Source organism: Oncorhynchus nerka, linkage group LG5 (genome assembly GCF_034236695.1).
Source record: "Oncorhynchus nerka isolate Pitt River linkage group LG5, Oner_Uvic_2.0, whole genome shotgun sequence".
NCBI lineage: Eukaryota > Metazoa > Chordata > Actinopteri > Salmoniformes > Salmonidae > Oncorhynchus > Oncorhynchus nerka.
The window spans coordinates 61945496-62089674 of record NC_088400.1 but is presented as its reverse complement, the minus strand read 5'-3'; the positions used below and the strand labels follow the sequence as shown (position 1 = coordinate 62089674).

The following is a 144179-nucleotide window of genomic DNA, read 5'->3' as shown; positions in this document are numbered from 1 at the left end:
GTTGCCATCCTAGAAGTTATTTGTGTGACTTCAAAATGAGAAGCATTGTACAAACTAATTCATCAGTTATTGGATAGTCTAACAAATCTTAACCACGCAAAGTATAAAAGTTGATAACGTCATCATGCAGGCCGGCGCTGGCCCAACCTATCAATTTCTGGGACCAATCAGAAAGGTCAGAATGTGTTCACATTCTAAGGCAAATCCAGACTCATCGTGGAGAAGAAACGTCAGTTGGCTGGATTGATGTCAATGGGTAGCCAGGCAAGGTATTGGGCTTTGTCTGTAGAGTTCAGTGGTGTATCTGACCTGTAGATGCCCACCCTGCCTTGTCCTAACTCCGGGTCGCTGATCTCTCATAGGTGGCAGCCAGCTGGAGAATTTGTTTGACCTCTGCAACTTAAGAGCAAATTTCAGACAAATGTATTCACCCGAAGGTTGTAGTTGGGAACCTTTCATTGGCATCTTTTCAAAGTAGCTGATAAACAAAATATCAACATTAAAGCTGCAATATATAACTTTTTGAGCGACCTGACCAAATTCACATATAAATGTGTGTTATAGATCTGTCACTCATCAAAAGCAAGTCTAAGAAGCGGTAGATATGTTCTATGTGCGCCATTTCTATGCTTCCTGTTCTGTCTTTCACTTTTGTACACCGGCTGAAAGTACAATATTTTTTGTTCTGGAAAATATATTTCACAACGGTATAGATGGTACCATTGTACACTATACTTGCTTGTTTTGTCACATAAATTTAAATTAGCCAAACTATTTGAATTTCAGCAACCAGGAAAATGGTGGAGAGATTTCTGCATTGTGCATCTTTAATACAATATAGCTGACTAAAAATCTCCAATGGGGAAGGCCCATAATTTAACAATGACCACTATTGATAGTTGTTGAAACAAAATATTAAAACACATTTAAAATAAGACTTTTGAAAAAAAGAAATACTTCCATGAAAACAGTAATACTCAGACTTGTGTATCAGCAGAAGTCTGTCTATGTGTATTTTCTAGTCTGTGGTGGCAATTCCAGGCCACCTGGTTAGAAATCACATTGATTGGGTGGGTTCCTGCAATACCAAACACCACTTCTGCATTATAGATCGAGGAACTCTGAGACACCAGAGTAGTGCCTCTTCTCGTGGCGTTTTCTGTCGCCATCTTGGGAGAAGCGTTGCCCACAGATAGAGCATTGGTATGGTTTCTCTCCAGTGTGAACAAGACTGTGTCTCTTTAGTGACTCTTTTCGAAAGAATCGTTTTCCACAGTCTCCGCACTGATGATTTCTCTCTCCAGTATGAACCCTCCTCACGTGTCTCACCATGCCATCTATGCGAGTAAAAGTCTTTCCACATTCCAAACAAGGATAGGTTGCTCTTTCACCAGAGGTATGTGTTAGTATATGTGATTTGTACGATTTTGTATATGCAAAACTCTTCCCACACTCAGTGCAGTGATATGGTTTCTCTCCAGTGTGTACTCGCATGTGTATTTTAAAGTTGTGAATCTCCTTTCCACATATTGTGCAGAGAAATTTCTCTCTTTTTCTCAAATGTGTTCTCCTGTGTCTTTCAAAAAGTCCCTTGTACAAGAACTGCTTGTTACAGTCAGGACAGTGGAGGATCTCTCGGTGTACTAAAAAGTGTGCTTTCCAGTCAACCAGGTCTGAAAACCTTTCATCACACTTTGAACAGCGGTAACTTTTCTTGTGTGTTAACTGATGTTTTTCAAGCTGTTCCAATCGGACAAAGCTTTTCACACAGTCAGAGCAGCGGAAATTACGTTCCTCCTTCATATGTGTTTTTTGGTGTGACTTAACATGATCTAATCGCGCAAAACTTTTGTCACAGTCAGGGCAGTCGTAAGGCTTCTCTCCTGTATGTGTTCGCTGATGTCTTATAAGACGATTCTCTAGTCTGAAGCTCTTACCGCAGTCGGAGCAGATGTATGGCTTCTCTACAGTACTGAAACTCTCTGTCCAGTTATCAGAAGTATCTTCAAGATCCTCTTCATTCTCCTGCGTAGTTTGGGGTAGTCGCAGTTTTTCTGAGTGTCGATTCTTTCGAACTGAACTTTCGTAAGGGGAGTATTTGCCTGGATGTGACTGGCCCATTTTTTCCCCTGGTGCACTAGCTCGCATTTTACTCTTCTGCCTGCCTCTGCTGGCTGTTCCCTGCTGTGTGTGCACACAGTCTACATTCATTTCAGTTTGATGGTTCAGTGTAACATTATGTTCCTCTTTTATATGTATTTTTTGGTGTAATTTAAGATTATCTAATCGAGCAAAACTTCTCTCACAATCAGGGCAGTGGTGAGGCTTCACTCCTGTATGTATTTCTTGGTGTAATTTAAGTTTGTCTAATCTAGCGAAAGTTCTGTCACAAACAGGGCAGTGGTGAGGTTTCTCTCCCGTATGCGTTCGCTGGTGTCTTATAAGATCCCTCACTTTTCTAAAGCTCTTACCGCAGTCAAAGCAGTAGTGAGGCTTCTCTCCTCCAGGACTGAAACCTTCGATCCACTCATCAGAGTCATCAGTATCTAGGGGCTCCTCTTCCTTCTCCTGCATTTTTTTGCTATGTGTTGGTGCTCTCTTTCCTGGAGCTCTAGCTCGTATTTTACTCTGCTGCCTTTTACTCTCTCTGACTTTGCTGAATGTTCTCTGCTGTGTGAGCACACGATCTACATTGGATGCACTGCTGGTAGCTTTGAAGGTATTGTCCAGCTGGTGTTTTTCAAGCTTCTCCAATAAGACAAAGCTTTTCACACAGTCAGAGGAATGAAATATGTGTTTGTCTTTTGCATGTATTTTTTGGTGTGACTTAAGCTTATCTAATCGAGCAAATCTTCTGTTGCAATCAGGGCAGTTGTGAGGCTTCACTCCTATATGTATTTCTTGGTGGATCTTTAGCTTATCTAATCGAGCAAAACTTCTGTCGCAATCAGGGCAGTGGTGAGGCTTCTCTCCAGTATGTGTTCGCTGATGTAATTTAAGCTTATCTAATCGAGCAAAACTTCTGTCGCAATCAGGGCAGTGGTGAGGCTTCTCTCCGGTATGCGTTCGCTGGTGTCTTATAAGATCCCTCACTTTTTGAAAGCTCCTACCGCAGTAGGCGCAGTAGTGAGGCTTTTCTCCTCCAGTACTGAAGCCATCAGTGTCATCAGTATCTAGGGGATCTCCTGCATTCTTCTGCATTGTTTGGTGTTGTTGTGGTCTTTCTGAGTTTTGATTCTTCTCTGATTGGCACTGGACATTGGCTGGGCATTGATGTTTTCTACATGAAAGCACACGGTCTTCATTTTCCGTGCTGCTGGCAGCTTTGAAGATATTCTCCTGCAGGTCCTGTTGCTTTTCCACAATTTCAGTTTGACGAATGCGTGCGACAGCTTTATCCAGTGTGAGTTCTGGGTCCATTTGTAATTGCTTGGACAGTCTCCTGTCAAGTAAGCCTGCGACTAGTCGGTCTCTTATCATCTCACTGAGCAGAGCTCCATAACCACAATGTTCTGACAAACAATGAAGTGCTGAGATAAAATCATCAGCTCTCTCTCCTGCTTCTTGTTGTCTTTGGTTGAATTTTGTTCGTTCTAATATTACATTCCTCCTAACTGCCAAATTTCCATCTTGCTGCTCATTATTAGAACTGTGGAAGTGTTCCCCCTCGATCAGGTTGTCATCTTGCAGGTCTTCTGAGGTGTCCATCTCTTCCTGGAAAAACATTTTAAAATGGCATAATTACCAGTAGGCCTAGTATCATCTGTGTTCTCTAAAACATCATTTTGTAATAGATAGTCTACTTTTCAGTACGGTTAAAGTCCAAATTAGAATAGATAGCATTCAATAAATAGCTAAACAAATAACTTAGGTCTATACATTTTTACAGTAGTAGCTAGTTCTAATCATTTGTAATACCTAGCAGTATCAACATTATCATGTATTGTTTTTCATTAGGTCTAGAGCTCACCATAGCATAGGCTACCCAGTGGGCATATGACATGATAAAGACGTCTTTTTCCTGTTTGAAATTTGGTCAGGACGTATTTTTCATGGCATCTTTTTTGACGTCATGAAAAATTATTCTTATTTGGGTTGAAATCTGACTGATCTACTGGCCAGTTATCTAAAGCATGAAACAAACTGAGAATCTCACTGCCGATAGATATTTATCACTGAGGGAGGCCTTCTCTTGCGAGAACAAAAGCGGAGCGACAAACCTATCGTTTCTACTTGTAGAATCGCAATACTTGTCAGTGGCCAACAACTTGACTTTAACCCAATCGGAGAGCATGAATCCCCACTTGGGGGAACAACAGGACTGACAACAAAAAGGGAAGAAAAATTGGAAATTGTCTCCGTACATCCACAGATGAGCCAGTCACGCTTCAAATGCAATGTACAGTGCCTTGCGAAAGTATTCGGCCCCCTTGAACTTTGCGACCTTTTGCCACATTTCAGGCTTCAAACATAAAGATATAAAACTGTATTTTCTTGTGAAGAATCAACAACAAGTGGGACACAATCATGAAGTGGAACGACATTTATTGGATATTTCAAACTTTTTTAACAAATCAAAAACTGAAAATTGGGCGTGCAAAATTATTCAGCCCCCTTAAGTTAATACTTTGTAGCGCCACCTTTTGCTGCGATTACAGCTGTAAGTCGCTTGGGGTATGTCTATCAGTTTTGCACATCGAGAGACTGACATTTTTTCCCATTCCTCCTTGCAAAACAGCTCGAGCTCAGTGAGGTTGGATGGAGAGCATTTGTGAACAGCAGTTTTCAGTTCTTTCCACAGATTCTCGATTGGATTCAGGTCTGGACTTTGACTTGGCCATTCTAACACCTGGATATGTTTATTTTTGAACCATTCCATTGTAGATTCTCCGTCTCAGGTCTTTTGCATGCTCCATCAGGTTTTCTTCCAGAATGGTCCTGTATTTGGCTCCATCCATCTTCCCATCAATTTTAACCATCTTCCCTGTCCCTAATGAAGAAATGCAGGCCCAAACCATGATGCTGCCACCACCACTATGTTTGACAGTGGGGATGGTGTGTTCAGGGTGATGAGCTGTGTTGCTTTTACGCCAAACATAACGTTTTGCATTGTTGCCAAAAAGTTCAATTTTGGTTTCATCTGACCAGAGCACCTTCTTCCACATGTTTGGTGTGTCTCCCAGGTGGCTTGTGGCAAACTTTAAACAACACTTTTTATGGATATCTTTAAGAAATGGCTTTCTTCTTGCCACTCTTCCATAAAGGCCAGATTTGTGCAATATACGACTGATTGTTGTCCTATGGACAGAGTCTCCCACCTCAGCTGTAGATCTCTGCAGTTCATCCAGAGTGATCATGGGCCTCTTGGCTGCATCTCTGATCAGTCTTCTCCTTGTATGAGCTGAAAGTTTAGAGGGACGGCCAGGTCTTGGTAGATTTGCAGTGGTCTGATACTCCTTCCATTTCAATATTATCGCTTGCACAGTGCTCATTGGGATGTTTAAAGCTTGGGAAATCTTTTTGTATCCAAATCCGGCTTTAAACTTCTTCACAACAGTATCTCGGACCTGCCTGGTGTGTTCCTTGTTCTTCATGATGCTCTCTGCGCTTTTAATGGACCTCAGACTATCACAGTGCAGGTGCATTTATACGGAGACTTGATTACACACAGGTGGATTGTATTTATCATCATTAGTCATTTAGGTCAACATTGGATCATTCAGAGATCCTCACTGAACTTCTGGAGAGAGTTTGCTGCACTGAAAGTAAAGGGGCTGAATAATTTTGCACACCCAATTTTTCAGTTTTTGATTTGTTAAAAAAGTTTGAAATATCCAATAAATGTCGTTCCACTTCATGATTGTGTCCCACTTGTTGTTGATTCTTCAAAAAAAATACAGTTTTATATCTTTATGTTTGAAGCCTGAAATGTGGCAAAAGGTCGCAAAGTTCAAGGGGGCCGAATACTTTCGCAAGGCACTGTATGTTATGGGATGGTAGCTAGCTAAGTGCAGACAACATTGAATATTTACTGCTTATTACATTACACATCAAATCTCCTATTCGTGGTCAGTATCTATCAAGCCCAGAGCAGACTTGTTTAGAAAGAACCGTGTGTTTGAAAGAATAAAGTTGTCTGACTCTTTGATGCAGCGGTCCAGTAGGTGCTGAATAGAATGAGCTGCTTATCAGCTAACTAGCCAACTTTACATACTATAGAAAACCAAAGCTTTGTTGACGCGAGAGTTCACGGAGCAGCCTGTTAATTACAGGATGTTGACGGCTGTGCCATACAGATGACAAAATAGCTGGGAAGAGATTTTTGAGGTACCGATTCCATGGTACAGGGTGTATGAGTTGATATATAAAACCACGCAAGATTCAAGACTTCGTGCTTTCCAGCTAAAATTATTATATAGTATTCTTGCCACCAACAAAAAGTTGAATATTTGGGGCATACAATCATTGAAGCTCTGCCCTCTGGTAGCCTGTTTCTCGTCTCAGGAATGGCTAAAATGCATAATATTGTTCTAAAATTGACCATAGAAATAGTACTCTTGGGAGATTTGGAGAGACCGGGTCAGTCAATTACTAATACTCTTAGTAAAAGTATTTATCTTCAACTCGCAATCTGTGGAGTCGATAGAAATTGTAGGTTAAACATCTAATCAAATTTTATTTGCCATATACACATGGTTAGCAGATGTTAATGCGAGTGTAGCGAAATGCTTGTGCTTCTAGTTCCGACAGTGCAGTAATATCTAACAAGTAATCTAACAATTCCCCAACAACCACCTAATACACAAATCTAAAGGGGTGAATGAGAATATGTACATGTAAGTATATGGATGAGCGATGGCCAAGCGGCATAAGCAGGTACAATAGATGGTATAACGAGACTCAGACTAGAGCATAAAGGACCTATTTTCTCTCCATATCCCCTGATTTATACCGCAAGCTCTGGACATTTACACCTGGATCTTGCAGCTAGCTAGCTGCTATCCGAGTGACTATTGGCTAACGTCAGTCCCGGAGCAAACATCAACTATTCCGGAGCTAGCCAGCTGAATAGTTCCATCAGTCACTCCTGGGCTACAATCACCTATCCGGACCAGTTTTACTGTCGATGCGGAGCCACACCTGGCCATCACGACTGGACTACCGACGTTATCTGCCCGAGGGAGTTATCCAACTGGGCCCTCCGTCGCGACGTAACCTGAACGCCCATCTGCAGCCCGCTAATCGTTAGCTGTCTTATCGGCTGCTATCGGAATAGGTCTATCAGACAATTCTCTTGGGCCACTATAACTATTTCGCCAATTGGATTGGTCCCCTTTACCACACGGAACCCCACTAATCTACTGACGGAAACGCACAAGGTGGCTAAAAACAGACCATCTTCTGCCAGCTTGCTACCCATGGCCCGGTTAGCTGTCTGAATCACCGTGACCCCAAACGACCTCACTACTCACTGGACCCTTATGATCACTCGGCTAAGCATGCCTCTCCTTAATGTCAATATGCCTTGTAAATTGCTGTTCTGGTTAGTGTTTATTGGCTTATTTCACTGTAGAGCCTCTAGCCATGCTCATTATACCTTATCCAACCTTTCAGTTCCACCACCCACACATGCGATGACATCACCTGGTTTCAATTATGTTTCTAGAGACAATATCTCTCTCATCATCACTCAATGCCTAGGTTTACCTCCACTGTATTCACATCCTACTAATACCTTTGTCTGTACATTATACCTTGAAGCTATTTTATAGCCCCCAGAAACCTGCTCCTATTACTCTCTCTTCCGGGCGTCCTAGACGACCAATTCTCAGAGCTTTTAGCCATACCCTTATCCTACTCCTCCTCTGGTGATGTAGAGGTGAATCCAGGCCCTGCAGTGCCTAGCTCCACTACTATTCCCCAGGCGCTTTCTTTTGATGACTTCTGTAACCGTAATAGCCTTGGTTTCCTGTATGTTAACATCAGAAGCCTCCTCCCTAAGTTGGTTTTATTCACTGCTTTAGCACACTCTGCCAACCCGGATGTCCTAGCCGTGTCTGAATCCTGGCTTAGGAAGACCACCAAAAACTCAAATCTCCATCCCTAACTGCAACATTTTCAGACAAGATAGAACGGCCAAAGGAGGCGGTGTTGCAATCTACTGCAGAGATAGCCTACAGAGTTCTGTCCTACTATCCAGGTCTGTACCCAAACAATTTGAACTTCTACTTTTAAAAATCCACCTCTAAAAACAAGTCTCTCACCGTTGCCGTCTGCTATAGACCGCCCTCAGCTGTGCTCTGGACACCATACGTGAACTGATTGCCCCAATCTATCTTTAGAGCTCGTGCTGCTAGGTGACCTAAACTGGGACATGCTTAAGACCCCAGCCATCCTTCAATCTAAGCTTGATGCCCTCAATCTCACACAAATTATCAATGAACCTACCAGGTACCACCCCAAAGCCGTAAACACTGGCACCCTCATAGATATCATCCTAACCAACTTGCCCTCTAAATACACCTGTTGTTTTCAACCAAGACCTCAGCGATCACTGCCTCATTGCCCGTCAGTAGAGGATGCCTGGTTATTTAAAGAAATGCCTTCCTCACCTTCTTAAATAAGCATGCCTCATTCAATAAATTTTGAACCAGGAACAGATTAAGCCCTTGGTGCTCTCCAGACCTGACTGCCCTTAAACAACACAAAAACATCCTGTGGCGTTCTGCATTAGCATTGAACAACCCCGTGATATGCAACTTTTCAGGGAAGTTAGAAACCAATATACACAGGCAGTTAGAAAAGCCAAGGCTAGCTTTTTCAAGCAGAAATTTGCTTCCTGCAACACAAACTCAAAAAAGTTCTGGGACACTAAAGTCCATGGAGAATAAGAGCACCTCCTCCCAGCTGCCCACTGCACTGAGGATAGGAAACTCTGTCACCACCGATAAAGTCCACTATTATTGAGAATTTCAATACGCATTTTTCTACGGCTGGCCATGCTTTCCACCTGGCTACCCCTACCCCGGTCAACAGCACTGCACCCCCCACAGCAACTCGCCCAAGCCTTCCCCATTTCTACTTCTCCCAAATCCAGCCAGCTGATGTTCTGAAAGAGCTGCAAAATATGGACCCCTACAAATCAGCCGGGCTAGACAATCTGGACCCTTTCTTTCTAAAATGATCTGCCGAAATTGTTGCAACCCCTATTACTAGCCTGTTCAACCTCTCTTTCGTGTCGTCTGAGATTCCCAAAGATTGGAAAGCAGCTGCGGTCATCCCTCTTCAAAGGGGGGGGGGGGACACTCTTGACCCAAACTGCTACAGACCTATTTCTATCCTACCCTGCCTTTCTAAGGTCTTTGAAAGCCAAGTCAACAAACAGATTATCGACCATTTCGAATCCCACCGCACCTTCAAGCTGTGATACAGCCCGACAGGATGCTCTCAATTGTGTCATTTGTAAAAGTTTGTCAGGGTTTTAGGTGACAAGCCAAATTTATTCAGGCTCCTGAGGTTTTTCACCACTGTTTGTGTGAGTGGACCATTTCAGTTTGTTTGTGATGCGTGTATGCCGAAGAACTTAATTTTTTTATTTTACTTTCCACCTTCACTTCTGTCCCTTCGATGTGGATAGGGGGGGTGCTCCCTCTACGGTTTCCATGAAGCCCACGATCATCTTGTTTTGTTAACGTTGAGTGAGAGGTTGTTTTCCTGACACCACGCTCCGAGTGCTCTCACCTCCTCCCTGTAGGCTGTCTCGTCATTGTTGGTAATCAAGCCCACTACTGTTGTGTCATCTGTAAACTTGACGATTGAGTTGGAGGTGTGCATGGCCACGCAGTCATGGGTGAACAAGGAGTACAGGAGGGGGCTGAGCACGCACCCTTGTGGGGCCCCAGTGTTGAGGGTCAGCGAAGTGGAGATGTTTTCCAGTGCTTGGCTACCCACTCAGTTACCGGTGACCTTTTCAGCCACATCCCAGCGAAAGGAGAGAACAGAACCACCCCTCCTTAAATCCATAGTCATTGACAGTAAGTTTCAAATATTTTTTTCTCTGATCTTCAATGTGTAATGATTCCTACTAACCAGCTTGGTAAGAGCTAGGTTTGTACTAGTCAGAGTTGAGGATTCTAGTGACATGACTTGGACTCGAGTCAGACTTGAGTCACAAATTTGATGACTTGAGACTCAACTTGATATAAAATAACTAGACTTGACTTGGAGGCTCAAGACCTGGGACCTTGGCTTGAGACTGATGACTTGAAATTATCTGGCCAGGTTTTGTAACATTTTGTCACTAATTTTGTGGCAGAGTCTCCATGGATTCCCCTAGCAACAAAATGTGCAACAGATTGGCTATTGAAACGCACACTTGGTCCTCTGATTGGACCAGCAAACTTAGCACAGGTCAGCACAGGTCCGGTGAGCTAGTGAACATATAGCTGTACAGCTATTGGATCGGGGGCAGTCAAACATCAATTTGTAGGGAGAGAGGATTGCCATAAATAAATATGCAGCTCCAAAAATGGTTTGGTGATCAAGAATATTAACTGTTTACTTTGCAAGCTCACCAGCAATGTGGCATCAAGCAACAGTTAGGCCTACTAGCATGGTAGGCGAAAATTGCTTGAAATTGCTTATTTACTTATGAAGCTTGCATTTTGTATTTTTTGTTAAAGCTGCTGTGTCACTTTTTGGTCAACCCAACCAAATTCACATAGAAATGTGAGTTATAGATCTGTAATTCTCATTCAAAGCAAGTCTAAAAAAGAGGTAGATATGTTCTATGTGCACCATTTCCATGCTTCCCATTCTTAAGTTTTGGCAGAGACCCACCCGTTTTGGCAGAGCCCCACACACACAAAGTTTGGACACACCTACTCATTCAAGGGTTTTTCTTTATTTTTACTATTTTCTACATTGTGCGCCACCCTATGGGACTCCCGGTCACGGCCGGTTGTGACACCGCCTGGGATCTAACCCCAGGCTGTAGTGACACCACAACTCTGTGATGCAGTGCCTTAGAACGCTGCACCAATCGGGAGGTGCACCTTGCTCTTTAATTAGAATGTCTTTATTACAATTTAATTAAATGCATAAAGCCTTATAGGTGTTTAGGGAACATGATATATTGCATCAGAAAGACAACCAAGTTGTTACTATCTTACATATATTTTTAAGTGAGAAACTGGTAGGTTTCAGATGTGTCACATGCACTTATTTAAGTATTTTTAAAGACTATCATTTGCAGTGTACAAGATACCAAATTTTAGGCTATCACACAACATAATACTTAAAACTGGAACAACCCTCAGTAACAGTTGCCCAAAAATAACTGCGCAAACCCTATCCCCAAATATTATAATGAGCCCCCGCCTCTAGCTGCGCTTGGTGTGGGCTAAGACGTCAGCATGCTTCAGTTCGGCTGGCACCTAGCCGAACTCGGCTAGCCGAACCAGTGTGCTTGCATACTCCCTTAAAAAGACATTCGCTTGAAAAACAAGAAAAAAAAGCGACAATAATACTGTTTGTCCATTTTCAGACACCCAACAATAGTCAGAGATCTTAGTCATGCAATTTTACATCCAAGATGTTTGGTGCAGTATTTTTCAATAAAAAAATTTGCATGAAAACGAGTAGTCTCTCGTTGAATGACAACAAAGACTTTATTGAAGAATCCCCACTGTTGATCAATCGCAGACGAAAGGGCATAGACGCCGGCTCAGAGCTTCAGTTTGCCTTTAGAAAAACATGTGTGCCCAAACAGCCGAATGAAACCTCACCGAAGTCCAAAACGTCACAAAATAATATATGCACAAACTCTACCGAACTGTATCGCCTGGGAAGCATGCGGATGCCTTTAGCCCATGCTGGACTTGGTGCGGGCCGGCCCGCGTTCTGCTTGGTGCGGGATAACCGGAGGTGGGCTTGTTGTGAGCTAGCCTGTGTCGGGTGGGCTTGGTGTGGGCTAGCCGTTGGCCACCTTGCCCACCGAATGGGGTCATGTTTGCTGGGAAGTGCATATACAGTGCATTCAGAAAGTATTCAGACCCCTTGACTTTTTTCCACATTCTGTTACATTACAGCCTTATTCAATCTACACACAATAGCCCATAATGACAAAGCGAAAAACAGACTTTTAGAAATGTTTGCAAATTTATAAAAAACAGTATTCAGACCCTTTGCTATGAGACTCGAAATTGAGCTCAGGTGCATCCTGTTCCATTGATCATTCTTTAGATCTTTCTACAACTTGATTGGAGTCCACCTGTGTTAAATTCAATTGATTGGACATGATTTGGAAAGGCACACACTGGTCTATATAAAAGGTCCCACAGTTGACAGTGCATGTCAGAACAAAAACCAAGCCGTGAGGTTGAAGGAATTGTATGTTGAGCTCCGAGACAGGATTTTGTTGAGGCACAGATCTGGAGAAGGGTACCAAAAAAAATGTATGCAGGATTGAAGGTCCCCAAGAACACAGTGGCCTCCATCATTCTTAAATTGAAGAAGTTTGGAATCACCAAGAGTCTTCCAAGAGCTGGCTGGGCAATCGTGGGGGAGAAGGGCCTTGGTCAGGGAGGTGACCAAGAACCCGATGGTCACCCTGACAGAGCTCCAGAGTTCCTCTGTGGAGATGAGAGAACCTTCCAGAAGGACAACCAACTCCGCAGCACTCCACCAAAATCAGGCCTTTATGGTAGAGTGGCCAGACAGAAGCCACTCCTAGGTAAAGGCACATGGACTCTAAAGGACTCTCAGACCATGAAAAACAAGATTCTGGTCTGATGAAACCAAGATTGAACTCTTTGGCCTGAATGCCAAGCGTCACATCTGGAGGAAACCTGGCACCATTCCTATGGTGAAGCATGGTGGTGGCAGCATCATGCTGTGGGGATGTTTTTCAGCGGCAGGGACTGGGAGACTGGTCAGGATCGAGGGAAAGATGCACGGAGCAAAGTACAGAGAGATCCTTGATGATAGACTGGGGCGAAGGTTCACCTTCCAACAGGACAACGACCCTAAGCACACAGCCAAGACGACACAGGGGTGGCTTCGGGAACAAGTCTCTGAATGTCCTTGAGTGGCCCAGCCAGAGCCCAGACTTGAACCTGATCTAACATCTCTGGAGAGACCTGAAAATAGCTGTGCAGCGACGCTCCCCATCCAACCGGACAGAGCTTGAGAAGATCTGCAAAGAAGAATGGGAGAAACTCCCCAATTGCAAGTGTGCCAAGCTTGTAGAGTCATACCCAAGAAGACTCGAGGCTGTAATCGCTCCCAAAGGAGCTACAACAAAGTACTGAGTAAAGGGTCTGAATGCGTACGTAAATGTGATAGCAGTTCATTTTAAAAATTAAAACTAAAAACCTGTTTTTGCTTTATCATTATGGGGTAGTGTGTAGATTGAGGGGGAAAACTATTTAATCCATTTTAGAATAAGGCTGTAACGTAAGAACATTTGGAAAAAGACATGCGGTCTGAATACTTTCCGAATGCATGAATGCATGTACCTCTGAGCTGCTGTTAGAAAGATTCTATTTGGTTTCTCAACGGGAGGCTGTGCAGTCTTGCCCTCTACCAGTGTCCGTTCAGATAGCCTCTGTATCAAGCTTAACCTGTCCTATTTCTTTTGGGCTATTGTCTGTGTACATTTGATAAATCTCCTTGTATATTTGGTATAATATGGTGCTTTAACCTGTAAATAAATGTACACTGAGCCCATCAACCTGCCATGCTGATCTCATGCCCCTTAAGACTGGTACATGGTCCATATTATTTTATTTTTGACAATTAAATAATCAAAATGTGTTGTAAAGAAAATAATGAAAAGGGCTGTCAGGTCAATAAATAGACAAAGATTTATCGTTGAACAAGTCATTGCATACAGTTGAAGTCTGAAGTTTACATACACTTAGGTTGGAGTCATTAAATTTCATTTTTCAACCACTCCACAAATTTCTTGTTGACAAGCTATAGTTTTGGCAAGTCGGTTAGGACATCTACTTAGTGCATGACACTTGTCATTTTTCCAACAATTGTTTACAGACAGATTATTTCACTGGATCACAATTCCAGTGGGTCAGAAGTTGACTGTGCCTTTAAACAGCATGGACAATTCCAGAAAATAATGTCATGGCTTTAGAAGCTTCTGATGGGCTATTTGAGTCAATTGGAGGTGTACCTGTGGATGTATTTCAAGGCCTACCTTCAAACTCAGTGCCTCTTTGCTTGACATCATGGGAATATCTAAAGAAATAAACAAAGACCTCAGAAAAAAAAATTGTAGACCTCCACAAGTCTGGTACATCCTTGGGAGCAATTTCCAAACACCTGTACAAACAATTGTACGCAAGTCTAAACACCATGTGACCACGCAGCCGTCATACCGCTCAGGAAGGAGACGCGTTCTGTCTACTAGAGATGAACAGACTTTTGTGCGAAATGTGGCAATCAATCCCAGAACAGCAGCAAAGGACCTTGTGAAGATAATTTTGTACCTGTTTCCTCCAGTATCTATTTCCACAGTAAAAACGAGTCCTATATCAACATAACCTCAAAGGCTGCTCAGCAAGGAAGAAGCCACTGCTCCAAAACCGCCATAAAAAAGCCAGACTACGGTTTGCAACTGCTCATGGGGACAAATATCGTACTTTTTGGAGAAATGTCCTCTGGTCTGATGAAACAAAAATAGAACTGTTTGGCCATAATGACCATTGTTATGTTTGGAGGAGAAAGGGGGAGGCTTGCAAGCCCGAAGAACACCATCCCAACCGTGAAGCATGGGGGTGGCAGCATCATGTTGTTGAGGTGCATTAATGCAGGAGGGACTGGTGCACTTCACAAAATAGATGGCATCATGAAGCAGGAAAAGTATGTGGATATATTGAAGCAACATCTCAAGACATCAGTCAGGAAGTTAAAGCTTGGTCGCAAATGGGTCTTCCAAACGAACAATGACCCCAAGCATACTTCCAGAGTTGTGGCAAATTGGCTTAAGGACAACAAAGTCAAGGTATTGGAGTGGCCATCACAAAGCTCTGACCTCAATCCTATAGAATATTTGTGGGCACAACTGAAAAAGCATGTGCGAGCAAGGAGGCCTACAAGCCTGACTCAGTTACACCAGCTCTGTCAGGAGGAATGGGACAAAATTCACCCAACTTATTGTTGGGAGCTTGTGGAAGGCTACCCGAAACATTTGACCGAAGTTAAACAATTTAAAGGCAATGCTACCAAATGTATTTATTTATTTTATTTCACCTTTATTTAAAGAGGTAGTCAAGTTGAGAACAAGTTCTCATTTACAATTGCGACCTGGCCAACATAAAGCAAAGCAGTTCAACACGCACAACAACACAGAGTTACACATGGAGTAAAACAAACATACAGTCAATAATACAATAGAAAAATAAGTCTATATACAATGTGAGCAAATGAGCTGCGATAAGGGAGGTAGGGGCAAAAAAAGGCCTTGGTGGCAAAAGTAAATACAATATAGCAAGTAAATCACTGGAATGGTAGATTTGCAGTGGAAGAATGTGCAAAGTAGAAATAGAAATAATGGGGTGAAAAGGAGCAAAATAAATAAATACAGTATGGGAAGAGGTCGTTTTTTGGGCTAAATTATAGATGGGTTATGTACAGGTGCAGTAATCTGTGAGCTGCTCTGACAGCTGGTGCTTAAAGCTAGTGAGGGAGATAAGTGTTTCCAGTTTCAGAGATTTTTGTAGTTCGTTCCAGTCATTGGCAGCAGAGAACTGGGAGGAGAGGCGGCCAAAGTAGGAATTGGTTTTGGGGTGACCAGAGAGATATACCTGCTGGAACGCGTGCTACAGGTGGGTGCTGCTATGGTGACCAGCGAGCTGAGATAAGGGGGGACTTTACCTAGCAGGGTCTTGTAGATGACCTGGAGCCAGTGGGTTTGGCAACGAGTATGAAGCGAGGGCCAGCCAACGAGAGCGTACAGGTCGCAGTGGTGGGTAGTATATGGGGCTTTGGTGACAAAACAGATGGCACTGTGATAGACTGCATCCAACTTATTGAGTAGGGTATTGGCTATTTTGTAGATGACATCGCCGAAGTCGAGGATCGGTAGGATGGTCAGTTTTACGAGGGTGTTTGACAGCATGAGTGAAGGATGCTTTGTTGCGAAATAGGAAGCCAATTCTAGATTTAACTTTGGATTGGAGATGTTTCATATGGGTCTGGAAGGAGAGTTTACAGTCTAACCAGACACCTAGGTATTTGTAGTTGTCCACATATTCTAAGTCAGAACCGTCCAGAGTAGTGATGCTGGACGGACGGGCAGGTGCAGGCAGTGATCGGTTGAAGAGCATGCATTTAGTTTTACTTGTATTTAAGAGCAGTTGGAGCCCATGGAAGGAGAGCTGTATGGCATTGAAGCTCGTCTGGAGGGTTGTTAACACAGTGTCCAAAGAAGGGCCAGAAGTATACAGAATGGTGTCGTCTGCGTACAGGTGGATCAGAGACTCACCAGCAGCAATAGCGACATCATTGATGTATACAGAGAAGAGAGTCAGCCCAAGAATTGAACCCTGTGGCACCCCCATAGAGACTGCCAGAGGTCCGGACAACAGGCCCTCCGATTTGACACACTGAACACTGAAGTAGTTGGTGAACCAGGCAATCATTTGAGAAACCAAGGCTATCGAGTCTGCCGATGAGGATGTGGTGATCGTCCTGGCCAAGGCTTTCGACTCTGTCAATGAATACGGCTGCACAGTAATGTCTCATCAATGGCGGTTATGATGTCGTTTAGGAACTTGAGCGTGGCTGAGGTGCACCCATGACCAGCTCTGAAACCAGATTGCATAGCGGAGAAGGTACGGTGGGATTCAAAATGGCCGGTAATCAGTTTGTTAACTTGGCTTTCGAATACCTTAGAAAGACAGGGTAGGACAGATATAGGTCTGTAGCAGTTTGGGTCTAGAGTGTCACCCCCTTTGAAGAGGCAGCTTTCCAATCTTTCGGAATCTCAAATACTAATTAAGTGTATATAAACTTCTGACCCACTGAGAATGTGATGAAATAAATAAAAGCTGAAATAAATCATTATCTCTACTATTACTCTGACATTTCACATTCTTAAAATAAAGTGGTGATCCTAACTGACCAAAGACAAGGAATATTTTTGGCGATTAAATGTCAGGAATTGTGAAAACTGAGTATTTGGCTAAGGTGTATGTAAACTTCCGACTTTTTTACTTGACTTGAAAAAAACCTGTTAAACTTTGGGACTCGGACCTTGTCACTTGCTTGTGACTTGCTTGTGACTTGAATAATAGTGACTTGGTCCCACCTCTTGTACTAGCTATGCTGATGATCATTAACGTTTTCTCTGCATCAGGTCTCACATCTTCATTAAGTCTGTTGGTAAATTGTTATATTGGTGATCAATATCAGAAAGTTTTGTAAATCTAGGTCTGAAAACTTAGAGCCATCAATTGGAAAGCCTCATATCCACCCTCAGTAACAAACTGGAGGACTGAACTATTTAGCTACATCCCATTGGACTAGGCTATATATTATAAAATCAAAACATAAACCAGACATATGACAGAATTTGGAAACCGTATGTTGACCATCTTAGAAAATGTGCTGCATAGCGGGTGTTATGTTTGTGTTGTTGTTTCTGAATATCAGTTTGTTTTGGGATTAAATGTTTTCAGTAGTGTTTTGTTTGTGGATCCCTCAGTGAGAATGAATGTATGCGGATTTGTGTGTGTATTGACACTGTGAGAATAAACTTCACTGAAAGTTTTTTTTTTATACATAAAAAAAATACATTTTATTGTCTCTTTACATATACTTAGTTTTGCATTTACCCTTCTTTTTTTTTTTAAGACTGCCAAGCTGTCCTCAATTGGGGGACCCTCCGTCCGGGACAATGTCCTCAGGATTATGGAGCGGTGTGTTTAGAAAAAGTTGTTTGAATATTACAACATGTATAAGGAGGATTAAGCACAATTTCATCCTTTAGAGATGAGGTACACATTTATTATCCAACTACTGTCTAATTTTGATATCCTCTTTTGAAATGTTTCAGACTGATGACCAATGAATGAACATCCCACTTCAATATGAATGGACAGAGGAGAAAACAAGCCTTTGCTACCACTTGTGTGTTCCATTGTAGTTGGTAAGAAAATGTGAGCAGTTGAGACATTGACATAGACAACAAGACAGGTTTAGCAGATTCTGCCTGTTAAAGATATTTTACTGTGTGTTACTGTTCTGTCCTGCATGCCCACATTACGCCAATCGTTCATTTATTTTCATCTCGTTTTATGCTTACAGTGTTATGAAAAGCCAGAAAACTCACAAGGTTGATGTGTTGCAGGCCCTCTGGAAAGTCCTAAAATATGCCCCTGATCTCCGTGGTGGAGTAGGACGCAAAGTTGCTATTTTTTTTCTCACTAAGCTATAACAGCCACAAACGTCTTGAACTAGTACCGTGGAAATAGTTTTAGCCAGCTGAGTTTACAAAGTTTATTCAGAAAGGTCCTTTTCTAGTTATTTTTAAATCTCAAATGGATAAAGCTGTAATGCGCTGATTCTCTTCACTGCAGATCTGACCCATCACACGACTCTTCAAGAGGACCACTACGCTCCAGATCGCCTTCTGTGCTCAGAGGTCCTTGATGAGGATCTACCCCATCACACAGCTCTTATTCATCATTAAGAAGATAAAACAATGGGCCTTTATATACTGTGTCCCAGTCGTTCTACTCATGTCTGTGGGTGAATTATGATACAACTACTGTATGCAGATTTGCAAAAAAATATATTTGTTTTCGCCATTTCTTGATTTAATTTAAAATGCAAGAATATGTTGCAGAATTTAACTTTAATTGGTGCCTATGGAAACGAATAGAAATGTAATGAAAAAAATAAAAATCAAACTATCCTTAGAAATACTTTTTATAGTAGGTAATAAACTGTAGTCAAGTGGTCATTACCAGGTTGATGGTTTTAACTATGACCAGTATATAACATAGCACATAATATAGTGGTCAGATTTATGACCAACTGGTCCTATAGTGGTCAGATTTATGACCAACTGGTCCTATGGAGGTCAGTAAAATACGTCATACTATGGTCAGCAAAAAGACATATCTAGGCTAGAAAAGGTTAATTGACAATAGAAGTAGTATTTTTACCTGTGGATAGGCTGACTTCGTCTCCTTGTGTTTTATAAAGCCAGACAGCCAGGACAGTGTGGTGAGTATTTGTGTTTGTATTCCCGATGCTGCACCCCCACTCTTCCCCTTAATTTTCCTCCTCAGTCTGACATATCGGTCTCTCAATTTCTTCCATTTCGTCCTGCAAACCTGTTCTTCTACTCTCAGAGTTTGGGCTATCTCCTTCCAGCTGTTGCTGGTTATTGTGAAGTCTTTATAGTCTTTCAATGAGGTGTTGTACAAATTGTTGTACCTTCTGACCTCTTCAATTAGCTTTTCCTCGAAACTTGCGTCGTCCTGAATCTTGCTTGTTTTAGAGTCATCAGTATAATGGGGCTCATCTTCATCTCGGTTCTCGTGCATTGTTTGGTTCAGTCCTTCCTTCTCAAGTTCCGCCATTTTCTCTGAACTGTATCTGAACAGAAAGGGTGCGGGTAAAACCAGAGGATGCAAACCAACGAAGTCTGTTATGTTATTCTATGAACAACAGTTTTGTTTGCTTCTGCAGGTAGCAATTGAAGCTGTTGGTTTGATTTGATATAAAGAAAAAAAAACATCTCACACGATCCAAAGCTTGTTGTTGCAACTGCACACCTATCCCACTGTCTACGGTCTGCTATTCCTCTCTCCACACCAGACGCAGTGTGATAAGGTTTATAAAGGAACAAGACAAACACAAGCACCTAAAAAAACAACGATTGATAACGACTCTAGCTAACTATTTTCTGCAATCATTGGCACTTGAGAGTTGGCATTTTACATGATCCGATATGCAAATCACATGCACGGCGAAATGTCGTAAAATGCATGCAGACGTTTCACTTTACGTCTCAATGCCGAGTATGGAAAGTCAAAGGGGCCAATAAGTGTCATCACTAGTTACCACACCCAAAGTCAAAATGATGTCTAAACCCCGCCTATTTAAAACATTATATGTTTAAAATCTGATTTTACGCCTAAACTTAACCACACTTATAACATTTTGCTTAAACCTAACCATAAATTAGGACCAAAAAGTACATTTTTGTTTTATGAATTTTAACTCTAGACAATTTGACTTTGTGGCTGTGGTAACTAGTGGCAACCCCCAAAAAGTGTGCAGAAGAGAAAACAGGGGAGAACGACCCCAGTGGGTAAAAACTGGTTAAAAAGACCTCAGTATGTTTTTTTTTTTTACCATGTCTTATTCTGGTTGAAAACTACATTTAATTTTTTACGACCACCAGTTTGTGATAATTGTGACCACTATATTATGTAGCTTACTGGTCATAGTTAAGGCGTCATCATAGTTAAAACATCATAATCTGGTAATGACCACCTGACTACAACCTATTATCAACATTCTTAGAAAAAAAGGGTTCCAAAAGAGTTCTTCGGCTGTCTTCCTAAGAGAACCCTTTTCGGTTCCACGTAAACCCTTTGTGTTCCATGTAGAAATCTCTGTGGAAGGGATTCTACCTGGAACCAAAAATGGTTCTTCAAAGGGTTCTCCTATGGGGACAGCCGAATAACCCCTTTAGGTTCTAGATGACACCTTTTTTTCTAAGAGTGTACTGTAAAAAGTATTGCAGATGATATTTGGATATTGACAACATTGTTCGTTACATTTTTGTGTTTCCATAGCAACCATAGTTTGCAACATATTCTTATTCAAAATATATCAAGCAATGGCAAGAACAAATCTACATCACAATTTTTTGCACATCTGCATACAGTAATTGTTTCATAATTCACTCACAGACATTACATGCATAGAAATACTGGGACACAGTATATAAATGCCCATTGTTTTAGTTGATTAATAGGAGTGGTGTGATGGGGTAGATCGTCATCAAGGACCTCTGAGCACAGAAGGTGATCTGGAGCGTAGTGGCCCTCTTAAAGAGTCACATCTGCAGTGAAGATAATTTTGTGGAATAAACACTGGTTGGAATGCGGTTTTAACCAATCAGCATTCAGGATTAGAACCACCCGTTGTATAAAAAAGTATATAACACCAGATCCAGAGGTTCAAATATCATCGCTAGCTAGAGTAAAAACATGCCTCGTCCCCTCTTGCTTGGTAAGCTACTCTGGCTCACCAAGCCACCTAATGGATATACACAAAAAACTAACTGCTTGTAGTGTATGTGAGCCCAACGCACTGTTTCTCTAAAGAAATCAAATAATTCAAGTCAGAAATCAAGTCATGAACTTTGGGATGCTGAGTTGTAGTTTTTATTAAGCAAATATTCAATCTAGTCTAACTCAAACGTGGTAATTAACTACAATGACCATAATCCATTTCGATATCTGTTTAGAACATCTTCCCTTGATGTTCTTCTCCCCAACATGCCGCTGCTTTACTTACAAATGTAAAACAAGATTGCAGGAGAACATGGACTACCACAGCAGTCAAATCTTGTCTTCGTTTTTTGTGTACATTTTGAGAAACTGTCTTTGTTTTCCAGTTGTTTTGTTGTGTCGACTACCTGTGATCTGTTCCAACTGCTGTATGGAATGTTGACTGATGCACTCCAGCAAGCAGGCTGCCTGCATGCAGAGATCTATTACTGCTTGCAAGTCACAAATTCCAATCCTGTAACGCTCGTCCTCTTCTTCTGACGAGGAGTCGCAAGGATCGGACCAATGCGCAGCGTGGTAAGTGTTCATATTTTAAATATTTTAATGAACACTGGAAAAAAATAAAAATAAACGACCAACACAACACTAAACAGAAAATAAACACCAACGAAGCACAAGTGGGAAAAGGCTTCCTAAGTATGATTCTCAATCAGAGACAACTAAAGACACCTGCCTCTGATTGAGAACCATACCTGGCCAAACGCAAAAACACAACATAGAAAACGGAACATAGACAACCCACCCAACTCACGCCCAGACCCATACTAAAAACAAATACATAACAAAGGAACTAAGGTCAGAACGTGACAAATCCAAGCTGGGAACTGATATGCCTCCACAAATTTTGCACTCACTCAGTATTAAATTGACTAAAGAACAGTTTGTTGAATTTATTTAGTTGAGGTTGCCACATGTTTCGGTAGCTAAGACAGATGTAGAAAGAGATGCTATTGGGTCTTGTCCAGACTCTCCTTGTAATATCTCCATTCTTCCTGTCCGACAAGCCTCAGATGATTGGTGTTAACGATGCAGTTTATGCAAGGACTGCTGTTGTGCCGAACCCCATTACCATTCTATCTGCTGTGCCAACGTCGACTAAATGATTTTCAGTTGTTGATTTGGCTAATGTTATTTTTAGCATTCCCGTCGGCATTTATGGTAGTGAGTGGAAGCCCACTGCCGGGCAGTGGGAGAAGATGGAACCAGATGGATTTTGGCCAACATTCTGCAAATGTTCTCATCAATTAAATATTTGATCTCAATACTCTTTTCTGTTCCAAAAAAATAGCATCTGTTATAAATAGAGTGGACTAAGTTAAGTAAACTTTACCCATTGCAAAACTTTTTAAAAATCTACTTTTCAAATAAGTTACGTTATACATTATGTTGGCTGACAATTTGTTAGTTACGCTATTTTATAAACCACACAGCATATAATTGCAGCAGTATGTACTGGTAGTATAACGTTACTTGGCTACTAATACATAAAACTTGCTAGTACATTAACTAAACTCAGCAAAAAAAGAAATGTCCCTTTTTCAGGACCCTGTCTTTCTAAGATAATTTGTAAAAATCCAAATAACTTCTCAAATCTTCATTGTAAAGGGTTTAATAAACACTGTTTCCCATGCTTGTTCAATGAACCATAAACAATTATTGAACATGCACCTGTGGAACGGTTAAGACACTAACAGCTTACAGACGGTAGGCAATTAAGGTCACAGTTATTAAAACTTAGGACACTAAAGAAGCCTTTCTACTGACTGAAAAACACCAAAAGAAAGATGCCCAGGCTCATCTGCGTGAACGTGCCTTAGGCATGCTGCAAGGAGGCATGAGGACTGCAGATGTGGCCAGGGCAATAAATTGCAATGTCCGTACTGTGAGACGCCTAAAGACAGAGCTAAAGGGAGACAGGACGGATAGCTGATTGCCCTCGCAGTGGCAGACCACGTGTAACAACACCTGCACAGGATCGGTACATCCAAACATCACACCTGCGGGACAGGTACAGGATGGCAACAACAACTGCCCGAGTTACACCAGGAACGCACAATCCCTCCATCAGTGCTAAGCCTGTCCGCAATAGGCTGAGAGAGTCTGGACTGAGGGCTTGTAGGCCTGTTGTAAGGCAGGTCCTCACCAGACATCACCGGCAAAAACGTCGCCTATGGGCACAAACCCACCGTCGCTGGACCAGAGGACTGGTAAAAAGTGCTCTTCACTGACGAGTCGCGGTTTTGTCTCACCAGGGGTGATGGTCGGATTCGAGTTTATCGTAGAAGGAATGAGCGTTACACCGAGGCCTGTACCTCGGAGCGGGATCGATTTGGAGGTGGAGGGTCCGTCATGGTCTGGGGCGGTGTGTCACAGCATCCTCGGACTGAGCTTGTTGTCATTGCAGGCAATCTCAATGCTGTGTGTTGCAGGGAAGACATCCTCCTCCATCATGTGGTACCCTTCCTGCAGGGTCATCCCGACATGACCCTCCAGCATGACAATGCCACCAGCCACCAATACTGCTCGTTCTGTGCATGATTTCCTGCAAGACAGGAATGTCAGTGTTCTGCCATGTCCAGCGAAGACCCCGGATCTCAATCCCATTGAGCACGTCTGGGACCTGTTGGATCGGAGGGTGAGGGCTAGGGCCATTCCCCCCAGAAATGTCCGGGAACTTACAGGTGCCTTGGTGGAAGAGTGGGGTAACATTTCACAGCAAGAACTGGCAGATCTGGTGCAGTCCATGAGGAGGAGATGCACTGCAGTGCTTAATGCAGCTGGTGGCCACACCAGATACTGGCTGTTACTTTTGATTTTGACCCCCACCCTTTGTTCCGGGACACATTATTCTATTTCTGTTAGTCACGTGTCTGTGGAACTTGTTCAGTTTATGTCTCAGTTGTTGAATCTTGTTATATTTATACACATTTTTACACATGTTAAGTTTGCTGAAAATAAACACAATTAACAGTGAGAGGACGTTTCTTTTTTTGCTGAGTTTAGTATGCTTATTGGTCATAGTATGGATATATTTAGTATGCCCGGATGTCGTACTAAATACGTCAAAATATGAAGTATACATGCAGTGGACATTATTTCCGTGCTTTTAGGGCCCATAATGCAATTCTTTTGAAAATGGGAGTGGCTTCACAACGTTTTCAGATTTGAAGAAAATGGTGGAAAATATGCAGCTGAAGTCTGACGAAAGCAGATACAAATTCATTGCTTTAACTAATTATGAAAAATGTTAAGAAAATGTTGAGCAATGTGATAAAGTAATGACTTTTCAAATAAGTTACGTTACACATGATTTTGTCTGACAATTTGTTAGCTACGTTATCCTTACGAACCGCATAGGATTACAGCAGTAGGTACTGGTATGTTAGCTAGCAACCTAACGTTAGTTGGCTACTAATACATCAGGCTTGCTAGACAGTTAATAATACTATCTGCTAACTACCCAACTTGACTTGATTATTCACATCATTCTTAGCTATGTGGTATAGTCGTTGTGCGTTTCAATGGACATTGTCCATTCTAGCTTTCTACTCTGATTCCTAAAATGTTAGCTAGTCATTTGTTATGCTAACAAGCAAGCAAGAGGTTGCATAGCAACAGCATCAACCTCTGGTAGACAGGCAAAGTTCTAGTACGCTCAACTGAAACGATACAGTTCCTTTACAGTATACTAAAATGAACTAATAGTATGTAGTATATACTCATTAAATATGTAGTATACAGTATGTTAGTACGGGTATTCGAACACAGCTCAGGTGTTTGATTTATTTGATACCATTCCACTAATTCCGCTCCAGCCATTACCAAAAGCCCGTCCTCCCTAATTAAGGTGCCACCATCCTCCTGTGTAGTTACATTTGTAGCTGTATAGTACTGCTGCAGCTTATGTATGTCGTGGAAATTTCCTGTATTTACCAAATCATGAGAGCAAAACACACACAAGTCAGAGTTATCATAAAGTCCATCTTTAATTATATGAGCTCCATCACAACCCTGTGACTCTCAGATCAATTCAGTGTCTATAAATGAATTCTCTGAGAGTCCTTACACATTGCAACTGAGATCCTTTATAGCAAAGACACACATAGCCAGACAGCATTGGCCATAAATTATCGTTCAGCTTTGTCTCCTAAACTGTTATTTTCTCGCTCTCAGAACCATAAAACAAAGCCTCATATCAACAGGCATATATCAAATCCACCCCTCCTTGACAAGATCACAGAGACACATTGACTGGCACACAGACATTGTGGAGCCAAGAGATACACGCTTGACCTCTCCCCTCTCTACGGCCCAAGTAACTTAGTCCTGACAGAGAACAGATGACTGCAACCCGGCCACAGTATTATACAAAAATAAACATTCTGATGAGAAGTAACTTACAGGCATATAATGAATATAAAACATCTTATCTATGTTACCCAACTAATTCTGATTATTCCCCAACATGTACACTTCAGATACTCCATGTCGTTTATAAAGTGCCTATATTTCATTGATTGCATGTGTTTTGCAGTAGATGTTGTTTAGAGATGGTTAATTCCTATAGCCTGCACACTTTACTGCTGCGTTTTCATAGTTCACACTACTGTTAAGCAATGGCCAGAGATTCTAGAAGTTTCAGACTGTCCTCAGCACTCCCGCATGCACAGTAAAATGTATTACTCGGTGGCACCAGACACAGATCAGCGCTCCACCAGTGTGCCACAAATCTCGCCTGTCGAAGTAATTAGTTCTCTTGCTCTCTGCGAGATGTTTATATATATACTGCTGTAAATACTGTATGTATGCTGTTATGTGAATATCCTTGTATAGATGCTATGCCATTCTTTCCTGTGTAGATATTCCTATTGCATAGCTTACATTGTTTATTTGTTCTTACCTTTCAGAACCACAAGTCTATCCTATGCACAAAAAATACTTCTATGGTGTGTGTGTGCGCAACTGTGTGGTGGTGACCAAGGTAAAATAAACATTATCGGATATGCAAATGTCATGCACGTTGAAATGTCGTAAAGTGCTTGCAGACGTTTTCACTTTGTCTGAACGCCGAGTATAGAAAGTCCAAAAGCCCCCCTCTGAGCATCCCATTGGTTCCTTCATTAACACCCCCCCCCCCCCACGACATCTTCATGCTTGTGTGACACTTTTGAATGAGGTTCAAAAGGTAAATAAAAGTATGAGTTTTCACCCCTGCCTACCAGAGTCCTCATATATAGCTAGTGGGACAGTGTCCTTCGCTCAAGCCTACCCTCACCGTCATTAACAAAACTGCTTATCGCCCCCACCTTCCGCCTGCTGTGCACAGAGTCCTCCTTGCTCGCTAGCGGTAGACAGTGTCCTTCGCTCCCACCTGACCTCACTGTTGTTAACAGAACTGCGGAAAAACTCTGCCCAACAGGCTGAGGCAAAGTACAGTGTACCGGTCGCCCACGCATCCCAGCTAGCTTGCTAGTTAGTGACACAGTGTGCTAGTTAGCTACCTAGCACACGGTGTCGCTCCCACCTGCTGTGTACCAGTGAAAACTGTGCCCGACAGGCAGGGGCGAAGGACATGGTCGTTGTCCCAGCCTACCGCTAGCATAGCAGGTGGGAGGCTGCAGCGACACCTGTACTAGCTAGCTAGCTAGCAGACGGTGTCGCCCCTGCCTGTTGTGTACCGGAGTCCTCTTTGCTAGCTAGCGACACCGGTAGACGGTGTCCTTCGCTCCCGCCTGCCCTCACTGTCTTTAACAGAAACCAACAGAAATTTGATTGGCACCGTCGTTAACAGAACAGGTGGAGGTGAAGGACACTGTCTATAGGTTGTCCCTGCCTCCCGCTAGCACAACAAGTGGGTGGCTGGGGCGACACGTGTACTAACTAGCTTGATAGTTAGCGACACCATGTGCTTGCTAGTTAGCGAGCACACGGCATCAGAGCTCAGCCATGTACTTCTTTTCAGTAACAACCACATCATCAATATTAAGGGACATGGGCAGCTGTGAGGAGTGTTTATTCTCCAGGTCTTTAACCTTTTTCCAGAACTTCTTGGAGTTAGACCCACAGAGAGAGGAATGATGACTGCAGGAATGTCCACCAGAGCTGTTAGAGAATTAAATGTTAATTTCTCTACCATAAGCCACCTACAACGTCATTTTAGAAAATTTAGCAGTACGCCCATCCAGCCTCAAATCAAATCACATTTGATTGGTCACATACACATGGTGAGCAGATGTTAATGCGAGTGTAGCTAGTTCTGACAGTGCAGTAATATGTAACAAATAATCTAACAATTCCACAAGTAATCTAACCACCACGTCCGGCTTCTTCACCTGCGGAAATGTCTGAGGGTAGAGGGAGCGGGGTGTTGAGTATTTTGTCTGTAATAAAGCCCTTTTGTGGGGCTGACCCCTCCAGTATTTATGCTGCAGTAGTTTGTGTCGGGGGGCTAGGGTCAGTTTGTTATATCTGGAGTACGTCTCCTGTCTTATCCGGTGTGAATTTAAGTATGCTCTCTCTAATTCTCTCTTTCTCTCTCTCGGAGGACCTGAGCCCTAGGACCATGCCTCAGGACTACCTGGCATGATGACTCCTTGCTGTCCCCAGTCCACCTGACCGCGCTGCTGCTCCAGTTTCAACTGTTCTGCCTGCGGCTATGGAACCCTGACCCGTTCACCAGACGTGCTACCTGTCCCAGACCTGCTGTTTTCAACTCTTTAGAGACAGCAGGAGTGGTAGAGATACTCTTAATGATCGGCTATGAAAAGCTAACTGACATTTATTCCTGAGGTGCTGACTTGCTGCACCCTCGACAACTACTGTGATTATTATTATTTGACCATGCTGGTCATTTATGAACATTTGAACATCTTGGCCATGTTCTGTTATAATCTCCACCCAGCACAGCCAGAAGAGGACTGGCCACCCCTCATAGCCTGGTTCCTCTCTCGGCTTCTTCCTAGGTTTTGGCCTTTCTAGGGAGTTTTTCCTAGCCACCGTGCTTCTACACCTGCATTGCTTGCTGTTTGGGGTTTTAGGCTGGGTTTCTGTATAGCACTTTGAGATATCAGCAGATGTAAGAAGGGCTATATAAATACATTTGATTTGGGTGAGAACTAATTATCCTTGGCTGCGCCTGGCTCCCAAGTGATTGGGCCTATGCCCTTCCAGGCTCACCCGTGGCTGTGCCCCGGTAAAATCCATAGATTAGGGTCTAATTCATTTATTTCCTTATATGAACTAACTTGGAAAAATCTTTGAAATTGTTGCATGTTGCTTTTTATATTTTAGTTCAGTATAGCTGGTTGATAAACTGAAGTCAGGTTAATTACAGCTGGGGTTGGAGTGAAAACCTACAGGAAGGTAACTCTCCAGGGTTGGCGAGCCCTGACATAGGGCATCAACCACCAGCCAGGGTTTCATTACATAAGCTTTAGGCAATTATTTTTATTGCACATTTAGTCATAATTAAACTGATGCATTTAGCGATGTTCAACTTCAATTCACTGGCACTATGAAGAATAGCTTAGCCGTACTCATTGATAGCCTAATATATACTTTAATATACTTTTGGTGAATTTACAAGGCATTGATAGATACAGATTACAAAGATATAGCCTATATCCACAGGTCTGGGTGTCTCTCTGCCTACCCAGATCCTCTCTCTAGTGTGTGTTTGGGTCTTCGGTCTGTAGCGTGTAGAATAACTCCGCGAAATACAGCATTGCGATAGCTTATAGCCTACGTCTTTTGATTACAGTTCTGACTGACTGCCTGGTGGCCAACATGCCTACTTATGCCCCTCCCATCTCTATCTCCACCATCTTTTTATTTATTTGCTGTGAAAGATACGAAGAAATTGTGTTCTCGTAGAATCGTTACCTGCATGGCAAAAATAATGAATGTTAAGGCGTGATGCCTAGCAGAATCAAAGCTTGACACGCAGAAATTGGTGTCGACAGGCTAGGAGTCGAATAATTGATTATTTGAGTCGACTCCCCACTACTACCAGTGTGCAGCTGCCTTAACGTTCGACATTCCTCGTAGAAGTAGTCTTCTTTTTGTACCTTCTTCAATGAGCTTTTCCTCGAAACGTGCGTTGTCTTGCATCTTGATTGGCGTAGTCATCAGTATCTTGGGGCTCCTCTTCATCTCGGTTCTACTGCATTGTTTGGAGCAGTGCTTGGTCCTCAAATTCCATTTTCTCTGTGTTTTGTATCCCAAACAAAAGGGGTGCGGGTGAAACCAGAAGCTGAAAACCAACGAAGTCTGCTGTGCTATTGTATACACATCCGTTTTGTCTGCTCGTCTTTCACTTATATTTGATTCAAAGTTAAATAATGTTATTAATTTAAAGCCCATCTCACACGATCCTTGTTGCTACTGCACATCTATCCCACTATGATGAGCTATTCGAACCCAGACGCAGCGTGTTGAGGTTTTTAAAACAAATAAAACAAGCTTAACTGGTTAGCTAGCTAAACTACTGATTGAGGATGAATCTGACTATTTTCTGCAGTCATAGCCACTCTGGAATTACAATTTTACATGACCGGATACAAATCACATGCATATCGAAATATCATAACATGCTTGCATACTTTTCACTTTACGTCTGAATGAGAGAAAAATATTGTATGGACAGAGAGAAAGAGGCAACGCGAGAGGACTTACTCCGTCCTAAATATGTCCGCGAAAGCCTTTTTGTATGGAGGTCTACGCGAGTGCTAAATTACGTTATGCTTATTTGATCATTCGTTAGTCTATTACAAATGAATTTATATGTGGATGCAGATGGCATTCCTCAAACGACTCAAGCCTTGTTTACATTGGCAGTGTGAAGTGACTCAAATCCTATTTTTTTGCATATCCGATTCGAATCCGCTATTTCAAAGCACCTTTGTAGGTGGGTTGAAATCAGATACAAATCATGTGACTTGTGTCTGAAAGGTCAAATCTGATTTATTTAAAGGGAGCCCAAATTGAGCATGTTCCCCATTATAAGTACTTGGGTTTTTGATTGACGATAAACTCTCTTTTATTAAAACACACATTGAAAAACTGAGAAAAAAAAGCAGATAATTAATATTGGTTTCTTTTGTAGAAATACATCCTGACTCACTTTGGAAAGTAGAAGGAAGATTGTTTAAGCAACACTTCTCCCAGTACTTGATTATGGTGATATATTCTACATGCATGCGGCAGCCTCCGTTTTAAAACCTTTAGACTCAGTCAATGACTCAGCACTGTTTTTTTTTATCACTGGGGACCATTTTCATACTTATCACTGCATTTTGTATAGTTCTGTTGGCTGGGAGTCTCTGACTACCAGAAGGGGCCAGCATTGGCTACTTTTTGTATATAAAGCAGTTCTTCAGAGACTCCCCTACTTCCTCAACTCACATATTAATTGGAGATCCAGAAATGTTCTGACAAGGTCTCTGGACTGGCTGGTTCTGGAGGTCCCGCGGGTCTCCACTGAGCTGGGGGGGGGGGGGGGGGAATGCTTTGAGTTTTTATGCCCCCAGCTCGTGGAATAGCCTTCAGGTCACCTTGAAGCTGGGAGTCGTTGGTCACCATTGGACAGTTTAGATCAAATTTGAGGGAGATGTGATAATTGTGTTTGTTTTGATTAATCTTATTGATGTTGTTATTTTGCTTTATGTTGAACTGAGTTGTGTGTTCAGGCTCACAGGGCTCCCTTGAATGAGACCCTAGTCTGAATGGTGTCCCCACCTGTCTAAATAAAAGATTATTGATTAGGTGGCTATGATGGTATGAGGGCCAGATTAACACACCTACTCTTATGAAAAGCACCATGGGACACCCGTTTAGCGTCTGTGTGGGTCTAACTTTCCCAAGGAGCCTACACCAGGCTACTCCCTGGTTTTTACCTGGGTCAGCCACCCATAAAAATAGAATGGGGTCAGCCATCAACCCTGAAACTGCCTCACTTGTGGACTAGGTTTCTTGCCAAAGTACATTCTTGAAGTACACCAGCTGTACTATTCCACTGGGCACAAACTGGTTGAATCAACTTTGTTTCCACATAATTTCAACCCAAAAATGTGATGACATTTACTCACCGTTGAAAACTGACTGCATTTGAAAAAAAGTAAATCAACTTATGGGGATTTAGTCATTTTTCACCCAATGTTTTTTTTTACCGTTATTTTACCAGGTAGGTTGACTGAGAACACATTCTCATTTACAGCAACGACCTGGGGAATAGTTACAGGGGATGAATGAGCCAAGTGTAAGCTGGGGATGATTAGGTGGCCATGATGGTATGAGGGACAGCTTGGGAATTTAGCCAGGACACCGGGGTTAACAGCCCTACTCTTACAATAAGTGCCATGGGATCTTTATGACCTCTCAGGACACCCGTTTAACATCCCATCCAAAAGACGGCACCCTACACAGGGCAGTGTCCCCAATCACTGCCCTGGGTCATTGGAATATTTTTTTAGACCAGAGGAAAGAGTGCCTCCTACTGGCCCTCCAACACCACTTCCAGCAGCATCTGGTCTTCCATCCAGGACCAACCCTGCTTAGCTTCAAAAGCAAGCCAGCAGTGGGATGCAGGGTGGTATGCTGCTGGCTTTTAACCTAAATCCAATGACATGGTGAAATGTTTTGTTGATTTTACATTGAATTTACATTAGTTGACAACTAAATTAAATGTAAATCAAAACTAGACATTAAACTGATGTCTGTGCCAGTGGCGGTCAGTGCCATTTAAGATGAGGGAGGATGATAATTTTTTTATGAGCATGGCCTTATTTCTATTACAGCATATTGGATGACTCTCATTCATCTTCCATTCATCCAGCTCAATGTAACATTGATAGGTTTAGGCTACTACATGGTACTTGAATTTCCCTGTACCCATCATGAGGTTGTTACAACCTAGTCTATGATTTAAAGTTGACAGCGTAGGTGCAACTGAGAGAGAATTTTGAGTAATCAAGGTGACAGACAGTGAGTAACACATTCAATACCACCTTGCACTCTTGCCTGCAACTATCTGATCTAGAGTGTAATCTGCGGAATGAATACACCCCGATCACAGACAGTCCACTTTTATAGCAGCCAAATAAAAACAGCATGATCACTTTGCTTGTTGTTGATTGAATTCCTTGTTGCTACTACCTACATGCTCTCCTCACATTTTCCCTTCTCGTGGACTTCCTTGCACAACACACAAGCTGTCGTGACCAAGTGAAAAAAAAACTTTCCAAGCCAAACCATATCATGGCCTTTACACACAGCCTACATCTTTGTCACATCATCGTCAACTAGAACTAACACATTAGTAAACCCGCTACAATGATGCAGTACAGTATACAGTCAGAAATCAGTTTAGCAGTTACACCGGCGGGCCCGTGGGAATAAATTAATAAAACCAAAAGCTTACCTTGACTTGGAAGAGTTCCAGTGTTTGATAGCTGGCTATGGCTAGGTAACATAGCATCCCCCTCTGTTTGAGCCGGGTGTTTGAGTATGCTGAACTAGCTGGCTGCATTTGTTAGTGAAAGTGAAAAAACATTTTTTTTTTTAAGTACAACCAAATATAGTTCTCTCGCTTCTCCTTGATTTTGGAAGAAATTAATTTGTTCAAAACTGTTAAACTATTGTCTTTCTCACTCTGAGTCAACGACTCACCACAATTTATGCACTGCAGTGCTAGATAGCTGTATCTTATGCTTTCAGTACTAGATATGTTCTCTGATCCTTTGAGTGGACAACATGTCAGTTCATGCTGCAAGAGCATGGATGATGTACTCTGGATATTGTCATAATTACTGTGTAAGTTTATGGAAGGGGATGAGAACCATGAGCCTCCGAGGTTATGTATTAAAGTCAATGTATCCAGAGGATAGAAACTAGCTGTCCTCCGCCTACACCATGGTGCTACCCTAGAGTGCTGCTGAGGCTACTGTAGATCTATCGGAAAACAGTGCGTTTTAATTAATTGGTGATGTGAATATATTTAGTATAGTTTTATCTAAAAAGGACAACTTAGGTTTCCCAAAATACATTTTCATTAAATTCACTAAAGATGGTCTTCCCCTTCTTCCTCTAAGGAGCCTCCACTGGTCTTTGCTCAGTGGGATGTGTGGAAAGAATTTCAGTACATCTCAACCTGAAAAGAGCTGTACATACAGATACCGAATGTACAGAACGCACACACTGATGCTCCCAGTGTGGCAAGACATTTCTGCAGCCAGCCAAGTTGAATGAGCACCAGGTAATTCACACGGGAGACGCAATTAACGTGAGACTTATGGAGCTAATTTCAGCTTTAAAGAAAGCCTTGCAAGACACCATCAAATTCACACAAAGAAGAGGCTGTACTGTTGTAAGGTGTGACATGCTAACCTCTCACCATTACCAATAACAGGGGAGGTTAGCATGTCTTGGGGGTATGATCTTTGACCCTATAACTTTATGACTAGTAATTATTCACAATTCATTCAGGATTATCCATAATCATCAAATCAAATTTTATTGGTCACATACACATATTTAGCAGATGTTATTGCGGGTGTAGCGAAATGCTTGAGTTCCTAGCTCCAACAGTGCAGTAGTATCTTACAATTCACAACAATGCACACAAAACTAAAAGTAAAATAATGGAGTTAAGAAATGTATAAATATTAGATTGAGCAATGTCGGAGTGGCATTGACTAAAAACAGTAGAATATAACACGGTATATACACTACCTTTCCAAAGTTTGGCGCCACTTAGAAATGTCCTTGTTTTTGAAAGAAAAGCAAATTTTTTTGCAGATTAAAACACATCAAAATTGGTCAGAAATACAGTGTAGACATTGTTAATGTTGTAAAAGAAACAAAGAACTTTCTGAGCCGGCAGCCTTGCAAGGGTTAACAGAGAAGGAGAGCCCGCGGGCCGCATCGGGGGCACTGTGTTATCCTCAAAGCGGGTGAAGGTGGTGTTTAACTTGTCCGGAAGCGAGACGTGTCCTCAACGTGGCTGGTTTTCCCTTTGTCGTCCGTGATTGTCATTACATCATTTACCATTCAATTCTATTGGACACAAAATAATCCGAAACACAACTAAAACGTTGTTGCCTTGCTATGTTGTCGTCTTAGGTCTCTCTTTATGTAGTGTTGTCTCTCTTGTTGTGATGTGCATTTTGTCCAATATTTATCTTTATTTTTTAAAATCCCAGCCGGAGGCCTTTTGCCTTTTGTTAGGCCGTCATTGTAAATAAGAATTTGTTCTTTACTTAACTAGGCAAGTCAGTCAGGTTAAATAAAACATGTCATAAAACAAACTGCAAATCTATCCGACAAGTTTGTAGAGTCACAAGCTTTGATCATTGCGTGCTTGGAATATGGGCCAAATACAAAACTTTTAACTACTTTATTTCTAAGTATGTTTAGGGGTGTAAAAAATGTTGACCCCTACCTTTGAAAGTATTACTTGTTAAACAAATCTTTCTCTGAGCGATTGTATTAGTATAAAATAATTTCACTTTTTTTTTTGCATAAAATACAGCTCAGTATTTGAGTTATTTATTTTATACAGTTATTATTACAGACCCCAGTGTATGTGTAAAGAATTTATTACAATTATCAACTGAGAATACACAAGCTCTCACACAGGTAATGGTTAAACACACAAGGAATGAGACAACCAAAACCCTTCAGCTGTGAGATATGTTCGAAGGGCTTCAGCTCCATCAGTTCTCTGAAAACACACGGATTAATTCACACAGGAGAAAACATACATTTGTTTCAAATGCGGAAAAACCTCTCCATAAAGCTACTTTTGAATATCACCAGAAATTACACACTTGAGTGAAGCCCTATGCTTATGACTGCTGTGGAAAGAGACTTGTTACAAATTAATCTCTTAAAATACATGAGCTGATCAATTCAGGTGTAGAAAACCACACAAGCGGAGTGGTTGTGGGAGACTTTCAACTCATCAGTGATCCCAAAATGTGAGTCCATGAGAGAAGCCTTTCAAGCTGTGATGTCAGCGGGAGAAGATTCAGCCAGGCCATTCATGTCGCAGCCAACATGCAAGTGCAAAGAGGAGTCAGACCATACTCATGCAAGAGATGTGGAAAAGGATTTTACGATTCAAGACACTTCAAATAAAAAATTAAAAACTGTCGGTAGCTACCGTTATCATCTGACCGCTCTTTCAGAGGTAAGAAATAAGAGAGTACATGCCAACCTGCATAACATGGACTGCAAATCTATCCGACAAGTTTGTAGAGTTCTCCAGTTTGAATACTGACAAATTGTTGTTTTTAGTTTTTAAATTGGATTTCACAAATGATTCCATACATCTTGGCTTGTAAATGATTTATACTCTGATGATCACATTGCTGATATTCACCTTAGTTCTAACAGCCCATATTTAAAACAGTTGTAATCTTTGTAATAGTATTTTGGGTAGTTCAACTGGGCAAATAATTACCCATTTGGTTGTTTGGCCTTATGAAATGCTTTAGGCACAGGGGAGGATTGATAAATGCTATTTATGCAGGGTGTAAACTAGGAGAGTGATAAGAGATTTTAAAAACAGTGATTTATAAAATAAAGTTTACTGTAATTTTTTTATTTTTTTAAGTGTTTGACAAAGTATAAAATAAATAAAGCAATAACAGTGATACTGTTACTATATTGAATTTTTGTGTCTTTGTAGTAGTCCTTTCTTATTGAGTGTCTCTGTGACATTTCTTTTCAGACTTCAGAATAGAGGTCGTCTCCTCTCCAGAGTGTTGCCTCTTCTGGTGCCGTTTTCTGTCATTAATTTGGGAGAAGCTTTGTCCACAGTCTGAGCAGTGGTACGGTTTCTCTCCAGTGTGACTTCGCATGTGTATTGTAAGAGAGTTCTTTTGGAAAAATCTTTTTCCACAGCAGGAGCACTGGAAAGGTCTCTCTTTATTATGCACCCTTCTCACATGAGTCATCACGTCACATGAACGAGAAAAAGTATTTCCACATTCTGAGCAAGGATAGGCTGCTCTTTCTCCAGAGAGTTTGAACTTGTGTGCTTGCTTGTGACACTTAAATGTTTTTTCAAGAGCAAAACTCTTCCCACAATCAGTGCAGTGGTATGGTTTCTCTCCAGTGTGCATTCGCTGGTGCCTTTCCAACTGTTGCATATTTGTAAAACCCTCCCCACAGTCAGTGCAAAGGTATAGTACACTTCCAGTGTGTGTTCTTTGATGTTTTCAAACTTTGACTTGTTTAAGAAACACTTTCCACAGTCAGAACAGTGGAGTGCAAGGTCTCCAGTATGTACTGGAAGGTGTGATCTTAGTTTTTCCATGTCAGGAAATCTTTTATCACACCTTGAACAGTGGTAAGGTTTCTTTCCTGCATGAGTGTCTTGTGGAAGGTATGCATTTTCTCCAGCATGTACATACGTGTGTGTTTTTAGATCTTCTGGTTTGGAGAAAAGTTCATCACAAATATTGCAGTGGAAGAATTTCCCTTTCATATGCTTTCGCTGGTGGTGTCTTTTCAAATGATACGATTGAGAATAACTTTTGTCACAATCAGGGCATTGGTGAGCCTTCACTCCTGTATGTGTTAGCTGGTGTGACTTAAGGCGATCTAATCGACCGAAACCTCTGTCGCAATCAGGGCAGTGGTAAGGCTTCTCTCCAGTATGCGTTCGTTGGTGTCTTTTAAGATCCCCCACTTGTCGAAAGCTCTTCCCACAGTCGGAGCACTGGTTTATTTCGGAGCAGTGATAAGGCTTCTTACCTGTATGAGTTTCTTGCTGAAGGTATGCCTTTTCTCCAGCATGTACATGCATGTGCGTCTTTAGATCTTCTGGTGTGGAGAAAAGTTCCTCACAATGATTGCAGTGGAAGTATTTCCCTTTCATATGCTTTCGCTGGTGGTGTCTTTTCAAATGATACGATTGAGAATAACTTTTGTCACAATCAGGGCATTGGTGAGCCTTCACTCCTGTATGTGTTAGTTGGTGTGACTTAAGACGATCTAATCGAGCAAAACTTTGCTCACAATCAGGGCAGTGGTGAGGCTTCTCTCCTGTATGTGTTCGCTGGTGTCTTATAAGATCCCTCACTTTTCTAAAGCTCTTACTGCAGTCTGAGCAGTAGTGAGGCTTTTCTCCTCCAGGACTGAAACCCTCAATCCACTCATCAGTGCCACCTGTATCTTGGGGCTCCTCTCCTTTCTCCTGTGTTGTCTGGGGTTGTTGTGGTCTTTCGGAGTTTTGATTCTTCTCCGATTGACACTGGACATTGGCTGGGCATTGATGTTTGCTATGTGAACGCACACGGTCTACATTTGCCGCACTGCTGGCAGCTTTGAAGTTATTCTCTGGCAGTTCATGTTGCTTTTCCAAAAGTTCAGTTTGACGAATGCATGTGACAGCTTCATCCAGTGTTATTTCTGGGTCCATTTGTAATTGCTCAGACAGTCTTCTGTCACGTAAGCCCATGACTAGTCTGTCTCTTATCATCTCACTGAGTAGAGCTCCATAACCACAATGTTCTGACAAACAATGAAGTGTAGAGATAAAATCATCAGCTGTCTCTCCTGCTTCTTGTTGTCTTTGGTTGAATTTTGTTCGTTCTAATATTACATTCCTCCTAACTGCCAAATGTCCATCTTGCTGCTCATTATTAGAACTGTGGAAGTGTTCCCGCTTGATCAGGTTGTCATCTTGCAGGTCTTCTGAGGTGTCCATCTCCTCTGCCTGGAAATACATTTAAAATGGCATAATTACTAGTAGGCCTATGGTCTCTGTTCTCTCAAACAACATAATTTGTAATAGATAATATAGCCTACGTTTAATTATGATTAAAGTCCAAATTAGAATAGATAGCATATACAATAAATAGCTAAACAAATTACTTATGTCTATACATCTTTAGAGTAGAAGCTAAGTCAAATCATTTGAAATACCTAGCAGTATCAACATGATAATGCTGATTTGTTGTTTGTCATTAGGCTTTGAGATCACCATGATATAGCATATTGATTGCATTGGCTTGTGATCTAGGCCAGAGAAGGTTCATTGACAGTAGTAGTAGTGGACCTTTCCATGTAAAAAGCCCCAAGAGCACTAGCACATGAAGTGTCAAATAAAAGTTAAGAGCCTATAGTTCAGAAATCAAGGCATATCAAATGTCCAACCATTTTCCATCCAAAAAAAATGGAATAAGGAAAGGCTTTGATTTTTGGTGTTGGATTCTAGCTTGAAATATACTTATTATCATACTAGAATGTATTTATTACTTTACATGTATAAGAAATGTATATGTTGGGAGTCAATGAATGGTGAATAGGAACACTGTGTATGGAAAGTTACAGTGTGACAAGTGGAAGTGCAGAAAGTTCATATTCTGTTCAAACTTGTGGCTGAATATGAATATTCCTGAGCAAGAAGGCAAAGACAAACAGTCTAGTTTCAGTTCCTGATAAGGCAGGCCAGTTGCTTTGGAACTAGGACCATGGGGGATGTGGAACTCCACTCGAGATAAGGTCAACCGTTGAAGAGAGAAGACACTGGCTGGGAGGGGGGCCACAGGAAGACCACCTGATTTACAGTCCCCACGCACACTTCCACACCCATGAGGATCATAGGCAAGCCATGCCAATACCAGTAAGAGGAATCTACTTTGTTTCTGCCTAACAGAGAAGGATTGTTTATCTTAGGCATGCAAGGAGATGACTTGCCTAGTCGGAAGGTATAAATATATGCTTGTGTGACTTGTATGTTGTGTCTGCAGCTAAAGCACCCAGAGGGTGGAATAAACTTGGTTTGAGCCTTTTCTAGTCATCCATTTGAGTTTCAGAATGTAACAGTTGATGTTGCTAGTGATTCACCACGATTTAAAGTCGAACTGGAGAGTCTGAATCAGTGGAGCAGGAGCCGACACCAACAACAAGGCAGGCACCGTTCCTACATCTGTTTCCACTCATTCTGACATCTTGGGGAGATGAGAGTTGTAGGCTTAACACATATTATAGGATACGGACCTAGGAAACCTTTCTTCAGTAGTCCCATTGTGTTACAAACAGTCATAGGGGTAGGGTATGTTCTGCAAGGATAGGTCCAGAGTAGAGGTCGACCGATTAATCGGAATGGCCGATTAATTAGGGCCGATTTCAAGTTTTCAGAACAATCGGAAATCTGTATTTTTGGGCACCGATTTTTTTTATACACCTTTATTTAACTAGGCAAGTCAGTTAAGAACACATTCTTATTTTCAATGATGGCCTAGGAACAGTGGGTTAACTGCCTCGTTCAGGGGCAGAACGACAGATTTTTTACCTTGTCAGCTCGGGGAATCCAATCTTGCAACCTTACAGTTAACTAGTCCAACGCTCTAACCACCTGATTACATTGCACTCCACAAGGAGCCTGCCTGTTATGCGAATGCAGTAAGCCAAGGTAAGTTGCTAGCTAGCATTAAACTTATCTTATAAAAAAACAATCAATGACTGTCATTGCTCCAATGTGTACTTAACCATAAACATCAATGCCTTTCTTAAAATCAATACACAAGTATATATTTTTAAACCTGCATATTTAGCTAAAATAAATCCAGGTTAGCAGGCAATATTAACCAGGTGAAATTGTGTCACCTCTTGCGTTCATTGCACGCAGAGTCAGTGTATATGCAACAGTTTGGGCCGCCTAATTTGCCAGAATTTTACGTAATTATGACATAACATTGAAGGTTACGCAATGTAACAGGAATATTTAGACTCATTTAAACTCACCCGTTAGATAAAATACGGAACGGAATAAACGTTTTGTTTTCAAGGTGATAGTTTCCGGATTTGACCTAAGGCTCATATTTCTGTGTGTTTATTATAGTTAAGTCTATGATTTGATATTTGATAGAGCAGCCTGATTTAGGGGTGGTAGGCAGCAGCAGGCTAGTAATAGTCAAAGGTATATGGTTTAGAGAGAAATAGTCGACGCGTTATAATTCCTGTAATAACTTGCGGCTGAACTTGAAAGGGGTTCCTTCGTTATTTTACCGTTCATGTCTTCCATAGAGAATGTCTTGATCTACTTCAAATAAAGTCTGTGCTTCGTGGCTTAAACCGCCTCAGCGTTTTGATACCTGTGTAAATCTCACTAGGATAAGGTAACGTTTGCAACATATTTTCATAAATCCACTCTACAAAAAAAAAATGACCTTCGCTTATATTTAGCCAAAATTGATCAGAGTTACCTTTTCCTATGGATATCTACACAGTTATAAAATTGGCAAGGTGGTGTAAGCCTACACGAAACAGACCTTATTTCAAGTGAATCTAAAAATATCCTATGGAATAAATGAATGAAGGAATCGCTTTTCAGATTTTGCTAGGTGTCATGGGAATTATGACTTGCACGTTGGTAGTCAATTCTTACCATGCCCATTATTAAAATAGGATTTCCTGCATATAGAAATGACAGTTTTTGTTTTCAACATTCATCACAGATAACTTAAGCTCTATTTTTATTCAAACAGTTGAGAGTATTTGTCTCCTAAGCAGACTCTTCAGTATCATTGTCACTTCAAAGCTGTGTGTGTGTTTTACAGATGGCAGAGAAAAGCAGAGCACCAGTGTGGGACTATTACATGGAATTGGCACCAGGGAAAGCAAGGTGTCTTATTTGTGATAAAGATGTAAGCATGGGGTCAGCAACGGCTTAATAAAAAAATACCACCAACCTGTGGAATCACCTTAAGAACACCCATCCAAAAGCCCATAATATGTATTATAGTAAGTTAAAATAAGTGTTCATTCAGTATTGTTGCAATTGACACACGCATTTTTTAAAACTATAAATCGGCTGATTAATCGGTATCGGCTTTTTTTGTCCTCCAATAAATCGGTATCGGCGTTGAAAAATCATAATCGGTCGACCTCTAGTCCAGAGTGGAGTTGGGTCCCTGCGAGATCCGTAAGTGGGACGAAGGTCCCAGGGGGGTGAAAGCCCCAGCCGGGGTGGCCATAAAGTGTGTGTATGGATAAATTGTCATTCTTGTATACTAGTACAGTAAGATGTAGAGAAGTAGTCCATGTAGGAGGAGAAAAGCACAAAGTATACACGATGGAGAATAGCAGATATCTGTGCTTAAAGATGAAACATTGTCAGTGAGTGGGAATGTGGATGATGATAGGTTGCCTGTAAATTCTGAAGGGCAGCCACCATCCATGGTGAGTCATCCACAATAGTCTGTGGTGAATTGTCATACAATACAACACAGTGTCGTCCAGCAACAAAACTGTTCTGACGATGGACAAATAATTAAGTGCCTACACTGTTACTACTCTCCGGGGGAGTGCATCTTTATAATAAAGCATTACATGCGTAATCGCATTTGCTGTCACTTTTGTGGTGTTTTCCCGCTAATGGAACATTTGTGCTTATAGCCTACTGCGCCATGTGTGCATTTCTGCTCTTATAATTAGAGGTCGACCGATTAATCGGAATGGCCGATTAATTTGGGCCGATTTCAAGTTTTCATAACAATCGGTGATCTGCATTTTTGGACACCGATTATGGCCGATTACATTGCACTCCACGAGGAGACTGCGTGGCAGGCTGTCCACCTGTTACGTGAGTGCAGCAAGTAACCAAGTTAAGTTGCAAGCAAGCATTAAACGTATCTAATAAAAATCAATCTTAACATAATCACTAGTTAACTACACATAGTTAATGATATTACTAGTTTATCTAGCTTGTTCTGCGTTGCATATAATCGATGCGGTGCCTGTTAATTTATCATCGAATCACAGCCTACTTCGCCAAACAGGTGATGATTTAACATGAGCATTCGCGAAAAAAGCACTGTCGTTGCACCAATGTGTACCTAACCAAAAACATCAATGAATTTCTTAAAATCAATACACAAGTACATGATTATTTTTAAACCTGCATATTTAGTTATTATTGCCTGCCTACATTAATTTATTTTAACGAGGGAAATTGTGTCACTTCTCTTGCGTTCTGTGCAAGCAGAGTCAGGGTATATGCACAGTTTGGGCCGCCTGGCTCGTTGCGAACTGTGTAAAGACCAATTCTTTCTAACAAAGACCGAATTATTTTGCCAGAATTGTACATAATTATGACATAACATTGGAGGTTGTGCAATATAACAGCAATATTTAGACTTAGGGATGCCACATGTTAGATAAAATACAGAATGGTTTTGTATTTCACTGAAAGTATAAACAGTTTGTTTTTGAAATGATAGTTTCCGGATTTTACCATATTAATGACCTAAGGCTCGTATTTCTGTGTGTTATTATAATTAAGTCTTGATTTGATATTTGATAGAGCGATCTAACTGAGCAATGGTAGGCAGCAGCAGGCTCGTAAGCATTCATTCAAACAGCACTTTCCTGCATTTGCCAGCAGATCTTCGCTGTGCTTCATGCATTGTGCTGTTTATGACTTCAAGCCTATCAACTCGAAATTAGACTGGCAATACTATAGTGCCTAAAAGAACATCCAATAGTCAAAGGTATATGAAATACAAATGTATAGAGAGAAATAGTCCTATAATAACTACAACCTAAAACTTCTGACCTGGGAATATTGATGACTCATGTTAAAAGGAACCACCAGCTTTCATATGTTCTCATGTTCTGAGCAAGGGATTTAAACATTAGCTTTTTTTATGGCAAATATTGCACTTACTTTCTTCTCCAACACTTTGTTTTTGCATTATTTAAACCAAATTGAACATGTTTCTAAATTGATTTTATTGATGTATTATATTAAGTTAAAATAAGTGTTCATTCAGTGTTGTTGTAATTATCATTATTACAATTTTTTTTTTTTTTTTTTTTGTTAAATGTATTTTTTGGCCCTCCAATAATCGGTGTCGGAAAATCAGAAATCGGTCGACCTCTACCTATGGAGTCCCAAAAACAAAGGCATTAATGTTATTGGGAAAGAATAATTGAATGTGACAATGGCAAAGATCTGCATGGCTCAGATTAAGTTAGTAGGTAATAAAGTCTGGGGTATGATACCACTCCTCTTTGTGTAGTGGTACAGGGGAGAGCTCACAATAGGAAAGACCGCTAAGACCGCTAACTGAGCACAATATTGAGACTACTATGAGGATAAGTTGAATGTCACGCATATACCAGGACCATTGTATTTATTATGGGGTCCAGCAAAATTAAGTGTGTTATACCATTTTAAAAACATTACATTCACAACAGATTTCATAACACATTAAGTGTGTGCCCTCAGGCCACTACTCTAAAACACAAAATCTATGTGCACGTGTGTGTATAGCGCTCATGTTATCGTGTGTGTATGCGCCTGTGTTCATCTCTCTAGCGTCGTCCAGGTTAGGGAGGGCTTGGCCGGTAGGGATATCCTTGTCTCATCGCGCACCAGCGACTCCTGTGGCGGGCCGGGCACAGTGCACGCTAACCAAGGTCGCCAGGTGCACAGTGTTTCCTCATTGGTGCGGCTGGCTTCCGGGTTGGATGCACGCTGTGTTACGAAGCAGTGCGGCATGGTTGGGTTGTCTTTCAGAGGACGCATGGCTTTCGACCTTCGTCTCTCCCTAGCCCGTACGGGAGTTGTAGCGATGAGACAAGATAGTAAATTACTAACAATTGGATACCACGAAATTGGGGAGAAAAGGGGGTAAAATAAAAAGTAAATAAAAAAATAGTAGGCTATTGCTTCAAATCCTATTGCCTCTAACTTCAATATGCTCTTTAAATAAATAAGACCTACACCACTTTTAACAACATTTTACTCAACACTAGTGAGACTCATTTTGCTTATGGTAGGCCTACAGTAGAACTTAAAATATGACGTGACTCCGCTATATTTACAAACAGAGGATAGGATGGATTCTAAATTTAAACCAAAAGCCGCCTCATGGGTCTCCCGGTGGTGGCAGGCACGGGTATCTGTAGCAACTTATTTTGCATTGCAATGTGGTGACAGACAGCTGTGCCACTGGAGAGGCCCCATCCACAAAGTATCAAAATACAGAGAGGTCTTGGTAAAGGTATATTTTCCTGCTGATAGCCCATAATGGGTTATTATAAAACTTTACATGTTGTCCAGGTCAGGATAACCAAAACATTTCTTTAAAGACTATCAGAAAGAATGTTGGTACTTATTTATTTTGATCCAAAGCCATGAACGAGTGAGTCACTCAGCTTTATGTTGGTACCGCTATATGACTGTGCCATCAACCTGATAATATGTAATGGTGTTTTGGAGGTTATTTCGTTATCAAAAACAAAAAAGTAAGCGATTGTAATCTGAATATTTTAAAGGAATAAAGGTCAAAATAAAATGTATTTCTGTTTTTAGAGGGAGAGAAACGCTGGGCCAATTGTGCACCGCCCTATGGGACTCCCAATCACTGTCAGATGTGATACAGAATAATAATAATAATAATACTTTTTGTTGTATTATTTGTTTGGTCTTTTCTGATGGATTAAACTGAAATTGCAACCAATCACGGCCGGTTGTGATACAGCCAACCTAACTAAGAAATGCATTTGACGATAGAATTCTCCCACTACCCTCCTTCTAGGCAAGTCTATTGTCCAGCTACCTGCTAATAGCCATAATGGCGCTGTACAACGTGACCGTGTGTGTTTAACCTCTATAGGCTAGATGGGACGCTACAGTTCCACCTGACCAACATCCAGTGAAAGTGGAAATTCACTTTCGCCAAATTCAAACTACAGAATTGTAAATATTTAATATTCTTGAAAATACACATGCAATATGTCAAAATAAATCTTAACTTCTTGTTAATCCAGCCAAAGTGTCAGATTTCAAAAAGGTTTTACGGCGAAAGCATACCATGCGATTATCTGAGGACAGCACCCCATCAAACAAACACGACAATCATATTTCAACCCGCCAGGCACAACAGAAAACTCAGAAATAAAGATATAATTCGTGACTTACTTTTGAAGATCATCTTCTGTTGGCACTCCAATGTCCCATAAACATCACAAATGCTCCCTTTTTATATCCATAAAAACTCAGTTTAGCTGGCACGCATCAATCAATAATCCACTCAGTTTCCCTCTGTCAAAATGCATACAAAATGAACCCCAAACTTTACTAATAAACCTTTCCAAACAACGTTTATAATCAATCCTTAGGTATCCTAATGAGCAAATAAACAATCAAATTTAAGACGGAGAATCGTTATTGTATTTACCGGAGATAAACAACAAAGAACAAGCTTTTCTCCACGCGCTTGGAATCATTAGAACCAAAATGGGAGCCACTTAGAAAAACTAAAATGTCCAGGTCATTTTTCTAAAAACCAGCTTGAAACTCTTTCTAAAGACTGTTGACATCTAGTGGAAACCCGTGGGACTGCAATTTGGGAGGACTTGGGCATATAATTAAAGTTCAAGCCATAGAAAACAGTGGTAAGCTGAAAAAATATTTTTGGGGGGATGGTTTGTCCTCTGGGTTTCGCCTGCCGATTTTAACAGTTTTTGAAACTTTAGAGTGTTTTCTATCTATCTAAATATATCAATTATATGCATATCATAGCTTCTGGGCCTGAGAAACAGGCAGTTTACTTTGGGCACGCTTTTCATCCGGACGTGAAAATATTGCCCCATATCCCAAAAAAGTTAAGAGTATTTTCCAGTAGGCAACAATTTGTTTACCTTCATTAGACAACTTTGTTCCTATATTTCTGTAATTCAGAGAAATGTATTCCCACAGTAATTCACAATGGATCCATAACTAAATAAACATTGGCATTATGAAAGAGTATTTTTATAATTATTTTATTAACGAAAGCATAAAGATGCCATTATTAGTTATTGTTTTAGTTTGAACGTGCAGACTGGCACTAAGAACAGAGGGAACGTTTCCCTAGTCAACGCCATTATTAGTGCAATGCCCCTTAAAGTGCCGCACTGGGTATCCCTCCCCCTCCCTCCCCATAGGTTAGGTCCATCTTCTGTGCGCAGCTCTGCGGCCCATCCCGTGCCCCCTGCCCTCGTGCCTTGAACCTCGCACGCTTCAGTGGATACAGCTGGAGAACTGCAAGGCAATCCCATTTTGCTCCACTTGGGAACCATGACCAATAAACGTTCACCCGCTAATAACAGGGTTAATAATATCTGTGAGAATATCCGAGGGACTTTTATATCATTCTAAATTAATAAATAGCTTTGTTTAAAAAAATATATTTTGGAGATTATTTTGTTTTCAAATAACGTAAAATTAGATAGAAAAAGGCTTTTCTATTCTGGGGTGAGACATTGTTACTAATTTTTAAATCAAGCCAGTTTGTTATTTAGAATGATTTATTTATGTTTTTTAGAGGGAGAAAAACCAAAAACCTTCAGTCATCTCATGAGTCTCCCAGTTGAGACCAGCATGGGTATTGAACCAACATCTGTAGCAACACAGCTTGCAGTATCTTAGACCATTGCTCCACTCAGGCACTGTACAGCGTGACCGGTGGGGAGTGCCCTACAGTACTACAGTAAGAGCAAAATAATCCTAACAAAATATAACCTTAGTGTAACAACAGTTTTAGTCATGCATAATTATCAGTTTCTATTTAGGTTTATGTCACCCATTCATTGTCAGACACAGTAGGACCCAAAAGCATAATCAGTGCTCTAACTCCCCCTTGCGCTGGTCTGGAGCAATGAAGTGGTGATACAGGGCACCGTACTGAAACCACAAATTACCATGAAGTGCCGCAGCATAATCGCAACCACTGTAGTAGCAGAGATAATGTTGTCATTTCAGACGCTATTAACATTTAGTGAGGGGTTCATCGAGGAAGGCAAATTCTTGAAAGACTAGCCACAGATCCCTGTATACAGGAAGCCACCTCACCAGAAGGGAAGTCATCTGTGTTAGTAGCAACGCATCTCCTGCAGGGTGTGATTAAGAAACATGTCACTCAGAGTTTTGTACAGTTGGACACTCTCCCAACACCACTTATCTTTCCACCATTCCAAACAGCCAGGCATGGGAACATCTCCTGTAAACCTGCAGCCTGAGGGGAATGTCTGGGTACAAGCATGAGGAGGTGTATAAAGCCTTCATTTTTGTGGTCCCAAGCAGAACAGTATCCCGAAGGTTTTGGCACAGGCTATGGGAGAGTGGGAAACGTCATGTAATCTAACTTCGGTTTTTGCCATATATGATTATGCATAGCGTAAAGCATTGCTAATGCAGCTCATTGTGTGTTTTCTTTTCAGGTCTTTCGCCATCACTCTCTTAGGAACCCAAAAGGAAGAAGAGAAATCAAAAGCTCCAGCTGAAATGTCATTATCAGCTGTACAATAGAAGGGGTAGTGGCAGATAGGGGGGGAAGTAAGAGTGTGATTAGAATTGAGGCCAGGGCCTTATGCCATGGAATCCGATTATATAACAAGAGGCCATAAATCTCTGAGGTGTGAACATATAACACAAATGAATAAGAATGTTTTATTTTTTGTTCATTTATAAGTAATGTCAACGTTTATATAAAATGTTAAACAGTATGGAGATACTATTCAAAAAGGAGACAGTTGGATTCGAACTTGAAATATACTTGTGTTACCAAACTAGAAGTTATTATTTTACATGTATAAGAAATGTATATGTTGGGAGTCAATTAAGTGTGAATAGGAACATTGTGTATGGAAAGTTAGTGTGAGAAGGGAAAGTGCAGAAAATTCATATTCTGTTCAAACTTGTGGCTGAATATGAATATTCCTGAGCAAGAAGGCAAAGACAAACAGTCTAGTTTCAGTTCCTGATAAGGCAGGCCAGTTGCTTTGGAACTAGGACCATGGGGGATGTGGAACTCCACTCGAGATAAGGTCAACCGTTGAAGAGGGAAGACACTGCTTGGAGGGGGGCCATAGGGGCCCACCCCAGATATCACCTGATTACAGTCCTCTCTCACATACACACACTTCCACACCCATAAGGATCATAGGCAAGCCATGCCAATACCAGTAAGAGGAATCTACTTTGTTTCTGCCTAACAGAGAAGGATTGTTTATCTTAGACATGCAAGGAGATGACTTGCCTAGTCGGAAGGTATAAATATATGCTTGTGTGACTTGTATGTTGTGTCTGCAGCTAAAGCACCCAGAGGGTGGAATAAACTTGGTTTGAGGTTTTTCTAGCCGTCCATTTTAGTTTCTACTCTATTTGTTCAGAACCCAACACTGGTCAAACAGATGGAAAAGGGGTCTTAGAAAACATCTAGACTTACTTGTCAATGCAAGTAAGTCTGTCACCAAAAACCCAAATATCTTTAAGATATTTTCTAAGCTCACAGAAGTAAAGGTAGTCCTACTTTCTCTTTCTGTCAGGTGGTGGTCAAAGCAAGATTGTGACATCTGGACACCCCTCCCTCTCCCTCTCTCCAGTTAATGTTAACTAACCCTGCGCTGACTGACACCTACACATTAGCCCCCTCTCTTTCCATTTACTGTAATCTGCATCCTCCCCCACTGAGCATCAACCGACCCTGGACGTTGAAAAGTAGTTGAAATTTGGGCAGTTCAAATATGAACTAATCAGATATCTGTTTCACAAGTTTGGACAGTACAGTAAAATAAAAGTAGGGCAGAGTATAGTCCGGTACAAGAGAATTACTGTACAATAGAGTTTAGTATACTAAAGTACAGTATAATTTACTGTGTACTGTCCTGAACTATACTCTACACTACCGTGCTGTACATTAATGTCCAAACTTGTGAAACTTAGATGTTTATGATAGGTACAGATTTGGTCTGGTCCAGACCAACCAAACTTGGTCTTGTTTGGGGACTGAACTCAGAATAATAGCCAGTGTGTAGAATACCCAAACATGCAAAGGAAGAAATCACATTTTTCTACCTTTTGTGTACTCAGGTTGCATCAAAGTGAAGAGAATGACATTCATAATTATGGATTTGTGTATAGTACAGATCAGGGACCCATTATGTCATTCTGTTACCATCATTATGTTACTGGGAGTTAATCAAATTCACTTACTGTAGTTCAATAAGCGAAATATATATGGAAATATTGGAAAACGTGGTCACAAACTGATGGAGATTATACTGTCATTCTGTTAACAAACGTTATCTGTACTGTTCCGAGTAAATGTGTTTTTATAAAATCTTCAGTGGAAATTGTTCAAAGTAGTTATGGTGCAAAGTGTTGTATGGTTTGTTTAACTTTGCAATCGATGGTTTTTGTTTGGCATACTTTTGAAGTGAAAAATTGGAGTCTCAGCGTCATTATGTTACCTTTGAATTGCCCGGCTCCTCTTCATCTCGGGTCTCCTGCATTGTTTGGGGCAGTCCTGCGTCCTCAAATTCCGCCATTTTCTATTATGTGTTTTGTATCCCAACAGAAGGGTTGCGGGTAAAACCTGAGGCTGCAAACCAACCAAGTCTGCTGTTCTATTCTATACACAATATTTTTGTATTCTTTTGCAGGTAGCAAATTGAAGCTTTCGGTTAGATTTGATTCAAAGTGGGAGGAAAAAATATCTCACACGACCGTTGTTGTGCTGCTGCACGTCTATCCACTGTCTGGTATTCCTCTCTCACATCAGAACCTGTTACGGTTAAAAAAGAACAAGAAAACGCAGCAAGCCTAACTACCGACTGAGAACGAAGTGTCGTAAAATGCTTGCATACGTTTCACTTTACGTCTGAATGCAGAGTATTGATTTTCTAAAACCAGAGGCGAAACATCGCGAGATTTCCGGGAACGCTTGCGAATCTGACACGGCCGGGGTTTGTTGGGTTTAGAGAAGTCAATGAGAGACGGTGATGATTTTAGCTTGTACATTTTGGTGGGGCAAACCCCCCAAAAATGTTTTTGATGCATGCCACCAAAGCCACTACACAACACCAAGCAATACATTCATTGCATTATAACGGTGACAAAGGGTGCCCACAAACTGTTTTGGCCTACATAAATCTGTCCCAACAGCAGAGCTTTCTTTTCAGCACCATGGAGTGAATCATTGCCACCACTACACCTGTCTATCAGCGAAACAGTTCATTCAGCCTCATTTGCTGCCTTTAAAAAAAAACATTACTGATAGAATTTGTTCTTAACTGACTTGCCTAGTTAAATAATTGTAAAAAAGAATAATATATATATATATATATGGCTGACTTGCATAGAAGGATCCGACCCTTTTTAAATTTTTTTCTTCTACTGTAATAGCTACTGTAAATTGGACAGTGCCGTTAGATTAACAAGAATTTAAGCTTTCTGCCCATATCAGATATATCTATAACCTGGGAAATGTTCATGTTACTTACAACCTCATGCTAATCACATTAACCTACGTTAGCTTAACCGTCCCGTGGAGTGGACACCGTTCCTGTAGAGGTTATTAAACAAATGTGGTTTCTACTGACAATTGAGATGTAGAAAGTATGGCATAAGGGAACGATGAGCGGATAAGAGGCAATTCGTAATTTCGATTAAGAAACTTATGAGCAAGCTAGGAAGGACGTAGTCAATATAAATTGCCACTGCAATTCATTGAATCAATGGTCTTTCTACACATGATCTTTCTCCCCCACTGATTCCTTCTACTGGCTTGCGGAATGAAGGCACCTCTTCTAGTGAAAAGGGTTGCACATCCTCTATGAAGTCAAATACAAGATGAGGTGTGAGGCTTTGTGAGGTGTGTGATCCTCCTGGTTGTAGTTTTGCTTGTTTCAATGGTGTACAAGATGTCCCTTTTTGGCCATCTGTAGATGGCTGTGCATCTCTGCACTTCTTCATGTCGTCTGGCTGACTTTCTGCTCAGGGTCCTCCATTGATTGTTACGCATCTGAAAAAACTAAATGTAATTACTTAACTATAACACCACAGTATAAGTAAAATAACAGCGGAGTGAGCCCCTTGTTATTGTTTTAATTAAGGATTGTAGCTACATATGTTTCACTTTCTACAGCCTGCCCCTATCTGATAAACACAGGGCTGGAACACACACCCACTCACACATGGACAAGGCTGTGGATACAAGGATGTCAATGGTGGTTTATATTGTTTGTCTAGAAATACTCAAATATAAAAATAAAAACAATGGACTGATACAGTATTATATTTTGAGTTATGATTGAATAATACAGGCATTTATTTGGGTTGAAAAAAAAAATTGAACAGCAGGAAAACCGCAGTGTGGCTTTATTGATATGGGCAGTGGCAATTTTAGCATGTAAATCTTGGTGTGCCCCCAAAAAAGAAAAAAAAAAAAAGAAAGAAAGTGGGATGCATGCCAGCTAAGCCACTACACAACATTAAACAATACATGAATTGCACTACACCACTGCTACACCTGGCTATCAGCAGAGCCTTGTCTGGCAGGGAAACATATAATTCAGTCTCATTTACTGCCTTTAGAAAAAACAGGTGATATGACTGACTTGCTTTAACAAATGTGGTTTCTACTGACAATTACGATGTAGAAACTATGGCATAAGGGAAAGACAAGCGGATAAGAGGCAATCCGTCATTTTGATTAAGACGTTGAGCGAGCTAAGACGGACGTTGTCAATGTAACTATTTGTTCAGCGCTTTTGAAATGTACAGTGACAGAATTCAGAACATGGGCCGTTCTTACAGTGTTCTGCCTGTACATCAAGTCAGAAGGGGCTATATAAGCAGACAATGAAAGCTCTTACAATATTCAATGATTACATTTTGCAAAAATAGGTTATAGGTTACATGTGCATCACCAAATCAGAACACTAGGCGAAATTAAGATGTGAAAACAGACCAAATTATTACACTGAGGCACATGGGCTACTAACAGCTTACCTCAAAACATACACTTAGTATTACTTTATTAGCTACAGTATACATATCGCCCTGGCCTATTACATTATTTATGCAGCAGAGGGCTCCCGAATGGCACAGTAGTCTAAGGCACTGCATCTCAGGGCAAGAGGCATCATTACAGACCCTGGTTCGATTCCAGGCTGTATCACAACCGGCCGTGATTGGGAATCCCATAGGGCGGAATAGCCTTCAGGCCACCTTGAAGCTGGACTCGCTGGACAGTTTAGATAAATTTTGAGGGAGATGTGATCATTGTGTTTGTTTTGATTAATCTTGTTGTATTTGTTGTATTGTGTTGATGTTGTTATTTTGTTTTATGTTGTACTGAATTGTGTGTTCATGTTCACAGGGCTCCCTTGAGAATGAGACCCTGGTCTCAATGGTGACCCCCCTGTCTCATTGGAATGGTCCCACCTGATCTCACCTGCCTCAATCCAGGTCGCAATTGTAAATGAGAACTTGTTCTCAACTTGCCTACCTGGTTAAATAAAGGTGAAATAAATAAATAAAATAAAAATCATTGAATCAACAGTCAACTCAGTTTTCTTGTCAATATAATAGATCATCTTTGATATGGATTGCCTGGCTACCCAAACGCCTCAATAATGTATATCTGCAGACTACGGTTATTACATGCCGCACCCACAACAAATCATTTACTACAAACCGCGCCCATTGCGACTGCTAGCAGTGTCTCTGGCCCACACTCCAGCACAGTAGGTGGCGGGAATGCACCAACGAGAGCATCCTGACTGGTTGCATCACCACCTGGTATGGCAACTGCTCGGCCTCCGACGGCAAGGTGCTCTAGAGGGTAGTGCGTACAGCCCAGTAAATCTCTGGGGCCAAGCTTCCTGTCATCCAGGACCTCTATACCAGGTGGTGTCAGAGAAAGCCCTAGAAATTGCCAAAGACTCCAGCCACCCTAGTCATAGACTGTTCTCTCTGGTGTGATGTCTGCGCGGCACAATTCAGATAAGCCAATCATGTCAAAACCCACATGCAAGTGCACACAGGAGTCAGGCCATAGGGAAAGGGGAATACCTAGTCAGTTGTACAACTGAATGCATTCAACTGAAATGTGACTTCCGCATTTAACCCAACCCCTCTGAATTAGAGCAGTGCGGAGGGCTGCTTTAAATCGACATCCATGTCTTCGTCGCCCCTGGGAACAGTAGGTTAACTGCTTTGCTCAGGGGCAGAACGACAGATTTTTACCTTGTCAGCTCGGGGATTCGATCCAGCAACCTTTCGGGTTACTGGCCCAACGCCCCTACCCGCCAGGCCTTATGGGATGCTTTGTGCAGGGGAGGATTAACAAATACAAATTTGCCGGGTGGAAACTACGACGGTGATAAAATAAAAATGTATAAAAATAGTTAACTTTTGATACAAAATATTCAAATAATTGTTTGGCAAAGTTGACAAAAAAAACTACAATAAAGACTGATGCTATGACAATATCGTATGTTTGTTTTACTGTTGTAGTCCTTTCTTATTGAGCGTCTCTGTGGGAGATTCTCAATTGGTTTCGCAAACTCTCCTCGCCTCCTTTTGAAAAAGATCAAAAGTAATCAGTGAAAGGAAACGTGAAAACAAACCATAGCATGTATGAAATTACTCTCCTACTCCACTTGCGCGTCATCAAGCAAATTATGCTTACAGAGGAGGAATCCCAAAATATGTGTAAAGTGGTAAAAACAAGTTTAGCTGGTTGTTCCAGACATTTTATAGATAAAATATTTGTTTTGTGATCGGGAGCCTGTAGGATACACAGGGGGAGAATGTCAATTGAGTACTCCTCGTGTTCCCTCTCCTCTCTTCTCAAACCCATTGGATGAGAAAGCCAGAGGTCCCTCCCCTATGACCTTCTCCTCCAATGGGTTTTGAGAAGGAGGAGAGGGGATGCGAATATGCAATTGAGATTCTCCCCTGATGTTCCTCTGACAAAGGAGGCAATCTCCTACATATGGCGACCACTCATCGGTTTCCAGTTCACGAGGAGGGCGGAGTCATCGACTTTTTCCCAAATTAGGGGGCCATCCACACTGTTGTATAGAGGTCAAGTCTCCTCTCCAGAGTGTTGCCTCTTCTGGTGCCGTTTTCGGTCGCCAATTTGGGAGAAGCTTTGTCCACAGTCTGAGCACTGGTACGGTTTCTCTCCAGTGTGAATTCTCATGTGTACTGTAAGGAAGTTCTTTTGGAAGAAACGTTTTTCACAGCAGAAGCACTGGAAAGGTCTCTCTTTATTATGCACCCTTCTCACATGAGTCATCACATCACGTGAACGGGAGAAGGACTTTCCACATTCAGAGCAAGGATAGGCAGCTCTTTCTCCAGAGTGTTTTAACTTGTGCACTTGCTTGTGACTCTTTAATGTCCATTCACGTGCAAAACGCTTCCCGCATTCAGTGCAGTGGTACGGTTTCTCTCCGGTGTGTGTTCGCTGGTGCTCTTCCAACCGTCGTAAAGTTGTAAAACCATCCCCGCAGTCAGTGCAGAGGAATGGCTTTTTTCCACTTGCAGTGTGTATTCGTGTGTGTCTTTCAAACTTTGTCTTGTTTAAGAAACACTTTCCACAGTCCGAGCAGTGGAGTGCCAGGTCTACAGAATGTACTGGAAGGTGTGATCTTAGTTTTGCCATGTCAGGAAATCTTTTATCACACCTTGAACAGCGGTAATGTTTATGTTTCTTTTCCTTGTGTGTTAGTTGATGTTTTTTAAGTCTCTCACGTCCCGCAAAACTTTTGTCGCAATTAGAGCAGTGGTACGGCTTTTCATCTGTATGCGTTTCTTGCTGATGTCTTCTAAGACTATGCCTTCGTGTAAAGCTCTTTCCACAGTCGGAGCAGTAGTGATGCCTTTCCTGTGGTGAGATCTTCTCTGTATGTTTTAGCTGGTGATTTTTCAACACCCATAACTGTTTGAATTGCTTCCCACAGTCAGGGCAAAGGTATGGCCTTTCTTGACTATGTACTTCCATGTGTATTTTTAGTTCTCCCGGTTCAGAAAAGCTTTTATCACAGTAAAGACAATCCCCCCCTTTCTTATGTGTCCTCTGGTGCCTTTTCAGATTATCAGAGCGGGTAAAAGCTTTCCCACAATCAGGGCAGAACATTTCTTTCACTCCTGTATGTGTTTGATGGTGTCTTATAAGATCCCTTACTTTTTGAAAGTTCTGACCGCAGTAGGCGCAGTAGTGAGGCTTTTCTCCTCCAGGTCTGAAATCCTCAATGAAGTCATCAGTATCTAGAGGCTCCTCTTCATTCTCCTGCGTTGTTTGGGGTTGTTGTGGTCTTTCTGAGTTTTGATTCTTCTCTGATTGGCACTGGGAATTGGCTGGGCATTGCTGTTTGCTATGTGAAAGCACATCCTCTACATTTGCAGCATTGCTGGTAGCTTTAAAGGTATTCTCTGGCAGGTCCTGTTGCTTTTGACGAATGCGTGTGACAGCGTCATCCAGTGTTATTTCTGGGTCCATTTGTAATTGCTCAGACAGTCTTCTGTCACGTAAGCCCATGACAAGCCTGTTTCTTATTTTCTCACTGAGCAGAGCTCCATAACCACAATGTTCTGACAAACAATGAAGTGCAGAGATAAAATCATCAGCTGTCTCTCCTGCTTCTTGTTGTCTTTGGTTGAATTTTGTTTGTTCTAATATTACATTCCTCCTAACTGCCAAATGTCCATCTTGCAGCTCATTATTAGAACTGTGTAAGTGTTCCCGCTTGATCAGGTTGTCATCTTGCAGGTCTTCTGAGGTGTCCATCTCCTCTGCCTGGAAATACATTTAAAATGGCATAATTACTAGTAGGCCTATGGTCTCTGTTCTCTAAAACAACATAATTTGTAATCGATAATATAGCCTACGTTTCATTATGATTAAAGCCCAAATTAGAATAGATAGCATATACAATAAATAGCCAAACAAATCAATTAAGTCTATACATTTTTACAGTAGTAGCTAGTTCTAATTTGAATACCTAGCAGTACCAATATGATAATGATGATTTGTTTGTAATTTGTTTGTCGGCCTAGAGATCCCCATGATATAGCATATTGATTGCTATATCATATTGAAGCCCCATGTGCACTAGCATGTTAATTTCACAGGAGCACAATGAATTTGGTGTCAAATGAAAGCTAAGAGTCTATATTTGTTTTAAATTAAGGCACAGAATGACCCCAAAATTACAACAGAATGACTGCAACTGAACTGGCTGCAATGGGAATTCATAGTAGTCACAAACCACAGTTAGGTCACCTGCTACTGTCCTCCCTTCCATTGGAATACTGTTTTTCATTCGCTTTCTGTCACATGGTGCAAGTGTGAAAACCGTCTAGACAACCCCGCCCTCTCTTTCACAGTCTCTTCTCTCTCCAGCTAATGTCACCTCTCCTGGCTCTTACTGACAACATACTCTTTCCATTTACTGTAACCAGCCCTCTCGCCCACTGAGGAACGACCGACACTGTACTGTATGTTTATGATGTACTGAAGTGTACTCTACTGTGCTGTACAGTGATGTCCAAACTTGTGAAACAGGCGTCTGTGATTGGTACATATTAGGTTAGGTCCGGACAAAACAAATGTGGTCTTGTTTGGGGACCTCATTAGAATAACAGCCAGTCTGTAGAAGAGGCATAATACCCAAACATGCAAAGGAAGAAATTACATTTTTCTACTTTTGTGTCTATTCAGGATGCATCATCATGAAGAGAATGACATTCATAATTATGGATTTCTGTATAGTACAGATCAGGGACCCATGATGTCATTTTGTTACCATCATTATGTTACCGGGTGTTAATTACTTACTGTAATTCAATAACCCAAATACAATAAATTAAACTCGAGGCGTAATATCATAGCCAACAACCAATTCTTTCTGCAGAAATCTTTTGTTCTTAATTCGGAGAAGATATTTTAGAGTTTTTGGAAAAAGTACAATTTTACCGTCATTCTGTTTTGAAACTTTACATCTGCACTGTCTTTGAGTAAATGTGTTTTTGTCAAATTTTCTGTGGAAATTGTTAAAAGTAATCCTTGTGCTGTGCATGGAGATGTATGGTTTGTTTAACTTTGCAATCAATGGCTTTTGTTTGGCATACTTTTAAGGCTGTGGCTGCGGATCCGACTTTTTCGGGATCTTTAGTCTGAAAAGAAAAAGATGCGGAACTTCCAGAAGCTTCTGCGCATGTGGCAGACTTACCATCAGGCAGAAGAGGCAATTTCCCCAGGCCTCATGTCATCAAGGGGCCTCATGAGCTGGACATAAGCTAGAGATACCTTTTTTAACATGGGCTGCATCTCAATCCACCAAATCAGCCGGTCAGCCTTCCGCAACTGTGGTGGAAGGTGGCCGAAAATACCGATTTTTCAGGATGTCTCTTGGTCTGACAAACTCGTCAGACCAAGAGACATCCTGAAAAATCGGTATTTTCACGAAAGCTTCTGTAGTGTCCGAACGTTGTCACAGGACTCGTCTGAAGGTAACCCGGTACCGGGCCAAAAATTGAATGGAAGAGAATAGGGCATTTGCATGTAAAAAGGTATACAGGCAATTCCAATGTAATTTTTTTCACCCTGAGTTTTCTTATATCTCTCAGATATAGGACAGACACCAAAACATACTTCCTTTTGATTACATGTTTTACTATCTGTTTTTACATGTATGAATCTGTTATTCAATGGATTTCTGTGGTCTAGTAGCAGTAAGGACAAAATCAATGTTTTGTCAAATACTTTTTTTGTTTATACCTACTGGGGTCCTAAAATTCTAAATCAAATAGCTAAATGACCTTGGTATGACCATCGTAAAACAATTCCATATGTTAGTTTAGTAGAAATCCAGCCCTGGGACCTTAAGACTCAAGGGGAATACAATAAGCATTTCTTTAGACTGGCCTCTGACTGGGGCCTCCAAATCAGTAAATCCACTCGTCTGCGCATGTGTATTATTCTCCTTCACCCATAGAGAACAGGCTACTCAAGCGAATGGTATTCCTTTAATAAAAGTTAGATCAAAGTTCAATCAATGTCTGCAAAGATCACATTATAAATCAGGAATTCTGCATAACAGAACCAAATAGCATAGTGTAATGTTCATGTAAGACCAGTAACTTTATCCTGTCCTATTATAGTCGTTCGGTAGAATACTGTGATCATTATGTAATCTTGCAGACGTTCTGCTTTGATCGAACTTTTTTTAAACGTGCACTTTTCGCCTGAGTAGCCTGTTATCTGTGCATATAAAATATACAGGTGCGTAGAAAGTGATACAACATGCGCAGAAGCTTCGGATCTGTAATTTTACGGACTAAAGGGACTAGTCAAATGAACATCAAAAGTATAATTTTCGGGATTTTAGCTAACCCTAACCTGTTACGTTAATGATCCTAACCTACTACGAAAAATCAAATCTGACGTTCATTTTACAAAAGTTAGATTCCTTCTAGCCATTACCGGACTAAAGATCCCGAAAAAAGTCTGATCCAGCAACTCTGTTCTTTCAAAGTGAAAATCGGAGTCATTATGATACCTTTGAATTAGCCGGCTCCTCTTCGTCTCCGTTCTCCCGAATGATTTCGGGCAGTCCTGCCTCCTTCTGAAGTTCCGCCATTTTCTCTGTGTGTTTTGTATCCCACCAGAAGGGTTGCGGGTAAAACCAACGAAGTATTTTGTGCTATTCTATACACAACAGGTTTGTCTTATTTTGCTGCTAGCAATTTAAGCTTTTCGCTACATTTGATTAGTGATGTTGCGTTTGATATCGAGCTCCGAGGCATGCATCGAAATCGCTAAGCAGTTTCTTATTTTTCTTCGGTGGGGTTTAACGGCGGTTGGCTTCCAATATGTTGCATTATCGCCACCAACTGGACTATAGTATAAATCCATTATACTTTGTGATACAAAATGGGGGTGGGGTAAACCATTCCAACTAACCCTACACTCGTTAAAAACCCACTAATCCATTCCACTACTTTAACCCTATCGACTCCTGCACCATGCCAACGGCCTGGTAAGACCAGACACTACTACTCAACACACCCTGTAACTCTTCTGAAGTCAAATCTCATACACCCAAGTACTTCTCTGCAGCTGCCACCACAACATCTATTTTCTGTGAGGTACAGTCGATAAGTTGATCAATGATAAGCATTGCTAAGAAGCCAACCTTACTGAAGCATGTCACTCATTGACTTATCCCTCTGTGCTGGCACAGATCTCAGCCAGTGGCATATATGCATATATGCTTTTTACACAACAAAAATATAAACAAAACTTGTAAAGTATTGGTTTCATGAATTGAAATAAAAGATCCCAGAAATGTTCCATGTGCACAAAAAGCGTATTTCTCTTGAATTTTGTGCACAATTTTGTTTACATCCCTGTTAGTGAGCGTTTCTCTTTTGCCAAGATAATCCATCCACCTGACAGGTGTGGTATATCAAGAAGCTGATTAAAAAGCATGATCATTACACAGGTAAACCTTCTGCTGGGGAATAAAAGGCATCTCTAAGATGTGCAGTTTTGTCACACAACACAATGCCACAAATGTCTCAAGTTTTGAGAGAGCCTGCAATTGGCATGCTGACTGCAGGAATGTCCACCAGAGCTGTTGCCAGATAATTTAATGTTAATTTCTCTACCATAATGTGCCTCCAAAGTCATTTTAGAGAATTTAGCAGTACTCCAACTGGCATCACAACTGCAGACCACGTGAATGGCGTCATGTGGGTGAGCGGTTTGATGATGTCAACATTGTGAACTGAGTGCCTCCCCTATGGTTACAACGAACACAATTGCATTTCCTCGATGGCAATTTGAATGCACAGAGATACTGTGACGAGATCCTGAGGCCCATTTTTTTTAAATTTATCTGAGCAACAGATGTATTTCTGTATTCCCAGTCATGTGAAAATTCAATTCAATTCAAATGTATTTATATAGCCCTTCGTACATCAGCTGATATCTCAAAGTGCTGTACAGAAACCCAGCCTAAAACCCCAAACAGCAAGCAATGCAGGTGTAGAAGCACGGTTGTCTAGGAAAAACTCCCTAGAAAGGCCAAAACATAGGAAGAAACATAGAGAGGAACCAGGCTATGTGGGGTGGCCAGTCCTCTTCTGGCTGTGCCGGGTGGAGATTATAACAGAACATGGCCAAGATGTTCAAATGTTCATAAATGACCAGCATGGTTTGGTAATGGGCGCGTTTGAGGCGAAGGCGAAAGTAGTCGACTGTAGCCGGAAGTCGACGAGGTACGTATGCACCGACAGGAAGTCGAAACAGGACAATGGCAGACATTGCATTCGCCTTTGTTATTGCTGATGAAGTGGATGCTATTGAAATTCCACTTCTCCTACACAAAACGGAACATGATTAACATGTTCCAAGGAATGAATATCGATCTAGCAACCTTTCAGTTACTGGCCCAACACTCTAACCACTAGGCTACCTGCTGCCCCTTGTTGTACCATCCTCATTATTATTTGTGATCTTGTAACATGGAATTATAACAGATGTGATTAAATGGAGCCCACAAAGATTCTTACTGTATGATAATTGATTGCATGTCTGCAGTGTATTTTTTAAACTTCTCAACCTTTATGTCGCCTTTGTCAGTAAGCATGTAAATCACTTTCATTTGATTAAATGACATGAAGGCAGTGCTTGACTTGGACTAAAATAGGTTCCGGTACTCATTTTGGGGGCCAGTACTGTTTTATATTTAGTTGCAGGAGCTCCACAATACTTTTGAGCTAATGTTCTATAAGAGGAACAGGAGCTCAAGCAGTAGAACATTTGAGGTGCCGGTACTCAGCTCCGGTGAGCTCCTGCCCAAGTCAAGCACTGCAGGAAGGACAAAACACTCACTTTAGAATGACTATACATGTACATCAGTACACAAGTTATTGGGTAAACAATATGCCAAGCAGTCAAATGCACTTGGTATTGACCCCACAACTTGTGTCTAGGGTACTTACTTATTAAGGGACTGTTTCCCAGACACAGATTAAGCCTTTAAAATTGCCAGTGTAGAAATCCCCTACAATAACCCATGTGTAGCCTGCAATATGTATTCAGTTTTCTTCACACTTAATAGACAATCAACCAATTTGAATTTGTTTGTTAACAACAATATTACAGACAAGACAAATTGTAGGCTATAACATGGTACACAGCATTACAGGAACATCTAGATAAATACATTAGCTAAATTGTCGCAAGTAGGATATTTAATTTTTTATGTTAGAAATTTGGATCACATGTAGGCCTATTTTATTTTATTTCACCTTTATTTAACCAGGTAGGCCAGTTGAGAACAAGTTCTAACTTACAACTGCGACCTGGCCAAGATAAAGCAAAGCAGTGCGATTAAAAAAACAACACAGAGTTACACATGGAATAAACAGAGGTACAGTCAATAACACAATAGAACAATCTATATACACTGTGTGCAAATGTAGTAAGATTAGGGAGGTAAGGCAATAAATAGACCATAGTGGCGAAAGAATTCCAATTTAGCATTAACACTGGAGTGATAGACGTGCAGATTATGATGTGCAAGTAAAGATACTGAGGTGCAAAACCGCAAAAATAAATAACAATATGGGGATGAGGGAGTTGGGTGGGCTATATACAGATGGGCTGGGTACAGGTGCAGTGATCGGTAAGCTGCTCTGACAGCTGATGCTTAAAGTTAGTGAGGGAGATATACGTCTCCAGCTTCAGTGATTTTTGCAATTCGTTCCAGTTGATGGGGTTCACCTTGGGGTCATGATAGGGGCTGCACCAAATGATTGATGTATTATAATAATTGATTATGCTTATGTTGTATTAATAGAAGGGGAAGGGCTATAAGACCCTCCCCCAGTACATGGTTAGGGTCCTGGACCACAGATTAGCAATATATGCATTATAAGGTTTAATACTGTTCCACAGTTTTTTTTCTAGGCTCTGCCTCTTTTAAGAAATGGTCTGAGAGATGTGTGATCTATTGCAGTCAGAACAGGGAGTCTGTGAGAAAGCGCCTCAAGGCTAAAAGAGATACATAGACACAGAACCCTGCAGGGGAGTAAATAGATAAGAGACAAGTCAGACACACCGCTGTAAGCCACACAGGAATGGAAATGACAGCTGAGCCCTTAGAAAACACTGTACTATTGTTTTCTCCTGCAAGTTTGTATAACTGTATATGCATGGGCTTGGTCTCATGAGTAGAAGGTGTTGACGTAGGCAGTTGCATCACTAGGAGTTGACTGCTAGCATATTAAAGCAACTTTGACCTTTTTTATTTTGCAGAACTTACTCTGAAACATGCGTGCTGTGTTTCCGTTGTCAACTTCTGTCTGCAATTGCATTAATAAAGGTTTGATTAATTTACTTAAAGAAGATATTGTCTGATCGCTAATTTTATTAATAAGCCAATGATTGACAAGGAACAAGGAACCTACCCCAACACAGTCATTGGCAGCAAAGAACTGGAAGGAAAGGCGGCCAAAGGAAATGTTGGCTTTGGGGATGACCAGTGAAATATACCTACTGGAGCATGTGCTACGGGTGGGTGTTGCTATGGTGACCAGTGAGCTGAGATAAGGCAGGGGCTTTACCTAGCGAAGACTCATAGATGACCTGGAGCCAGTGGGTTTGGCGGCAAACATGTAGCGAGGGCCAGCCAACGAGAGCATACAGGTCGCAGTTGTGGGTAGTATATGGGGCTTTGGTGACAAAACGGATGGCACTGTAATAGACTACATCCAATTTGCTGAGTAGTGTTGGAGGCTATTTTGTAAATGACATCGCCGAGTCAAGGATCGGTAGGATAATCAGTTTTACGAGGGTATGTTTGGCAGCATGAGTAAAGGAGGCTTTGTTGTGAAATAGGATGCCAATTCTTGATTTAATTTTGGATTGGAGTTGCTTAATGTGAGTCTGGAAGGAGACTTTAGTGTCTAACCAGACACCTAGGTATTTGTAGTTGTCCACATATTCTAAGTCAGAACCATCCAGAGTAGTGATGCTAGTCAAGCAGGCGGTTACGGGCAGCGATCGGTTGAGGAGCATGCATTTAGTTTGACTAGCATTTAAGAGCAGTTGGAGGCCACGGAAGAAGCTCGTTTGGAGGTTTGTTACACAGTGTCCATATGTAACGGATGTGAAACGGCTAGCTTAGTTAGCGGTGCGCGCTAAATAGCGTTTCATTCGGTGACGTCACTTGCTCTGAGACCTTGAAGTAGTAGTTCCCCTTGCTCTGCAAGGGCCGCAGCTTTTGTGGCGCGATGGGTAACGATGCTTCGAGGGTGACTGTTGTTGATGTGTGCAGAGGGTCCCTGGTTCGCGCCCGGGTATGGGCGAGGGGACGGTCTAAAGTTATACTGTTACACATAGAAGGGCCAGATGTATACAGAATGTAATTAGATTGTAAGGATAAATATGTATTTAAGCTAAAAAATAGTACACATGCATTGACAATAACCAATGATAGGTGGGACATCAACCATTTATGAACATGTAGTGCCTTTCGCTTCCAAAAGAACAGAAGAAGGTTGTCTCCCACAATGCTTTGATTCCGACCATAGAGAATAATAGAGGCCTCTAGTGGCTAAAAGGCCATATTGGTATGGGCATCGCCATTGAGGGTTTCCACCATTTTAATGTAATCAACTTCCAACTGTTGGAGTCATTTCCAACCGGGTCATCAGGAGGGATTAGCCAATCGTTAAGAAGATAATTGACGACTTCAAAATGGAGATAGCATGGGCAGCACCATTGAGGCTATCACAGATGCCATAATGGCACAGATACAACGATGAGGCCTCTGGCTACCCCTACCCCGGTCAACAGCCCTCACCCCCCACAGCAACTTGCCCAAGCATCCCCCATTTCTCCTTCACCCAAATCCAGATAGCTGATGTTCTGAAAGAGCTGCAAAGTCTGGACTCCCACAAATCAGCCAGGCTAGACAATCTGGACCGTCTCTTTCTAAAATTATACTAGCCTGTTCAACCTCTCTTTTGTATCATCTGAGATCCCCAAAGATTGGAAAGCTGCCACTGTCATCCCCCTCTTCAAAGGGGGAGACATTCTAGACCCAAACTGCTACAGACCTGCGCCGGTACTTCTGGGGCCGACAGAGATGGCCTTCTCGCTTCGCGTTCCTAGGAAACTATGCAGTATTTTGTTTTGTTACGTGTTATTTCTTACATTGGTACCCCAGGTAATCTTAGGTTTCATTACATACAGTCGGGAGGAACTACTGAATATAAGAGCACCGTCAACTCACCATCATTACGACTAGGAATACGACTTTCCCGAAGCGGATCCTGTGTTTTGCCCAACCAGCCAGGACAATGGATCGGATCCCAACCGGTGAACCAAAACAACTGGCAACTGGGTACGGGACTTCCTGACGGGCCACCCCAGGTGGTGAGGGTAGGTAACAACATTTCGACCCCGCTGATCCTCAACACTGGGGCCCCACAAGGGTGCGTTCTGAGCCATCTCCTGTACTCCCTGTTCACCCACGACTGCGTGGCCATGCACGCCTCCAACTCAATCATCAAGTTTGCAGACGACACTACTGTGGTAGGCTTGATTACCAACAATGACGAGACGGCCTACAGCGAGGAGGTGAGGGCCCTCGGAGTGCGGTGTCAGGAAAATAACCTCACACTCAACGTCAACAAAATAAAGGAGATGATTGTGGACTTCAGGAAACAGCAAAGGGAGCACCCCCTATCCACATCGACAGGACAGTAGTGGAGAGGGTTATACGTTTTAAGTTCCTCGGGGTACACATCACGGACAAACTGATTTGGTCCACCCACACAGACAGCGTGGTGAAGAAGGCGCAGAAGCCACCCGATGTCACAGGAAGGCCATAAAGATCATCAAGGACAACAACCACCTAAGCCACTGCCTGTTCACCCCGCTATCATCCAGAAGGCGAGGTCAGTACAGGTGCATCAAAGCAGGGACCGAGAGACTGAAAAACAGCTTCTATCTCAAGTCCATCAGACTGTTAAACAGCCACCACTAACATTGAGTGGCTGCTGCCAACATACTGACTCAACTCCAGCCACTTTAATAATGGAAAAATTGATGTAAAAATGTATCACTATGTCACATCCTGACCTTAGTTCCTTTTTTATGTCTCTGTTTTAGTTTGGTCAGGGCGTGAGTTGGGGTGGGCATTCTATGTTTTGTAGTCTAGGTTTTGTATTTCTATGTGTTTGGCCTGGTATGGTTCCCAATCAGAGGCAGCTGGCAATCGTTGTCTCTGATTGAGAACCATACTTAGGCAGCCTGTTTTCCCACTATGGACACCTGGACTTGGGAGGGGATTTTGGACGGTAAGGGACTCTGGGCACAGGCTGGGGAATGTCGCCGCCCCAGGGAAGAAGTGGAGGCAGCTAGAGCCGAGCGGCGGCGATATGAGGAGTTAGCACGGCAGCTCAACAGGGACGAGAGGCAGCCCCCAAAAAATATTGGGGGGCACACAGGGTGGCTAAGTCAGGTAGGAGACCTCAGCCAACTCCCCGTGCTTACCGTGGAGAGAGGTTGACCGGGCAGGCACCGTGTTATGCGGTGAGGCGCACAGTGTCCCTAGTGCGCACGCATAGCCCGGTGCGCTACATCGCAGCTCCTCGTATCGGCCAGGCTAGAGTGGGCATCGAGCCAGGAGGAATTGTTTAGTAGCTACTATCTTGTCTCATCGCTACAACTCCCGTACGGGCTCGGGAGAGACGAAGGTTGAAAGTCACGCGTCCTCCGATACACAACCCAACCAAGCCGCACTGCTTCTTAACACAGCTCCATCCAACCCGGAAGCCAGCCACACCAATGTGTCGGAGGAAACACTGTGCACCTGGCAACCTTGGTTAGCGTACACGTTGCTCGGCCCGCCACAGGAGTCGCTGGTGCGCGATGAGACAAGGATTTCCCTACCGGCCAAACCCTCCCTAAACCGGACGACGCTAGGCCAATTGTGCGTCGCCCCACGGACCTCCCGGTCGCGGCCGGTTACGACAGAGCCTGGGCGCGAACCCAGAGTCTCTGGTGGCACAGCTGGCGCTGCAGTACAGCGCCCTTAACCACTGCGCCTACCCTGCCTTTCTAAGGTCTTCGAACGCCAAGTTAACAGATCACCGACCATTTCGAATCCCACCGTACCTTCTCCGCTATGCAATCTGGTTTCCGAGCTGGTCATAGGTGCACCTCAGCCACGCTCAAGGTCCTAAATGATATCATAACCACCATCGATAAGATACAATACTGTGCAGCTGTATTCATTGACCTGGCTAAGGCTTTCGACCCCGTTAATCACAACATTCTTATTGGCAGACTCAACGGCCTTGGTTTCTCAAACGATTTCCTCGCCTGGATCACCAACTAGTTATTTTATGGAGTTCAGTGTGTCAAATTGGAGGGCCTGTTATCCGGACCTCTGGCAGTCTCTATGGGGTGCCACAGGGCCGAGTCTCTCCTCTGTATATATCAATGATGTCGCTCTTGCTGCTGGTGATTCTTTGATCCACCTCTACGCAGACGACACCATTCTGTATACCTCTGACCCTTCTTTGGACACTGTGTTAACTAACCTCCAGACAAGTTTCAATGCCATACAACTCTCCTTCCGTGGCCTCCAACTGCTCATAAATGCAAGTAAATCTTAATGCATGCTCTTCAACCGATTTGCTGCCCGCACCTGCCCACCCCTCCAGCGTCACTTCTCTGAACGGTTCTGACGTAGAATAGGTGTACAACTACAAATACCTAGGTGTCTTGTTATACTGTAAACTCTCCTTCCAGACTCACATTAAGCATCTCCAATCCAAATGTAAATCTAGAATTGGCTTCCTATTTTGCATCAAAGCATCCTTCACTCATGCTGCCAAACATACCCTCGTAAAACTGAATATCCTACCGATCCTCAACTTTGGCGGTGTCATTTACAAAATAGCCTCCAACACTCTACTCAACAAAATGGATGCAGTCTGTCACAGTGCCATCCATTTTGTCACCAATTCCTCATACACTACCCACCACTGTGACCCGTATGCTCTCGTTGGCTGGCCCTCGCTTCATACTCGTCACCAAACCCACTGGCTCCAGGTCATCTACAAGTCTCTGCTAGGTAAAGCTCAGCCTAAACTCAGCTCACTGGTCACCATAGCAGTACCCACCCGTAGCACTCGCTCCAGCAGGTATATCTCACTGGTCACCCCCAAAGCCAATCATTAATTTGGCTGCCATTTGGCCGACACGACAGTCCGGGGTTGGTGGTAATGAATCCAATTCAGTGACACCTAGAAGGCGACGTAGACCTCCGGAGCTGGTGAACGGAATGAGCAGCAGTACCGGAGGATCCGTGACAGATATGAGGTAGAGCATTTTATTTTAATTAAAAATGTGGTTACATGGATTCAATATAAATATTAGGTATGACTGTGCTCAATAGGTTAAAAAAAACTTAAAAAATGAATGTTTCCAGCATTTGATTACACATGAGAGCTTCTGTGGGTAGTCATGGCAATGGGGCCTTCATTGTGACATCACAAGATTCTGATTCTGGGAGGTTAGCTGTTGCACAGACAAACAGAACAGTGCTAAGAGACTGATTCAATTAACCACTGATATATTATTAATGTCCTATTTCATTAGCAAGAGAACTAACTTGAGAGGTAGGTTGTAATATAACTTACTGTATAACTATGTTTCTGTAGAATAACTACTTTTCAAATGACTTGTGTACTAACATGACCCTTTAAGTAGGCCTGACATGCAATCATGGTGACAAGTTAAACTATTGACGAGAGACAGTTTGCTTGAATCCTTTATTTTGTGAGAAAAATGTTCACCCTGACAACTGAGATGGAATGTTACAGTTGTTGTCGTCAGCCAGCCTAAAGGCAAATACATTCTATTGATGAAAGAAAACCCCATCTCTGTGTTAATCCCCAACATATATTGCAATCAATATTATCTCAATAAATATGTATCAAATATGTACCTCTTTTAAATTGAGTTGCACTCAGAGGCACTCAAAGAGAAGACTGGAGTGATTTAAATAGATGAAACTGTACAACAAGTTAGGTCCATGATGGAAATAGAGTCACTTTCTTCGCCAAAAACCCTTTTGAATGATATTATATAAGTGATTAGTGTGGTTTGTGAGAACCAGGACCAATATGGAGTGGCGTTACATGAGGGGGTTGAATAAGGCTCAATAGTAGGGTACAGAGAGAGCCTGAAGTTTGATTGTTAAAGTCTATGTTGTGCTTTGTCATATCCAATGGCAACGCCTTGCATCACAATGATGATGTCATAAAGGATATTGTGCACATAATGATAGGAACAGCCAAAATCGATTCATTTGAACTTGGTCGCTTTTCTAGTAGCCAACAATTTACTAGTAATTCAGATAGGCCTATTGCGTAATCATCTCTGGATTGGGATTGTCACTTGCTTAATTGTAAGTAAAGGGGAAGAAATGTGAGCACATCGTAAAGAGATGTATTATTCTTTGGTTAGCAACACACCACTTACTACAACGTATGTATTTTCCAGAGTTATTGTTAGCTAGGAGGAAGACATGGAGGGTTCAACGCTGACACAGAGGAGGGCTGAGTGTCAGTTGAAGGAAAGGGAGATCCAGACAGACTACATGATGGAGCTGGGAGCCAGGTTGGCTCTGGTGAGACAGATCCAGAGGGAGCAGGAGAAGGAGATGAAGAGGATTTGGTTTGAGACGAGGAAAATGCCAAGCCTGATTGAGGAGGTAACAAGACAAACTTTGACAAAGTCGACTAGAGTTCTGTTGAACAATATTGATTAAAGCAAATATATGTCAATATACGGGCAAAATGTGTCATATGCCATTGAATGTAAGCTAACAGTATTTTGTCTGATAACTTTTCTTGTGTTGTATCGTGTATATCTCTCTTTGAGTATTGTTATGTACATAGTCCTCAGTTCTTATGGTTGCCTTGTCTTGAATTTTTTTTAAATAAGAAGACCAAGCGATCTCTCGTAGACCTTCATATCAGGATTATGTAGTTGTCCCACCTAGCTACCTTAAGTTGAATGCATGAACTGTAAGTCGTTCTGGACAAAAGCATCTGCTAAATGTCTAAAATGTCAAATGTTATGCTGGGTGTAGTGCATGTATTTCTCCACTTAGTTAACCCGTTGGCTAGAAGACCCAGGGTTGGTACAGACTGGTGCAGAGCATCTGAGAGGACACTAGATATATACAGTGTCTTAGGAAAGTATTCAGACACCTTTACTTATTCCATCTGTTGTTACGTTACATCCTCATTCTAAAATGGATTAAATCAAATTTAAATTCTCAGCAATCTACACACAATAACCCATAATGACAAAGCGAAAAAACTGTTGTACATTTTTTGGGGAAAATGTATTAAACTTAAAAACAGTATTCAGACCCTTTGCCATGAGTCTCAAATGAGATCAGGTGCATCCTGTTTCCATTGATCGTCCTTGAGATGTTTCTACAACTTGATTGGTGGTAAATTAAATTGATATGACATGATTTGGAAAGGCACACACCTGTCTATATAAGGTCCCACAGTTGACAGTGCATGTCAGAGCAAATACCAAACCATTAGTTAGAAGGAATTGTCCGTAGAGTTCCGAGACAGGATTGTGTCGAGAAACAGATGTAGGGAAGGGCACCAAAACATCTCTACAGCATTGAAGGTACCCGAGAACACAGTGGCCTCCATCAGTCTTAAATTGAAGAAGTTTGGAACCACCAAGACTCTTCCTAGAGCTGGCCACCCGGCCAAGCTGAGCATTCGGAGGAGAAGGGCCTTGGTCAGGGAGGTGACCAAGAACCCGATGGTGACTCTGACAGAGCTCAAGAGTTCCTCTGTGGAGATAAGAGAACCTTCCAGAAGGACAACCATCTCTGCAGCACTTCACCAATCAGGCCTTTGTGGTAGAGTGGCCAGATGGAAGCCACTCCTCAGTAAAAGGCACATTTGGAGTTTGCCAAAAGGCACCTAAAGACTCTCAGACCATGAGCAACAAGATGCTCTGGTCTGATGAAACCAAGATTGGACTCTTTGGCCTGATTGCCAAGCGTCACGTCTGGAAGAAATCTGGAAGCACGGTGGTGGCACCATCATGCTGTGGGGATGTTTTTCAGCGGCGTGGACTAGGAGACTTGTCAGGATCGAGGCAAAGATGAACGGAGCACAGAGAGATCCTTGATGAAAATCTGCTCCAGAGCGCCCAGGACCTCAGACTGGGGGCGATGGGTCACCTTACAACAGAACAACGACCCTAAGCACAAATACAAGACACCGCAGGAGTGACTTTGGGACAAGTCTCTGAATGTCCTTGCGTGGCCCAGTCAGAGCCCAGACTTGAACCGGATCGAACATCTCTGGAGAGTACTGAAAATAGCTGTGCAACAACTCTCCCCATCCAACCTAACAGAGCTGGAGAGGATCTGTAGAAAAGAATAGGAGAAACTCCCCAAACACAAGTATGCCAAGCTTGTAGAGTAAAACCCAAGAATATTCTATGCTGTAATCACTGCCAAAGGTGCTTCAACAAAGTACTTATGTAAATTTCCATTAATTTTATTTGAAATGAATTTGAAACGATTCTGTTTTTGCTTTGTCCATATGGGGTATTGTGTGTAGATTGATGAGCGAAAAAAACGATTTAATCCATTTTAGAATAAGGCTGTGAGGTAAGAAAATGTGGAAAAAGTGAAGGGGTCTGAATACTTTCCGAAGGCACTGTATATGTGATGTATAAGTAAATAGTGTTCACTCATAAAGTATGTATGTACTGAATGTGATCACTTTCATCACGTCTGTTTATTTTCTCCTGCAGAATGTGAGAGATGTGACCAACCGTCCACTCACTGAGTTCATGGCTCCCTGTATTGACTCCCTCCCACCACTGGCTTTCACCAATCGGAGGCCTATACCAACCATGTTACATCCCCCCTCTCCATTGGCCATACGCTCTCAGGATGCACAGCGGTTCATTGTATTTTCCTACTTTGTCCCTGCTGAGTGCCCAGTTTCCACAGAGGCCACTGCAGATGTATCTGCTGGTAAAAGAGAGGACTTGTCGACAGATACACATCTATCCTCAATGCTGCATCGATACCTGCCACACTTCTTTAACGATGACTCCATTCCACCACAGCAGACAGTAGAGGGAACCACTGAGGACTCAGATGCTCCAGTGGCAATATCTAATATCAAGGAAGAGGACAGATTCTATCCGTTCTCCCTCCCACCACTGGCTCAGCGGCTCATTGGCAATTCATTCAATGTCCCGGAAACCTCCCAGCTTGCTGTTTCAGCCACTGAGTACCGAGTTGCCAAAGAGGCCACTGCAGGTACAGCCACTGTCAAGAGAGAGAACCGATGGACAGCTAGAATTCTTCCTTCAGTGCTGTCTCCATGCCTGCCACCTGTCTTTGACAATGACTACAAACTGCCAGGGGCGGCAGTAGAGGGAACCAACAAGTGTCCAGTTGCCAGTGAAGCAGCCGCTTCCTTGTCTACTGTCCTCCAAGAGGAGTTTTTGGCTGATAATAGTCCTCCTGCACCCACAGCACTGTCTCTAAGGCTGCCCTGCACCCACAATATTGACCACAAACAGCCAGAAGAGATCGTTGAGAACACCACAGAGTGCTCAGTTGACATAGAGGAAAGTGCAGTTGCATCCACTGTCAAGAGAGAGGAACTGATGGGTGATAAAAGCCCTGTCCATGCACTTCCTCCAAGCCTGGAATGCATCCATGACAAGGACCACAAGCAGCCAGATCAGAAAGGGAGGGGCACTACTGTGGAGGTGGATATCTGCTCTCACACTCACCAGCTGGTCTCAGATGCTAACTTAACTCTGGCAACCCGCAATGATGAGCCGCCCACCCCTCTGATCTGTGTTGTCACTAAGACGCCTGTTAGAGTGGGAGCCTCCATATGCAGGACAGAGGATGAGGAACCCAGGCCCCGGACCCTGGAAGAGGCAAAGGTGGGTGTCATATTTCACCCTACTACTTTACAGGGATGGTGGTCAGTTCCATTTCAATTCAATGTGTTGAAGAGAATTGGAATTTTAGACTACTTCCTGAATTGACCAGAATTGAAATGGAATTGACCCCAACCCTGCTGCTCTTTAATCATAGTATAAAACATCACCCCTCACTAGGGTTATTAGGCCATCATTGTATGTTGATCACTCAATTGTGTATTGAATGTGCCACATTGGAACAATTTTACATCTAGAGTCAATGTCGCCTGTTAGGATTATTGGATAGGCATTGAAAATGAGAGTGAAGAGAGGAGCGTCACTGAGGAGGTGAGCCCGAGGGAGGGATTGAAGAGTGTGGCGGATTGTGCCCATTCCAAGTGCTCCAATGGTACGGTTTCATCAGAGAGAGCAGAGACCATCCTGGGAAGAGTGGGCTTTCTGCTCATGAACCACATGCAGAAAATCCCGTCTTTGAAGATGAAGGAAAAAGATCAAAATAAGAAACTGAATAAGAAGTTGAAAGATGACAAGAAAGAGAGAAAGGAGATGAAACACAAGGAGGAGGAACAAAAAAAGAGGGAGAAGAAAGAGATGAAAGAGCAGAAGAAGGTCATGAAGGCTGAGAAGAAGAGGGAGAAGTTCGAACAGAAAAAGAGAGAGAAGGAAAGAAAAAAGAAGGAAAAGGCAGAGAAAAAGAGGTTAGAGGGGCTGATGAAGATACATAATGACATGATGAAAGACAAGATTAAGGAAGAGAAGAAGTGTTCTGAGGAGCTGAAAAAGAGAGAGAAAGCTCAAGCTGAGTTCCTGGAAATGGAGAGAAAGATTCAAGAAAAGGAGGAGAAGAAGAGAGAAAAGATGAGGAGAGAGGAGAGGAAGAGACTGGAGAAGAAGAAAAAGAGGGAGCCAGCTGGAGGTGAAACTGAGATGGTGATAGAAGAGCAGTGAAGGGATGAAAGCTTGAAGATGGATGAGTAGACTGGGTAATAGAGAGTAGGGAGGGAGGGATATGATATTTTTGCATGCAATGAAAAAACTAAGCATTTAAAAATAAAATTAAAAATGTTTACTCTGTTTGATTTTTGTTAAGGCACACTGTACAACACTGTATAAACACAACATGTTGACTTTTCACAAATCTGGGGAGTGTTTAAATGTTGAATTCCAAATCGACCCGATGGAGAGGGGCTGCACTGAGATGAGATGAGGAGGATGAAGAGGGAGGGGAGTGGATGGAGGGTGGAGAGGAACATGATAGAGAGGAATATGATAGATGGGAATATAATAGAGAGGAATATGATATTTTATTTTATTTATTTTATTTAACTCGGCAAGTCAGTTCAGAACAAATTCTTATTTACAATGACGGCCTACCAAAAAGCAAAAGGCTTTCTGGGTGGGGGCTGGGATTAAAAATAAATAAATCAAATTGAAATATAGGACAAAACAGATATCACGACAATAAAGACAACACAACACTTTAACCAGGTAGGCCAGTTGAGAACAAGTTCTCACAACTGCGATCTGGCCAAGATAAAGCAAAGCAGTGCGACAAAACCAACAACAGAGTTACACATGGGATAAAGAAACGTACAGTCAATAACACAATAGAAAAATGTATGTACGGTGTGTGCAAATGTAGTAAGACTAGGGAGGTAAGGCAATTAATAGTCCATAGAGGCGAAATAACTACAATTTAGCATTAACACTGGAGTGATAGATGTGAAGAAGATGATGTGCAAGTAGAGATACTGGGGTGCAAAATAGCAAAAATAAATAAATAACAATATGGGGATGAGGTAGTTGGGTGTGCAATTTACAGATGGGCTGTGTACAGGTACAGTGATAGGTAAGCTGCTCTGACAGCTGATGCTTAAAGTTAGAGAGGGAGATATAAGTCTCCAGCTTCAGTAATTTTTGCAATTCGTTTCAGTCATTGGCAGCAGAGAACTGGAAGGAAAGGCGGCCAAAGGAGGTGTTGGATTTGGGGATGACCAGTGAAATATACCTAGTTGGAGCGTGTCGTATGGGTGGGTGTTACTATGGTGACCAGTGAGCTGAAATAAGGCGGGGCTTTACCTAGCAAAGACTTATAGATGAACTGGAGCCAGTGGGTTTGGCAACGAATATGTAGGTTAGGGCCAGCCAACGAGAGCATACAGGTCGCAGTCGTGGGTAGTACATATATGGGGCTTTGGTGACAAAACGGATGGCACTGTGATAGACTACATCCAATTTGCTGAGTAGTGTTGGAGGCTAATTTGTAAATGACATCGCCGAAATGACATCGCCGAAGTCAAGGATCAGTAGGAGAGTCAGTTTTACAAGGGTATGTTTGGCAGCATGAGTGAAGGAGGCTTTGTTGCGAAATAGGAAACCAATTCTAGATTTTTTGGGGATTGGAGATGCTTAATGTGAGTCTGGAAGAAAAGTTTAGGTTTGTTAACACAGCGTCCAAAGAAGGGCCAGATGTATACAGAATGGTGCTGTCTGCGTAGAGGTGGATCTGAGAATCACCAGCAGCAAGAGCGACATCATTGATATATACAGAGAAAAGAGTCGGCCCGAGAATTTAACCCTGTGGCACCCCCATAGAGACTGCCAGAGGTCCGGACAACAGGCCCTCCGATTTGACACACTGAACTCTATCTGAGAAGTAGTTGGTAAACCAGGTTAGGCAGTCATTTGTGAAACCAAGGCTATTGAGTGTGCCAATAAGAATGTGGTGATTGACAAAGTCGAAAGCCGAGGCCAGCTCGATTTTGCACCTCCACTTTTTTTTTTACCCAAAAAGTTTCATAATCCATTGGATAATTTTTTTAATTAACTTATTTTTGAGCTAGTCTGTATAAAAAATATATTATAAATAGTATAATTGTGTGATATGATAGCATTTTGCAAACCCGCTGCCCTGTCGAACCAAGATAAATGGTTTTGACCACAAAAGTTCTGCTTCACTACATGCTCCACTGCTATGATTTGTGTAATAATAAGCTAGAAATCATAAGTGCCAATCCAGATAATGTGTAAACTCCACATAGTTGTGATCTGTAGGTGTCATTGAGTAGGTTGATACCCCATGTCATGGGTACACAATCCATAGCTAGGCAGTACAATATGAATGTTCAAAACACACAATAGACCGACTGGGAATGGAAGGACAGTCAAAGTCCTGCAAAAGCGCTACGACGCTAATATCTGTGTAAAATTCACATAGTTGTTTTCTCTAGGGGTCACTGAGAGTAGGCTGGTACCCCATTTCATAGGCTAGGCTATGCATATAATTATGCCCCCAATTTTTTTTTTTTTAACTAGGCAAGTTAGTTAAGGACAAACTGTTATTTTCAACAACAGCCTAGGAACTTCATTGTTCAGGGGCAGAACAACAGATTTGTCAGCTCGGGGATTCAATCTTGCAACCTTTCCGTTACTAGTCAAACACTGTAACCACTAGGCTACCTGCCACCCCAATGAAGTTCTGAATTATAATACACCCACAGTGCGATTTAAATGTATTAAAATTAATCTTTCGACGAATTTATATGACAACATTCCAACCTTATTAAGCATTATCTAGTCCAATTGTGGCATGTTTTCACAATTATCATTTTCAATGGAGGGCTTTTATTTTGAAGGCGAACCGCCGATTCCACTAGTGTTGCTCACGCAAATAATGTTGTTCACGACACACGCGTTGTTATCGTGGTCACGTCAGATAGCATTGTCCTACAAAACGCGAAAGCTTATTAAACAACTTTACACAGGACAAATGGTATCGTGTTTATCCGTTGAATCCACACAGAAGACGGTTATTTGTTAAGGCTTAACGAAAAAAAAAGGTCGCGCGACGATTGTGTACGATTATAGCTAGTAGCTAACGTTAGCTAGGTTACGAAGCCAAATATCTGCATAAAGTTACTGCATGAAGTTACTTAACAGGGACAACATGTCTAGCCTTAACAGTCGCAATATTTTCGAGAAAGAAACAACGTCGATTATGACTTTTATCGTTGAGACGGCAGTAGCAGAAATTAGCCAACTGTTTTTGGACAACGAATCAATCGCGGCGCCAATACCAAGTAACCTGGGAAAAAAGGTGAGCAACGTACAAAGATTGTCATTTTTTAATAAGCAAGCGTTAGTTTGGATCTTGTTGGTCATTAGACCAAGACCGTGGCAAAATATTGACTATCATTCTTATAACCGGGGTTACAATTTCTCCAAACGGAAAACGTTTTGCGACTATTGGACAAATTCAGGTTAGTCCCGCCCAATAATATATTATAGTGGGTGCTGTTCTGAAGTCACCGTCCGCCATTATGATACAGTATTTCAATGTAATGTTTCAAGGACATATACATTCATTGAACTATTTATTTATTGGGGAGTGCAACATAAGACCTATACATATTTTTTTAAACAAAAAAAACCTCATGTTTTTATATTAATTTTTATTGAGGAATTATTGGCATCTCTTCAGTTCATACAATACTATGTATTTTTTAAATTTAGAAGTATGTATTACAGTGTCTGTAAGGGAGAGAAAAAAGACGTATTTATCTTCCAAAACATGTTGCTGTTGAAATGAAAACATGTACATCGCCTCTCTACAGGACAAAGAAACAGCGTTGATGACTATAATGTAAAGCTGGAGTAGTTAATGCATGATCCCATGTTTTCAATATTGCTAACCAGTTTAAGTTTAATCTGATGTAAAGTTACTCCCCCATTAAGCCAGTACAAAGAAATTGCAATAGTCAAGATTAATACATGTATCTTAGTACAATAAACCTAGGAGTGGGTTCACTCAGACTGTTAAAATCTCTGGGTTCAGTGGTGGCCTTTTTGTATATGTCCTGTAGTACTAGGTGGCTGCTAATGTAAACTACATTCATTGTCAATGCACAATATTTGTTCAACAGTTGTGAAAGGACTATTAGAAAATCCATAAGAACAGCAGTTAAATTGGATACATGTATCACCACTCCATCCATGCTTAATAACATCAACAACAATGGGTTATCGTTTTGTAAGCCAGCTAGTATAAGCAGACATTTGCGTACATGCGTTGCTGCGGTTGCACAGTACCACAAGCTGTCAAAATGAACCAAAAGGTACATTTTCTACACAAATAATTTAGATACTACATATGAAATGTCTTCCCACATCCCTTGAATTGGTGCTGGCTATATCCCTATCCACACATCGTGGCATTGTTGACAAATTTGACATTTTACCGTAGGGTTATTGTTTTTCCCTGATTCACTTCAAACGCTCTTATTGGCCAAGACATAGCGGCAGCATGTCGGAAACCATTTACTCTAGGAGCCAAACCGAAGCAAATATAACCAAACGGGGAGGGACCTACCCAAATTTGATCAATCGAAACTGTTGTTTTCGTTGCAAGACTGTTGGTGGTAAACCATTTCCATTACAAACCGTTTGTTGCTACGGTCTGCGACTAATGAATACACTCCTTGGCATTACCTGGTCAGACCAATGGGTCAGCCATCAACCAAGCCATAACATTACGTTTAGAAGGAATTCTCCCCTAGTTGTAACGAACATACAGTACCAGTCAAAAGTTTGGACACGCCTACTCATTCCAGGGTTTTTCTTTATTTGTACTATTTTCTACATTGTAGGATAATAGTGAATAAATCAAAACTACGAAATAACACATTTTTTAATGAACCTTTATTTAACTAGGCCAGTAAGTTAAGAACAAATTCTTATTTACAATGATGGCCTACCCCGGTCAAACCCTAACCTGGACGACGTTGGGCCAATTGTGCGGGACTCCCAATCATGGTCGGTTGTGATACAGCCCAGGATCGAACCAGGGTTTGTAGTGACGAACAGTGCACAATAAAGTATTAAATCCAGTTGTTAGTTGCTAACCCCTCCCAAAATCAAACATGTTATGTTCTCACTTTGCACATGCACCTGTCTGTTTCACACATGTTTGTCGTATTTAAAGTCTAGTATATGGGCCAGTGAAGTATAACTAGCTAAAGAAAGGAGCAAAGTAAAAAAAAAAAAAATACAAATTGAGTGTAACTTTGTTGGCTTCGTTCTAATATACTCCAATCTCTCTCTAGAAACAGGTTGGCACCATTATGCACCTTTTGACAAAGGAGGCTGTTCGTAAAATCTGTAGACTATTCCTAGAGGTCTCTGCGGCTTTTCAAAATGAAAATGAGAAACTGAAGATCAAGGTGGAGCAGATGGATAAAGATCTGAAGGCGATGGTTGAGAAGGGTGAGGGGCGAGAAGAACCGAAAAGACCAACCCATATTCTGCACAATGGAACGATCTTTAGAATTAAGCCAGTTGGTGAGTGTGGGCCCAGCAACTCATCACTGTCTATTGAATATAGCAAAGGAAAGCTTGTTTGTATGGTTTGTCTTCCACCAGTTTGTAAAGGGATGTGATGCACAACAGCACAATGTCGTTCAACGCAAAGGAAATGTAAAGTTTTATCTGCTTGTTATTTAAGATCTCCCAATGATGCCTGTTAACAATGTGAAGACAAACACCGTGGTCTCAGCATTGCTCAGCATGGGAGATGTCAGTCAAGTAAACACTGTCATCGTACGGGAAGAGGTATGTTCTTGTAACTTATGATCATCTTCTGTGTATGATTTTAGCAAATCTGACAAATGTCTGTTTTATATTAAAATAATGACTTTCCTCCATTCCAGACTACTGCGAGAAATACAGGCTCTAGCACCGACCCTGTGAAGGAGAGGAGTGAGGTGAAATCAGGAACTAAAACGTCAGTCATTGAAGGTAATATCCCAAAGAAACAAAACTGGCTGTTCCAAGTACACAACTATGCTTAAACCACAACAATAGACCACTTTTGAGGTCTGGGATTTCTTTTTTATTTGATATTTTATAGTGGAAGGGTGTAGTTTCCCTTTAATTCAATTGTGCACCTTGGCAAGAGACCTTTGTGTTTGGCAAGCGGTGTTTCTGTAGCCAACTGTATCATGTATAGTGTGCATCACAGGAGGTTGGTGTCACCTTAATTGGGGAGGACGGGCATGTGGTAATGGCTGGAGTGGAATGATCTCAAATTCATGTGTTTGATGCCATTTCATTCACTCCGTTCTGCTCACCAGCCTCCTGCGGTGTGCATGTGATTGCAAAGTTTGCTAAACAAATGCCCACGTGACTGATACAAATCGTCATGATATCATTCTGCCAGGTAGGCCTACTTTGTAGTCAACATTTAATTGGGAAGGTTTTTTGGGAAAGCCTTTTAAAGGACAGTTTCGGCATGCTAACTGGCAAAAGAACATACAGGCATTACTTCTTCAGAAAGTTCCAGGAAATACAAATCACTGATGCAATCTTTTCTATTCATGAATTATGAGAAACTAGTGCAATTAAACTTTTTTTTTTATTAAATTCAATACATTTTATTTATTTATCTGTCCACTTCGGACCATTCAATCAAGACTTCAGACCAAACATTTTAAATACCAGGTATGCATATCCACCGATTCTTGCCTTCACATTCACTGGTAGGCTAGATATCATAACTTGAAATGTATTTTCTACTGCTTTCCTGTGCCTACCGCTCTTCTGTGAGCTGCTCCACAACCAGTTGTTTGAAAGCTGCACGCTCTCGCTGCCCGGTGATATTCCGCTCAAAGTAGGCAGTGTGTGGCACAGTGTGTTAAATAATCTACATGATGAACTTACAGCTTCAGGAATTTGACTCTTATATATATATATATATTTTTTTATCAATTAGCCTAGATTGAAAATTATTGGCATCATTATTATATAATATGGATGATTTTTAAAATATTTTTTTAATTTTACCTTTATTTAACCAGGCAAGTCAGTTAAGAACAAATTCTTATTTTCATTGACGTCCTAGGAACAGTGGGTTAACTGCCTGTTCAGGGGCAGAACGACAGATTTGTACCTTGTCAGCTCGGGGATTTGAACTTGCAACCTTTCGGTTACTAGTCCAACGCTCTAACCACTAGGCTAACATGCCGCCCATTGGATGATTGACTGGCCCGGAGGGTTTCCAAAACCTCCGGGAACCAGTGGGCAGCCCTGTAAGTCGACCCCTTCACCCTATTCACTATATAGGGGAGCCATTTGGGACACAGCCGTATAGTTGTTTCTGGTACAATTTTGTGTTGTATTGAAAGATGGCTGTCAAACCAGTAGCATAATGCCTGTATATTCCTCTCATCTGTAGGTGCTGCAGAGGCTTACAGTAAACCGACAGAGACTTCTTCTCTTCTTCTCTCTGTGGGAGACTCACGTGGACTGAATACAAAGCCCTCATTTAGAGACACTGAATCCAAGGGTGAACCTATGAGAGCTGTTGTTTCAGAGGAAACAGGCAGCGGGAGAGGCAGTCATGCAAGAGAAACAAGCAGCCGTACTGCTAATGGCACAGAATCCACAGAAAACAGCCACGGAATACAGCAGAGCATTTCCAAGCCGAGGAAACCCTTCAAGTGTGACATATGTGAGAAGACCTTCCACGCCAACTGTCTGTTGAAACGCCATATAGCAGTTCACAATAAACCGAAAGGGCCCTTTAAGTGTGACATTTGTGCGAAAACCTTCCGCCTGAACTGTATGCTGACTCAACACATGCAAACTCACTCAAAAGAGAAACCTTTCAGTTGCAAAGTTTGCGGAAAGAAGTTCCGTAGTAAGACAAATCTGAAATCACATGAGTTTGTTCATGCAGAGGTGAAACCGTTCACCTGCCTCACTTGTGGACGAGGTTTCGCATCAAAGTACATGCTTGACGTACACCAGCGAGTTCACACAGGTGAGAAACCATACAGCTGTACTACGTGTGGAAAGAATTTCAGTATATCTCAAAACCTGAAAACGCATATTAGATCTGTACATACAGAACGTACAGAACGCCCACACCCATGCTCCCAGTGTGACAAGACCTTCTGGCGTCCCGTCGAATTGCAGGAGCACCAGGTAGTTCATACAGGGGAGAAGCCATTTAGATGTGAAATATGTCAAGCTACTTTCAGCTTTAAGGAGAACCTTACGAGGCACCATCGAATTCACACGAAGAAGAGGCCGCACACATGTGAGGCGTGTGGAAAGACATTCATTCAGTCCACCAACTTAAAAGCTCACATGCTAGTTCATGGGGCATTAAAACCATTTATGTGTGACGTTTGTGGAAAGACTTACCTTTACAATTATCAACTGAGAATTCACAAGCTATCACACGTGGCTGATGGAGAGGGGCACTCAAGAACCAGAAAGAACAAGGCCAACCAACAAAAACAAACCGATCAACCAAAACCCTTCAGCTGTGAGATATGTTTGAAGGGCTTCAGCTCCATCGGTTCTCTGAAAACACATGGAAGAATTCACACAGGAGAAAACATATACACTTGTTCCACATGCGGAAAGACTTTTCTCCATAAAGTTACTTTTGACTATCACCAGAAATTACACACTGGAGAGAAGCCCAATGCTTGTGGTTGTTGTGGAAAGAGATTTATTACAAAACAATCTCTTAAGATACATGAGCTGATCCATACAGGTGAGAAACCACACAAGTGCAGTGATTGTGGGAAGACATTTGGATTTATCGGTAATCTCAAAAGACATGAGCGAGTCCACACGGGAGAGAAGCCTTTTAGCTGTGATGTCTGTGGGACACGATTCAGACAAGCAAATCATGTCAAAACCCACATGCAAGTGCACACAGGAGTCAGGCCATACTCCTGCAAGAGATGTGGAAAAGGCTTTTCTGATTCAAGACACTTCAAAAAGCACAACTGTGTCAGTAGCTAACGCAAATCTTCTGATCGCACTTTCAGAAGTAAGAAATGAGGATTACATGCCATGATGCTACAATCTCAATAACTTTACAATCAAATAACTTGAGGCAAATGTGTATGAGTCTGAATACTGCAAGACATTGGGTTTTGTTGTGTGGATTTCCCAAAAGATTCCATAATCTTGGCATGTAAATGATTTCTTCACTGTGATGATCACATCCCTAATATTAATTGTCCAGTCAGACTTTTATTCTAATAGACAAGTCCATATATTAATGATAGAGGAATTCTAAATTCCTGAGTGTTTTGCAGCCAAAACCAAATTCACACTTTTATCTATTTCATGATAAGTTGTAAGTTTATCATTTGCATGAATTAGCAAGAGACCAGTCTTAAAAACAAGTTCAGCATTTATTCTTGATGAGTACTGACCCAAAATACAAAGAACATTACATTTTAAAGAGAGAACATAAAATGACGTCATCAGTTTCACACTCTCTCCCATCCTTACAATAGCTTAGTATACTCAGGCCTGGAGATCTTCTACTCCCCTCATAAAACAGACATTCCAATCTGTCTAAAAGATATACTTTTTCTCCCCTAATGGAACATAACCCAAACATTCTTATCTTGTCTGAAAAGCTATATCATCTCTCCCCCTTAAACCTCCCAAGAGGTTAATTCGTTCTGCTTACATTTTCAGTAACAGCTTAACCAAGAACTCATACTTTTCATACCATAACATAATAGTAACATAATAGTATTAGAATAAATGGTTCTAATCAATAATGTATACATAATTAATCATTTCAACTACAATTTCCTCTAACAATTAACTACACTTTTTGTTCTTTGAAATAGCCTTAACTATTAGGTTGGATGGCCTTATGGGATTCTTTCGGTGCAGGGAAGGATGAACAAATACCATTTATGCAGGGTAGAAACTAGGAGGGTGATGATGACAACAACAAAACTGCAGTCATTTGTGAAATAAACTTTACTGTTGAAACAAGATATTTCAAGGATTTTACCAAAATAAACCTGGAATAAAGACAATATTACAATATTGTATTTTGTTGTAGTCATTTCTTATTGAGTGTCTCTGACTGCCTTCCATACTGTAGTACAGAGATCAAGTCTCCTCTCCAGAGTGTTGCCTCTTCTGGTGGCGTTTTCTGTCGTTCATTTGGGAGAAGCATTGTCCACATTCTGATCAGTGGTAAAGTTACTAAGCAGTTGCATTCTCATTTGTATTGTGAGAGTTCTTTTGGAAAAATCTTTTTCCACAGCAGGAGCACTGCAAAGGTCTCTTTATTATGCACCCTTCTCACATGAGTCATCACATGAACGAGAAAAAGTATCTCCACATTCCGAGCAGGGAGAGGCTGCTCTTTCTCCAGAGAGTTTGAACTTGTGTGCTTGCTTGTGACACTTAAATGTTTTTTCAAGAGCAAAACTTCCCGCAATCAATGCAGTAGTACGGTTTCTCTACAGTGTGTATTTGCTGGTGCTATCCCAACTGTTGCAAATTTGTAAAACCCTCCACGCAGTCAGTGCAGAGGAATGGTATTTTTACACTTCCAGTGTGTATTTTTTTATGTCTTTCAAACTTTGCCTGTTTTAAGAAACACTTTCCACAGTCAGAACAGTGGAGTGCCAGTTCTACGGAATGTACTGGAAGGTGTGATCTTAGTTTGGCCATGTCAGGAAATCTTATCACACCTTGCACAGCTGTAACGTTTATTTTCCTTGTGTGTTAGTTTATGTTGTTTAAGCCTCTCCTTTCCTGCAAAGCTTTTGTGACAATTAGAGCAGTGGTAAGGCTTTTCTCCTGTGTGTTTTCCTGGTGTCTTTTATTAAGATGATATCCGTGAGTAAAACTCTTATTGCAGTCGGAACAGTGGTGACGCTTTTCCTTTGGTGAGATCTTCTCTGTGTGTTTTCGCTGGTGCCTTTTCAACGACCATAACAGTTTGAATCTCTTCCCACAGTTGGGGCAAAGGTGAGGCCTTTCTTGACTATGTACTTCTATGTGTATTTTTAGTTCTCCCGGTTCAGAAAAGCTTTTATCACAGTAAAGACAATATGACCCCCTTTCTTATGTGTCCTCTGGTGACTTTTCAGAAGATCCGAGCGGGTAAAACTTTTCCCACAGTCAGGGCAGCGAAAATGTTTCTCTCCCGTATGTGTTCGCTGGTTTAGTTCACGTTTATCCACTTTAGAAAAACTTATACCACAATAAGAGCACTCAAGAAGCCCCAAAGTATGTTTTTGTTGGTGCATTTCAAATGCATTTAACAACTGGAATCTCTTCCCACAGTCTGGGCAAAGGTATGGCTTTTCTCCAGCATGTACATGCATGTGTGTGTTCAGATCCTCTGGTTTGGAGAAACATTCCTCACAATGATTGCAGTGGAAGTATTTCCCTTTCATATGCTTTCGCTGGTGGTGTATTTTCAGATCATACGACTGAGAATAACTTTTGCCACAATCAGAGCAGCGATGAGAGGCTTCACTCCCGTATGTGTTTGTTGGTGTCTTTTAAGATGATACTCGTGTAAAGTTCTTCCCACAGTCGGAGCAGGGATGACGCCTCTCACCTCCATTAGAACTCACAATAGGGTCATCGGAAGTATCATGATGAGGCTTCTCTCTGTTCTCCTGAGTTGTTTGGGGCAGTTGTCTTTCTGGGTGCTGATTTTTCCCAAGTTCAGGCACACTGTCTGCATTGCTGGAAACGTTGAAGGTATTCTCCAGCTGATGTTTTTCAAGCTTCTCCAATATGACAAAGCTTTCCACGAATTAGGGGAGTGAAAATTATGTTTGTCTTTCATGTGTAATTTTTGGTGTGACTTGAGATGATCTAATCGAGCAAAACTTCTGTTGAAATCAGAGCAGTTATGAGGCTTCTCTCCAGTATGTCTTGTAAGATCCCTCACTTTTTGAAAGCTCCTACCGCAGTAGGCGCAGTATTGAGGCTTCTCTCCTCTAGGACTGAAATCCTCAATGAAGTCCTCAGTATCTAGAAGCTCCTCCCATTCTCCTGTATTGTTTGGGGTTGTTGTGGTCTTTCTGAGTTTTGATTATTCTCTGATTGGCACTGGGAATTGGCTGGGCATTGCTGTTTGCTATGGGACAGGACACTGTTTATATTTGCAGTGTTGCTGGAAACTTTGAAGGAATGCTCTCGCAGGCCCTGTTGCTTTTTCACAAGTTTAATTTGACGAATGTGTGTGACCGCTTTATCCAGTGTTAGTTCTGGGTCCATTTGTATTCTGTCACGTAAGCCCATGACTAGTCTGTCTCTTATCATCTCACTGAGCAGAGCTCCATAACCACAATGTTCTGACAAACAATGAAGTGCTGAGATAAAATCATCAGCTGTCTCTCCTGCTTCTTGTTGTCTTTGGTTATATTTAGTTAGTTCTAATATTACATTCCTCCTAACTGCCAAATGTCCATCTTGCAGCTCATTATTAGAACTGTGGAAGTGTTCCCCCTCGATCAGGTTGTCATCTTGCAGGTCTTCTGAGGTGTCCATCTCCTCAGCCTGGAAATACATTTAAAATGGCATAATTACCAGTAGGCTTAGTATCATCTGTGTTCTCTAAAACATCATTTTGTAATAGATAATATAGCCTACGTTCCATTACGGTTCAAGTCCAAATTAGAATAGATAGCACATAAAATAAATAGCTAAACAAATAACTTAGCTACCTCTGTAAAGATGTGAAGACCCTAAGTCTAATAATTTGAAATACGTAGCAATATCAACATGATAATGATGATTTGAAATTAGGTCTAGAGATCACCATGATATAGCATATTGATTGCATTGGCTAGTGATCTAGGCTAGAGAAGGTTCATTGGCAGTAGTAGTAGTGGACATTTCCATCTAAAAAGTCCCATGATCACTAGCACGTGAAAATCATGGGAGCACGTCAAATTTGGTGCCAATGAAAGCTGTTTTTTTTGGGGGGGGGGCTATATACATTTTTCGACCATTTTTCCATCCTAAAATTTGGAATAAGCCAAGGCTTTGATGGTCAAACAGAAGAAAAAGGGGTCTTAAATACAGTACCAGTCGAAAGTTTGGACACACTTACTCATTCAAGGGTTTTTCTTTATTTTTACTATTTTCTACATTGTAGAATAATAGTGAAGACAAACTATGAAATAACACATATAGAATAATGTGGTAACCAAAATAGTGTTAAACAAATCTAAATATATTTTAGATTCTTCAAAATAGCCACCCATTGCCTTGATGACAGCTTTGCACACTCTATTCTCTCAACCAGCTTCATGTGGAATGCTTTTTCAACAGTCTTGAGGGAGTTCCCTCATATGCTGAGCACTTGTTGGCTGCTTTTCCTTCACTCTGCGGTCCAACTCATCCCAAACCATCTCAATTGGTTGAGGTCGGGTGATTGTGGAGGCCAAGTCGTCTGATGCAGCCCTCCATCATTGTGGAGGCCAAGTCATCTGATGCAGCCCTCCATCATTCTTGGTCAAATAGGCCTTACACAGCCTGGGGTCATTGTCCTGTTGAAAAACAAAAGATAGTCCCACAAGGAAAAAAACAGATGGGATGGCTTATCGCTGCAGAATGCTGTTGTAGCCATGCTGGTTAAGTGTGCCTTGAATTCTAAATAAATCACAGACCGTGTCATTAGCAAATTACCATCACACCTCCTCCATGCTTTACGGTTGGAACCACACATGCGAAGATAATCTGTTCACCTACTCTGCGTCTCACAAAGACACGACAGTTGGAACCAAACATTTCCAATTTGGACTCATCGGACCAAAGTACAGATTCCACCGATCTAATGTCCATTGCTTGTGTTTCTTGGGCCAAAGCAAGTGTCTTCTTATTGGTGTCCTTTAGTGGTGGTTTCTTTGCAGCAATTCGACCATGAAGGTCTGATTCATGCAGTCTCCTCTGAAAAGTTGTTGAGATGTGTCTGTTACTTGAACTCTGAAGCATTTATTTGGGCTGCAATTTCTGAGGCTGTAATGAACGTATCCTCTGCAACAGAGGTAACTCTGGGCCTTCCTTTCCTGTGGCGGTCCTCATGAGAGCCAGTTTCATCATAGCGCTTGATGGTTTTTGTGACTGCCCCTGAAGAAACTTTCAAAGTTCTTGACATTTTCCAGATATACTGACCATCATGTTTTTAAAGTAATGATGGACTATCGTTTCTCTTTGCTTATTTGAGCTTTTCTGGCCATAATAAGGACGTGGTCTTTTAACAAATAGGGCTATCTTCTGTATACCCCCATACCTTGTCACAACACACCTGATTTACTCAAATGCATTAAGAAGGAAATAAATTCCACAAAATAACCTGAAACAAGGCACACCTGTTAATTGAAATGCATTCCAGATGACTACCTCATGAAGTTGGTTAAGAGAATGCCAAGAGTGTGCAAAGCTGTCATCAAGGCAAAGGGTGGCTACTTTGAAGAATATAAAAAATGTATTTTATATTTTAACACTTTTTTGCTTACTACATGATTCCATATGGGTTGTTTCATAGTTTTGATGTCTTCACTATTATTCTGCAATGTAGAAAATAGTAAAAAAGAAAAAACTTGAATGAGTAGGTGTGTCCAAACCTTTTTGACTGGAACTGTACATCGAAACAATAATGTTGAAGTAAAGACCCCTGCCAACTAATATCAACATTTAGACTTGCAGAAACTATTTCCCTTCTGTAAGTTTAAGAAATATTGGCTAATGCATTCTGTTACCAAAAACCCAACTTTAAAAAAATATATATATTTTTTACAATTTATGAAGTGATTTAAAGTGCATCATTCTGTTGCCAAATCTGTAAAAGAATGACCAAAAAAATACCCTAAGGTATGTAATGTGCACCCATGAAATGGGGTATCAGCCAACTCAGTGACACCCACTGAACACAACTATGTATAGTTTACACAAATATTAGCATCCTACCTCTTATTACAGGACTCTGACTGTGGGAAACACCTTCCCAGTCAGTCTATTGTGTATTGTGCATGCATATCACACTGTACAGCCTGACCTATGAAATGGGGTATCAGCCGACTCCGTGATACCCACAAAACAATCTTGGAATGTTGTATAAATTGAACAAAATACAATTATTAGGTCATCTTGACAAAAACAAGTACAAGTCTGTTGAAATCGCACTGTGGATGTATTTGAATTCAGAATTGTATTGGGGACACCATCCCACTTCAATACACGTAATAGAGTGACTGGAAAGGTGATTTTCCCTCAGTCAAAGCTCTGCAATAAAGGATAAGACGCCAATATTTGTGTAAACTCAGTTATGGCCGTAACGGGAATAAATTAAGAGTTTCGCTGAGCAAATCCATATTTTGTCAGTAACATGTATTTTGATAACGTTTTCAGAGCTGTCTAAGGGAGTGAACGTTATTTATAATAAGAATTACATGGAAAATGGCTGGCTCTCCCTTCGGAAAAATATATTTGACCTAAACCCTCCCTGACCCTACCCTATACCCGGAAGTATTCATAATTAAAAACGAAGTGGATAGCAGAGAACATGTCTACCGTTTACCCTCACTTCCTGGACAGACCAGAGCCTTAGTTAGATATGCAGTTTTAGAAACTGTTCTTCATCCTGTAAGCATTATATAGCAAGGCAGGAATACTGAAGGTTGTCCACGTTAGTCTGCAAACTAACAAGAGTAGGGGTGGAATTAATCTATCGTCGTATTTGCTGGGCCGAATTTCATGCAATTGTACTTCCTTTTACATATTGGCAGAATCCTTGTTTAATACTACACAAATTACAAGGTAAGAATGGACAGAAAGATAGACATATGTATTCATCGTATCATATTTTTCCAATGCCAAATCAGTATGTGTTGTTTGCAATTAAACTGTCCCTGTATGCAAATAATTCAATTAGAGACGTCATTAGGAATCTGAGGATGATACTTTAAAAAATGAAGACTACCTTCCCACCCCGGACAGAGTAGACATATCTACGCAGAAAAATGTCAACTTTGACTGCTGGCTACTCTTCTTTCGTGGCTTAAATGAATTATGCCCACTTGAATTTGCCTACTTTCAGCACAATGAGCTGTCCATTTCCAATTGATTGTACGGCGGCTGCTGCTTCAAATTTCAGCACCACAATGCAAGTTACTAAAATCTGTCTTATTGTGAGGTCAATAACTCTGAAATACAAGATGAGCAAGAAACAAAGTTTTTAATAAAATAAATTGTCATATCATGCTATCAACCTCCGGTACTCCTGATCTTCGCTCTCTCCTTCTCAAACTGAACAGAACATAGGTTTATTTTTGGGAAGAGGCCTCTGACTCTCCACCTGAACTGCCACCGTAGGCCTACACAACACAGCAATTGTCTAGGCAGCACACAAAAAAAGTTTTCGATCAGCAAGAGGTGAGCAGGCTGGGGCTCAGGGTTGGAATATTAATTTCAGTGTGTAATGTAGCCTTGTTTTATCTACACCATCAATACATAGCCTAATAAGCAACTCATTCCAAAACACTGAGAAATAGGAAAATGTCATCCATTACAAATTACATGACCATCCCCTGGACTAGATTTAAAAAATAAATATACACTAAATCTTCCCCTTGACTGAAATTGAAAAAGCCCTTCCCATTTTCCTCCAGGTACCAATTATGTACATTTCAATCCATCCCTAATGTGATTTTGAATCAGAGCTTCCTGGGCCTTGGCTAGGAGACAGGTCATATTCGGTCAACATCTCAGATACTGATTCAGCTGTACTGGCTAATTTAGCCATTTAAAGTTTAAAACAAGCTTCCTTTGTGTTTATTTTTTTTATTTAAACAGTGCGTGGATGTTAACTTCTATCTCATCTGAGGTTAAGATAAAATACTGAGAAGGTTTAAATACAAGGCATTGTATTAGCTAGTATGAATATTTTAAATACAGAGAATGTATTTACAGTACTTTCTGGTCTTTTACAGCATCTGGCTGTATTTTTCATGTTTTGAAGATTTTAAATTCACTCAGGCTCAAATGTATTGGTCCCAAAGAACATCTGGAAGGCGGCCATGCAATCAGGCAAACAGTTTCACTGCGATTGCAAAGAGTGCTGTGGTTGGGTGCTTTTGATGTTGACTCATTGTTGCTTTTCAACAATGTAAAAGGTATGTACAGATATTGCAGAGACCTTTGAATTATTATTACTCGAAGGGACCTAGGCTACCCTTAACCGTGGCTATAAAAGGGGCACAGCTTTGGGGTTGAGGGGGGAGATTTCTCAGGCTCAATATAATTAGGTTTCAAAGTTCAAAGAAAATCATTGAGACATTTTTGGGGGGTCTTCATCTCAGAATGCACATACAAGGATAACAGGCGTTGTGAAAACAGAATACTTGCTGTTCACCCAAAACAACACTGTTTTGAATGGGAATGTCTGTTTTAATCATTTTAATTATACTGAACAAAAATATAAACGCAACATGTGAAGTGTTGGTCCCATGTTTCATGAGCTGAAATAAAAGATCCAAGAAATGTTCCATATGAAAAAAAGGGGTTCTCTCATTTTGTGCACAAATGTGTTTACATCCCTGTTAGTGAGCATTTCTCCTTTGCCAAGGTAATCCAATGCCACAGATGTCTCAAGTTTTTAGGGAACGTGTAATTGGCATGCTGACTGCATGAATGTCCACCAGAGCTGTTGCCAGATAATTTAATATTAATTTCTCTACCATAAACTGCCTCCAACGTTGTTTTAGAAAATTTGGTAGAACCTCCAACAGGCCTCACACCCGTAGACCATATGTATGGTGTTGTGTGGGTGAGCGGTTTGCTGATGTCAATGTTGTGAACAGAGTGCCCCATGATGGCGGTGGGGTTATGGTATGAGCAGGCATAAGCTATGGACAACAAACACAATTTAATTGTATCAATGGCAATTTGAATGCACAGAGATATCCTGATGAGTCCCATTGTCATGCCATTCATCACCATCACCTCATGTTTCAGCATGATAACGCACAGCCCCATGTCCCAAGGATCTATCTGTACACAATTCCTGGAAGCTGAAAATGTCCCAGTTCTTCCATGGCCTGCACACTCAGCAGACATGTCACCCATTGTACATGTTTGGGATGCTCTGGATCTACGTGTACAACAGCATGTTCAAGTTTCCGCCAATATCCAGCAACTTCGCACAGAAATTGAAGAGGAGTGGGACAACATTCCACAGGCCACAATCAACAGCCTGATCAAATCTATGCAAAGTAAATGTGTCACGCTGCATGAGGTCACACCATACTGGTTTCTGATCCCCCACCCCTGCCTTTTTAAAAAAGGTATCTGTGACCAACAGATGCATATCTGTATACCCAGTCATGAAATCCATAGATTAGGGCACAGTTCATTTATTTCAATTGACTGATTGTCTTATATGAACTGTAACTCAGTAAAAAAAATGAAATTGTTGCATGTTGTATTTATATTTTTGTTCAGTATAGTAAACTTGAAGAAAAAAAGGGAAGCATGATGTAAAATGCGAACCTGGTATTCCAAGTGTTTCTAGGCGACTAAAGCCCAGAAATTACCACTGCTCAACAGAGTTTTGATAAAACAGTGGAGATCGAAAATGTCAATCTGATGATCACACGCTGCTATTTATCGTTGACCAGCAGATGTCCCTAATGTTAATTGTGAACAGATAATGAAGCTCCGATGAATGAACCGTTTTAGGCGCGGAAACCTTCAGAAAGCCTTGTCAGAGATATGTTGATTCATTTTCCCTTTTGTAATGTAACTATTTGCACATCGTTACAACACTGTACATAGTCATAATATGACATTTGAAATGTCTATATTCCTTTTAAACTTGTGAATAATTTTTTACTGTTAATTTTGTTTATCTAGTTCACTTGCTTAGGCAATGTGAACATATGTTTCCCATGCCAATAAAGCCATTAGAATTTAATTGAAAATTATATTTGAGAAAGGAAGAGATAGGAAAGACATTGGTCAATGTATGAGGGAACGTGTAACGCCCCACCCAGCAGACTATTGACCAATCACGTTCACGTTGTCATGCTACGTCACCCAATGTTGGGTTTCGGACCTAGCGCCATTCACTCCCATTTCCCCATCTCCTCAAAGGGATCGACTCAATTCAAAGGGCTTTATTGGCATTGGAAACATGTTTACGTTGCCAAAGCAAGTGTAACAGGTTAGGTATATCTGGCCTAATTTAGGTGTCAATGAAGGAAACCGCGCGGGCTGATCTTCTTCGTTGGGGTTTAACGGCGGGTGGCATCCAATATTATATTGCATTACCGCCACCGCGTGGGCTGATCGATGTTGAATCAATACGTCACACTGCAAACGTGTCGACGTTTCTCGTTTTTCGCTTTACGTGTTATAAGGTTTCGTCCATTGAGAATGCGGAGACACAAAACACTTCCGATATGCTGTCTCTTTTATAGGGTTTCCACTATATTAGCACAGGCACAAAGTAAAAATTGGACATATCGTAAAAAAATTGTGACAACAAAAAATATATTTTGGGTTTTAATTTAAGTGTATGCATAAAATTACATTGGTTAGTGAAAATTACATTTTAAGGAAATTAAATTAATGGCTTTGTGGCTGTGGTAACTAGTGACGACCCCTTTCTAGTTTCGCTAGCTGTGAGCAGTGTGAACAAATTCCGAACGAATCTATTTTCGTAGATAGCTGCCCAAAAAGAGACCGAAATCAAGGTAATATGAACATATAGCTCGTTAAATACATGCTTGTTTGGTTATATATTCGACCTTGCGAAAATGGTCCGTTATATTTTAAACAACAACGTTACTTGACATAGCTAGCTAGTTGGCCTGGTAAGTTAGCATGCTGACAAGCAGAATGAATGGGACTCCAGACCATTCCGTACTAGCTAGCTAGCTTCTCCACATGTGTTTTAGCCTGTTTGCTAGTTAGCTGTCAGCTAGCTATACAGTTGGTTAGCTGCGCCAACTGGCACGTCTGTCTTTTCAAATTAGGTTGTCGTTTGTGTCAATTTGAGTAGCTAGCTAGCTAGCTAGCTAGGTGTTGAGCCAGCGATATGAAACAGGGAAGCTATCCAAGATAAATGACTATTAGCTAGGTATCTATGTGACAAGTCATCGCAGGGTATAGATTGCTGTCTGTATTCTTTGTAGGCAGTATTCCAGACGCAACAATACAGGTTGGGGTCTAATTCAAGGCAATGTTGTGGCATTGCGAACCCAGCCTTGATTGTTATGCGAACCCAGCCTTGCTAATGTAGTAAGCCATTGTAATAAGTACATAAACTAGTGACAGGTTGATGTCAGAGTGAAAGGGAACAATATGCACACGGTTTCCGAAATTGACCCCTGGGCTGTGAGAGCTAAGCCTGGTAGAATTATCTGCCATGTAAAAATATCATGTTAATATTAAGCATGTCCCATAATTTCGTTGTTTGGTTCAAGAGCTGTGAATTGTTTAATTTCTGTTGCTAAATGTTTTGTTGCTGTTGCAGATGCCTCCAAAGAAGGGAGAAGGACCAAAACAACCACCACTGATTGGACGCTTCGGGACTTCTTTGAAGATTGGGATTGTGGGATTGCCGAATGTTGGGTATGGACACGACTACAATTTAGTAGTTGCCCATAGTTGTAAAGTAGGGTTTGGAGAATCATTAGCATGATTCACACTATAGCGCCAACCAGGGTTGCACATTTTGGGGAATATTCAGAGGAGGAAGGAGGAAACTTTACGTGTGAATATATGCAAATTAATATTAATACCATTTAAATGTAGATGGAGACAGAAACATAAATATTTTACCTTCTCATAAGTAGACATCGTCACTAAATTTTTAGGTTAACCTCCACTGTACTCACATCCTACCATACCTTTGTCTGTACATTATGCCTTGAATCTATTTTTCCACTCCCAGAAATCTGCTCCTTTTACTCTCTATTCCGAACGCACTAGACGACCAGTTCTTATAGCCTTTAGCCGTACCCTTATCCTCCTCTGTTACTCTGGTAATGTAGAGGTTAATCCAGGCCCTGCAACTCCCAGCACCAATCCCATTCCCCAGGCGCTCTCATTTGTTGACTTGTGTAACCGTAAAAGCCTTGGTTTCATGCATGTTAACATCAGAAGCCTCCTCCCTAAGTTTGTTTTATTCACTGCTTTAGCACAATCCGCCAACCCTGATGTGCTAGCCGTGTCTGAATCCTGGCGTAGGAAGGCTACCAAAAATCCTGAAATTTCCGTCCCCAGCTACAACATTTCCCGACAAGATAGAACTGCCAAAAGGGGTGGAGTTAGCCTGCAGAGTTTTGTCATACTATCCAGGTCTGTGCCCAAACAATTTGACCTTCTACTTAAAATAATTGGTGCTGGTGTCCAGCTGTGCCCTGGACACCAAATGTGAATTGATTGCCCCCTATCTTCAGAGATCGTACAGTTAGGTGACCTAAACTGGGATATGCTTAACACCCCGGCCATCCTACAATCTAAGTTAGATGCCCTCAGTCTCACACAAATTATCAAGGAACATACCAGGTACAACCCTAAATCTGTAACCATGGGCACCCTAATAGATATCATCCTGACCAACTTGCCCTCTAAAAACACCTCTGCTGTCTTCAACCAGGATCTCAGCGATCACTGCCTCATTGCCTGCGTCCGTAATGGGTCCACGGTCAAACGACCACCCCTCACTGTCAAACGCTCCCTAAAACACTTCAGCGAGCATGCCTTTCTAATCGACTTGGCGCGGGTGTCCTGGAAGGATATTGACCTCATCCTGTCAGTAGAGGATGCCTGGTTGCTCTTTAAAAGTGCTTTCCTCACCATTTTTTTTTAACTAAGAACAGATATAGCACTTGTTTCACCCCAGACTTGACTGCCATTGACCAGCACAACAACATCCTGTGGCGTTCTGCATTAGCATCAACTAGTGATATGCAACTTTTCAGGGAAGTCAGGAACCAATATACACAGTCAGTTAGGAAAGCTAAGGTTAGCTTTTTCAGACAGACATTTGCATCCTGTAGCACTAATTCCAAAAGTTTAGGGACACTAAAGTCCATGGAGAATAAGAGTGCCTCTTCACAGCTGTCCACTGCACTGAGGCTAGGAAACACCAACGATAAATCTACGATAATCGATCATTTCTAAGTATATTGATTCCTGGCTTACCTGAAAAAATGCATATATTCGATGGTAATGCCGAAAGCCTCAGGATGTTTTCGTGCTGGTCTGGGGTGAAACAATGGCTATATCTGTTTTTAGTTAGAAAGGCCTGCTCGCTGAAGTGTTTTTGGGAGGGTTTGACAGTGATGAGGGGTGGTCATTTGACCGGGGATCCATTACGCACGCAGGCAACGAGGCAGTGATCGCTGAGATCCTGGTTGAAGACTTGAGGGCAAGTTGATCAGGGTGTTATCTGAGAGGGTGCCGGATTACGGATTTAGGTTTGTACCTGGTAGGTTCCATGATAATTTGTGTGAGATTGAGGGCATCTAGTTTATGGCCGGGGTGTTAAGCATGTCCCAGTTTAGGTCACCTAACAGTGCGAACTCTGAAGATAGATGGTGGGCGATCAATTCACATATGGTATCCAGGGCACAGCTGGGGGCTGAAGGGGGTCTACTTGCACATCATCATCTGCACATCTATCACTCCAGTGTTAATGCTAAATTGTAATTATGTTGCCTTCATGGCCTATTTATTGCCCTACTCCTCTATATTTGCACACATTGTAAATAGATTTTTCTATTGTGTTATTGACTGTGTTTGTTTGTGTTTTTTGTCGCTTTGCTTTCTTGGCCAGGTCGCAGTTGTAAATTAACTTGTTCTCAACAGGCCTACATAGTTAAATAAAGGTCAAATGTATTAAAAAAAAATACTTAATTGCAAATGATTAAATCCTTCCAATAGAAATAAAAACAAAAAACAATTTAGTTACGAATTGAACTTTAATTAAATGAGTTGACTCTTCACATGGGGTGATTTCGCTGAACAACAAAAGGAAGAGAATATTGAATGATCCCCAATGATCCATCGCATCTCCCGAAAACAGTTTCAACACACATCTGTAAAATGATAGTCTAGAAACTAAAGCTTTGGTTGTCTTCCTCTCAGGCTTCCATGTCTTCTCCCTGGACCTCCTCAATGTCCACCTCTTGAACATCAGACTCTGAGGCCTCATCTTCACTGTCACTTTCCAACCTTGTTGAGGATGGCTCGTTTTCAGGCTCAAAAAGCCTCAAATTTGCCTGGATGGCCACCAATTTTTCAACCCTTGTATTGGTCAGCCTGTTGGTGCTTTAATGTGTGTTCCCAAACAAGGACCAGTTGCACTCTGAGGCGGCTGATGTTGGTGGGATTGAGGAGGAGGAGGAGGAGGAGGATGATGATGATGATGGAGGCAACAGGGGAAAGAGCCTCAGATCCACAAAGTCCCTTCCACCAGGTGGCTGATGAGATATGTTGGCACGACTGCCATATTGCATCTTCATCCCAAAGCCTGGAAATGTACTTCGCCAGACTGCCAAGAACCTTGCTCTCATCCAGACCAAGGTGGCAAGGCACGGTAGTGATGACACCATAGGCCTCATTTATCTCTGCACCAGACGGGATGCTCTTGCCAGCATACATGGCAGAAGTCTTCACACTTTTTGATATATTTCAGAACTGCAGTTTCCTCTGCTTGGAGCAACAGTGAAGTGGGCAGGGCAGTACAGATTTATTTTCTTACATCTGCATGCAGAGTCTGAACATCAGACAGGATGGCATTGTCTCCCTCAATCTGCAATGGTTACTGCCGTAGGTTTCAGGCTACTTACCACTCTCTCCCAAAATACATCATCCAGGAGGATCCTCTTGATGGGGCTGTCCATATCTGCAGACTGTGATATTGACATTTCTTGGAGAGACTCCTTCCCCTCTAGGAGACTATCAAACATGATGACAGCACCACCTCAACGGGTGTTGCTGGGCAGCTTCAATGTGGTGCTCTTATTCTTCTCACTTTGCTTGGTGAGGTAGATTGCTGCTATAACTTGATGACCCTTCACATACCTAACCATTTCCTTGGCTCTCTTGTAGAGTGTGTCCATTGTTTTCAGTGCCATGATGTTCTTGAGGAGCAGATTCAATGAGCAGCACAGCCAAAGGGTGTGATGTGAGGGTAGGACTCCTCCACTTTAGACCAAGCAGCCTTCATGTTTGTAGCATTGTCTGTCACCAGTGCAAATACCTTCTGTGGTCCAAGGTCGTTGATGACTGCCTTCAGCTCATCTGCAATGTAGAGGCGGGTGTGTCTGTTGTCCCTTGTGTCTGTACTCTTGTAGAATACTGGTTGAGGGGTGGAGATGTTGTTAATTATTCCTTGCCCACGAACATTCGACCACCCATCAGAGATGATTGCAATACAGTCTGCTTTCTCTATGATTTGCTTGACATTCACTTGAACTCTGCATCTAGATAATGAGTAGATCAAGCATGTCTGGTTGGAGGGGTGTATACTGGGAGAAGAACATTCAGAAATCTCTTCCAAAACACATTGCATGTGAGTATCAGAGGTGAACCAGTTGCAAACACGGCTCGAGCAAGACATTCATCAGCATTTCTCTGACTACGTTCCTCCATTGAGGCAAAATAACTTCTGATTCCAGGAGGACCATGAGCTGTTGCTATCGATAAAGTGTCTGATTCATCATTTTCACCTCGAATAGAAGTAGAGGGACTTTTGTCAGAGGTTGCTTGTTGTGAGCGCTGAGGGAACTTTATGCACTTGGCATCTTTGTTGCATTCTTCACATATGATTTAGCACAGTATTTGCAAATGTACACAGCTGCAGTGAAATGTCTCCACACATCAGATACTGCCCGTGTCATTTTCCTGTAAAGATTAGAAAAAAAAATAGTTAAAAAAGTAAATACAGTTCCATGTACAGATAAATAGTTAAGCAGTTAGATTATTCAACTCCATTGTAAGATAAATATTTTTAAATTAAACATGTATGGTAACCGTTGAATTTACACTCCTCAGTTAGCAGGCTCAAGCAAGCTAAAACCCACATGGTAGCAAAAACTAACTAGCAGAAATTGTTAGAAATGATTTAAATACACTTTGCTGTATGCTACAATTTACTAGTTAACAAAAAAATCATGTATGTCTTATAAAATATATTTACCCCACCCAGTATTGTAATCAAAACTTACCAGAAAGCATGTAGTCCTTGGCTCAGACAGTGTAGTAGTGTGGTCTCAATAGCATCTCATTAGTGTGCAAGATCTTGAGATCAGCTGTACATGTGATGGAAGAATGCACTGTGCGGGCAGAGGGTTGAAATTCCATTGAATTGGGGATAGTTTAACCAAAATAAGCCTCAAAACCTATAATTGCCTTGTGTATCCCACAAAAAAAGGTTCAATGTTTAAGCTAACTTTCTTTTGATGAATTTAAGCAAAATTTCCAAAATTCTCAGGCTTAACTTTCCATGGAATATTTTTGTAAATTTACCGGAAAGTTTCTGACCCTTTGCAACCCTAGAGCCGACACAACCTGTACTGTGCTGGCTGCGTGTCAGTACAGTGCGAATCAGACAACAGTATCTACTTTGGTTGTTCAGAAGTCCTTACCATGCAGATGTCTTGGGCTGTAGAATAGTGACCATCTTTGTCTTGTCATTTTTGTCTACAGGAAGTCAACATTCTTCAATGTGCTGACCAAGAGCCAGGCCGCAGCAGAGAATTTTCCCTTCTGCACCATCGACCCCAACGAGAGCAGAGTACCCATCCCTGACGAACGCTATGACTACCTCTGCACCTTCCACAAGCCCCTCAGGTAGAATGTTACAACTACTTCTGCACCTTCCACAAGCCTTGGAAATGTATGTATGAGTAAACACTCTGTACATCCAAGTTTGTGTGTGTAACTTCTCCATCTCTTTCTCATTGGACAGTAAAGTCCCAGCATTTCTGAATGTGGTGGACATAGCTGGGCTGGTGAAAGGAGCTCACGCTGGACAAGGACTGGGCAACGCCTTCCTGTCTCACATTAGTGCCTGCGATGGCATCTTCCACATGACACGTGAGTTTAACACACTCACAGAAACTCACACACATACACTGTAATCCTGGTGTACATTTTTAATGCCAAATCCGCATTAAAACCGCAAGCGTGTGGAGCTTCCATTCTAATCAATGGGGCACTCACACCTACTCGATGCTAGCACAGTTCAGATGTACATGAACAATATACTCAATTCCTATTTTAGCAGCTTTGTGACGTCCAGCACCATTGCGTAACCTGGACATAAATGTGTGTAGGTGCGTTTGAGGATGAGGACATCATCCATGTGGAGGGTAATGTGGACCCAGTGAGGGACATTGAGATAATCCATGAGGAGCTACGGCTGAAAGATGAGGAGTCTCTTGGACCAATCATAGATAAATTGGAGAAGACCGCTGTCAGAGGAGGAGACAAGAAACTCAAACCTGAATACGTGAGTAGAGTGTGTGTGTGGAGTGGTTGATGAGTGGCCTATTGGGTCTGAGACTGAGGTCCGAAGCTGTGTGTGCGTGCTTGATTCAAGCGCTTGTCCTCTCATAGATTGTTTGAGACCCACAGGCGTGCCTAGGGAGAAGGGGCCACAGATAAAATCAGAATTCAGCAATTGTTTACTCATGTTCTCTCCTTTCATTCCCTTCTCTCGTTCCCTTCTTCCCTCATCCCTCACTCAGGACATCATGTTGAAGGTAAAGGACTGGATTTCAGAGGAGAAGAAACATGTCCGCTTCTACAATGACTGGAATGAGAAGGAGGTAAGGACTATGTGTGTGTGCTCACAAAAGAGAGGGAGCAGAGTACCATTAGTTGCAGGGGCCTGTATACCAGAACACGCACATAACCCAGTGTGTTGTTTGTGTATGCAGATTGATGTGCTGAACAAATACCTGTTCCTCACGTCCAAGCCCATGATCTACCTGGTCAACCTCTCAGAGAAGGACTACATCAGGAAAAAGAACAAGTGGTCAGTGGGTTCTCTTTCTTAATTCCTTATTTCCTGTCTTTCTGAATCTTACGTGATTTGGGTTGTGATGCCTGGCAACCATTATCTGAGGAGCTGAAATGCTACTTGTTGAGTGTCTGCACTTTGCTTGCAGTAGGGGTTTATTTTATGATTGTGGCATTTTGTGCAAAAAATCAAATCAAAATTCAACTTTGTTTTTCTAATATAGAGTTGAAAAAAAAATCTATCTATATACATAGGCGTGTCTTCTCTTAAATATACATTCTCTCCCAGGCTGATTAAGATTAAGGAGTGGGTCGATGCCCATGACCCAGGAGCTATGGTCATACCAGTGAGTGGAGGTCTTGAGGCCAAATTACAGGACATGACCGACGAGGAGAAGGACAAATACTGTGAGGAGGCGAAGACTCAGAGGTACACACACGGACAGATCAAACACACAATGAACACATTTTATGATATTGCAAACCGTTACCTTATTAACTGTGTGTGTGTATTGCAGTGTACTGACTAAGATCATTAAGACGGGCTATGCAGCTCTGCAGTTGGAATATTTCTTCACAGCGGGACCAGACGAGGTTAGAGCGTGGACTGTCAGGGTAAGAGACACAGTTTGGTTATCTCTCTCCCACAATGAGGTGTGGGTGTGACTATCAAAGCATTATGTATTACTCCTCTCTGTCCTACAGAAAGGCAGCAAGGCGCCCCAGGCGGCAGGGAAGATCCACACTGACTTTGAGAAAGGTTTCATCATGGCAGAGGTCATGAAGTTCCAGGACTTCAAAGAAGAGGGCACTGAGAATGCTGTCAAGGTGTGTGTGTGTGTACTTGTGTGAGGCTGAGAGAAAGATTTACTGTGTCATGGGTGTAGATGGCATGCCATAAGTACTTATCAAAAGTTTTTTGTCTGATCTTATCTGGATAAGACCATCTGATGAAGATGGCGCTGTATTGGATGACCTCTGTTTTGCGAGCTCTGACCCAACTTTGCTATTTTGGGACTATTGCTGTTTATTTTTCCTTTATTTTCAAAGTGTATCCATTATCATTTCTTATAACCAACAATAACACCATATCAGCAGTTACTTATACCAAATCCGGCTTCAACTTTGACTCATCTGCCGTGGGCTCTTTCTGTAATTCCGCCCCAATTTTCCTGGTACCCAAGGGGAAACGTTGGCTTTACAGAGGGGAATCCTGGTGAGATTAAGGCGAAGGGAAAACTGGCCACCATTTCCCTCCATTCTGTTGGCCAATGTACAGTCACTTGAATGACATTTTGACTGCGGATTTGCTACCAACGAGTCTCTTGTAAACTGCAATATTCTCTACTTTTCTGAAACATTGCTTTTGGACAAGATACCACCCCATGGCTATCCAACTCAATGAATTCTCCATTCACCGAGTAGATAGGACAGTAGATTCATGGAAATTGAGAGGGGGAGGGGTGTGCCTCCAACAACAAATGGTATTCTGACATGAGCGCAAGCACGCCCCCATCCACATCGACAGGGCTGCAGTGTAGCGGGTTGAGAGCTTCACGTTCCAAATTACTAAGGACTTAATGGTCCACACACACATGCACAGTCATGAACAGCTTCTATCCCCAAGCCATAAGACTGCTAAATAGCTAACAAAATGGCTACACAGACTCTGAGTTGACCCTTGTATTTTTTCCTATGCATACTGACACTCCAACACACACATTTATACTGACTCTACACACACACACACTCACATACAATCTTAATGTATGCTGCTGCTACTCTATCATACATCCTGATGCCTAGTCACCTTACCCACATACATATCTACCTCTATCGCTCCAGTATCCCTGCATATTGTAAATATGTTATTGGAACTTACCTGTATATAGCTCCTTACTTTCTTGTGTTCTTATTTTTATTTGTGTGTGTGTGTTTGTTCTACCTTGTTATTTTTTAGTACTACATTGATATTGATCACTGCATTGTTGGGTTTAGAGTTTGCAAGAAAGGCATTTCACTGTACTTGTGCATGTGATACTAACTTGAAACTTGCTAAATTACTTTGTATAATGTCAAAGATTTTCTGGTTTGATTTGTCCCGTAGGCTGCTGGGAAGTACAGGCAGCTGGGCAGGAACTACATCGTGGAGGACGGAGACATTATATTTTTCAAATTCAACACACCCAATGCACCCAAGGCAGCGAAGAAGTGATGGGACCAACGCGACCAGTACATTAACACAGGGTTCTTGTGTCCCGTCTCATTTTATCCTCGAGGGCCGCAGTGTCTGCTGATTTTCTCCCCTCTTCCTGGTATTATGAATGTGAGGATAGAATTAGAATGATAGAATTAATCAATGTATGGTAGGATGAAAATCGAGTGCACACTGCAACCATTGAGGTCAATACCAGGTCCTGAAGTGTTTCCTGGTCAGTTTATTTGGTCAGGAAAAACTCCTGGCACTAGTCAGGACTGATTGGAACAAGGAGGGACCATTATTATTATTTTAAGTAAAGTAGGCATCTCTGACCGTGCCTGACCAGAAACCACCAACGTGACTTCTGTATTTGCCCCACCATACAAAATCTGCCCTGGTGCCTTTTTTTTGTTGGCATGGGACTCTTGATTATCGCACCTACCCATACACTATATGAAATGTATATCTTTGCCCACCTCACACAAGACATTGCTGCAACATTGTGAATAAGAGGAAGATATAAATTAGTCTTCTGACACCCCTGGCCACGTTCATATTTGGAGGTGAATATTGCTTTAATTTGTTCTGGTTCCTGAAAGGAAAACATCAACTAGCTAGCTACTTAGCTAAACAATGGAAGGTGCACAATCCATGGCTACAAAACTAGCTACCTACTCTGTAAGTTAGCTTGACATGCTAGAAATGAATAGAAACAAGTTACTAAAATAAATGTTTTATCTTCTGAATCAATTTGTTTTTCCTGTCTTGAATGTAGAAGTTCTAGTTTGTGATCTCCCTCCCAAAAATGCAATCTCTGAGACTTTGTCAGTGAATCAGGTCTCCATGATAACCAGACACTTTCTGCCGTACAGTACATGCCTTCAAACTACCATAAAACCCCTTTAAGTATGCCCTTACCTAAGGAAAACGTTTGAGGGACTCTTATGCAACACTCCAATTCCCTTAGGTAAGGGGAAATTATAAGATGTTTTGTGCAACTGGGCCCAGGCCTGACACAAGCATTTTCATGGAGACGCATGCACTGCAACAACAATACACTAAAGACAACAGATTCAGTTTATGTTCAAATGTGTCTTAATTGATGGGTGCGTGTTGAACCAGGGTGTATGTGCTGTGTTGTATTTTGAAGTGGATGGGGATGCTTGACCATCCTACCATCCTCGACTTTGGTGATGTCATCTATAAAATAGCCTCCAACACTCTACTCAACAAACTGGATGCAGTCTATCACAGTACCATCTGTTTTGTCACCAAAGCCCCATACACTACCCACCATTGCGACCTGTACGCTCTCGTTGGTTGGCCCTCACTTCAAACTCGTCGCCAAACCCACTGGCTACAGGTTATCTACAAGTCTCTGCTAGGTGAAGCCCCGCTTTATCTCAGCTCACTGGTCACCATAGCAGCACCCACTCGTAGCATGCGCTCCAACAGGTATATCTCACTGGTCACCCCCAAAGCCAATTCCTCCTTTGGTCGTCTTTCCTTCCAGTTCTCTGCTGCCCATGACTGGATCGAATTGCAAAAATCTCTGAAGCTGGAGACTCACATCTCCCACACTAGCTTTAAGCACCAACGATGTTGCAATTACATTTGGGCCATTTTCCCAACACTTCCTGCTCTTTAATTTCAACCATAGATTCCCAGATATTTGAGGTTCTTTAAAAACAAACAGGAAGCCGATATCCCATAAAAATGACGGACATATCACTTGGCCATAGAAGTCTCACCAAACCCCAAAGCTAACCAATCAATTTTGAGAAGAACGGCGGGACTTCCTGTTACGTTCTTGTTAGCGCCCCCCCTTTTTGTGTTTCCCCACTGTCAATCAAAATAGAAAAAAATCGACCCGAATTCACCGATCAACACAAGCCCGCCTTTGATAAAAGATAATAATGTTCGGAGTTTAGTTGATCAGATAATCTTTCGATTATTACAATTCACGATATGACTGGTACATAACATTTAACCCATCGAAGCATACAACCAACGGGTGAGTTTGTACGTTACAACCGATAGCAGGCTAGCTACGGCTTTTAATCTTTTGCAGGAGACCTATGCTAGGTAGTTAGCTAGTTAACAAAAGTAAACATTCAATCTGTGTCGAAATCAGCCTTGAAACATTGTCGCAAAGTTAGGGTTTGCAGTTTATTCTTCATCGACTGAAGTTTGTTGTCTCTTTGCAGCATTTTAGGAGCGGCAAGCTGTGAGAAATGTAGTGTTTTGCTCAATTTTCCTATCTCTCCATGCTAGCGCCAGAGCAACGTTTGAAACAAGAGGAAATGGCTACCGCGGACGTGGAAGGCAGTCAAAGCGAATTCCTACAGCACGGCGGAGCCTCGGAAAACCAGGTACCCCAACATTTTCTATCTCGTATTTCGACTCCTCCGAGCTACTACTGTGTGGTGTTTTTAGCTAGCTAGAAGTTCACACGTTTTAAATGTTGCAGGGGGTGTAAAGCTAGTATACTTCCGCCGCTGTGTTCCCCGCTATAACGGCCACCCACTTTACCCCTCTAGAACCCGCCCATAGTGGGTAGGACACAGCCCGTCACTTGGTCAGGTCGCTGATATTTAGCTCGTCTACCTGGGGCTAAAGGGGTACAGTGGGGAAAGGAGGGGTGAGTGGGGAAACCGAACAGAGAACGTGGGAATCTGTGCACCGGACTACAAAATATCTCCTCCACGCCCATGTTGTAGCGATTACGTATTTTGTCTAGCCACTCTAGCTCTATTCGTTGGATGAAAGAAGGGACTCTTAGATGTTTTTTGTCTAGTTGTGGTGACTAGCTCTCGAAAACTATTCTCCCTATGTAGACTGTTCAGCTGTTACTTTCGCCCACATTTGGCTCCATGTGAATTACAATTCCGAAGCTGTGTTATAACATTTAGAAACGCCAATCATTGCGTTCAAAGTGGTTTTCAAAACATATGCTAATATCCGCCTTATCTTTCATATCAGCGGGAAATTGTATTTCAAATATTAAATATACTAACTGTAGCAGTTTTGCACAGATCGACAAGCTGTGTGTCTCCAGTTGATGAACTACACTTCATCTCCAGTCTTGCATACACACGTGTTTGTGGCCGCCTACGTCTCTTCTGTCTTTGTAAATAAGCGATGTAACATGGAGATATGGCCGTGTGGGAACACAAATCCTATAAAAGTTGTGTAGTAATTTAACCATTTGTTTAAAAACATTTTTAAAGTATTCCTGATATGAAAAAACGTACAGCAAGCGATGCGTGTTAATGTTTAGACTATCGTCGGGGCTCTTACCAAAACTCTCCTGTCAGAATATAATGTAATAGGCGCTGAATTGGGTAGATGCGTTACATGCTTGAGGAAGTTTGGATCCTTTCTTATCAAACCACTTAGCTACGCCATAGCCTGTATAGCGGATTCAGAAATATTTAGGTTCATGGTTGATTTCTCATTTTTGCCAAAGGGAAATGTCTTGATACTACTGTATTATTACTAGTCCAATGTTGCAGATACCTATAATATAGGATTGGATATCTATTTTAACAATATCCACAATAATTGTCTTGTCTGCTGACACTGTATTGTGATATCAAACCATACTGCATGTCATTTTGTCTTCTCTCTGTCAGACCACAGACATGACCGCCATCCAGCTAACAGGTTCAGACCGTTGGGAGTTGTTAACCCCGGTCTCTACAGGGAAGGATGCGCAGCAGGGAGTCGTCCACATTCCTAACTCTGGCATGATGACCTCTAACGGCCAGTATGTTCTCCCTATCGGGAACATGGACAGTCAGCCCATCTACGTCACAGCATCTGGCAACGACGGCTCAGCCAACGGAGTGTCCAGCATACAATACCAGGTAGTGTACTGTACACGCACATGCATATACACTACAGGGCCAAAAGTATGTGGACATGCCTTCAAATGAGTGAATTTGGCTATTTCAGCCACGCCCGTCGCTGACAAGTGTATAAAATCGAGCACACCGCCATGCAATCTCCATAGACAAACATTGGCCCGTGCTGAAGAGCTCAGTGACTTTTAACGTGGCACCGTCATAGGATGCCATCTTTCCAACAAGTCAGTTTGTCAAATTTCTGCCCTGCTAGAGTTGTCCCAGTCAACTGTAAAAGTCGTCTGTCCTCGGTTGCAACACTTACTACAGAGTTCCTAACTACCTTTGGAAGCAACGTCGGCACAAGATCTGTTCGTCGGGAGCTTCATGAAATGGGTTTCCATGTCCGAGCAGCCGCACACATGCCTAAGATCACCATGCGCAATGCCAAGCGTCTGCTGGAGTGGTGTAAAGCTTGCCGCTGTTGGACCTTGGAGCAATGGAAATGGGTTCTCTGGAGTGATGAATCACGCTTCACCATCTGGTAGTCCGACGGACTAATCAGGGTTTAACTGATGCCAGGAGAGTGTTACCTGCCAAAATACATAGTGCCAACTGTAAAGTTTGGAGGAAGAATAATGGTCTGGGGCTGTTTTTCATGGTTCGGACTAGGCCCCTTAGTTCCAGTGAAAGGAAATCAACGCTGCAGCATATGATGACATTCTAGACAATTCTGTGCTTCCAGCTTTGTGGCAAGTTTGGGGAAGGCCCTTTCCCAAGCATGACAAAGCCCCTGTGCACAAAGCGGGGTCCATACAGAAATGGTTTGTCGAGATTGGTGTGGAAGAACTTGACTGGTCTGCACAGGGCCCTGACCTCAACCCCCCCCCCCCCCCCTCCGACTGCGAGCCAGGCCTAATCGTCTAACATCAGTGCCCGAACTCACTAATGCTCTTATGGCTGAAACTGCAGCAAAGTTACAAAATCTAGTAGAAAGCCTTTCCAGAAGAGTGGAGGCTGTTGTAGCAGAAAGGAGGAACCCACTCCATATTAATGCCCATTATTTTGGAATGAGATGTTTGACGAGCAGGTGTCCACATACCTTTGGCCATGTAGTGTGTGTATACACATACATACACACACATGTACTTGCACACACGCACCTCTGTTAGCAGAATGTCCAGTACCAGGTCGATTATCATGTTAGCCCTTACACACAATATTCTCTACACACAAATGCTGAACTCTCTCTTCCATGTCATCCCTCAGATCCACAACTCAGATGGAACTCTGGCAGGCTTCTCTGCGCAGGGATTGGACGATGGCTCGGGTCAAATCCAGCTCATCCAGGACGGTAGCCATGGCAATATCGGAATCAGCATCGCCACGACGACAACCTCTGACCTCCTAACGCAGGCCGGGCATATGCAGCAGATTCAGGGCGTGTCATTGGCCGGGGGCACGACCTATAGCGGCGCGGTTCCCATGGGGCTGTCGGGGGGTAACATAACTTTCCTCCCTATCAACAGCATAGACCTCGAATCACTAGGGCTTGCCGGCGCTCAGACGGTTCCCATAGCAACGACGACCGACGGTCAGCTGATCATGGGCTCCCAAGCGCTGGAGGGGCAGGAAGGTGCAGCCAAACAGCTAGCGAACCTAGTTAGTGAAGCTAACGGTAACACAGACCTCTATGTGCCAACAACCTCATCATCCCAGCTGCCTGAGACCATCGATGGGACGGGGGTTCTGACCCAAGCTACTGCCGTGTCTGCCGGGGTTTCAGACCCATCCTCAGAGAACTACAACTCACACAACCACCTGCAGCAAATACAGGTCAGTCATATGACATAGAATTCCCTAGGCTTTATTCCCAGTGCCCTACACCACATATAACAGTCATATTACAGTGAGCCATCATACAGGAAAAAAGTTACTAGTCTTGTTTAACTTGTCTTCAGCAGGTCATATCATATTACTATGTACGTTGCTGTAGGTCCTCCTTGGGACACTGTTCTAAGAGCATGGCTGAAAAAAAATACCATGACTGAATTAAGTCTGTTTCATCCAGGTGTCCACCTCGCATGCCTCGTCCCTCTCCCAGCCCATCCTACAGCTGTCGGGGGACAACCAGGGGGCCCAGGGACAGGATCTATCCCAGTCTGGGCAGACGCTCCAGAGTGTCCAGCTCGTCAACCCTGGAACCTTCCTCATCCAGGCCCAGACAGTCACTGCTTCGGGACAGATACAGTGGCAGACCTTCCAGGTAGGTTGTGTGGGTGTGTGTTTATCTGTTTCACTACCATACGTAGGTGTGTGGGATCATGCATGTGTGTAACTCTTTCTAACGCACTCCCTCTCAGGTCCAAGGAGTCCAGTCTCTGCAGGGCCTCCAGCTCCCCCAGGCCCAGGGGGGCCAGCAGCTGACTCTGGCCCCAGTCCAGGGCCTCTCTATGGGTCAGGGAGGATCCATCACCTTGCCTAACCTCCAGACTGTTACAGTCAACTCTATAGGACAGCCAGGGATACAATACACACAGGGAGAGGACGCCGGCAGTCCTGCAGGTAGGAACATGCATATGTATACACACACATACATACAAACTCTCCATCTTTCTATTTCTTTCTTACTTTGTCTCTCTCTCTCACACACACACACACAACTATCTCTCCCCACAGACATCCAGATAAAGGAGGAGCCAGACTCTGAAGAGTGGCAGCTGAGTGGTGACTCCACCCTCAACCCCAGTGACATCAACAACCTGCGTGTCCAGATGGATGACGAAGACATGGACATGTCCACCGGGGAGGGCAAGAGGTTGAGGAGAGTCGCCTGCACCTGTCCCAACTGTAAAGAGGCTGGAGGGAGGTGGGTTGGAAAGACACACACACAACATATTAACACAAATATATATATATAAAGGGTGGATCCTAGCATTTAGCTCAGTGGGTTAATGTGGTCAAACCGCATTCCATACTCAGTAGGGTCCGTTTCTACCAAGACAATTGAAATTCAAATGACTGCAAGAAGTTGACCCCAACCCTCTCTCTTGTCACCCCTTCCTCCCAGAGGGTCGAGTCTTGGTAAGAAGAAGCAGCATATCTGTCACATCGTGGGCTGTGGGAAGGTGTACGGTAAGACTTCTCACCTCAGGGCTCACCTCAGATGGCATAGCGGAGAACGGCCCTTCGTCTGCAACTGGATGTTCTGTGGCAAGCGGTTTACCAGGAGTGACGAGCTACAGAGACACAGACGGACACACACGGGTAGGAATACACACAAACACCATCTTCACTACATAACACCAGCTTAACGCTCACCACACTTATTTTTTCATCACTCTCTACCTCTTTTTCTCCCTTTCATTTCTCTGTCCAGGAGAGAAGAAGTTTGTGTGCGCACAGTGTTCAAAGAGATTCATGCGTAGCGACCATCTGGCCAAACATATAAAGACTCACCAGAATAAAAAAGGTGTGGCTTCCTCATTGTCTCCGCCCCCCAGCGACACCATCATCACCGCAGACGGAACCACCCTCATCCTTCAATCAGCTGCTGGTGCCCATGACCTCCTAGGCAATCAGGAGATCCCACTGCAGCTGGTCACCGTGGCGCCCGGTGAGGTCATGGAATGAGGGCGTGGCTTATAGACTGGCCAATAAACAGGGACCGCGTGGGCTTTTCTCCCATTTTTTTTTTATATATGAATATATATATACGTAAATATATATGACAAATATATATATATATATATTTTAAGTAAGAGTTATCATGACTTTATGTTTTTTATTTGCAGTCTTTTTATAGGCAGGCAAACAAATGACATTCAATGTTGTCTCTATGTACACACAAACAAAGATGCACAAACACTCTCTCGCAAACATGAATACTCACTACGAAATGCCTTATTTTGTATCATACTGTTGTATAAAATGCTGGAGATGCATGTGTTTTTTAAGCTTTTGCAGATCATGTAATTGTGTTAGGATGCAAGGAATAGGAAAGGTGTAGTAGGAAAGGTGTAGTAGCCCTCTCTAGAGCAATTGATTGATTAATTGACTATATTGAATCATCAATCGCTTTCTCTAGAGTGGGTGTGTGTGTATTGAGAGACTACATGTGGCTTCATTAACTCTTCACCTGAAACGACAAGCATAACACCCTTTTAAGACCTTGTGAACGCTGTCATAGCCATGATATAACACTTTCTTTAAATTATAAAACCCTGACGGAGTTTATAACAACCAATATCTGCATAATGTTAGACCTTTAATGTACTGGTAGAGTTGGGCTTGCACATTGATTCTCCAACACATACCTTTTATTTGTTAACAATGTTCTGATCAATTAATGTTTGGATTGATTGAAACTTTGCTAACCAATAAAGTTATGTCTGTGTGGACACTTTTTATTGTATATATATATTTTATTTCCATGTAGATTTTTTTTCCAGCCCTGTACCCCATGAAAGTGCCTCATGCTATTAAAGCTTGTGACATGCCCTGTAGTTTCAGGTGAAGCGTTTATTAGTGGTTGGATTGATTTGGTGATAAGTTGGCCTTACATACTGATCTAGGGTCAGTTTAGCGTTTACCCCCTTAATGTTTGAGGTTAGGATTTGGAGAGGGTAAGCTGATCCTAGATCTGCTTGAAGGAAACTTTGACCCACTGCAGAATGTTTGAGTCATCAGTCTAGCCAACACGAGCACACTTGCAGTGCTTTGCTCAAATCAAATGCGTCTTCAGTTGACTTGTTTTTTAACTGTTGTTTTTTTCACATTTGTGTTGTATAGTCACATTTTATATTCTGTTTCTATGACTAGCTTAGTCTGGGACTTGTCAGAAGGAAGCGTCTCATATCGTTTTTTACCCATGGAATTAAAATGAGTTAAAGGACACAGGTCTGAAAATCAACTCGATTTCTCAATCGCCCACCCAAAATGGTGGCAACATTTTGAACTTGCCATTTTTGCATTTCTGGAACAGCTGAGGTTCACTGACCAGTATATTTAACATTTCAAATGGTACATCAAATATGGCTGCCGGAGCACGCACCCACTGCAAGACATTTAGTGGAGTCCAATTTTCTACCCTTCTCCCGAAGTGTGTACTCGTTCACTCACCCTCATGGATTTAAATGGAACTTATTGGGAGTGGATTAGGGTGGAAACTTCCTCCAGACATTTTTCTACCAATCCAATGCATACATCTGGGTGAAGCGTAGAATCTGAATCGCAATATTCAATTCTATTCATTCGAATTCTATAATGTTCCCACTCTCTTGCTAGTTGCTACTCATTGTAAAGGAAACAATCATGCCATTATTATTTCTAAATGTTATTGTAATCTTTCCTTGTATGTGCATGTCTTAGCGTCCACTTACCTGTATATTATCTTCTATTCACATTGTTTATAGAAGCCATTTTCTTTAGATAAATAATTTTGTTGTATCAAAAGCTTATTTTATTTTTTTTATTTTTAAGAAAGTGTCAAATTTGAATGTTACTTTTTGTAAAACCTTTTTTCAAATGGATCATAATTAAAGTCTGAATCCTTCCAATGACAGACTGTGCGTGCGTGCCTGTTTGTGTCATATTAGTTATTGTATGATAACAGAAAAGATCTTTCCTCTCTGGTTACAGCAATCTTTGGTTGCAGTACTTCTGAAAACAATAGGTGGCAGGATTACGTCAATTGACATCCACGAAAAAGAACGGTTTGTTTTTAACAATGGTTTTTACGAAGAAGAAACTGCAGGTTTGTTGTAATAATTATGTTCTTGTGTCTTTAGCTGTTCGTTGCATTATGTTATTGATAGGAAATTTAAATAAGAGGCAAAGACAGTACATTTTGAAAACTGAAACATCTGACTCACTTCATTGCAATAGTAAGAGTTAGTAAGTATCCTAGCCATGTATATGACTAAACCACCATATTTTTATAACTAACCCAAGATAGACCAGAGCCTGTCGTTTCCAATGGTAGCAAATTAATCATAGTGGACAGAACAAGCATGAAGGGGGGCAGAGCCAAGCACGAGTTAGTGTGCTAAATGTTGTCGCATATATTTGCATATTTCAGTTAGAGAACACCTACTCTGAAGTGCGCGTGTGCAATAACTCAATTTGCCTTTGTTCTAAACAGGCAAAGGGAAAAGTCTATAAAAACTCCACTCTGTTAGAGATCATAGTTTTGGAAACAGAAAACTGTATGGAGATCAATTACATAATTAGCAGAATCTCGGTCAAAATCTCCCACTGCTGGCATTTGGGCTTCACTTTTATACATCCGGTGAAATATCTGTCTCATTGTTCTGTCTGTGACTGAACAACAGATGGAAGGGGTTTATTTATCATAAACTCTGACTATTTTTATTTTTTTCAAGTTGCTACCTAGTAGTAGTGTAGTCTTTTTTTTTTACCCGAGTTGGTTAAAATCGAATAATTGATTTCAAGACTGGGCTGAAAATCGATCAGTTCGCATTTCGATGGCCTAGGTAGACGATAGTACATGGGTGCTAGATCTGCACTATCGGGCTCTCAAAACACTGAAACAGATTGTATTTATTTTTATTTAACCTTTATTTAAATAGGCAAGTCAGTTAATAACACATTCTTATTTACAATGACAGCCTACCCTCAGATACGTACATACCGCTTCATTATTAGAGTCCTACTAGGAAGACTACATTTCCGTTCTAGAGGACTGACATGAGTATGATGCTGCCCACTATAAAAGGCTTCTTTTGTTTGAAAATAGGTGATGTGTGCTGTGTTCAGACTTGACGGATCCCAATGGGATGATGCGACGCACTCTACAGATGTTTTAACATTTTTTAAATTTGAACTTTTATTTAACTAGGCAAGTTAGTTAAGAACAAATTATTATTTACAATTACGACCAAACCCGGACGACGCTGGGCCAATTGTGCGCAGCTTTATGGGGCTGCCAATCACGGTCGGTTGTGATACAGCCTGGATACGAACCAGGGTCTCTGTAGCACTGAGATGCAGTACCTTAGACCGCTGCGCCACTCGGGAGCCTCACGCCTATTATTTACCATGCTATAGCCCTATTCGGACGGGTATTACTAAAACCGTTGGTTTTGTCATCATTATCCAAACATGTGCTTTGTTCCAGTGGTCGATTCACATATGATTCGTTTCTCCAAACTGCTCCCTGTAATTCTAATTTATTTATATATTTTTAGTTGAATTTATTTATGATGGACGCCTGGATGTTTTTATTGTGGTCGTGGATATATTTCAACGCCATGTCCAGACGATAATAGGCTACACTGATAACTCGTGCTCGGTTGCCAGATGTAGGCCTATAGGTGTCCCATAGTGTGTTATGTAGCACTATACAGGATCTCTCCAATAATGGTATTTTTCCACGCGGCAGGATATATTCCGTAGCTGCCGCCGCTCCACTTCCACCTCGTCCTTTTATCGGCTCAATACAGAGCGGATTCGCTTTTTAAAATCTCCGAGTGTATGCACGCAGTCCCGCAGCTTTCCAATAGTTTGAAGCAGCTAACTATAGCCTCTTCAACAGAGTGCTCTGCTGTCACCCCATTCGGTTTGGTTTGTGCCATCTCGTTTGGGGTTCTTCCTTGTTTTAATAACTAATTTCGCCTTTGCACTCCTAAACAACGCGATTTTTTAGAAACTTTTGCAAAGGGTAAAGTGTTCAAATCTTAGTCCGCTCTGTTCATAACATATTCTAGTTTGGGGGGACAGAAAACTATTGAGATCAAATGTTTCATCGATGAGAAATTTTGCAGAATGTTTTCCAACATCCATGTTCTCCCACTGCACACCAGTGAGCTTCCTCTCACTACCATATCAAGCGGATGCTAAACATTTATACATGTACATCCAATGAAATTGAAATCTCATTGTTCTAGCTGTGGTTTCATCTCACAGGGCGCAGCCATCTTGCCTAAACTCTTGTGTGTTCAACGGTGAACGAGCTATGCAAAGTAGCTAATTTAACGAGAGGTGACCATGTATGATGACAAAGCACATTACCTTAAAATCTGCCAACTTGAAATCAAACGCTTATAACGAGATAAGCTATAAACATGGCGTGAGTTACATTCGACACACACGTACAAAGCAAGAAATAAGCTATACACGTGTGTGAGGTAGAATGCCCTTCACCGTCAGGCAGTTAACACCCGTTGGCTTAATAATACCGAGCAAAAATATAAACGCAACATGTACAGTGTTGTTCCCATGTGTCATGTGCTGAAATAAAATATCCCAAGAATTTTCTATATGCACAAAAAGCTTATTTCTCTCAAATGTTGTGTCCCTGTTAGTTAACATTTCTTCTGGGATCTTTTATATCAGCTCATAAAACATGGGACCAACACTACATGTTGTGTTTATATTTTTGTCCAATGTAGTTTCCCGTGGAAACACATCTCAGCTCAATTACACTGAGGGGTTCAGTGTGTAGCTGTGTTTACTATAGTTCTGTTGCACTACTTTACAGTACATAAGTAACTATTCCTTCATTTGAAACTGACAGCTCTATTACACTACTGTGTAGCTGTGTTTACTATAGTTCTGTTGCACTACTTTACAGTACATAAGTAACTATTCCTTCATTTGAAACTGACAGCTCTATTACACTACTGTGTAGCTGTGTTTACTATAGTTTTTATGTTCCACTACTTACAGTAGGCTACATACAGTAACTATCCTAGTTTCCCTTGGAAACTCACTTTTCAACTATTACACTACAGTCTTGCACGGTGTGTAGCTGAGGTTACTCGTTTTCTGTTGTAGTTACAGTTAAGACAGTAACTATCCTAGTCTCCCCTTGAAACTCACATTACAGCTATATTACACTGCTGTTTTTCACACAGTGCGTAGCTGGGTTGGTGCATAATAGTTTCTATTACTCTACTTTACAGTACATACAGTAACTATCCTAGCTAGTTTCACTTGGAAACTCACAACACAATTGCACTGAGGGTTTCAGTATATATAGTGGGGCAAAAAAGTATTAGTCAGTCACCAATTGTGCAAGTTCTCCCACTTAAAAAGATGAGAGAGGCCTGTAACTTTCATCATAGGTACACTTCAACTATGACTGACAAAATGATTTTAAAAATCCAGAAAATCACATTGTAGGATTTTTAATGAATTTATTTGCAAATGATGGTGGAAAATAAGTATTTGGTCACCTACAAACAAGCACGATTTCTGTCTCTCACATACCTGTAACTTATTCTTTAAGAGGCTCCTCTGTCCTCCACTCGTTACCTGTATTAATGGCACCTGTTTGAACTTGTTATCAGTATAAAAGACACCTGTCCACAACCTCAAACAGTCACACTCCAAACTCCACTATGGCCAAGACAAAAGAGCTGTCAAAGGACACCAGAAACAAAATTGTAGACCTGCACCAGGCTGGGAAGACTGAATCTGCAATAGGTAAGCAGCTTGGTTAGAAGAAATCAACTGTGGGAGCAATTATTAGGAAATGGAAGACATACAAGACCACTGATAATCTCCCTCGATCTGGGGCTCCACGCAAGATCCCACCCCGTGGGGTCAAAATGATCACAAGAACGGTGAGCAAAAATCCCAGAACCACACGGGGGGACCTAGTGAATGACCTGCAGAGAGCTGGGACCAAAGTAACAAAGCCTACCATCAGTAACACACTACACCGCCAGGGACTCAAATCCTTTCAGTGCCAGATGTGTCCCCCTGCTTAAGCCAGTACATGTCCAGGCCCGTCTGAAGTTTGCTAGAGAGCATTTGGATGATCCAGAAGAAGATTGGGAGAATGTCATATGGTTAGATGAAACCAAAATATAACTTTTTGGTAAAAACTCAACTCGTCGTGTTTGGAGGACAAAGAATACTGAGTTGCATCCAAAGAACACCATACCTACTGTGAAGCATGGGGGTGAAAACATCATGCTTTGGGGCTGTTTTTCTGCAAAGGGATCAGGACGACTGATCCGTGTAAAGGAAAGAATGAATGGGGCCATGTATCGTGAGATTTTGAGTGAAAACCTCCTTCCATCAGCAAGGGCATTGAAGAAGAAACGTGGCTGGGTCTTTCAGCATGACAATGATCCCAAACACACCGCCCGGGCAACGAAGGAGTGGCTCCGTAAGAAGCATTTCAAGGTCCTGGAGTGGCCTAGCCAGTCTCCAGATCTCAACCCCATAGAAAATCTTTGGAGGGAGTTGAAAGTCCGTGTTGCCCAGCAACAGCCCCAAAACATCACTGCTCTAGAGGAGATCTGCATGGAGGAATGGGCAAAAATACCAGCAACAGTGTGTGAAAACCTTGTGAAGACTTACAGAAAACATTTGACCTCTGTCCTTGCCAACAAAGGGTATATAACAAAGTATTGAGATAAACTTTTGTTATTGACCAAATACTTATTTTCCACCATAATTTGCAAATAAATTCATCAAAAATCCTACAATGTGATTTTTTTTCATTTTTTTTTTTCATTTTGTCTGTCATAGTTGAAGTGTACCTATGATGAAAATTACAGGCCTCTCTCATCTTTTTAAGTGGGAGAACTTGCATAATTGGTGGCTGACTAAATACTTTTTTGCCCCACTGTAACTTTGTCCTTTCTGGGATGGGAATTTTGGAGACAGCGCTGTCCTGAAAGCACATTTAGAAACCACTACAGCCTGGGGGTGACTAGTTCCATGTTGCCAGAACTGCAGCAGAATACCATTTGCATCGGAGCCACAGCCATTCCCCCATGTCCAACCGCCACAGGCACATCGGCAACAGGGTACGTACATACACACACACACACACACTAAATGTTATGAGTGTCGTTGATGTGATGATGTGTGTGTTCCAGGGTGCGGAGAACAGAATGGAATCAGACAGAGGAAGGAGAAGAGAAGTTTCCTCCACCACTGAACCATCAAACACAGAACAGACTCCAACCCCTGAGACCTCCAGTTCACAACCCCCTCAGCCAGACACAGACCAGACTCCAACGCCTGAGACCTCCAGTTCACAACCCCCTCAGCCAGACACAGACCAGACTCCAACGCCTGAGACCTCCAGTTCACAACCCCCTCAGCCAGACACAGACCAGACTCCAACCCCTGAGACCTCCAGTCCACAACCCCCTCAGCCAGACCCCAACCTCTGGCCTTGAGACCTTCAGTCCACAACCCCCTCAGCCAGACACAGACCCCACCCCGGGACCTCCTCTGACCAACCGAAGCCATGAGTGTCTTTTAAACAACATAAAAGCTTGCCAGTATAATGCAAAAATGAGCTATATGAGGTCAGAATTACCCAAATGTTCCTAACCTCTCATGAAATGTATAAAATCCACATTCTGTTTTAATTCTGTAAAAACCCTGAAAGCCAAAAGTCGAAACATGTTGGTTCCATTGTCCTCATGCACCTCCGTTGATAAGAGAGGTAGCGGAAGATATCTCTTCCCTAATCCCTCATGTGTCCATTCAGCAGAAACATCCCTAAGACAGTACCAGTCAAAAGTTTGGACACACCTACCCATTCAAGGGATTTTCTTTATTTTAACTATTTTTTTACATTGTAAAATAGATATAAAAAACTATGAAATAACACAAATAGAATCATGTTGTAACCAAAAAAAATCTTAAACAAATCTAAATATATTTTATATTTTAGATTATTGAAAGTTGCCAGCCTTTGCCTTGATGACAGCTTTGCACACTCTTAGCATTCTCTCAACCAGCTTCATGAGGAATGCTTTTCCAACTGTCTTGCGGGAGTTCCCACATATTCTGAGCACTTTTTTGGCCGCTTTTCCTTCACTCTGCGGTCCAACTCATCCCAAACCATCTCCATTGGGTTGAGGTTGGGTGATTGTGCTCTCCTCCTCATATGCAGGGCCCCAGAGTTGTTCCTGCTGATTAGTAGTGCCCAGAGCCTTTCCTTGACCACATGACTTGACCAGGAAAAACATCTGCCCATGTCTCACTGTTCCCCCATGTCTCCTCAGGACTTTGCTGGCCCATTGGAAAACATCCGCTGAAGAACCAAAGCCTCCAAAAGGAAAGACAATAAAGAAACTTGCTCAAACATCCCAAAAAAGAACAAACAATGAACCATCTCAGAAGTGCAAAACACAACAGGCAAATAAATCACACTGTAGTTACAGCCCAAGAAGAGGAGGATAAACAAAGCTGCCAAAATACAGACACAAACAAAGATTTTCCTCAAATACCAGCCACAAACAAAGAAGTCTCTCAAATGCCCCCAATAAGGCAAGTGGACATGGAGGTAACTGAAACATGGGACTCAGCGGACATTCTGACCTACCAGATTCTATGACATCCTATGGGTTCTCGTGCGCTTATTTACACACACCAGTGCACAGTACACAAAGACTTTTCTTTTGTAAAGTTATGTCGGTGAAGAATGTTTCATAAAACAAAGTTAGTTTTCAGAACCAAGAGTTGTATATAGATACTGTATGTCTACATTTGTTTTCTATTTAAAAAGTATCTCAAACAGAGGTTGTCCTCTACTGGTTAAGACCATGGTCAGTTTCGGTACGTTGGTATCAGTTTTAAATGTAGTCAAACGTATTTTCTTAGTTTCACTCCCTGGTAAATGCAACGACTTGGGACTGTTCAAAGTGCTTGCACTAAAGCTGAACATGCAGAAAACCTGAACATTTTGATTATCAGGAGTGAACTTTACATTATTACATCCTGAGCATTGCCCCTGTCGTTTAATGAAGGGTCAATAATGTTAATCCAGCTGGAAAAACTAACATTTTGTATAAAAACATTGTAAATATTTTTGTTGTTGAATTATTTATTTTGTATAGTTTATCTCTGGATCAATACGTTTAGTGCTATCCTGGATCCTTGGGACATCCCTAAAGATTATGGATATACGTCTCTCTATCCTAACAATGTCGTTGTCCACAAAGAGGCACGGTGGGCTGTCTAGCTCCCGCCTTTCTTTGGATTGGTGGAGACATCTCATTATTGTAATCTGTTTTTTAGTATTTGATGAGGGTTGTTTGACGTCAATCTCGAGTATTCAATGGCGGGATACACTACTAGCCTTATAACATGAATATGCATAGCCATCTCCGATAAAACGTGTTTTTTCTCAAAGTTGCTGGCCTACTTATATCCGTACACTCGTAAGCATTCCAAACGTCTACTCGATCAAATAGACCTCAGGTAGCAAATGAACCATTCATTGACCTCCATACAAAAACTTGCATAGTGGGCGAAACAACGAAAAAACCGCCACCTGTTGGAGGGGGACCGGTTTTCCGGCTAATTAGGCTACTCTTCCTATCTGGTTTCGACTTTCCTTTTTTAAAATGTATTTATTTTTATTTGCTCATTAGGCTATTCCTTTTATTGACATGTTCAAAGCAGAGCAATGAATACCATTAAAGATCCCACATTAGAACTCCGTAACATGATGCACAGTAAATAACCTGCATCATTACAGATAACATTTTTTATCCAACAGCAACATGTTTATGTGCAATGTGTTGACCTACGTGTTAAAAATGTATCTATGTCCTCATCTGTTTTTTGTTTTTTTACATGTCTGGTGTATTTATGTTGTCTGTTTTCTGTTTTTTTTTTTATTATACATTTATTTTATTCATAATACAAAAATCAACTTACATTGCTACATCAAACATGTATAGCAAACCAAACACAGGTATTAACAATGCTCAAACATACAAAAAATATAAATAAAAATAAAATACAAAAAAGAAACAATTTAAGTGCAATATATTCACTCTGAAAATATCTTATTATAATGATTCATGAAGATGTTATTATTGTTGTTATTCACTAGGGTTAGTGTTTTAATAAGACAATTCAATTCAATCAGAAAAATGTGTAATTTTGGTATAGAATTTAGGAATTTTTGTTTGTGTATAAAGTATTTGGCAACCAGAATTTAAAAAAAATAAGGTTTAGACTTTCCTGTCTACTCACTGTGGTTGTTCAAGCGTCACATCCGCTTTTGACTTGCTCATGCGTCAGTGAATGCGGCGTTAAAGAAACGGAAGCGAGTAGCAGTGTTTCGCTTCACTTGATAACATTGTTAGTTAACTATAATAAACCAGTTAAATATATATCGTTTAAGTTTCTATCGACAAGAAATGAGCGACAACGAAAAGGATTTTGGCGAGCGGGTGCGTATAATCAACCACGATTCTTGCCCTAAAATGAGCATACTCAACGACGCCATTTTGCCCTAGCCTAGCTAGGCGGCTAACGTTAGTTAGCACAACCATGATGTAGTTAATAGCATTGATTTGCATCGACTGTATGGATTTTGTACCGTTTATATTTTGTAATTTAATGTCCAGTTATTCTTATGTTAACATTGGTGTCTTTTCAGTGGTTTTTGCAACTTAACGCTAGCATATGTTAGCCCAATCAGGCCAAGTGGTTTGCAGCTGTTTTAACGTTAGCTAATTCACATCAAGTAACGTTACATTTAGAATTAACGAGTCTACTGAGACTGCTGGCGAGAAACAGTTACCAATGTACATTTACTCATCATTGCAGGTGAATGCAATATAAAACTAACTATAGATTAGTAGCTAATTAGCGAAGTGGTTTACGGCTAGAATGTTTAACTTCGTCTTCACTTACTGCTGTAGTCACTTAGCTAATTACAGATTGTACGCCAGATAATGTGACATAACAAAAAATGGTGTCTAAATGAATATGGTTCACTCGTGCCGTTTACCATAAGGGGGGAAAAAAAGTCAGTGCCGGTCGACTTAACTGGGTGTCTTCCATAGACACCAATAGACTGGTTGGTTGTTTTGCGACAAAACTGACTCGGGCGAAATAGAGGGGAGGGGGCTGGCTTAATTTTAAGGCTGGTTTACAGTTGGTCTATCGACATGCATGTAGACAGTTGTTGCAGTGACATCATGAACATCCGATTGTTGTCTGACATAAAACTTGTTGTTATGAAAAAGTATAAACGCAAACATGACAGGCTTCATGACAACAAACACAAAAATGACAGGCTGCCACACAACAGCTGCCTGCTGGTCCAAAATAGCATAACTGCTGTATTTTAACACTAATAAACCCATCTGTTTAAAAATGTAATACAGTATATTTCAATCTGGCAAACCAGGCAAATAAAAGTAACTTTCTAAACCATGTTTTTGTTAGTTTCTGGCTAGCCAGTTCAAATAACGACTATATCATAGCTGACAATGTCTTAAATAAAGCTAATTTTTATTCATTACTTAGGGTGTACACCCATAAAGTTCTTATTCTGTGTTTGATAAAAAATAGATGCATTCAATATAGAATTGCATCAATAGTACAAACTCTGTTTCTACCATATCATTCACAAGTTAGACTATTTACTCAGAATTTAGAATGATTAGCGTGAATAGAATGTCATTATGGCCATGGTCAAAAAGTGGTCGCTGCTCAATAGAACGCTGTCACTGCGCTGCCTTCAAACGTCAACTGACAAGCTAGCTAGTCGCAGCAGCTTCCTGTGTGATAACATGGGTTTTTTCGAAAGGAAATCTACCGAACACAAAACTAAATTGGGTCTATATATTTATTAATTTACAAAGCTAAGACTGAATTTCAATATTTACCTTCCCTGAAGACAATCTGTTGCAGTTTTCATAGTTATTTCTGAGTATTTTTCGCAATAGAAACGGCCCCTCTCAATGTTGATTGACCCGTGGTTAGAGGAATACAAAGCCACTGATCTGGTGTTGAAAATGACAAGGGTATCAAGTTTACTTTGATTGGTCCAAACCGTGGAGACACCTCTAAATGTTACCTCCAACACTGAAAAATGGAAGAGATACAACCAAGAGCTGGGCAGTTTAAACTAGCAACTGTCACAATAAACTAATGTTCTTATTTAATCAACACTGTTAATTATTAAGTACTAGCATATTAATGTTCTAATATTGTAGATAACAATCTGATTAGTTGAATGTGATTCATAATGACAGAACTACATTTAGACATTACTTTAGTAGCACTTGAATTTCTGTATTTCACTTCATTCTAGAGCAGTGAGTGAACACCCTACATTATTACAGGAAAATAAACAAGACAATTATTTACAAATGAATGGCGAGAAAATTTCAGAAAATAGCTTACGGTTCTGAGTGTGACGAAATAAAAGCAGGTCATTCTACCGGAGAATTTAAAAACTTGTGCACTGTCTGTCAGGTAACCATGACAATGGCAGCCGCGGGGTCAAAGTTGAACTTTATTCATCTGTCTTATATATATATATATATAAGACAAGGTTTTTTTCCACAGAAGTAGTGCACTGGGCCTTTACTAATACTGTATTAGCGGACCGCTGTAGCAAGGGAAAATTGTATATATTTTTTTGAAATATACAATATCTTCCTGCTGCTATGTCCACGGAGTATAAATTAAGTGTTGTTTTGATTAGCAACACTTGTCGTATTCAAATTGTCTAAAGACATGTTGATAGACAAAGTATAAACCAACCTATAGATTGTTGACAACATCTGAACTATATTTCGTATCCACTGTTTATTGAAAACATAAATATATTTGCACAATGAGCACTTATCTCTCATGCATCGTTACAGTTGTTGGTTAGCTAGGGAATTTTAGCCATATTAGCGTAGGTGTGACATGAGTCAAAACAAGACATGGTAGCAATAACAACCTATGATTCCCCACATGGCAGCATCTTTTTATTGTTGCTAGCAATCTGACCAATGGCCATCCAGAATCTCAACAACACACAGACTTCTGCCCTGTTGAAGCGTGTGCATACAAACCGCCACCATAGATTTTTCAACTAACCTGTTCTTGGCAATACTTTTCCCACCGAATCGAGAACGAAGAAAGTATCTTAGAAATGTCAGTTGCAGGTGGTTCTACAAAAAACACGCATTCAGAAAAAATCCATGTTTTGTATGGAGTGAGATATGCTTCCAGCATGTGTGTAGTTCTTTGTTTTGGTCGCACCATATAATGCGCTGTCATCTACTTCTACACATGGCCGTGTTGCATAGAAACTACTAGTTTATGAAAAGATGCTGGGAAATCCTAGATGTGCGGCAGCTAAGCCGGCTAGGAACCATCTTGCGCGGTACAGAACATATTATCTTTAGAGTTTTCGCTGGTTTTTGTAGAGCTGCCGGCAATTTGAAATTGACATTTTAAAGGTACTTTCTTTGTTCTCGATTCAGTAAAAAAAAGTATCACCAAGAACAGGTTTGTTGAAAAACCTATGGCGGTGGTTTGTTTGAGTTTATTAAAAATGTTACAGGGACAGTGCACATTAATCAACGTTTCAGTAAAAATGCCGGTTTTAGCCAGCCGGCTAATTTTCAACCGCAGTCCCTGGGTAGGTTATTAAAAACAATTACAATATTGACAATCAGTGAGCACACGCAGAGCAACAGAGGACAAGCAAGACGTAGCATACAGACAGAGCAACATAGGACAAGGAAGACATAGCATACAGACAGAGCAACATAGGACAAGCAAGACGTAGCATACAGACAGAGCAACATAGAACAAAAAGCAGCAAGACAAAATTCATAAAAGCAACAGTGGTTTCCACACCTCACAAGCTACAGACAACAGGGGGCCTTTCTCTATTGCCCAGTAATGGACAACAACAATCTTTGGTTATATCACATTATCCGGCATAACCTCTGTAGCTATTTATTAGTCAGTTACAATGTATCAAGCTCTTCCACATGGCACCACCCATGTGAGAGTACTCTCTTTCTAAAGTTGTTATTTAGTTGCACTGTAATGGTCTTGCAAAAGCCATTTTTGTTTTAAATCACACATAAACAAATGTTATACTGAGTGGGGCATTGAAAGAAGTAGCTAATTTACTTTAAACCCTTACTCAGATTTATTATAGCAGTTCTTCAATCTTTGTCCAAGGGCCAGATGTGCTAGTACTGGGCTGGAACAAAAGCCTGCACTCCTTGTGTGACCCTCGGACTAGGATTAAAGAATACCATAATTTGATAACTTTTCTAGTCTTCATTCATCATATTATGATGTGCATTTCAGGGAAATCAATATACATATTTCCTTAATTAACATTGCTTTGATTTAATGCTTTTCAGGTGAGCCAACTTATTTAGTCTGATTTGAGTGTAAAGAGTCTGGTTTTTGCACATTTTGACCTCTGTAGCTCTTATAAAAATTTAAAAAACCAACCCTTTTTATCATCCTTGTCTGTTTTTCGTTAAGGTTGAGTTGGGAAGAAGCAAAATGGCGGAAGAAGTTTCAGATATGAAGTTTGAAGTTGTTAAAGGGCATATTTGATGAAGCTGATGGTGTTGATGCATGCTAATGTAAAATGAAGCTGGCAGAAGCGAGCGGCCACTCTGTCCACTGGTAGAGTGATGTAATGGCAGAAATCAAATGGGAGGAAGGAAGTGGGGGAAGAGGAGAGAAAAATGAAGTCAGAAATGGTGTGAAACGGAAGAAAGAAGAAAAGAGATGGTTGTTTTGAAGTTATGAAGTTAAAGAAGTGATGAAGTTATGAGAAGTGTTCGGGGGTATGGTTAATTCCCTATAGCCTGCTATGTTATTACTACAATCCTATTTCTCTCTCCCTCTCCTTCTGTTTTCTAAAGCAGTGTTTCCCAAGCCATCCCTCAAGGACCCCCATTCATTACACCTGTTTGTTCTATTCCACCACTGGTACACCTGATTCAACAAAATCTCAAGCTCTTTCTCAAATTGAATCAGGTGTACTAAAACAGAAATGTGCGACAGTTGGGGTCTCCCTGAGGGATGGCGTGAGAAACACTTCTTAAGCATGCATGCCAACTGTTCCTCCATCTCAGACACATTACCTAGTCCTCAACACGCAAGGTTAAACTCTGCTACGCTGCCTAGAGTGTAAGAGAACAATCCGCTCATCATAGAACTGTGTTAAGATTAACTAGATTAACACCTACTTTAATTAATCCTATATGATATCCTCTGGTCGCCTGTAACAGGCAGATCTAGTTACAACAAATACCTGTCGTTAATGAAATGTTATCATTTTTTTTTCTTAAACTACTGGAGCTGAAATATAAGAGGGGCCTGTAGCAGGTTTGAGCGAGGTTCCTTCTGTACCTCCTCTCTCTCTATCCTGACCATTTCTATGTTTTGATTCTGAACTGTGTTTTATGTGTATCTGGCCCGATCAGGATTCGCGGTCCGCTTCCAGGAGTGTGAGCCCAAGGGGTTCTGGGAAGTCTGCCAGCCGCTCCCCGGCCCATTCCCCAGCCCGCTCCAAAGATGGCTCCAGACACTCCAGGTCTAAGTCCCACTCCCGATCCCGCTCCAAGTCCAGGTAAGAACCCCAGCTCCAAGGAGGCTTTGGGTTTTGTGGTGACACTTTTAGGAGCTGCTGGGTAGCATAGTGTGTATTTTTGTTCAGGTCCACATAGAGCTTGTGTTGTTTTTGTGTTATGGCTTTATTCATGTTGTTTTTGTTTCCAAACACTTTTTAAATCGTGGACCATCAACTAGATTCTGCCGCGGGCTGATTACATTTTTTTTGAGCGGATGGTCAGGGGGCCAGAACATAATTACAAATAATTTGTAGACTGCAAATTGACCGCAAGAAGTCCAAACAAACGATCACGTATACCTCTCTATTATGTGTGGGAATACTTTGGAACAGATTTCCAAAATTAAAATCACTTGGAGCTGATGTGCGGGTGTTTTTACAGTCTTATGTTGAATAACAAACACTTTTATTTTTACTTGGGGTGGCCAAATAAAATCAGCCGCCAGTTAGAAACCCTGCTTTAAATGTTCTTAACATGTCTTTTATTTTATTTTCCCCAGGTCTCGTTCCCACAGAAGCTCCCGCAGGCATTATTCCCGCTCTCGCTCCCGTTCCCACCGCCGCCGTTCCCGTAGCCGTTCCCGAAGCGGGGAATACCGCCGCCGTCGGAGCCACAGCCACTCCCCCATGTCCAACCGCCGCAGGCACATTGGCAACCGGGTACATACACACACACACACACACCTCTGGAGACGAGACTCTCTGAGGCAAATCCCACACACAACAACCTCTATCCTTCTCACAATCCTCCTCTATAGGCCAACCCGGACCCGAACTGCTGCCTGGGTGTGTTTGGTCTGAGCCTGTACACCACAGAGAGAGACCTGAGAGACGTGTTCTCTAAGTACGGCCCCCTGGCTGACGTCAGCATCGTCTACGACCAGCAGTCACGACGCTCCCGCGGCTTCGCCTTCGTCTACTTCGAAGTCCGAGAGGACGCCAATGAGGTAGGTAGGAAGGCAGGGAGGGAGGGGTTATTGCAGGGGAAGAACAGAGAAGAATCAGAACTTTTGAGTGAGCATGGTGTTGAAGGGGAATACACTTCTCTAAACCTCTTTGTCCCTCTCCTCCACCCCCCCCTCTCTGTTTCAGGCTAAGGAGAGAGCTAATGGAATGGAGTTGGATGGACGGAGGATCAGGGTCGATTTCTCAATCACCAAACGACCACACACTCCTACCCCTGGGATATATATGGGACGGCCCACATAGTGAGTGACAGTCTTTCTTAGACTCACGCATCTGGGATGGCCCACGTGATGCACACACACGTTCTACATTCAGTGAATCCTCGAACCATGTGTGTTTTCCAGTGGTGGCGGCGGCGGCAGCAGCAGCAGCGGAGGCGGTGGTGGTGGAGGAGGAGGAGGAAGTGGCGGCGGCCCCAGCTCAAGCTCATCTCGCCGTAGCTCGAAGGATTATGACCGCGGCGGTGACCGTGGTTACGACAGAGGCTATGACCGTGGCTACGATCGTTATGACGACCGAGAGTGCTACAGGTCCTACAGGTGAGACACCTGGCCTGGATCTTATGGTTGCTAAGCAGGACTGGGGCAGTTGGTTGGCGGATGCTTATTGTGTGTTGTCTCTCCAGACGCAGGTCTCCGTCCCCGTACTACAGCCGAGGGACCTACCGGTCTCGCTCCCGCTCGCGGTCTTACTCCCCACGTAAGTCAACCAGACTTAGCACCGCTTAACATGGTTAACTTGACGGCTAATATTCTAGTGACGCAGCGGCGGGGCCTCAATGTCTAAATGTCTCCCTCCTGTCTCCACAGGCCACTACTGAGAAGAGGAGCAAGATGATACTTTTTGTGGGGTTAGGGCCAAGGGTGGGGTGCATATCTGGGGAAGTTAGGGAAATGGTAAAGGATATAATTGTGAACTTGATAAACAGTCATATTTTTTGTTTATTTTAGTTACATTTATTCAGTAGGTGGATTTCTGTACATGAGCTTCTGTCAGTCTTGCCCGTTGTGTTTAGAGAAGCTGTCGATTTGTTAATCCAAGGTTCTCCCCAGGATTTTTTTAAAATGGGGGTGCTGCTGAGTACAGCGAACACCTGTAATTCCCATTTCCTGCAATCAAGAGCACATTTCGGTAGGGTTAAATTTTACATAGTGGCGCAGCCAGTCCACAAGGTGTCGCAGCACCCCTCTTACATTCTTTGGGGAGAACCCTGTTTAATCCATCGGATCTGTATTTTGTATCACCAGGCTCCTTTTTACTGGGTAGATGTGTTGAAGTACAGTGATATTTAGTGCACGATAGGTTCTAGGGGAGAGGGCCCAAGGTAAATGCAGCTCTAGGATCTGATTACCTTACCCCCAATTCTAACCTTAACCATTAGGTTGATTAAAAAATATCTCACCCTTTATCAGTGGTTAGGGGGCAACTTCTTCCTCCTGTATGTTTGGGAGAAGAGCCAAGAGCTAGAAGCTCTACCCTAGTTCAATGCTGTGTGTATGGGTGTACCATGATTTTAAGTCTGCAGTATTCCAAGCAATAATAAAACTGCATCTTTTCAAGTTTTGTCCATCAATACTTTCTTAATGTATCCTGTACTTTGTGTGTGGCAAACTGGTGAACATTATGTGAGGCTATAGGAATTGGTAAACCTTACAACAGAGAAGGGTCTTGTTACAAACATAAACAATTAAAAGGCTAAGATAAATGTTAAGGATGATGGTATTATATTTATGAACCACATGTCCACAGGACCCCAGCAAACGAAAAAAAGGGAGGTATTGAGATCATTGATCTTATTTTGCTTATTCAACAATGACCATGTTTGCATTGCATCCCATTACTATAAAAGTGATATGACATAGGCAGGTAACCCCAACAACAACTGCTCCCCGGGCGCTGATGACGTGAAGGCAGCCACCAGCACCTCTGAGGGGTCGGGTTAAATGCTGAAGACGTTTCTGTTGAATGCATTCAGTTGTGAAACTGACTAGTTATCACCTCGAGGAAGAGCTGCCTTTGTTCTAATGTAATTGGTTGGATGAAAGTTTGCTCAGTAGGTGCTTACAGTGACTGGGTCCAGGATGTCTATAAGATGTCTAAACTAATTAAACAGCAATAGTGGAGTTTAAGATCTAATTTTTTACTTGGTGTATTTGGTTTAAAAAGGCTTCTGAAGTTTAATTTCCACTTTGAAATGTCAGACTTGATAAAAATGTACCAACCCCTACAAAAATGTCTTAATTTTAATTCACATTTCCTGTTACTGCAGGATTACTTTCCTGCTGTAGCAAACTGTCAAATTGAAATCCTTCATCTGTACTGACAGGGCCATTTTAGTGTATACGACTTGAGTGCCAATTCCGTCAAGAACCGAGCTGCCCCCAGATGCAAAATGTGTACACCCAGAATCAGGTTGCCACACAGCGGGGTTACTGGTTTGAATCACGTTGGTGATTTCTTCCTAACCATCAGTGGGCAAAGCTTAGTGATTGGTGTATAGATGGGTAAAATCAAGAAACCTCTGTGGAAGTAGGATGCAGGACATAGACCTTTCCATGTGGTAGGTCCCTGGTTCAAATCCTGGTGGGGAGGGTGTTCTAAGGCCTGGATTAAATTCATAGTGCAGCACACTGGACAGCCAACAATGCAGCTATTACAGGCATTTCCCCCAATGTTTGCACATTGTAGCGACCCGCACAGACAGCTGTGTGTTATGTGCTAGGCTAGGAGGTGGTTGTGTTGTACTGACCAGTACCCGGTGTTCGCGGGGTCCGACATGTCAATCAACCTGCTATCTGCCAATCACGGGAATGCCTGGAATGTTCTGATGCCGGGCATCCTGGTGGTTGGCGGAGTGGCGTGGAGGGGGGGTTGGGCATTGGAAGTTAAGACCAGGTTCAGCCTTTGTTCTCTCTCTCTTACATCTGGGCTTCACAAGAGAAGGTCACGGTTGGATTGTGGGTTATCTATTTGGCGTGTGCTACGGCCCAAACAGTAGCCTGTGTAAAGTTGGTTCAATAAACCGTCAATTCGCAAGCTCAGGCCTCTGTCTGGACAATTGTTCATTTATGATCTAGTCAGGTCATTACATTGGTGTCAGAAGTAAAAACGTTGATACAAGTTAGCCAGCTAGCTAGCTGATTTATGTGGCTAGCTACCGTAGGTGAGAACGGGGATTGAAAATGCTTCGAGGGAATCCGAAAGTGAAGGTGGAGGTAGGGGACGATTATGGCCAAGGAGGTGCGTGTGAATGGACGTCGGGGGTTCTGTCTGAGGAGATCGCCAGGGCGTCGGAGCGCAGAGGCCGCACGTTAGAGTGATGGTGGCTGAAGCGGGCATGAGTGCTTCGTCGAGTGTATTTCGCGCGGATTCTGGTGGGCGGACCGAAGTGGCGACGTCGACGCGGCGTGACGAGGAATCTGGGGCTCAGGATGTAAACAAACATGGCGGCGCCCAGTTCCCGGCTGCGTCCGTATCTGTTAAGACCCCGAAGTATTCCGGTAAGGCGGATTGGGAAGCTTTTCATGCTCAGTTTGAACTGTTAGCTCATTTTAGGGGGTGGTCGGATGAAGAAAGGGCACTGCAGTTGGCTTTATGCCTCACGGATGAAGCTCTGTCCTGTTTGATATTGATTAGCCCCGAGGACAGGCATGATTATGGTGCTCTAGTGGGAGCACTGAGGAGGCGCTATGGACAGTGTGTACAGCCCGGGCTACTGCGCTCCGAACTGAGGAATAGACGCAGGCAGCCTGGAGAGCCTCTACGGGTGCTAGCTAATGACATTGAGAGCCTCTCTCGGCGGGCATATGCTCACATGCCCCCTCCGTGCAGAGCGAGCTAGCACGGGACCAGTTCATACAGGCGCTCTCCCTACGGAGCTGCGCATACAGACCCAGCTGGCTCATCCTGAGTCATTGCAGACAGCCTTGGAGATGGCTTTGGAGAGGGAGCTGGTGTGGGCTGGGGCTTCAGCTGGGGCTTTGGGGGGGTGCAGGGAGACACACCCTCTGTGCGAGCTGGGGGCAGAGCAGCCCGGAGCCGGAAAAGCCTGCTTGGGTGGCTGAAATGACAGAACTCATTCGGGCTGTGTCGCTACAGGCGGCACGAAACACAAGCCCTGGTCCCAGGGTCTGCTGGGGTTGTGGCCAGCCAGGCCATCTGCGCCGAGATTGCCCCATGTCCCCCAGAGCTCAGGGAAACGGCTCGGGGTCCGCATAGACCGGGTAGTGCGGACCCCTGGCTTTCTATCCCAACCACCATCATCTTCAGGAGGAGCCCACCGGCACAGACGGGGAAGCAAGGCTCCACTTCCCCAGAAGCAGACGAGGGCAAGCGGAGGGAGCCTGTTGTTGTGGTGGGCCGGACCTGTGTTGGGGACTTTTGTCATGTCCCTGTCACTGTGGAGGGGGTGCCCTGCTCCGCCCTGGTGGACACTGGGTCCACAGTAACCCTGGTGAGGCCAGATATTGTGCCAGGTTGGACTCAGTGTGAGCCTACAACTGTGCAGCTCCGCACAGTCACAGGTGAGCTGGCACCCATGAAAGGGAAGGGAATAATGACTCTGACAGTAGGGGGCAGGACTGTGCGTCATCCTGTGTGGGTGGCGGCTGTGCAGGACCCTTGTATCCTGGGGTTGGACTTTCTTAGGAGCACAGGCTGCCAGTTAGACCTAAATAGGGGCACACTGAGCTTCCAGGGAGGGACGGAAGTCACCATGGCCCCCTAATGTCACATTCACTCAACCCAACAAACCCTTTACTCCAACAGTTAAAGCAGCAGAGACTCATGGCTGCGCCCCCTCCCCACAGCTGTGTGTGACTTTTCCCCAGTCCCCCTGTCACCTACGGCGGTGTGTTACATTCCCCAGCTACCTCCATGACACAGCCCTCTGTGAGCCCGGGCCGCACCCCCCAGCCCAGCTACCCCAGATGGGAGAGGAGAGGACACTGTCTGCAGTGAGGGAGATATGGGGAGGAACTGTGTTGGTCTTGACCCTGAGCAGCAGGAACGGTTGTGGCAGTTGCTGTTTGAATTCAGAGACAGCTTTGCGTTGAGTGAGGAAGAGGTGGGTCAGACTCTTCTGGTGCAGCATGAGATCGACACAGGTGATGCTCGACCCATCAAGATGCGTCCCCGCCGTATCCCGCTGGCACGCCAGGAGGCGGCAGACAAGGCTGTGTTGGAGATGCAGCGGGCAGACTTCATTGAGCCCTCAGACAGCCCCTGGGCGGCGCCAGTCGTCATGGTTCCGAAGAAGGGGGCAAGCTGAGGTTCTGTGCGGACTACAGGCGGCTGAATGAGGTAACCAGGAAGGACTCATACCCCATACCACGTATCGATGAGTCGCTGGACCTGGTTAGGGGTCCTCCTGGTTCTCCTCACTAGACCTCCGCAGTGGCTACTGGCAGGTGCCCCTCTCCCCAGAGGCCAGAGCCAAAACTGCGTTCTCCACTAACAGAGGACACTGGCAGTTCAAGGTCCTGTGCTTTGGCCTGTGCAACGCTCCAGCTACTTTTGAGCGTTTGATGGACAGGGTGCTGGATGGCATCCCCGACAGCAGTGTCTGGTATACCTCGATGACATCCTGGCCCATGGCAGCTCCTTCCAGTCAGCCCTGGGGCGCTACGGCGTGTGCTGGAGAGGGTGGCTGCCGCAGGTCTGAAGCTCCACCCGAGAAGTGCCACTTCATGAGGAGAGAGGTGTCCTTCTTGGGCCACCGAGTGGGGAAGGAGGGGATCAGCACCATGGAGGACAAGGTAGGGGCTGTCAGAGACTGGCCCACCCCCACCGACCAGCGTCAGCTGAAGAGCTTCCTGGGCCTGGCCTCGTACTACAGGAGGTTTGTACGGGGCTTCTCAAGCGTTGCTGCTCCACTGAACCGCCTGCTGCCGAAGGACAAGGCTTTCACTTGGACAGTGGAGTGTGAGGAGGCGTTCAACACCCTCAAACGTGCACTGATCGAGGCCCCGTGCTCGCCCCCTGACCTCACCTTGCCCTTTATCCTGGACACAGACGTGAGCAATGTGGGCATGGGTGGGGTGCTGGCCCAGGTGGGGCCAGAGGGGGAGAGAGTGGTGGCGTACTTCAGCAAAACATTTGACAAACATGAGCGCCGCTACTGTGTCACCCGGCGGGAGCTCTTGGCTGTTGTGGCTTCTGTCAAACACTTCAAGTACTACCTGGGTGGTCTGCCCTTTACTGTAAGGACTGACCACTCTGCTCTCCAGTGGCTCATGTCTTTCAGAGAGCCAGAGGGGCAGGTGGCACGCTGGTTGGAGGAGCTTCAGCCGTATGACTTCACGGTGGTGCACAGGGCAGGGGCACGCCACTCCAACGCCGACGCCATGTCCCGTCGGCCCTGTACTGCAGACGGCTGCCGCCACTGTGAACGGAGAGAGGGACGGGAGAGAGAGCTGCGGGCAGAGGAGGGTGTCTGTGCCACAGTGTGTCGGGCGAGCGGGCCTGTCTGCTGTGAGCTGCAGACTGTCGACGTGGCTGAATGGCGGCAGCAGCAGGGACGGGACACAGACCTACAGCCAGTGCTACAGTGGGTAGAGGCGCAGGTGAGGCCACCATGGGAAGAGGTGACAGCGCTCTCACTCGCGACCAAAGGGTTGTGGTCGAAGTTTGAGAGACTGCGGCTGGCTGATGGCGTGCTACAGCGGGCATGGAAGGAGTCAGCTACGGGAGAGGAGAGGTGGCAGGTGGTGGTCCCAAAAGCATTGCGGGAGGCTGTGCTCCAGAGTACTCATGGGGGGTGGGGACTGGACACTTTGGGGTCACAAAAACACTGCGCCGTCTCCGTCAGGGCTTCTACTGGGGGCAGCACAAGAGGGATGTGGAGGACTTTTGTCGCCGCTGTGACAACTGCACAGCGAGAAAGGGCCCCCAGGCCGCTCTCATGCTCAGCTCCAACAGTTCCCAGTGGGGGCTCCCATGGAGAGGGTGGGAGTGGATGTAGTTGGGCCGTTCCCCACCACAGACAGTGGAAACCGCTGGGTGCTCACGGCCATGGACTATTTCACAAATGGCCCGAGGCCTATGCTCTGCCTGACCAGGAGGCAGAGACCATCGTCGACGCCCTGACAGCGGGGATGTTCAGCAGGTTTGGAGCTGCAGAGTCCATCCACAGCGACCAAGGCAGAAACTTTGAGTCCCGTGTGTTCGCCACCATGTGTGAGAGGCTGGGTATGCACAAGACCCGCACTACTCCTCTCCATCCTCAAAGTGATGGCCTTGTGGAGCGCTTCAACAAAACGCTTGGACAGCAGCTGGCCATCGTCTCTTCCAAACACCAGCGTGACTGGGACAAGCACCTGCCTATGGTCCTCATGGCATGCCGCTCCGCTGTCCAAGACTCCACCTCCTGCACGCCTGCCCTCCTCATGCTGGGGAGAGAGATCCGCACCCCTGCGGAGATGGCGTTTGGTCGGCCCCTGGATAGCCCTCATGTTCCTCCGGGGCCGGAGTATGCCCGGAGACTCCAGGACCGCCTGGAGACAGCCCACACCTTCGCCAGAGAGCAGCTGGTGAATGCAGGTGTGAGGCAGAAAGGAACTATGACGTGCACACCCGGGAAGGCACTTTGTGGCTGGGGAGCTGGTCTGGGTCTACAGCCCCTAAGGAAAAAAAGGCAGATGCCCCAAGTTGGACAGTCACTGGGTGGGACCCTGCAGTGTCCTGGAGAGGGTAGGGGAGGTTGTGTACCGGGTGCAGCTTCCTCCCAGGGGGAGAAAGGTGGCACTGCACCGGGACAGGTTAGCCCCATACAGAGGGGCCTCTTCTCCCCAAACCCCAGGAACCCCCACAATTCCCCTCTCTGGCAATGACATTCTCCAGGCACCCACCCTCAGGTGCCGCAGACAAGGCTCCAGACAGCCCACTCCCCCTGTCTCCCCCCCTGTGTCACCGCGTGGTTCCCCAGAACCACGGACTGTATTACCCGTTCCCGCTTCCTTGTCCCCCATATCCCTGCCTTCATCCCCTGGTTCCCGGAGGGGCACTCTGCGACCATCACGGCCACGCAGGCAAAGGAGACCTCCGGGTCGCTTCAGAGACTTTGTTTGTTCCCTCGGGGACGAGGGACTTTGTGGTGGGGGGGCTGTGTAGCGACCCGCACAGACAGCTGTGTGTTATGTGCTAGGCTAGGAGGTGGTTGTGTTGTACTGACCAGTACCCGGTGTTCGCGGGGTCCGACATGTCAATCAACCTGCTATCTGCCAATCACGGGAATGCCTGGAATGTTCTGATGCCGGGCATCCTGGTGGTTGGCGGAGTGGCGTGGAGGGGGGGTTGGGCATTGGAAGTTAAGACCAGGTTCAGCCTTTGTTCTCTCTCTCTTACATCTGGGCTTCACAAGAGAAGGTCACGGTTGGATTGTGGGTTATCTATTTGGCGTGTGCTACGGCCCAAACAGTAGCCTGTGTAAAGTTGGTTCAATAAACCGTCAATTCGCAAGCTCAGGCCTCTGTCTGGACAATTTTTCATTTATGATCTAGTCAGGTCATTACAATATATTGAATTCAGTGGAAATACTGCACATGTCGGCTCAATCATAAAATACCTTCAAGTCAACTTTGACTAGCTGCTCTACAGCGCTCATTTTGATTGAATCGTTGCCTAAAAGGCCTGGTTTCAATCCAATGCCCGTTTATAGAGCAGTGCATTACGCTTCGAACACACCGACTTTCATTGCGTTTTGATACACCAGAAGTACATTATTTCCAATGGAACGCTCGCTCTGCGTTTGCCTTTCAGCATTGCGTTGCAGAAGGCAGTTGCAGTGCGTTCTGTGTGGTGCATACGTTGGATTTATTTAACGTATGCATCAAATGTGTATGCGTAGACTTGACAAAATGTGATTTAATTTTTGTTGCACACATATCCAGTAAAAAAAATGTGGGATAACATAAGATTGACTAGAATTTCTTTACATGTTTCATTCATTTTCCAAGCATTATTTATTCGATGACATCCACAAATTAATTGTGAGAGCCTATAGTATAATTTCCCTCAAATGCAGTTTTGTAGCGAAATGCAATAATAGTCTAGAGAGCAGAGTAGGATCTTTTAACAATGAGACCAACGTTGAGGAAGGTGGTCTTGATCACGCTGTTGGGCCGGGACCAGCCCTGCCGAAAGCGCAGGTCTGTGTGGGTCCAGAAATGGTTAGTCCCGAAAGCAGGCAGGAGAGTTCCACCGTTTAATTCAAGAGTTTAGATTGTTTGGAGAGGAATTCCGAAGTAACTTTCGTCTGGACCGAAGCCAGTTCGATCACCTGCTCCAGATGGTTGGAGCCAGGCAGTGTTGCCAACTCCTCAGTAAGGAAAGTAGCTATTGGCTGTCCTAAAAGTTACTAAATGACGTAATCTCCCAATTTGCATAATTGACCATGTGCATGTATTTGTGATGGATGCTGTAGGAGAGAGGAATAACGTCGTGAGAGAGACAAAGGGTGAGTAAAAAAACACCCTAAATATGTTTGTTTGATGAGGATTACAATATAATTAGTAGAGCATAATAAACAGTAATGAGGTAGCTATAGGAGTAGATATAATACGTGGGTGGAATTCAAGTTAGACACAATATTGATAATTATTTTGAATTATATTTCAGATTCTTGGTGACAGGGGACTCCTACAGGACCATGGGATTCAGCTTCCGAGTTGGACGGTCCACGGTGGCAGGCATTGTCCCCTCTGTGGCACAAGCCATTTGGGACTGTCTGGTTGGTGAATACATGCCTGTGCCCGAGGAAGACTGGAGGGCCATTGCTGCAGAGTTCCTGGAGAGGTGGAATTTCCCCAATTGTCTTGGCTCCATTGATGGGAAACATGCAGTAATCCAGGCTCCACCGTGCTCAGGATCACAGTTCTACAACTACAAGGGTTCATATTCAGTTGTACTCTTGGCTGTAGTAGATGCCATCTACTGTTTCCGTGATGTTGGTGCTTACGGCAAGGGAAGTGATGGCAGGACCCTCCGGGACTCTGCCTTCGGCCAGGCACTTCAGGATGGCACCCTGGAGATTCCACCACCTGCATCACTCCCTGGGGCTGAAGACCTGGGACCTGTTCCCCACGTCTTCGTCGGCGAAGAGGCCTTCCCTTTAAGACCCAACCTCATGAGGCCCTACGCTGGACGCCAGCTGCCATTGCCAAAGCCTGTAAGGATCTTTAACAAACGACTGTCCAGGGCAAGGTTAGTTGTTGAATGCTTTGCAATTCTGGAAGCCCGGTGGAGAATGTATCATAGAATGCTTGGTCTCAGCCCCTCAAATGTCGATGCCTGCGTGAAGGCCACATGTTCTCCACAACTACCTGTGGAGGTCATTCCAGGAGTCACTCCGGATGGCAATGGGCACGCCAAATGGTCACCTACCTGATGTCACCAGGGCAGGTGCCAACAACGCCCCCAGACAGGCACTCCAGGTGAGGGAGAAGCTAACCACCTACTTCTCATAGCCAGCAGGTGAAGTCCCATGGCAGTATGCCGTGGAGTGAAACAGCTCTTTTAAGAACCATTCACCGTTGTCCATAAAATTGCATTTTTCCCCAGATTACTTTATCATTGTCTCTCTTCATTTGGGAGTAAAGACCACACTTTAACCCCTTCCCTCTCCCATTAACGTCAGTATTATACACACCTGGCATGGTACATCAGGTGAGCGGGAGCACTAATTAAGGTTATACAACATACAGTTAGTATGATAACAAAGGGAAAAGTTAACATAGGGTCCATACAAATAGTACAGTTTACCACAATAAGTAAGAGAACAAGAGCATGCATTTTTGGCACAACTGCAGACAGGCACTACTCATAAAGCCTAGACATATTAGGGGAACTTCAGACATGGCCATAGAGAGAGAGAGGGCAGGGCACTGGAGATCTGAGGCACAGACAGGAGTGGAGGACAGGTGTGTCTGTCTGAAAAAACATGTGTAGCCATAACGCAGCTAAACAAACAAATGGCCCCTGCATGTCATGGACCAGTCGATGGAACATAACTTCACAAAACGTTTCAACACCCTGGTTTTCAAGTGGTTTTAAATAAATATATTCACCTTTAGTCTTGTTTGAGACCAAAAAGAGCATCTGAATTCTCTGGTGTATGAGTTTCAATTCTGTCAATTCAGAAATCTATGTAACACTAATAATGAATGCTATCCTAAGACTTTCTAAACAAATGACTTCATGAATTGACAATTTAAACGGAACTGACGTGTGAAAAGGTACAATGAGGGAGGTCAAAACAGCAACCAGACAACTCCTCTTCCTGTCCTCCCTGTGAGCTGGTCGGCTAAATTGACTCCATCTCTGGAAGGGAAGAGAAAAACAACACATACAAGCTTAACGTAATATAACTCCATAAAAGGTGAGATTTATGTGAACTAAATACTGCTTGTGTAGTTAGTGGCATAAATATTGGAACAGTGTGGTAAAGTTGATAATACTTGCTGTTTACTCACAGAATTTGTATTTCCGATCAAAAGATGAATATGACAGGCAAATATTTAGACAGCAAACTGTTTTAGGATATTTTCTAACCCAGAAACAACAGCTATACATTTGCCTAATTAATACTTTGATCTGAAATACCAATTAGCCTACATGAGTATACTGTAAAAATGACCTACTTTACTTCACTGTCGCAACACTTATGACACTACCTGTGATGTGGAGAAGAAAACGTACCATTGAACTCTGCTTCGAAAAGCAGCTGATACATTTTAACCTCGACTGTTGCTTTTCTTCACTGAGGCAGCCTCTTCAGTGTTGGCACCGGGGCTCATGGCAAAGAGGGTCTCTTCATCCTCCTTCCTGTGAACATCAGGTTGGGCTGCATCCCTCTCAACGGCTTGGAGGAGCCTCTGCTGAAATGAGTTGAGTGGATCTGGGGGCTGGTACCTCAGATATGACGCCTGGTGGGACGTTGTTCCTCATTGTTTCTCTCCTCGGGCCACATCCTGTTCAACGAGGTCCTCTGTGGTCACTTCCGTGAGGTTCATAATAATCTCAGGCAGTCCTAGATCCAGAGGTGATTCCTCCATTTCATCATCTTCCATGGCTGCACCGGTGGTGGTCATACTTGTGGATGATGTAGACGTTGTAGAGGGTCTCGCTGCACCGGTGGTCACACTTGTAGATGACGTTGAGGGTCTTGATGCACCAGTGGGGACAACACTTGTGGATGACGTAGTAGAGGGTCTGGCTGTAAAATTGACACTCGTTGCCCGAGGCACAATAAATTGATCCAGAAAAGAATGTGGCAGAAGCGCCAAGGCTGCTGACCTGACGCTGCTGACCCAGACCTCTTCTTCTCTTTCTCTGCCCTTCTCTCTCTGATACCTGTCCCTGAGTCCTCTCCACTTCCTCCTACAGTCTTCTACATAGACATGAACATGACAAGCCAAACCATTACCTAGCATAACTATAGTTATTAGATGGCTATCATGGACGTGTCACCTACTGTACACATAGACAGACACACACATCTGACCAAATTATCAGTGGTACAGTAGTATCTACCATTTCTATGACTATGTATCTGCCATACACACTCACACTATTTCAAACATGATTATTTGGGAAAGTTATCAGGGGTAGTAACTAGCATAATTTATATAACTATTTCTTTCACACACATACCTCATTGGCTAGGTTAGCTACCTAGCCACATCTAGCACAAGCTCACTACTAAACTGACCTGGAAATCCTACTATTGTGGACACTTGTCTCCAAGCAGCATTTTTTGTGTGTTTATGTCCCTGTAGCTGTCAGCAGTTGTGTCAAAAAGACACGGTTTTGAGGATACTGCGAAAAAGATCATCTCCTCCATGTGTGCAACCGCATGCTACCATCTGCAAAAGATACCTGCATCAGTATAGTTGCCTAGCTGCGCAAAATGTTATGCAGCAGTGATGCAATTATGCAGTCGGTCTGTTCGAAGCGTTAGAACAGACTTTTAGGTAGTTTACGCTTGACCCGACATGGGCAGTGTTTACCCTGAACACAATCTCCACAAACGTCAGGAACAATGCCTGTAAAAGGTGCATTGTTGGTTGTCCTGTGTGCTGCTCTTCTGTGAAACACACCTTGAATTACTTGCCTATCTGTTTTCTAGCACAATTATCAGTGGGGTGGAGCTTATACCTCGATCACACCGACAGTATCATTGCATTTTGGTACAACAGAAGTACATTAATTTCCAATGGAACGCTGCGTTTGCCTTGCCTCATTGCTTTGCAGGGCTTTCTGTGTGGGGCATACGTTGCATTTATCGAACGTTGGCATCAAACTGTATGCGTGGAACTGCTTGACAGAAATGGTAGCAGAAGGTGAATGTTGAACTTTTGTTGCACATGTTAGTAATTAGATATTTAGAGGGGTGAGCCGGTCAAGGATCGATTCAGACAAAGTGGTAAATTGTATGACAAGCGACAGTTTATTCAGAGTGAAGATATCTAGTACAGCGTAATTACGGCTCTTCCGTTAGCTCGCACAGAACAGCAGGCAAAGAGGCCGTTAACAATCAGGACAGCCCTAATATATGGCACAGAAAGTAGGTTGATTCTAGAAGATCGGATCTTTGGATTGGTTCAGGCTGGGTGTAGTCTGTAGTCTTCCGCCATTGGCTCAGTTGTCTGTCCGTCATCGTGGAATCCTCTTCGGGCACACAATGTTCGGCTAGAGAGGAGATTATGTGTGTGCGCTAGTTTGGCAGTAAGTGTGTAATGTGGGAGCTATCCTGTAGGGGACCCCACAGGCTTTACTGTGAGTTGTAGCCGTGTATTAGCAGTAGGCTGGTCACCTGCATAAGAAATAGCATTTCTCTACAAAACCCTCTCTTCACGTCTCACCAGAGACGTGACACAACCTAACTAGATCCAGACACAAAGAGAAACTTCTCCCAAAGGGACTATGAAATAAGGCACGGTATTAAACAGAAATAGATATATATGTATTACCATCATGTTCTCCATTCAATCCCACTATGTACTAAGTTGGCTACCAGCCACCTAGGAACTTACAACCCTCATTTAACAAAGCGGAGAACAACAGCTCAAAATAAAAGTAAAATGATTGTTCACATAAGCCAACTTTTGCCCGCAGGAAAAAGTTGTGATTCCCTCTCTTCACATCTCCTAAGAGATGTGATATAGTCCAGATACATTACTCCAAGCAAAAACGAAAACATAATCCAAAAAGGAAAAATAGCCTAAACTAGGTAAGTCTATACTGAAATGGCCCACAAAGAAAAATAATTTCCCCCTCTTCCCATCCCAGATGGGACACGACATACAATGGAGAAGCTTAATCAATAAAAGCAACTGGATCCCCCTCTTCCTACTCGGGCCTTAGATATAACTCTAGTAGTGAGTGAGCGAAATACATGGAATGCAGCATCAGCCGCACAACACTAAAATGGCTGCAAAAACTGAAAGATGGGTCTCATGCTCCATACCGTTATCTCGCACCTGGCTCCTGTTATCTAACAAAAGACCGCTTGTTCTCGCAACCCCACGCTCTGAATGTGCCCTCCCTTCTGTATTTTTCCAGCATGAGAAAGTTCCATGGCCCTGATACTTTTAACAATGTTTCAAATCAGCTAGGTAGCATAACACATACTTACATCCACACAAGGCAACAGCAGATAATATTCAATCATATATATGGTAATGGCTATAATGTAAAATAACCCCAAGGGTGTGAACAAAAATTCAGCAATGAATCGTTTAAACTACCTTCATGTCAAAAGAGAACAGCTCATTCAAAAACAGAACAAAAGAAAATAGTGTGAAATTTAAGTCCCCCTTTTGACACCCGCTAGGGTGTCACTCATTATCCTTTATTTCAGCAGTCATAGCATTTCATGAAAATAATAAAAAGTTTATTATTAACAACAAGTGATATATGCCTTTGTTGTATGCTTTTGTTTCCCCCTTTTGTCACCCACAAGGGTGTCACTTATCAAAAACAGGATAAAACTTTATTGTTATTGACATGTAAGATGTAGGATAAAACTTTGGTCATGGAAAACAGAGTAAAGAATTATTAGAAACCATCTGGTCCTCTCAGCTACTCCTATCCTGTACCAGGTGGGCTCCTTGCCTCCCAGGGACTCTAAACCTTCACAACAGGGAGAACAAACATACTGGAAAGAAAACCTATCATAAAAATTTATAACAAGGAACTGTGGTGGTGTAAAATTATTCTACTACCTCACCCACAGCATACCATGTGTCATCCTCAGTCAGTCCCATCCTCCCTGAAAGCATGCTTCAGTATCGGCATCGCCAACTGGAGCATCAAGCAAAGGCATCATGCCTGAAGCCTTCACCACATCTGTAACAGACTTCTTAAAACACGGTATGATGCAAGCAGCACATCACATCAATAACAAATAATACAAGAATTAGGGTCAGAAATCCAGTAACCATCATACCAGTGTACTTACCAAACCAGGCCAAGAGAACAGACTCCTCCACCCCCCCGTGGACCTCATCTTAGCAGATAGTGCATCAAGCCCGCCTTAGATATACTACCATCTGGACTGGTATTATTAGGAATATACGTGCAACATTGTTCACCGAACATCTTGCAGACGTCCCCCTGACTGGCAAGAAGCATATCCCAGGCAAGTCTATTCTGTCTGGAAACCCCAAATGTGGCCTCAAGCTGTTCAGACATACCAGTGAGTGCATCACGGGAGTAATTCACAAAACGCTGTTGATTATAGTAGATATAATTAATCCATGCAGTCTGTCTAGCATCCACTATGGCTAGACCCATAGTAGGTAGTAAGTGCCAGAGTCCATCATTCCTACCCAAGGCCTGAAACTCATGAGGAATCCCCACTGGCACACCCAACAGGTTAGTGTGTATGTCGACTACATCCTCTGTCCATGGAGCACTACATCTATGTCTCCCATGGGATGGAATATTTTCAGGTCCCCTGGATACAGAACCCAACAGCTGTTCAGCAGCAACATCAACAATGGTCAGTGGAATTATCAAACTGGTCAGACCACACGTACCTTGCCATTCTCCTCTAAGAATGGGTCTCAGCACTCTTTTGGCTCCACACATCCACCACACGTCAGCCAGACCACTAGTTTGGTTTAGGCCTGTAACTGGCCAAGTGGAATTAATGGTTATGTTACTACTGCAATCAGCTTCAGGCAATCTCCCATAATCAATGCCATTACCTGTACCCGTGATGCACTCGTAATTGCCCCCATATGCCTCAACACCCCAAGAGGCCCGATGAGGAGGTACTGCAGGAAACACAAGGCTCAAAGAGGAACAGAGGGTTGAATTGGGCTTAACCTGGTAAAAACTTCTCAGAATACACAACCTCCCCTCTCCTTCTCCTACAGCAAATGGGTGTGTAGCCAGAACAGGTCTAGCATGACTACAAATAATACAGTCCTTTCTTCTCAGGGTTTTAGCTGTGTACCTCATATAAGACAGCCACAAATTGTCCCTACCATCAAAACCAGTCTCAGTTCCTAATTGATCAATAGCCGAATAGTCTCTAACATTAATTACCTGAATGGTATTTTTAACACAGTGGTGGTAGAGGAGTGTGTCCGGTTACCTCTGGTCTTGTCAGTACCTTAATAGAAAACACACCCATCATGTCTGTCCTCGTCCTTTGTAGTCCGAGGGTGTGAGTGCCTGCATCAGAGAGCTTAATATTTTTTGATGGTTAGTAGGATTTCATCACCTTTACAAAGTTCAACAGTGCTCCCAGGTTTCCCCATATCATGGAAAACCTATCCACCTTTGTGGGATCCCCCATGCTATAAGGATACCCTCTTCTCTAATCCTAGAACTGTCCGAAGTCGGTTATCATGTAACCTCTACTCTAACTTCCTGTCTACCCAGATCTAGGGATCTCTTATGCTTATTTTGGAACAAAATACACATCACTTAGCCAGAGCCAGACACATCTTCACTTCTATGAACAAAAACAGGGGTGATAGGACAGGGAGGGTTACTTCATTCGAGAGTTGGCCCCCGGAATTCTGTTAATTCCAGTTCTTCTCCCGAACTCTGTTTATTGTCCGACAGTGAAAAAGTGTCTTACCCTTCCGCCGTGCGATATGAATCTGGGTAGCTCTTTTAGCTAGCTGTCACCAGGGGTCTTCTATGGTCCCCAAGCCTCTGGGACTGGATTGAGTGACTTCACCTGTAGTTCACCTGTAATGCATAAAATCCTGGACATACAGGCTTGGTTAACAAACAATTTCTCATATGTTTTATCTGATTATATCTTTAACTTCTATGCCCAATTGTTAGCTTACATTTTTTAAATTATTAGTTTCTTTCCCAATAGGCCCCATCCTATCCTAGACCACAATTTACCCATCCCCCTTTTGATACCTGACTCTGCCCAGGTATCAACCTTACCTACTCTAAATAACGACTTAGGTAAGATTAGTATATTATCCTTATGTCTGACATCATCATGAAGGAGCCCCTTTTAGTTTTCCACATGTCCAATTCTCCCTTGGGCGTCAATCCAGTACCAATTCCCTGTCAAGTTTCTTATCTACTTAAGAACTATCTGCGCTACTTATATATTTTCTTAAATATATATTTACCAATTTAAACATTTTCTCTCATATCTCTCAAATACCACTAAGCTTCTAACTGTTTGACTTTATCTAAAATCATGTCTATGAGTGTCAATCTCTAAAGTCCTTACATTTCCTTAATCAACCTAACAATAATCCTAAATCACAGATGTCCTATATACCTGTTAAATTTAATACTATATATATATATATATTTTTTAAA

General features: G+C 42.6%; 6 protein-coding genes and 2 long non-coding RNA genes across 10 annotated transcripts in view; 5 read left to right on the top strand and 3 right to left on the bottom strand.

Annotated features, from left to right (window-relative positions):
- Positions 1-20024, bottom strand: part of LOC115129795 (uncharacterized) — a 24012-nt gene extending 3988 nt beyond the window's left edge. Inside the window, exons 1-2 of the long non-coding RNA XR_010463981.1 lie at positions 19188-20024; positions 1-3714 (exon numbers count right to left, since the gene is read on the bottom strand). The exon at positions 1-3714 is cut by the window's left edge and continues 3988 nt beyond it. This is a non-coding gene — a long non-coding RNA (uncharacterized LOC115129795). The remainder of the gene's footprint in view (positions 3715-19187) is intronic.
- A 14884-nt stretch (positions 20025-34908) lies between these two features.
- Positions 34909-49973, bottom strand: LOC115129794 (zinc finger protein 774-like). The gene is made up of 2 exons (XM_029660513.2): positions 49584-49973; positions 34909-38052 (listed from the first exon to the last, which is right to left on the bottom strand). Exons 1-2 carry the CDS (start codon positions 49659-49661, stop codon positions 36286-36288), a joined length of 1845 nt encoding a protein of 614 aa, XP_029516373.2. The 5' UTR covers positions 49662-49973; the 3' UTR covers positions 34909-36285.
- Positions 49974-51393: 1420 nt separating this feature from the next.
- On the bottom strand, positions 51394-58994 carry LOC115129793 (uncharacterized). Its single transcript, XR_010463980.1, has 2 exons — positions 58689-58994; positions 51394-55924 (listed from the first exon to the last, which is right to left on the bottom strand). It is a non-coding gene; the product is annotated as an uncharacterized LOC115129793 (long non-coding RNA).
- A 16858-nt stretch (positions 58995-75852) lies between these two features.
- Positions 75853-83047, top strand: LOC115129792 (oocyte zinc finger protein XlCOF6-like). The gene is made up of 5 exons (XM_029660510.2): positions 75853-76277; positions 78283-78517; positions 78681-78787; positions 78886-78973; positions 80409-83047. Exons 1-5 carry the CDS (start codon positions 76104-76106, stop codon positions 81992-81994), a joined length of 2190 nt encoding a protein of 729 aa, XP_029516370.1. The 5' UTR covers positions 75853-76103; the 3' UTR covers positions 81995-83047.
- Positions 83048-92572: 9525 nt separating this feature from the next.
- On the top strand, positions 92573-102965 carry LOC115129791 (obg-like ATPase 1). Its single transcript, XM_029660509.2, has 11 exons — positions 92573-92730; positions 93513-93610; positions 98699-98842; positions 98961-99088; positions 99328-99503; positions 99742-99822; positions 99934-100031; positions 100305-100445; positions 100534-100630; positions 100721-100843; positions 102123-102965. The coding sequence occupies exons 2-11, from the start codon at positions 93513-93515 to the stop codon at positions 102228-102230; spliced, it is 1194 nt and encodes a 397-aa protein (XP_029516369.1). The 5' UTR covers positions 92573-92730; the 3' UTR covers positions 102231-102965.
- Positions 102966-104052: 1087 nt separating this feature from the next.
- LOC115129790 (transcription factor Sp3-like) lies at positions 104053-111623 on the top strand. Of its 2 annotated transcripts, XM_029660508.2 has the most exons (9): positions 104053-104229; positions 104490-104587; positions 105851-106084; positions 107330-107896; positions 108132-108326; positions 108424-108625; positions 108740-108929; positions 109131-109327; positions 109440-111623. In XM_029660508.2, exons 2-9 carry the CDS (start codon positions 104519-104521, stop codon positions 109691-109693), a joined length of 1908 nt encoding a protein of 635 aa, XP_029516368.1. In that variant the 5' UTR covers positions 104053-104229; positions 104490-104518; the 3' UTR covers positions 109694-111623. The 2 variants fall into 2 exon arrangements, with proteins under 2 accessions (XP_029516368.1, XP_064874913.1); XM_065018841.1 differs by lacking the exon at positions 104053-104229 and having other exon boundaries at positions 104483-104587.
- A 129-nt stretch (positions 111624-111752) lies between these two features.
- LOC115129986 (uncharacterized) lies at positions 111753-118862 on the top strand. Its single transcript, XM_065018840.1, has 4 exons — positions 111753-111815; positions 116702-116844; positions 116917-117354; positions 118060-118862. Exons 1-4 carry the CDS (start codon positions 111789-111791, stop codon positions 118235-118237), a joined length of 786 nt encoding a protein of 261 aa, XP_064874912.1. The 5' UTR covers positions 111753-111788; the 3' UTR covers positions 118238-118862.
- A 1206-nt stretch (positions 118863-120068) lies between these two features.
- LOC115129789 (transformer-2 protein homolog alpha-like) lies at positions 120069-127933 on the top strand. 2 transcript variants are annotated; one of them, XM_029660506.2, is made up of 8 exons: positions 120069-120240; positions 125263-125408; positions 125909-126068; positions 126167-126355; positions 126501-126616; positions 126719-126913; positions 127000-127073; positions 127184-127933. In XM_029660506.2, the coding sequence occupies exons 1-8, from the start codon at positions 120208-120210 to the stop codon at positions 127192-127194; spliced, it is 924 nt and encodes a 307-aa protein (XP_029516366.1). In that variant the 5' UTR covers positions 120069-120207; the 3' UTR covers positions 127195-127933. The 2 variants fall into 2 exon arrangements, with proteins under 2 accessions (XP_029516366.1, XP_029516367.1); XM_029660507.2 differs by having other exon boundaries at positions 124310-125408.
- The last annotated feature ends 16246 nt before the right edge of the window (positions 127934-144179 follow it).

Bases quoted from the DNA above. Each gene is read 5' to 3' on its own strand.
- LOC115129794 (XM_029660513.2), bottom strand. From the start codon at position 49,661: ATGGCGGAATTTGAGGACGCAGGACTGCCCCAAACAATGCAGGAGACC. The intron at 38,053-49,583 runs GTAACATAATGA...ATGTATTTCCAG, and splicing joins AGGAGCCGGGCAATTCAAAG to GCAGAGGAGATGGACACCTC.
- LOC115129792 (XM_029660510.2), top strand. From the start codon at position 76,104: ATGAAGTTACTTAACAGGGACAACATGTCTAGCCTTAACAGTCGCAAT. The intron at 76,278-78,282 runs GTGAGCAACGTA...ATCTCTCTCTAG, and splicing joins CAAGTAACCTGGGAAAAAAG to AAACAGGTTGGCACCATTAT. The intron at 78,974-80,408 runs GTAATATCCCAA...TCTCATCTGTAG, and splicing joins TAAAACGTCAGTCATTGAAG to GTGCTGCAGAGGCTTACAGT.
- LOC115129791 (XM_029660509.2), top strand. From the start codon at position 93,513: ATGCCTCCAAAGAAGGGAGAAGGACCAAAACAACCACCACTGATTGGA. The intron at 99,823-99,933 runs GTAAGGACTATG...TTGTGTATGCAG, and splicing joins ATGACTGGAATGAGAAGGAG to ATTGATGTGCTGAACAAATA. The intron at 100,032-100,304 runs GTCAGTGGGTTC...ATTCTCTCCCAG, and splicing joins ATCAGGAAAAAGAACAAGTG to GCTGATTAAGATTAAGGAGT.
- LOC115129790 (XM_065018841.1), top strand. From the start codon at position 104,483: ATGCTAGCGCCAGAGCAACGTTTGAAACAAGAGGAAATGGCTACCGCG. The intron at 108,327-108,423 runs GTAGGTTGTGTG...ACTCCCTCTCAG, and splicing joins TACAGTGGCAGACCTTCCAG to GTCCAAGGAGTCCAGTCTCT. The intron at 108,930-109,130 runs GTGGGTTGGAAA...CCTTCCTCCCAG, and splicing joins TGTAAAGAGGCTGGAGGGAG to AGGGTCGAGTCTTGGTAAGA.
- LOC115129986 (XM_065018840.1), top strand. From the start codon at position 111,789: ATGGTTTTTACGAAGAAGAAACTGCAG. The intron at 116,845-116,916 runs GTACGTACATAC...TGTGTGTTCCAG, and splicing joins ACAGGCACATCGGCAACAGG to GGTGCGGAGAACAGAATGGA. The intron at 117,355-118,059 runs GTCAGAATTACC...ATGTCTCCTCAG, and splicing joins GCAAAAATGAGCTATATGAG to GACTTTGCTGGCCCATTGGA.
- LOC115129789 (XM_029660506.2), top strand. From the start codon at position 120,208: ATGAGCGACAACGAAAAGGATTTTGGCGAGCGG. The intron at 120,241-125,262 runs GTGCGTATAATC...TGGCCCGATCAG, and splicing joins AAAAGGATTTTGGCGAGCGG to GATTCGCGGTCCGCTTCCAG. The intron at 126,356-126,500 runs GTAGGTAGGAAG...TCTCTGTTTCAG, and splicing joins TCCGAGAGGACGCCAATGAG to GCTAAGGAGAGAGCTAATGG.